Source organism: Lynx canadensis, chromosome E1 (assembly GCF_007474595.2).
Source record: "Lynx canadensis isolate LIC74 chromosome E1, mLynCan4.pri.v2, whole genome shotgun sequence".
Lineage (NCBI taxonomy): Eukaryota > Metazoa > Chordata > Mammalia > Carnivora > Felidae > Lynx > Lynx canadensis.
The window spans coordinates 26,512,512-26,634,407 of record NC_044316.2 but is presented as its reverse complement, the minus strand read 5'-3'; the positions used below and the strand labels follow the sequence as shown (position 1 = coordinate 26,634,407).

The following is a 121,896-nucleotide window of genomic DNA, read 5'->3' as shown; positions in this document are numbered from 1 at the left end:
ATGACTTCACTCATATGAGGACTTTAAGAGACAAAACAGATGAACATAAAGGAAGGGAAACAAAAATAATATAAAAACAGGGAGGGGTACAAAACATAGAGACTCATAAATATGGAGAACAAACTGAGGGTTACTGGAGGGATTGTGGAAGGGGGAATGGGCTAAATAGGTAAGGGGCACTAAGGAATCTATTCCTGAAATCATTGTTGCACTATATGCTAATTTGGATGTAAATTAAAAAAAAATTAAAATAAAATAAAATGAAATAAAGGTTTTCCTCCTGGGGCGCCTGGTGGCTCAGCCAGTCAAGCATCTGACTTCGGCTCAGGGTTGTGATCTTGCGGTTTGTGAGTTCGAGCCCCACATTGGGCTCTGTGCTGACAGCTCAGAGCCTGGAACCTGCTTCGGATTCTGTGTCTCCCTCTCTCTCTGCCCCTCCCATGCTCATACTCTGTCTGGTATCTCTCAATAATAAATAAATGTTAAAAAAAAAATTAAAAAAAAAGTTTTCCTCCTTTTCTGTGGTTATGGTATGCCAAAGGAAACAGCATTCACCTTTGTTACTTTAACAGGTAGGGATCTGAACACCTTACAGAAAAAGTAATATTGAAAAATTGTTTAGCCCCCAAAATGACCTAGGGTACTTTTTCCTCCTCTGTTGGCGATCAGAGATTGCAGTAACTGGCAACAACTTGTTCCAACAATGTGAAACTGTCCAGAAAGTCCTCTTCTTCATTCCAAATTTTGTGTACTGATGAATGTAGGCTCTGATGAAAGAAACAGAAAATGTAAAATAAAAAAAATCTCAGAGAAATTAGTAACTCCTAAATCAAACCATAAATAGAACTGTCCTAATTCATGAATAATTGAAGATGGAAGAATCTCTTAAATGTCTTATATTTGTTTCAAACATTTATTCCAAAGATTAGTAAACTTGAAAGTTTATGTCAAGCTCCCCGCCTTTTAGTATCCAAGAGAGTGACAGTAAGAAGCACATAGAAAAAGAAGCTTATTCAGATTTGGTTATCTAACCAAGCACATATTGAACACCCTACAGAGATGACTGGGTTCAATACAAACTCTAAAAGGTGCCTGAGAATTTTTACCTAAGGCTTGAAAATGCATTAATTTAGTGCTAGGAATGAAGTGAAGTCTCCCAAGTATTTTTCAGACATTTACTTTGCAGTTATACCAGGTGGTTCTTTTATACCCGTACCCTCCAAATGTTCTGAGGTAGGACAAATATTAAAAGAATGTCAGGGGCAGACATGGATTAAATTGATGTAATAAGAGCTGCTGCCATTTAAGGGGAGTGGGAAGTGAACAAAATCAGAAAAAGGACAGAGTTCACTGCTGTCCTTTTGGACGGGGCTTGTGGAATAGCCACGCGTGGAAAGGGGGAGCCCTTGGGAATCCTGGATAATCAAAGTAGATAGAGGCCTTGCCAATTAATACGAGGAATTCTGCTTTGACAAGTAATTGTGGCAGAGGTCAGGAGACCTGATAACTCATTTCTTAGGATCAAGCAGACATTTTGTAGTGGCAAATGGAGTTAAACTTGCAATATTTCTTGCTGAACAAGATCAGGATCTCTTCCATTCTTCCAAGGATCTTATTTTGGAATACTATTTTATTGTCCCAGCCTTATAATGAAATTTCTACTTTAATTTCATTTCATTTGGAAACTACTCCTTTTATCAACAAGAGTTAACAGCAATGTGGTAGGTATTCTTACATGATTATCTCACTTAATCCTCGCTACATATCCTCTTATTTTGGACCCATTGTGCAGAAAAGAAAATGATGCCTGAAGTAACACGACTGAATTTCACACCTACAAAGTAAGCCATGCTTACTCCATGTTGTAGGTTGAATGTTTGCGTTCCCCCAAAATTCATACATTAAAATCTTACCCCCAAGGTGATAGTATTAGGAGGTGAGGCCTTTGGAAGGTGATAGGTCATGAAGGTGGAGCCCTCATGAATGGAATCAGTGCCCTTTTAAAAGAGGCCTATGAAAGATCTTTGCCTCTTTGGCCATTTGAGGACACAGGGAAAGACATCACCTATGAACCAGGAAGTAGCTCCTCAGTAGACATCAACTCTGCCAGCACTATTTAATTTGGACTTCCTAGCCTCTAGAACTGTGAGAAATAAATTTCTGTTGTTTATAAGATATGCAGTCTGTGCTATTTTTTGTTAGAGCAAATCAAACAGACTAAGACATTCCAGATCCTGCTTTCTGTTTTAAGATTTATATTCCTAAGGGTAGAAAGACTTGTAGATTTCTGGGCACCTGGGTGGCTCAGTCGGATAAGCATCCGACTTTTGATTTTGGTTCAGGTCATGATCTTTCAGTTTGTGAGATTAAGCCCCCCATCAGGATTTGTGCTGAGGGTACGGGGCCTGCTTGGGATTCTCTCTTTCTCTTTCTCTTTTCTCTCTTATTCTCCTTTCTCTCTTCTCTTTCTCTTTCTCTTTCTCTCTCTCTCTCTCTCTCCTGCCCCTCCCCTGCTCACATACACTCTCTATAAATAATAAATAAGTAAATAAGTAAGTAAATAATAATAAATAATACGAAGAAAGGTTTGTAGATTTATTTTTTACTTACTTGAAGCAAACAATATTCCATGCTTTGCCCACAATCGTATCAAGTGGCTTTAGTAAGAACTGGCTATTGCTGACCAATGCTGCAGACTTCTCATATTGCTAAATGCTCGCTGGGTTTTCCACACATTGAAAGCATTAACAGGCGCTATACCAAGAAGTATAGAGTGCTGGATCTTTAAATCCTCCTAGAGTAAAACAACATTAAGCCATTGTTCATACCATAAATCATTAATTTTGGAACAAATTAATAAACAGATTTTTCTATTTTAATATTTAACCAGAAATCTTTTGTTTTACCTATTTAAAACTAGTTTATAGTGCTTTTAGATAAATGACCCATAGTCATTGTAAAAAAAATAGTAGTAATTCACACCACTCAGAGAAGTATTAAGAAGAAAATTTAAGTCAACTGAACAGGTGAAATGTCACCATCCAGAGAAGATTGTGAACATTGTGTTGACCCTCTTGTGTATATGATTTTACACACACGCTGTTCTGTAATCTGTTTTCATTCACCAGTATGGTGTAAAACCTCTTTTTCATGTCAATAAATATCACTCATATTTAAAGCCTTAGTATGTGAATATACCATAATTTATTTAACACATTTCCTACTGTTGGGCATTTAGGTTGTTTTCCATCATTTTTGTGTGAAAGATACTACAGTGAATACCTTTGCAAGAACCCTCTCTGTACCTGATGTCATTTGTTGTGGGTAAATTTTTGGAAGTTTGATTACTTTATATATCCTCTTATTAATTCTCTTGATTTAGAATCTAAAATGAAGACTATGAAGAAAACGTTCTGAGGTAGGAGAAAGTATACCATCTGATGGACCTGAAATGATCTCTCTTTAGTTTCACTTTTTTATCTAAGGTGCATTACAGGGACTAGATTATTTGGTCTTGTTTCTATCATAGCTAGAAGCAAGCCAATTTGATACTGCTAAAATCTATCAAATAAGGATAATACAAAACCTGGAGATTCGCCATAGAAACAAACTAATAAGAGTACTGCTCTTTGAACCTCCTGAAAATTTTGTAACAAAATGCTTGTCACAGAGATCCTAGTTGTGCTACATTACTGTTATCCCCTTCTTTAGTAACAGAGCTCCCCAATTTTAACTGTGCTCATGACACCCCTGCAGCTAGTTGAGCACAAGATTCAGTCCCAATCAAAGCTATTCAACCATGAGTGTGGTGTGCGACCCTAGGAAAAGGCAGCATACCCTCCTTTGCTCATTCCTATGTGATTGATGGCTGAAGCTCAAACAGATGTCTTGACCATGAGGAGGAAGCCATGGGACACCTGGGTGGCTCAGTTGGCTGAGTGTCCTACTTTATCTCGGTCATGACTCTCACGGTTTATGAATCGGGCCACTTGTCAGGCTCTGTGCTGAGCAGCTCAGAGCCTGGAGCCCCGCTTCAGATTCTGTCTCCCTCTCTCTGGCCCTTCTCCTGCTTGCACCCTGTGTCTCTCCCTCTCAAAATTATAAACATTAAAAAATTAAAAAAAAAAAAAAACAAAAAAAAAAAAAAAAACAAGAGGAGAAGCCATAAGGTGAGGACAGAAAGAATTTAATCTATATCTTGTTTCAACCACTTCTATTTTTTTGGTGGTCCAGTTACATATTACTGATACAATGCTTCACTTTGCTACTAAAAACACAGTTATTATTTTCCTTTCTTTAAAAATAAATTCGGGGGAGGCTGGGTGGCTCAGTCGGTTGATGCATCCAACTTCAGCTCAGGTCATGATCTCCATGGTCTGTGGGTTTGAGCCCTGCCTTGGGCTCTGTGATGACAGCTCAGAGCCTGGAGCCTGCTTCGGATCCTATGTCTCCCTCCTCTTCTCTCTGCCCCTCCCCCACTCATGCTCTGTCTCTCTCTGCCAAAAATAAATAAACATTAAAAAATTTAATAAAATAGATTCAGGGACTTCCTTTTTTCCTAAAATTTTTTATTTTTTTGAGAGAGTACAAGAGGGGGAGGGGCAGAGTGAGAGGGAGACACAGAATCTGAAGCAAGGTTCCAGGCTCCAGCTGTCCACACAGAGCCTAACATTGGGCTCGAACTCATGAGATCATGACCTAAGCCAAAGTCCAACGCTTAACTGACTGAGCCACTCAGGCACCCCAGGGGAGGAACTTCCTTTAAAAAACAAATGAAAAAAACGTGTACCATGTATATGAGCAAAATGTACATCTTAATTTTCACCTTAACTTCTGCTTACCCAGATCTGCACTATGCACATCTTTCCCACGAAGGATGACCAAGTTAGCAATGGAAGTGTTAAAATGAAGCTCCCTGTTGAGAGACACTTTACCAAGAGTAGGAAGTCCTGATAAAGGAGGCCGAACCTGCCAATCAATACCTACCAAAGGAAAAAAAGCAAGAAATTTTATAAATCACTTTGAGCAACAAGAGAAAGATGTATTATGGCAGGTATATTTTACATATATATATATATATATATATTTTCAATGTTTATTTATTTTTGGGACAGAGAGAGACAGAGCATGAACGGGGGAGGGGCAGAGAGAGAGGGAGACACAGAATTGGAAACAGGCTCCAGGCTCTGAGCCATCAGCCCGAGCCTGACTCGGGGCTCGAACTCACGGATCCGCGAGATCGTGACCTGGCTGAAGTCGGACGCTTAAACCGACTTGCGCCACCCAGGCGCCCTCCATACATATTCTTTTTGATAAGTAAAAAAAAATTTTTTAATGTTTTTATTTATTTTTGAGAGAGAGAGACAGAGCATGAGCAGGGGAGGGGCAGAGAGAGGAGGGAGACACAGGATCTGAAGCAGGCTCCAGGCTCTGAGCTGTCAGCACAGAGCCCAATGCAGGGCTCAAAACCCACTAACCGTGAATCATGACCTTAGTCCAAATGGACGCTTAACCGACTGAGCCACCCAGGCTCCCCCAAAAGTCGTTTTTTTTTCTACTAAATGTTAAAATTTTTACCTGGTTTGACCAAAATGAGTCAAACTATTAAGTCCCGAGAAAGGATGAAATACTCTGCATAGGGTGTTCAAGGATGGTGGTAGGTGCATACAATGGATTTCTACTCAGGATAAAAGAAACTACTGATACACATAACAAAACAACATGGACACATCTCAAGAGCATTATGCTAAGTGAAACGAGTTTGACTCAAAAAAATTACGTAATGGATGATTCCTTTATAGGACATTTCTGAAATAGGCAAAACATGGGAACAAAATTCAAATCAGTAGTTGCCAGAGGCTGGAGTGGAGGGAAGAGACTGCCTACAAAGGAGCATGAAGGAACTTTTTGGGATGATGGAAATACTCTATCTCAGTTGTCATAGAGGTTACTAAAGTTTGTCAAATTCATAGAACTATACACCTAAAAAGGGTGAACTTTGCTCTATATGCCTGTATGAACAAACAAAATTCATACCAAAAATGTTAAGGGATGTAGAAACACAAAACAAAAACAGGATTGAAAATTGACTGGTCATAGGGAAATATTAAGAAAATACTTTAAAAAGTTTTTTTTCTTAAATATTTATTTTGAGAGGGTGAGTGCGAGCAGGGGAGGTGCAAAGAGAGAAGGGGACAGAGGATCCAAAGAGGGCTCTGCGCTGACAGCAGTGAGTCCAGTTTCAGGGCTTGAACTCATGAACTGTGAGATCATTACCTGAGCTGAAGTGGAAGCTCAAACAACCGAGCCACCCAGGTGCCCCTAAGAAAATACTCTTAAATTATACATAGGATAGGGATAAAATTCAGTGTTCATAACAGACTTATTTCAGCAAACAGAGAAAATAAAACAAACCAAAAATTTTGGCATGCTGAACTCAGTAAGAAGACAAGCCAATTTAAGAATTAGAAAGATGTTTGAATAAACAATTTCACCAAAAAAGATAATCAAACAACTCTAACCGATCACATTAAAAGATGCTCAACATCACTGTCATTAGGAAAATGCAAATTGAGGGGCATGTGGTGGTTTCAGTCCGTTAAGTGTCTGACTCTTGATTTGGCTTAGGTCAGGATCTCACAGTTTGTGATATCGAGCCCCACATTGGGCTCTGTGCTGACAGTGTGGAGCCAGCATGGGATTCTCTCACTTCCCTCTCTCTATGCCCCTCCCCTGCTCTCTTTCTTTCCCAAAATAATAAATAAACATTCAAATGTAAATTGAGGGGCACCTGGGTGGCTCAGTAGGTTGAGTCCGATTTTGGCTCAGGTCACAGTCTCATGGTTCATGAGTTCGAGCCCTGTGTTGGGCTCTGTGCTGACAGCTCAGAGCCTGGAGCCTCTTCGGATTCTGTGTCTCCCTCTCTCTGCCCCTCTCCTGCTTGTGTTCTATCTGTCTCTCCCTCTCTCAAAAACAAATAAACATTAAAATTTAAAAAAAAATGCAAACTGAAACCACAAGGAGACACTACTTCATACCTATTAGAATGGCTATAATCAAGAAGACTAACAATATCAGATGTTGGCAAGGATGTGGAAAAACTGAAACCCTCTTAAACTGTTGGTGGGAATGTAAATGGTGCAGCCACTTTGGAAGGGTTTAGCAGTTTTACAAAATGTTAAATACATACTTATCCTTTGACCCAGCAATGCTACTCCTAGGTATATAATCAAGAGATTGATGGGGTACCTGGGTGGCTCAGTCGGTTGAGCGTCTGCCTTTGGCTCAGGTTTGTGGGTCTGAGCCCCACATCAGGATTGCTACTCTCAGCACAGAACCCACTTGAATCCTCTGCCTCCCTCTGTCTGCCCTCCCCCACTTTCATTCTCTCTCAAAAATAAATATTTAAAAAGTTAAAAAAAGATTAAAAACATATGTGTACACAAAAACTGTACACAGATGCACACAGCAGCATTATTCGTAACAGATACAAAGTGAAAACAAGCCAAACGTCCAGTCAAACTGTTGGACATCTAATTTTTTTTTAATTTTTTTTTTAACGTTTATTTATTTTGAGACAGAGAGAGATAGAGCATGAACGGGGGAGGGTCAGAGAGAGAGGGAGACACAGAATCTGAAACAGGCTCCAGCTCTGAGCTGTCAGCACAGAGCCCGACGCGGGGCTCAAAGAGTTGGACGCTTAGCCGAGTGAGCCACCCAGGCGCCCCTCAACTGTTGGACATCTAAATAAAACGTCATATGTCCATCTGATGGAATACTATCAGCAATGCAACAAACAGAGTTGAACTACTGATACATACTACAATGTGGATACCTCAAAGACCTTAAGTGAAAAAGATCAGGCCAAAAGACTATTATTGTATATTCATTTATATGATATGTCCAAAATGGCAGGTCTGTAAGGACAGAAAGCACACCAGTGGTCATTTGGACGGGGGGTAAAAATGGGAAGCTGACTCAAAATGAATACAATGAACTTTCTGGAGTGATTGAAACGTTCTACAGTTGGCCTGTGATAATGATTGCACAACTCTGCAAAGTTATGAAAAAAATCACTGAATTGTACACTTATCAATAGGTGTATGTGGTATATAATCACACCTCAGTAAAAATATTTAAAAATTATGACACGCTGGGGCACCTGGGTGGCTCGTTGGTTGAGCGTCAGACTTCGGCTCAGTTATGATCTCACAGTTTGTGGTTTGAGCCCCGCATTGGGCTCTGTGCTGACAGCTCAGAGCCTGGGCCTGCTTCAGATTCTGTCTCCCATCTCTCTCTTGCCCCTCCCCACTGACACTCTGTCTCCTCGCTCTCAAAAATAAATAAAAAATTAAAAAAAATTAAAAAAAAATTATGGACATGCTATAAAAGCTGTACTTTGTAGATAATTCATCACTCTATATTACTCAGAAATAAAAGGTAATAAACTCTATCTAAAAGTTACAAAAATAAAAAAAAAATGAAGCCATTCTAAAGTTAGGCCCTTGAAAATTAATGTTCAAAAAGTGAAAAGGGGAAAAAAAAGTGAGAAGGGAAAAGTTAAGCAAATAAAATTAAAATGAGAAGAGAAGTAACCAAAAAAAGCATTATCGGAAATAAAAATAAATCCAGATGGTGTAAAAAATTAAACATTAAATATAAACTATAAAAATGCTGGAAAATACTAAGGAATATTTATATCTCAGGGCAAAGCTCAGAATCTATAACTAGGAAGATATATGGGTTTGCTGACATAAAAATGTAAAACCTCCATATGATGAAAAATACCACACAAAAGACAAAAATGATGGACAAAAATACTTGAAACCCATGTGACAAAAAAGGGTATAAATCCATAATATTATTTTCCTTCCAAGACACCACTGATTATAAGAAAAAAGATTATCAAATTATGTCAATTATTCACTTAGATTATTAAATTTATACTTATTGAAATAGTTCTTTTAGAGTAAATTAGGTTTGGATTTTTAAAAATTAGATCATTCTTGAACATCCATAAAAAATATATGTAACAAAATAAATTGGTTAAAGTTTTCCTAAAATGTTTTCACATTCAGTGGCTTTATCACTTTTGACTCAGCATTAATGATGCCAATGTTTTTCACCCATTATTATTCTCTGTCCCTCCAGAACATCTTTAAGGGAATCCATGAAACACTAAGTCACTGGCTCCTAAATTAGCTTTCCTATCCTGTGGAGCACCACTGCCTTTGACTCCTGATCAAGGAATGTTGTTAAACTTGTCTGTTCGGCATGATTAACTGCCTCTTCTGTACTGTAGCATAAAACTAAAGGTTTATTTTCTAGAGAGGATATGATTGAGGGTCTCTGGTCTGGAGAACACAAGGCAGAGTTAAGGGTAAGGAACTAGACAGATCAAGCAAAACTCAGAAAAACCATGACCCCTCTCCTCCCCTCTCCCTAGAACCCTTGGGCTTTGCCTAAACCTTCTGAACAGAAAATTCAACACAGGAGACAGGCAAAGAGAATATCCAGGATGACAAGTGTACCCTGGTTAGAGAGGGCAAAAAGTCCAGATTAAAGCAGAGCAGATGGCTTTAGGAGAGATTTCTTAAAGAAGATGAAACTGATACAATATTTGAACTTATCAAGAAAAAAATTCAGGGTACCTTGGTGGCTCAGTCAACTGAACATCCAACTCTTGGTTTTGGCTCACAGTTAGTGATTTCGAGCCCCACATCAGGCTCTGTATTGACAGTGCAGAGCCTACTTGGGATTCTCTGTCTCCCTCTCTTTCTCCTCTGCCCCTTCCATGGTCATGCTCTCTCTCACTCAAAAATAAATAAACATTGTTTAAAAAAGTTCTTAGGGTATTTCTAATACACAACTATATTTGAAAACCATATTTAAAAAAAAATATAAGGGATGCCTAGCTGGCTCAGTGAGTGGAGCATGTGACTATCATGGGGATGTGAGCTTGAGCCCCATGTCGGATACAGAGATTACTTAAAAAAAGTAAAAGAACATCTTTTTTTTTTAATTTTTTTTTTTTTAACATTTATTTATTTTTGAGACAGCATGAACAGGGGAGGGCAGAGAGAGAAGGAGACACAGAATCGGAAGCAGGCTCCAGGCTCTGGGCCATAAAGCCCAGAGCCTGACGCGGGGCTCGAACTCACGGACCGCAAGATCGTGACCTGAGCTGAAGTCAGACGCTCAACCGACTGAGCCACCCAGGTGCCCCAAAAGAACATCTTTTAAAAAAGAAAAAAAATTAGATAAGTTATTCAACTTAGGACTGAATTGACAGGTACACAGAAAATGTAAGCAAACAAGAAACAAGGCAATTATTAACTCCAGAGAAAAGAAAAAAACTATACAGGAAAGGAAAGTAATTACAGGTACTACATGGCTCAGTTGTGAATAGCATTTACTTGGTCACAATAATGTAAAGCTGAATACTGCTTTAACCCAATGATGACACTACTATGTTGGAAGGGTGGGAAGACAGAAGGGTGTTTGCAGGGTTTACATTGTGGGAAAAAGCTAAATCCTAACCTTCCACATTTTGGAAGTAAATAGGTAATACCTAAACAATTGAAAAATCAATAGATGGCAATGAAGAGATAAACACAGTAAAAGAACCAGCAAAAAAGTTTGAAAATGGTTGCTCCTGGGAAGGAGAAAATACAGGAATTTTATGGAATGATTGTTTTAAACAACTGGCTTTGTAGAATTACTTGACTCTTTAATCTATGTGCACATAATAAATTATGACACATATATAGTAGAAAACTATGTAGCCATTAAAAAGAATAAGGCATGTCCAAATTTAATGAATTGGAAAGAAGTCCACAAATATTGTTATATTGAAAAAAAGCTATAGAGCAAAAATACTATAATGTGATGCCACTTTTATTTAAATTTTTACGTTTATTTTTGAGAGACAGTGTGAGTGGGGGAGGAGCAAAAAGAGAGGGAGACACAGAATCCAAGGCAGGCTCAGGCTCTGTGCTGACGGCTCAAAGCCTGAGCCGTCAGCACAGAGCCTGATGCAGGGCTTGAATTCATGAACCATGAGATCATGACCTGAGCTGAAGTCAGACGTTCAACCGACTAAGCCACCCAGGTACCCCATTTTTATTTTTTTTAAAGTTTACTTATTTATATTTGATAGACAGAGTGGAAGAGGAGTAGAAAGAGAGGGGGAGAGAGAGAATCCCAAGCAGACTCCACACTGTCTGTGCAGAGCCCCGCACAGGGCTTGATTTCACAAACCTGTGAGATTATGCATGACCTGAGCCAAAATCAAGAGTCAGGCACTTAACCAACTGAGCCACCAGGGCGCCCCAAGCATGCAATTCTTGATCTTGGGTTTGTGATATTGAGTCCCATGTTGGGGGTAGAGTTTACTTAAAACAAACAAACAAACAAACAAACAAAATTGTAATTTAGCTTGACTCAAAGAGCTAAGCCAAAGCCATGAAAAATTATTCCCATGTCTTATATTTTCATCAGGAGACTGCCAGGATGTGCCCTGCTGAATTGTTATGGACCCATGACTTCTTTGTGCCTTCCGTTTCCCCCTTTTAAGGGGGCTGTCTACCAGTTATGCTATGCCTGGTCCACCATGGTCTACTGATTGGAGGCAGGGGGAAGAACTGTACTCAAAGAGCTATACTCAAAAAATCTCACCTGAGGAGTGTAAATCCACCATACCTGGACCTGCTTTTAGATGATAAGATTCTGGAATTTAGCTTGATGTGCTATACGGAAATAACTTTTGAAGCCTTTGTGAGGGGTTAGGTCTATTCTCCATATGGGAAGATGTGATTTAGTAGGGGACAGAGGGTGGAGTGGTAGCCAGCCTCCAAGATGAATGCCACTGATCTTCCCTCTGATACTGAAGCCCTTGTATGGTCCCCTCCCACATGCATAGGGCTGACCTTAATAAGCAAAAGGATGGTATAGAAATGATGTCGTGTGGGGGGCACCTGACTGGTTCAGTCAGAAGAGTATGGGACTCTTAATCTCAGGATCATGAGTTTAAGCCCTACATTGTGGGTAGAGATTACTTAAGTAAAAATAAAACTAGGGGCACCTAGGGGGCTCAGTCCGTTAAGCGTCCGACTCTTGATTTCAGCTCAGGTCATGATCTCACAGTGAGTAGGATGGAGCCCCACAGAGGGTTCTGTGCTGACAGTGTGGAGTGTCTCCCTCCCTCTCTCTCTGCCCCTCCCCTGCTTGTGTGTGTGTGTGTGTGTGTGTGTGTGTGTGCGTGCGCGCGCGTGTGTGTGTGTGTGTTTCTCTCTCAAAATAAATAAACTTTAAATTTTTTTTTTAACGTTTTATTTATTTTTGAGACAGAGAGAGACAGAGCATGAACGGGGCAGGGGCAGAGAGAGAGGGAGACACAGAATCAGAAGCAGGCTCCAGGCTCCGAGCCATCAGCCCAGAGCCCGATGCAGGGCTCGAACTCACGGACCGTGAGATCGTGACCTGAGCTGAAGTCGGATGCTTAACCGACTGAGCCACCCAGGCGCCCCTCAAAATAAATAAACTTTAAAAAAATAAAAAGGGACATTTGGGTCGCTCAGTTGGTTAAGCGTCTGACTTCAGCTCAGGTAATGATCTCATGGTTCATGAGTTCGAGCCCCGTGTCGGGCTCTGTGCTGACAGCTCAGAGCCTGGAGCCTGCTTCGGATTCTGTCTCCCTCTCTCTCTGTCCCTCCGCCACTTGCCTTCTGTCTTTCTCTCTCTCTCAAATATATATAAACATTAAAAAATAAATAAAATAAATAAAACTAAAAAAAAAAAATATAAAAAAGATGGCATGTGACTTCCAAAGCTAAGTCATAAAAGACACTGTAACTTCTGCCTGGCCCCCTCTGGGATCACTCATTCCTTCTGTTGCTAGGACATATGGAAACAGATAAATGGCTGATAGTGATATTAATAGGGTCAATCTTCAGATGGAGTCGTCTGGTAATATACAAAGATTTTTAATGCTATTTGTTTCAACCTGGTTAGTACATAAATATATTTATTCATATATCTTCACATATATGAAGATATTTATATGTTCAAAGCTCTACCTATAACTATGAAGAAATGTTGATACTCAGAGTCCCGCATGAGAAAATGACTAAGCAAACTGTGTTTTACTGACCTAAGAGAGTTCAAAGCAGCATGTCTTCTACTATACTCTGAGAAACAGTGTGTTGTTCCTTGAGATATTAACAGGTATTACTAGAAAAATGGGTACTGAGGCCAAAAAATTGGGGAAGCATTACTTTAAGATGTGAACTTCCTATTTATCTTCAAACCTCAGACACTATAATCTAAAATCTATAAGGTTTAGGGGCGCCTGGGTGGCGCAGTCGGTTAAGCGTCCGACTTCAGCCAGGTCACAATCTCGCGGTCCGTGAGTTCGAGCCCCGCGTCTGGCTCTGGGCTGATGGCTCAGAGCCTGGAGCCTGTTTCCGATTCTGTGTCTCCCTCTCTCTCTGCCCCTCCCCTGTTCATGCTCTGTCTCTCTCTGTCCCAAAAATAAATAAACGTTGAAAAAAAAAAATTAAAAAAAAAAAAAAATAATAAAATCTATAAGGTTTCACTAGTAAGTAAATGTAGAAGAAATCCACTTTCATATTATTGAAACCTAAATTGTTGTTATTTGTGGTAAAATATATGCTACTAAAATAATACATAGTGGTGATTTCTAGTTAGACATGACAGACGGAACATCAGCTTGTCATAAACAAGAAAAAAGGGAAGAGAAGAGGAGACAATAGCAAAAAAACTTTGGAATCTGGAAAGCAAATGAATCAGTGGTGACTGACTTAGCAAGCAGGGGAAGCTTAGAATGTCTGCCCACAGTGGAGAGGTCCTGGGAGCAGGCCAGCCACTTCTAAAAGAGGAGAAGACAAGAGGATTTAGTTAAAAATGTGTATGAGGGGCACCTGGGTGGCTCAGTTGGTGGAGCGTCCGCCCAATTTCACCTCAGGTCATGATCTCACGGTTCATGAGTTTAAGCCCCACATCGGGCTTGCTGCTGTCAGCACAGAGCCCACTTTGGATCCTGTGTCCCCTATTTCTCTCTGCCCCTCCCCTCCCCCTCTCCTACTCATGCTCTCTCTCAAAAATAAAATAAACTTAAAAATAAATAAAAATAAAAATCTGTATGAGAAGTGGTGAGAACCCTAGACCCTTCCCCACTCCCTGCAGCAGAGGGAGTGTCCCCCCTTCATCCTAAAAGGCTTCTGCTCCAGAAAGGCTAAACCAGTCAGGCTCTGGCCTCAGTAAAACTACCTGCTGGGCCCTACGTTCCAGGCTCTGAAGGTACAACAGTAAACAAAACAGAATCCCTGCCCTAATAAAACTTACATTCTACTAAGCTCAATGGAAGATCCACATTAAGGAATTACAGAATTCCAGGGACAAAAAGGAAATCCTAAAAGATCCAAGAGAAAACAAAACAGGATTAGGAATCAGATTGATGTGAGACTTCTCGTGCATGTGTGTGTGTGTGTGTATAGCAGTGGTATAAGAAGATTCAATTCTCAATTTCACATTAGGAAGGCAATTGGTAAACCTAGAACCTAGAACACAAAATAAGTAATAATATAAGCAAGATACTTAGAAATATGGAGGCAAATTCCAGAAGAGACAGCCAAAACCATTGACAGTATTTTCATCTGGGTAGTGGGGAAGTATAGGCCAGGGAGCTGCTCTTTTCCTCATTATAAATACATACTGGACAATTACTTGGCTTTATCTAAAAAAATTGAGATATGATTTACATGCGATGCAAAGTAAAGATATAAGTATACACTTAGATGAGTTTTGACTATTTGATTTTTTTTAAGTTTATTTATTTATTTTGAGAGAGAGAGAGTGTGTGTGCACAAGCTGAAGAGGGGCAGAGAGAGAGAGAGAGAGAGAGAGAGAGAGAGAATCCTAAGCAGGCTTGGTGCTGTCAATGAGAGGCTCATCTCACAAACCATGAGATCATGACCTGAGCTGAAATCAAGAATCAGATGCTTAACCAAGTGAGCCACCCAGGCGCCCCTTGACTATTTGATAAAAAAAATTTTTTTTAATATTTATTTATTTTTGAAAGAGACAGAGCATGAGTGGGGGAAGGGCAGGGAGCGAGGGAGACACAGAATCTGAAGCAGGCTCCAGGCTCCAAGCTGTCAGCAACAGAGCCTGATGTGGGGCTCAAATTCACCAACTGTGAGATCGTGACCTGGGCCAAAGTTGGATGCTTAACTGACTAAGCCACCCAGGCACCCCAGACTATTTGATCTTTTAAAAAAATTTTTTTTCTTTTAATGTTCACTTATTTTTGAGAGAGAAAGACAGAGAGAGAGAGAGGCGCAAGTAGGGGAGGGGCAGAGAGAGACAGAGACACAGAATCTGAAGCAGTCTCCAGGCTCTGAGCTGTCAGCACAGAGCCCAACGCAGTGCTCGAACTCACAAACCGTGAGATCATGACCTGAGGTGAAGTCGGACGCTTAACCAACTGAGCCACCCATGTGCCCCTGATTTTTTAAATATTATGTTCATATATTACTTTGATAAAAATAAAATAAAATAAAATAGGGGCACCTGGCTGGCTCAATCAATTGAGTGTGCGACTCTTGACCTCAGAGTAATGAGTGCGAGCTCCCTGTTGGGTACGGAGATTACTAAAAATCAATCAATCAATCAATCAATCAATCAACAAAACTTAAAAAAATGTTAAACTCCTCTGAAAATTTTTTTCATTTTTGGTTAATGAAACTGTGCAGTGATTAAGCAGTCCTCCTGGGATGTCCTGGTAAGTTTTTGCAGGAACCTCCCTGACCAGAAGTCACCATTATTTCAACTCGCCCAAGCCAGTTTATACTGAGAACTCCAGTGCAGGCTCTTTTCCCAGTTTGTGGCTTGCATGTTTTTAAAATACCCGTTACTGGGGCGCCTGGGTGGCTCAGTCGGTTGGGCGGCCGACTTCGGCTCAGGTCATGATCTCTCGGTCCGTGAGTTCGAGCCCCGCGTCGGGCTCTGTGCTGACAGCTCGGAGCCTGGAGCCTGTTTCAGATTCTGTGTCTCCCTCTCTCTGACCCTCCCCCATTCATGTTCTGTCTCTCTGTGTCTCAAAAATAAATAAACGTTAAAAAATAAATAAATAAATAAATAAATAAATAAATAAAAAATAAAATAAAATACCCGTTACCTTCTTCCATTTTCGAATTAGAAATGAGCATCTGTCTCAGGTGCTTGAGGAGGCCAGCCCAAGTAAACGTACTGTAAGCCAGTGAGTTCTCAGACATCTGAGGAATGTTACGAATACCCAGCATCTTGAATTCAGGATGGGGGACTAAATTCTCCATTAACTCTCCTGTAAAGAAAAAAACCTGGACTGAATTTTTAAATTCCACAATGTTTCCATTGACCCTTACACAGCTATGGTTAGATGGTTTGGGGGGCCAAATATGTTTTCTCCACCAAGGCCAGAATTGCTTAAATTTAAAAATGTAAATAAAATTTCAGAGACAATGTCTATTTCAGATCACATATTTGCTTCATTTTGGCACCTATTTTAGCTTGAGTGAGAAAACATACTTTGACAAAAAGGAAACAAGAATGTAGAAGCTAAGAAACTGGAAATATGAACAAAATATGTAGCTACACCCCAGGAATCTAAGTGAGCATCAGAGCTAATATGCTTTTATCATCATTCATATCCACTAAATATTCCTTTAGAAAATTTTCTAGATCTCTTATTTATTTTATCTGGTTAAAGGATAAGCAGGGCATGTTAAAGCAAATTCTACTAGGGAAAAAAGACAAGATTAGTGATTCCTGAAGACAGGAATACACCTATCTTTAGAAACATATTTGTAATGAAACAGGATTATGGAAAAAAGCTAATTTGTTTTGCATTCAGAGCTGTTTTATATATTTTTGGGAAAAAACTTGAGAAAAGAGAAAAATATATTATTATAACAACATGAAATATAAATTTTGTAACACTGAGTGCAAACTCATCCTATATCCTAAAGAAAAGAACAAATTTTGACACAAACATCTGCAAAGTTTTGCACAAATTGATCTTATGACTAGTGGACTTTCCTCTAAACATGAATCTTTTTTTTTTTTTTTAATGTTTATTCATTTTGAGATGTGCACTAGGGAGCGCACAAGTTGGGGAGGGGCACAGAGAAGGAAACAGAATCCCAAGCAGGCTCTGCACCTCTGCACCATCACAGCAGAGCCTGATGTGGGGCTCGAATTCACAAACCATGAGATCATGACCTGAGCTGTGATCAAGAGTTGGATGCTTAACTGACTGCACCACCCAGGCACCCCTGAACATAAGAGTCCTTTAATGCAAAATACCTACAGCTGAATTTTATTGCATAGCACAAACAATAGTCAACAAATATAGCCTGAGCACTGACACATGAATGATCATTCTTTAGAAAGGTAATTAATGATCTACCTTTAAATTTTTTTATTTATTTTTATTTTTTTGAGAGTGAGAGAAAGAGCAAAGGAGGAGCAGAGGAAGGGGGAGGGAGAGAATCCCAAGCAGGCTCCATGCTCAGCACGGAGCCTGACATGGAGCTCTATCTCAGGACCCTGAGATCATGAACTGAGCTGAAATCTAGAATTGGATGCTCAAGCAACTGAGCCACCCAGCCTCCCCAACACATGAATTATTAACGGTCACAATCTACTTTTCCCTCCAGCCTTCTTGTTTACCTACTCTCATTTTTAACCATGCCAAGACCTTGTTAAGACCCTATTATGGACTGAAGGTTTGTTCCCCCCTCAAATTCATATGTTTGAAATCCTAACCCCCAAGATGATGGTATGGTAAGGGTGGAATCCTCAGAAATGGGATTAGTGCCCTTCTAAAAGGGGCCCCACAGAACTCTCTAGCACCCCCTGCCATGTGAGGACACAGTGAGAAGATGGCCATCTAAGAACCAAGAAGAAGGACCTCACCAGACACTGTACCTACTGGTGCCTTGATCTTGGACTTTCCAGCCTTCAGAACCATGAGAAACAATGTTATGTTCTAAATAAGTTACTTAGTAAATAGCACTTTTGTTATAGCAACCTAAATGGACTAAGACAAACTAATCCATGGACCTCCTGCCTTCTCAGTCCATCAGTCTTCCCCTTGCTTCACTTCTTTTCTAACCCAGCTATTTGCCCCTGTCTCTTCATCAAATCTTTTTTTTTTTTTCAACGTTTATTTATTTTTGGGACAGAGAGAGACAGAGCATGAACGGGGGAGGGGCAGAGAGAGAGGGAGACACAGAATCGGAAACAGGCTCCAGGCTCTGAGCCGTCAGCCCAGAGCCCGACGCGGGGCTCGAACTCACGGACCGCGAGATCGTGACCTGGCTGAAGTCGGATGCTTAACCGACTGCGCCACCCAGGCGCCCCTTCATCAAATCTTCTTAAGTGAAAGTCCAATCTTGGACCAGCCCCACTCCTCACATTCTCTGTTGCTGTCAGAGCATTGCTGTAGAAAGTCACCCCACATCACAGACTGGGGCCCCTCAGAATTTAGATGCCCACTAATGCTGATGCTTTCTTGTAAAGGTGACATCTCCTCAAACACCTGAATGGAGCCATGTGGGTATCTGAGGTCATTTAGTACAGAGACTCTGAGGCACAACAGACATATCTGAGAAAAAGCATGGAGGCCAATGTGGCTAGAAGAGAGAGAGCAGGATATAAGGTCAAGAAAGCAATGGAAACCAGACAGAACAAAACCTTGCATGTGATTCCAATTACTTTGGCTTTAACTCTGGGTGAGATGGGAAACCTCTTGAAAGTTTTGAATAAGAGAGTAACAGGATCTAATGGGATTTAACCTTTTAGACAAGTAAAGCCAGAGTTCAGTCTGGCTGCTACACTTTAGAAAAGGCTGTGGGCTGGCAAAGGTTGAAGCGGGAAGACCAGGTAAACTTCCAGCTAACTTATCACGTGACATTTCCATTAAGATACGGCAAAGGCACCTCACACTCAACATGTTTAAGACCCACCTCTTTCTTTGCCCCACACTATGCCCCACAAACCAGATCTTTTTTTAGTGTCCCCAGATCCAGCAAACATCACTACAGACTACACTGTTTTGTAACCCAGGGCCCCATGACTTATGCTCTGCACCTCCCTTTCTGTCATTTTCCAGATCCAATCCATCACCTGGTCCTCTGCATTTTACTCCACCCCCAATTTCTCTCAAATCTATCCTCTTTATCTCAATGTGTTTAGTCTCATTTAGCAAGGACCTGTTATATGAGAGGCATTGTTCTGAGGATAGCAGACACAGTGGTGAGCAAGGTAGACAAGGCCTTACTTTCACAGAGCTTCTATTCTAGTGGTTAGAAACAAAGAACAGGGGCATCTGAGTGGCTCGGTTGGTTGAGTGTCCAACTCTTGATTTCCACTCAGGTCATGATCCCAGGGTTGTGGGATAGAGCCCCGCATCAAGCTCTGTGCTGAGCCTACTTAAGATCCTCCCTCTCTCCTTCTGCCCCTGTCCCATGCTGGTGTGTGCTCTCTCTCCCTCTTGAAAGAAAGAAAGAAAGAAAGAAAGAAAGAAAGAAAGAAAGAAAGAATAAAAGAGGTAATAAATGAACAAAACAATGTCAGAAAGTAATAAATGGTGGGAAGGAAACAAACAGGATGATATTATAGGTGCTCACTCCTCAAATAGGATCATGGAAGGCCATTTTAAGAAGGTAACAGTGAGCTGAGACTTGAAAGATGAAAGGGAAATGGTCAGGAGAATACTCCTGGTAGAGGGAGAAGGAAGTTAATGAGGACAGCAAGAACGGACACCCTGGTGAGAATGAGCTGGGCTATATGATATGTAATGAGGCCCCTGAGGCTCTGTTCATGAACAGGGGAGAATGGCAGGAAAGAAGGGAAACTGGAAGACAGAAGATAAACCACATACAATGGAGGCAATTATAGACTTTCCTGTAAGAAAACTGGATCTAAGATTTAAATTAAAAAAATTTTTGGGGCGCCTGGGTGGCGCAGTCGGTTAAGCGTCCGACTTCAGCCAGGTCACGATCTCGCGGTCCGTGAGTTCGAGCCCCGCGTCCGGCTCTGGGCTGATGGCTCGGAGCCTGGAGCCTGTTTCCGATGCTGTGTCTCCTTCTCTCTCTGCCCCTCCCCCGTTCATGCTCTGTCTCTCTCTGTCCCAAAAAAATAAATAAAATGTTGAAAAAAAAAATTAAATTAAAAAAATTTTTTTTTGTTTATTTATTTATTTTGAGAGAGACAGAGACAGAGTGAGCAGGGGAGGGGCAGAGACAGAGGGAGAGAGAGGATCCCAAGCAGGCTCCACATCATCAGCACAGAGCCCGATGCGGGCTTGAACCCATGAAACTGTGAGATCATGACATGAGCCGAAACAGAGAGTCGGATGCTTAACCGACTGAACCACCTAAGTGCCCCTAAAAAACTTTTTAAAAATATTTACTTTTGAGAGACAGAGAGACAGAGACAGAGAGAGAGACAGAGAGACAGAGAGAATGAATGGGGGAGGGGGAGCAAGAGAAGGGGACAGAGGATCTGAAGTGGGCTCTGTGCTGACAGCCCGATGCAGGGCTCAAACTCTTGAACCATGAAACCATGGCCTGAGCCAAAGTCAGATGCTTAACCGACTGAGCTACCCAGGTGCCTCTGGATCTAAGATTAAAAAAAAAAAAATTAAAAAAAAATTTTTTTTAACGTTTATTCATTTTTGAGAGACAGAGAGAGACAGAGTATGAGCAGGGAAGGGGCAGAGAGAGAGGGAGACACAGAATCTGAAGCAGTCTCCAGGCTCTGAGCTGTCAGCACAGAGCCTGACACGGGGCTCGAACTCACGAACTGCGAGATCATGATCTGAGCCGAAGTCGGACACTCAACCGACTGAGCCACCCAGGAGCCCCCCTCCCCCAATTTTTTTTAATGTTTATTTATTCGAGAGAGAGAGAGAGAGAGAGAGGATGAGTGGGGGAGGGGCAGAGAGAGAGGGAGACACCGAATCTGAAGCAGGCTCCAGGCTCTGAGTTGTCAGTACAGAGCCGGACGCGGGGCTCGAACTCACAAACTGTGAAATCATGACCTGAGCCAAAGTCAGATGCTTAACCAACTGAGCCACCCAGGCCCCTGCATCTAAGATTTTAAAACTGAGTAACTGAGGGAGTGAGAAAGAAATGAGCTTCTGGGGGAAAGCTCTCTGTTTTAGACACATTATGTTTGGGATGTCCATGAAATGTGTACATATAAATGTCATACAGGAAAAGGCTACTGGATATAGAAATCTGGAGCTTAGGGAATTGGTCAGAGTTGGAGATAAACCAGCAAGTTGGAGAATACAAATGGTGTTTAAAGCCATGGAACTAGGCCAGTTATCAGGGAGAGGGTCTAAGACCAGCATTTAGAGCTTGGGAAAAAGAAAAGGAGCCAAAGGAGGAGAAAAGAAGGGAATAAAAGGTGTAGTCAGTGAGATAAAAGGAAAATGAGGAGAGGGCTGTCACAAAAGACAAAAGATTTGGAAGACCAAAGATCAGCCATGCCAAATTCTACTGATGGAAATGAGGACAACAAAGTGTCCACTAAATTTGGCAATGTGGACACACTTGTGACTTATAAAAAGCATTTTCAGAGACATGGTGGGGTAGAAACTAGATCAGAGGGGGTGAAGATGATGAGATGAGGAGGAGCTAATGACAGCAAGGACACACACCCTTGCATTGTTTTAAAGAATAACAGAGGAATGGGTGCAATCACTAGAGGTGATGTCAAGGGAGGATTTTTTCAGTGTAAGAGATGCCCAAGAGTAGTTGTAATGGCAATAATCCAGGAAAGAGGCATAAGTTTATGACAGGGGAGGACGAGAGATGAGTGAAGAATTAAGTCCCTGAGAAGGGAGAGGGAATGGGACCCAGAAATTAAGCGAGAGAGCTGTCTTTGACAGGAGCAGGACACTTCTCCCACCGTGACACCAGGTGAAGTGCAAATTGTGAGGTGAAGTGCACAGTAAGGTTTGCACATAGTGGGGGAGTTTTTATTAATAACCATCTTTATTTTCTCAGTGCAGTTCAATGAGTTCAAACCACCACAATCTCTGCAGGGAATGACTAGACCAGCCTACAGACTCACCTCCAATCAGCTATCCACAGAAGTCCAGTGGATTTTTCAAAAGGAAAAGTGATTATGTCACCAACCTGCTTAAAATCTTTCATTGGCTTCTCCCTATTCTTAGGGTAATGAGGAAGGCCTCTAAATGGCTTATGAGAATCTGTAAGGCCTACCCCTGCTCACCACTTTAGCCTTACCATTCTCTGTGCTATGGGGTCATGGGACTTCTATTTGATGTGCCAGGATTCCTTCTGCTGCAAGACCTCTGCCCATGCTGTTCCCTCCTCCTTCCCTTGGCTTAGTCATCTCCAAGTCCTTTACCAGCTTTTGGCTCAAGTGTTACTTTCTCAGGGCAGTCTTCCTTGTCCCTGCAGTCTAAGTCTGATTCCTTTGTGACACATTCTCTTGAAACTGGACTTCTTTCCTTCAGAGCACTTCAGAGTGCAGAGCACTTCAGAGACGCCTGGCTCAGTCGGTTAAGCATCCCACTCCTAACCTCAGTTTAGGTCATGCACGATTTCACAGTTGGTGAGTTCTTTAATTATACATTCTTGGTGTAATTTATTTGTTTAATGTCTTTCACATTTCACAGTGAACACAATGTCTGCATTGGCTCGCATTGGATCCCCAACATTTAGCATAGTGCCTGGCACACAGTAGGAAGTCAATAAATATTGGTTGAATGAACAGATGTGTAATACAGTAAGTACTGTAGAATGCACAGAAATTAACAAGACATGTCTCCAAGGAAGTTGCACATTAGTAGGACTACATAATATGCACATGACAGAATTCCTCTCTAAGGAAACACATGGTGTTAGTTATAGTGGTAGCATCTGGGAAAAGGTGGGAAGGACACTTACTTTTGATTGCGTATTGTTTTTCACTTGTTGAATAGGTGTGCTGTTTGTGTTACTTTTAAAGATAAACAAACACACTTAAAGAAATAATAATGGTAAAAAATATTAAGTGACGTAAAAGAGATAGAGAATGCCTTAAAGTTCAGAAAAAGAGGGTTACTTTAGGTGAAGACCTCAGTATGAAAGCTTTATAGAAAAATTATCACTTGAATTGGGACACCGAAGGATGTATAAGGTTTTAATAGAGGTGAAGAAAGGAAGGAGGAAGCGATTTCTAAGGAGAAGGAACACTGAACAAAGGGACCTGGGCTGGAAAGCACCAGACTGAAGAGAGACAGTGCAGACAGGATGAAAAGTAGGTGGGGATCCATGCAGAGGAGACAGTAGGTAATGAAGCTAGAAAGTTAGGGTTCAGGGCATAATGTGGAGGCCAGGCGAAGGAATTCTGGCAAACCTGGCCATAGGATGAGCACGAGGGAGTACAAGAATTAGATCTGCACACTGGGGAGGCTCTGTTGCAGTAAGCTTGCAAGATGGACTGCAGGGGGATGAGGCAGGTACAGGAAGGAATGCAAGGTTAGGACCACCTTCAGATAGGAATGTTGATTAGATCTAAGCTCTGTTTTTATGCCAGAGAGAGAGAGAGAGAGAGAGAGAGAGAGAAGGAATAGAAAGAGGCTAGTTTGCTTTGTGTTCAGGGAGAGTATGCAGTATTAGTTGAGAGATACTGGCACCCTGAGTGAATGTCAGAGAGATAGGGAAGTAGGGGGAAGAATGCAGGCAGATGGTAGAGAAGGCACCAACAGGTCTGAACATACTGATGGGATATGAGGACAGTGGGAGAAATCCAGGTGACAGAAACTTAGGAAGAGGGAGCAGGGGAGAGAGGACAGGGGAAAAAAAAGATGGATCTATTCAGAACATTCTAAACTTGAAGAAGCCAGAAGGCAACTAAAAAAATTGGAATAGGCAACTATTTGGGAAAGACATTAGGACCGAGAAGGGTATAGACTATGGAGTTATTTGCATCTAGATGATTTGGATTGATATGGCACCACTTGATGAATAAGCTGAAAAAAGAATGATGGGTTTCTTAATGGGGTGATGAAAATGATGGTTGTAGAACTTTGTGAATATGCTAAAAAATTGAATTGTAGGGACGCCTGGCTCAGCCGGTTAAGCATCCCACTCCTAACCTCAGTTTAGGTCATGCACGATTTCACAGTTGGTGAGTTCAAGCCCCACATTAGGCTCTATGCTGATGGCGTGGAGCCTGCTTGAGATTCTCTTTCTCACTCTCTCTGCTCCTCCCCCACTTGTGCACTTGCTCTTTCTCTGTCTCTCAAAATAAATAAACTTTAATTTTTTTTAATGTGTATTTATTTTTTGAGAGAGAGAGGGAGAGAGAGAGAGAGAGCGTGAGCAGGGGAAGAGATGAGAGAAGGGGAGACACAGAATCCGAAGCAGGCTCCAGGCTCAGAGCTGATAGCACAGTGCCCAACATGGGGCTCAAACTCATGAACCGCGAGATCACAACCTCAGCCGAAGTTGGACACTCAACCAACTGAACCACTCAGGTGCCCCAAAATAAATAAACTGAAAAAAAAATTGAATTGTACATTTTAAATGAGTGAATTATATGGTGTGTGAATTATATCTCAAAGTTGCTGTAAAAAAAAAAAAAAGAAGAAGAAGAAGAAAAGGATCTTGAAGAATAGAACCAATGCACATCTATCACTTCAGAAATTTAGTAACTTCTCAAAACTTCCAACTATCTAGTTGGAGAGCTAGGTAGTTCTTCAGGAAGGTTTTTGAGATGAGGGAGATCTGAGTGTATCCTCAGACAGACGGGACAAGCCAGGGAGGAATAACTGAGGCTTTCAAAACGTAAGACTTTCATACAAGTTACATACAAGAGGACAAATACCTAATGGATTTCTTCTGTAGTGATATGAGCCTTCCATAGAATAAGTAGGTTGGAACACGCTTCCCAGCTGATGTGCAAGGACTTGGTTTATATCGGTAAAGGAGATTTGCTTGATGTTCATCAGTTTTGCACAGATCTTATGAACAGCATCATTTTCATGAACGAGGAGGGCATCTGAAGATCGGTACAAGTGAGAAAGAGTCAAAATGGAGTTGTAGTTCTGAACAATAACCTGGAGAGAAAAAGGTCAGAAATAAGAAAGGCAAAAGAAAAGAGCAATTACGAGGGTAGATTGTAAGGGCATTCTGCCTGGGTTCAAATCCCAGCTCTGTCACTTTTTAGCTATATGATCTTGAACAAGTTATATAATCTCTCCATGCTTCAGTTTTCTCATTTGTACAACAGGTGTAATAATTATATCAGCTCCTAGAGTTGTATGGATTAATGACAGAATGCAAGTAAAGCACTTAAAAGAGTGTCCTGTATATAGTAAGGGCTTAATAAACAGTGACTATTACTATCATACTTTCTTCCTACAGCATTTCCTATAGTGACTTAACTCACCTCCATTTTAGAATTTCTCCTACTAGGCTGATCAACAAGAAACTAGCCTATATAGAAATTTCCTCTCAATGGAAAGAAAGGAAAATTCTTTGAAGGTTGGTAATGTCATGATGAACCCCCACATGTGGTCAAGGTCCCTCCTTTACATACTATATCCAGAGGGACTAACCCAGGAGTGGATTCCTAAGATGGTACTTTTGTGAACAATCCATTTAACTTTGCTTAAACCTTTCCAAATGAATGAGGTGTCCTTGTTTTAAAAATTCCAAAAAGTACCATATTGTATAATGAATGACTCCTGTTGTAGTAAATTAATATTTCCAAAGAAAGGGTAAAATCAATCTTTAACCTACACTTATTTCACTGCAAAGAACACAAAATATAAAATTTTCAATTAACATGTTCCTACCTCACCGGTTCCATAAGGCCATATAATCTGATTCATTTTCAAAGAGTTTGAGTAGTGATCTTGTAAATTCTGTGTAACGAAGGCTCCTAGACCTGATCCTGTGCCCCCAGCCATACTCATTATGATGAAAAAACCACTCAAACAGTCACATTTTTCCACTTCCTTCTGGATTAGGTTCATTATAGATTCTTCATGCCTGGGTCCATGAACAGAGTAACTACAACACAAAAGAAACAAATACAAACACCTTTCAGTTTAATCAGAAAGAGGCAATGCAGAGAGGAAGATATAGGATAGAGAAGGCTTTTTAAACCCATGGATGTGAACTAACTTTCATGAAAGGAACAGGGGCTCTGATTGACAAAATTTAAAATATACAAGTTAAAGGCGAATAGGATTGCGGGGAGAGTGAATTTACTGGGTACAGAAACTTATCTTTTACAGGTCATTCCTTTAGCTGAAGACTTCAATTACCAGATAGTTCTGCAAGTTTATGGTACAAAATAACATCCAACATTCATAATAATATTCCTAAAACAGTGGTTCTCAAACTTTGCTGCACCTTTGAAACACCTAGGGAAGCTTTGAAAAGTTCCAACATCTGGGCTTTAGCCTAAACCAATTAAATCAAAATCTCTGGAAGTAAGAACCAGGCATTGGAATTTTCCAAAGAACCCCAGGACATACTACTGCTTTGCTGGGTTCCCTATTAGCTGGAATACCTGCCAGGTAAAGATACTGTTTTTTTTTTAAGTTTATTTATTTATTTTAAGAAACAGACAGAAAGAGATACAGCGTGTGTGTCCATGCATGCACACATGAGGGAGGGGCAGAGAGAGGTAGAGAGACAATTCCAAGCAGGCTCCATGCTGTCAGCACAGAGCCTGATGCAGGGCTTGATCTCACGAATCGTGAGACCATGACCTGAGCTGAAATCAAGAGTCAGACGTTTAACTGAGTGACCTGGGCACCCCAAAATATTTTTTAATGAGAAGTTAGTTGGCAGAACAACATGAAAAAGTAGAAAACCTTGCTGGCAAGAGATCCCTGGTTTCATCATTACCTGGACCTGAAGCACAGACATACATGAGACAGAATAAAGAGTTTCTTCTGGATGAAGTCACATTCTACATTAAAAAAAACTTTTTTTTAAGTTTATTTATTTTTGAGAGAGAGAGACAGAGTACGAGCAGGAGAGGAGCAGAGAGAGAGAGAGAGATACACAGAATCAGAAGCAGGATCCAGGTTCTGAGCTGTCAGCACGGAGCCTGATGCGGGGCTCAAACCCACGAACTGTGAGATCATGACCTGAGCCGAAGTCGGACGCTTATCTAACTGAGCCACCCAGGCGTCCCTACACTCTACATTTTAAAACAGCCATTTAAAAAAAAATTTTTTTTTTCATGTTTATTTATTTTTGAGACAGAGAGAGACAGAGCATGAACGGGGGAGGGCCAGAGAGAGAGGGAGACACAGAATCTGAAACAGGCTGCAGGCTCTGAGCTGTCAGCACAGAGCCCGATGCGGGGCTCGAACTTACAGACCGCGAGATCATGACCTGAGCCGAAGTCGGATGCTTAACCGACTGAGCCACCCAGGCGCCCCTAAAACAGCCATTTAAAAAAAAATTTTTTTAACATTTATTCATTAAATGGTAGCAGAGCGTGAGCAGGGGAGGGGCAAGAGACGGAGGGAGACACAGAATCTGAAGCAGGCTCTAGGCTCATAGGTATCAGCACAGAGCCCAACGTGGGCCTCAAACCTATGAACCTACGAACTGTGAGATCATGACCTGAGCCGAAGTCGGATGCTCAACCACTGAGCCACCCAGGTGCCCCTAAAACAGCAATTTCAAGATTATGTGCTTGGTATATTAACTGTACAGCTATAACTAAGCTGTCCAGGTAGCTGTATCTAAACTGGAAAACATGAGGAGTTACTCTTACCCATATGCCCAGTTGTTTCCAGAACCTTGTTTCTGACAGAAGCACGAATGCTGGCCATATTTCCATCGGCCAGACTGGGCAGCCTTTGATAGTGTTTGATTGATAACTTTAGGTTCCATATCAACAAGTACAGCCCGGGCAATGGGAACTAGAGAGAGAAGAAAAACCGAAAGAAAAATATTTCATAAGTCTTATTTGGGTTCTCGCAGAGAACAAATTTCTAGGTCCAAAAAAAGAAAAAAAAAATCTAAAGGTTGAGGATAGAAAGATCTGTCACACTGCTTAGAAACTGAAGTGGGCAGCAGCAGGTATATGCAGACGGATCATAGTACTCAGCATTCTTTTTTCTTTTATTTTTATTAAAAATATTTTTTTAATGTTTTGTTTTATATTTGAGAGAGAGAGAGAGAGAGAGAGAGAGAGAGATAAAGACAGAGAATGAGGAGGGGAGGGGCAGAGAGAGAGGGAGACACAGAATCCAAAGCAGGCTCCAGGGCCTGTGAGCACAGAGCCCAGTGCGGGGCTTGAACTCATGAACCGCAAGATCATGACCTGGGATGAAGTCGGATGGTTAACCAACTGAGCCACCCAGGCATCCCTTTATGTTTATTTTTTATTCTTGAGACAGAGACAGAGACAGAGCATGAGTGGGGGAGGGACAGAGAGAGAGAGAGAGGGAGACATAGAATCTGAAGCTGGCTTCAAGGCTCTGAGCTGTCAGCACAGAACCTGACGCAGGGCTTAAACTCAGGAACTGTGAGATCATGACCTGAGCCGAAGTTGGATGCTTAACCAACTGAGCCACCCAGCCACCCCAATTTTAATTTTTTTTTAATGTTTACTTGTTTTTGAGAGAGAGAGAGAGAGACAGAGCATGAGGGAAAGGGGCAGAGAGAGAGGGAGACACAGAATCTGAAGCAGACTCCAGGCTCTGAGCTATCAGTACAGAGCCCAACATGGGGCTCAAATCCACAACCATGAGATCATGACCTGAGCTGAAGTCGGTCTCGTAACCGACTGAGCCACCCAGGCACCTCATAATGCTAGCATTCTGCTAAGCAGGATGAATCAGTGTGGGCTAAAATGATCACTGGGTCAGGTCTACAAACATCTGTTGAGAGCTTACAATGTGCCATGTACTGTGCTGGTAACACAGAGATGAAGACAACATCAATCTGGCCCTAGAAGGACTAGTGGGAGAGATAAAACTTAATCACAGCATGACATGATAATGACTCATGACGAATCCACACTAAGAGTAGCACATTCAGAGATATAAAATACCATGGGCACAATAAGCAGCTCAGGATTGTTGAAGCACAAGACGGAGGAAGGGGTGGAGGAAGTAATGGATGGAGATGGAAAGTAGGCAGGCTCAGATCTTGGAAGTCCTGGTATGCAGTGCTAAAAACATTGAAATTTATCTTTTTAAAAAAATTTTTTTTAATGTTTATTTTTGAGACAGAGAGAGAAAGAAAGAGAGAGAGAGAGAGAGGCAGGGGGAGGGGCAGAGAGAGAGGGAGACACAGAATCCAAGCAGGCTCCATGCTCTGAGCTGTCAGCACAGAGCCTGATGCAGGGCTCAGACTCACGAACTGTGAGATCGTGACCTGAGCCAAAGTCAGACGCTTAACCAACTGAGCCACCCAAGCCCCCAGCTTGAAATTTATTTTTAAGGTAATGTGAAACTGCTGAAAATGTTCAAGCAGATGAGGAATAGTCAGATGACTTTTTATTCTATTTTTATTTATTAAAAAAATTTTTTTAATGTTTAATGAAAGAGAGAAAGAGAGAGAGAGAGAGAGAGAGAGAGCGCGCGCACAAGCGGGGGAGGGGCAGAGAGAGGGAGACACAGAATCCGAAACAGGCTCCAGGCTCTGAGCTGTCAGCACAGAGCCCGACGCAGGGCTGGAACCCAAAAGCTGTGAGATCATGACCTGAATTGAAGTCAAACACTCAACCGACTGAGCCATCCAGGTGCCCCTATTTTTATTTATTTTTTATTTTTATTTATTAAAAAAATTTTTTTTAATGTTTATTTATTTTTGACAGAGAGAAAGACAGAGCATGAGCAGGGGAGGGGCAGAGAGAGAGGGAGACACAGAATCTGAAGCAGGCTCCAGGCTCTGAGCTGTCAGCACACAGCTCGACGCGGGGCTCGAACTCACAGACTGCGAGATCATGACCTAAGCTGAAGTCGGATGCTCAACTGAATGAGCCACCGGGTGCCCCTTTTATTTATTTTTTAAGTAATCTCTACACCCAATGTGGAGCTTGACCTCATAACCCTGAGATCAAGAGTCACATGCTATACCAACTGAGCCAGCCAGTTGTCCTGTCAGGTGATTGGCTTTTTTTTAATGTTTGCTTATTTTTGAGACAGAGAGAGAGAGAGAGAGAGAGAGAGAGAGAGAGAAGTGGGGGAGGGGGAGAGAGAGAGAGGGGAGACAGAGGATCCAAAGTGGGCTCTGTACTGACAGCAGAGAACCCAATGTGGGGCTAGAACTCACAAACTGTGAGATCATGACCTGAGCTGAAGTCAGATGCTTAACAGGCTGAGCCACCTGGGCGCCCCTTGTCAGATGACTTTTTAAATACAGTAGTGTGGGGGCGCCGAGGGGGGTCAGTCAATTGAGTGTCCAACTCTTGATTTAGCTCAGGTCATGATCCCAGGGTTATGGGATTGAGTCCTGTATCAGGCTCCGTGCTGAGTGTACTTAAGATTCTCTCTCTCTAGGGGCATCTGGGCGGCTCAGTCAGTTAAGCATCCGAACTTGGCTAAGGTCATGACCTCATGGTTCACGAATTCAAGCCCTGCATCAGGCTCTGTGCTGACAGCTCAGAGCCTGGAGCCTGCTTCAGATTTTGTGTCTCCTTTACTCTCTGCCCCTCCCCTGCTTGTGCTCGGTCTCTCTATCTCTCAAAAATAAACAAATATTTAAAAAATGATTCTCTCTCTCGGTCTGCCCCTCTCCCCCACTCACACTCTCTCTAAAATAACAAATAAATACAGCAGTCTGGAGAATAGATATGATAGACACAAAAGTGAAGGCAGGGAAACTAGAAGGAATGTCTTGAAACAGTCCAGGTGACAGTCCAGGTGAGAGAGGACAAGAGCCAGAACTAAGCCAATGACAGTGAAGACGGAAAGGGGAGAAGAGATATATGTAGGAGGTAAATTAAGCAGATGGTTATGTTTGATAGTATGTGGGCAATCAGAGCCCAAGTTCTAAAGGAAAGATAACAAACACCCTAGCATATGGAGATGCCCAGTTTGAGGTACACAGGGGGATGCAGGTGGAGATGTTCACTAATCAGTCTGCAGCTTAAAAGAGAGGCTAGATGGGGCACCTGGGTGGCTTAGTTGGTTGAGCGTTCAACTTCAGCTCAGGTCATGAGCTCATAGCTTGTGGGTTTGAGCCCCACGTTGGGCTCTGTACCGACAGCTCAGAGCCTGGAGTCTGCTTCAGATTCTGTGTCTCCCTCTCTCTCTGCCCCTAACCCACTCGTATTCTGTCTCTGTCTCTCTCAAAAATAAATAAACATTAAAAAAATTTTTGAAGAAAAAAAAAGAGAGGCTAGGCTAGATTTGAGAGTCACTAGCGTCAAAGAAGTAGCAAATTACAACAGTAACTGAAATGGCCCAGAGAGAGCTATGTAAGTGAGGACAGAGGAGAGGGAGCCAGAGACACAACCACTGGAGAAAAAAAAAGTTCAGAGACTAAGGAGAAGGAGTTTCAAGAAGAGAGTTTTATAGTTAATGGAATAAAATCCAGGAGAAAAGTTAAGTGAATTAAGAAAAGAAAAACAGTCACTGGATCTAGTGATTAGGAGATTGAGAAGGTAAAGACATAAGAAGGAAAAAAACTGGGGCGTCCGGCTGGCTCAGTCGGTAGAGCATGTGATGCTTGATCTTGGAGTTGTGAGTTCCAGCCCCATGTTGGGGGTAGAGTTTATTGAAAAAAAATGTTTTTTCATTCCAAATGAAATTCCAAATTCTCTGTACTTTCTGTACCACCCCACAGTGCCCACAACCAAAAGGGGCAATCTTGAAAAAAGAAAAAAAGCTATAGTCATAAGTTGTTTGGTTGGTTGTAGATTGGTGAGATCCGAGCATGCTCATGTGCCGAGGGAAGATGCCACTGGAGAGGCAAAGGTTGTTAACACAGACACAAAGTGCTGACAGCAAAGTCATGAAAAGAGATGGGATTCAGATACCACATGGAAGACTTGGCCTTGAAGAGGTTGGTTATGTCAGAGAAAAGGAGAGGACAATGGATAGACTGACCACACATACCTCCATTTTCCTCTTCACTGAAGAATCTTTCTTTGCAAGATGCTTGATACACCTCATTCTCTCTTTTAGAGCAGAGTCCCTGGGGACAGTGTGAGTCACTATATAGAGCATCAAATACTTCAAAACCAATTTGATTGCCACACTGACCAAGTTGCACTGTTACTATTGACATGCTGAAGATGCAAACTAGGCCTCCTTCAAAAAAGTGAGCAACCTGTAATAGAAAAATATAGGCTTTGAGAACCACTACGTTACTAATAAATAAGGAATGTCATATATAGTATTAATACACATCAATAAAGTATAATTTTAAAATGCCATGTATATGGTGTTATAGATGAAACAGCTTAATCATTCAAGGAAGTTGTTCTCTTTCTACACACAGTTTTGGGATTTGGAATTTACTGTACCCAAATGCATTCAGACAGCTCAATAGTTTCTGAAATCTGATTTGTATTCACTATTTCCCTAAGCATGCATTTAAAACAAAACAAAATAAAATGAATGCTAGTTGAAGGAATTCCTAGTATATACTTCACACTACAGGAACACACAGAATGCAGAAGCTAGCTCAACAATTGTACATTTAATTAACATTAATTTTCTCTTTTCTACATAATGACTTTCTTTCTCTACCAATCATCTTCTGGCCTGGTAATGACAATAACACTTAGAAGAGTTTAGCTCAGGTAGACAGCAAGGAATACTAAGCTTGGAAAGACAGAACCAGAGGAAGTAAGGGAATAAGTCTTCTCTATTTTTAACAATGAAAAGACAATTTTTGGTAAAGACCTCACACCAGGTCTGTGCAGCACTAGAACGAACAGTGGCTTTCTAGCCAAACTGTACTTGTAAATTTTCAAATAACCCTGCAAACTAGGTATCATTATTCTCATTTTACAGATAAGGAAACCGAGGCTTTGAAAAGTTATGTGATTTTCGCAAGGCCACTGAACTATTATAGCAAACCAAGGCTCTCCCTTTCCCCACTAGCTCCAGGAGTTCCCCATAAACCCCACTCACTGACAGACCCAGAACCAGCCGTTTCGGTCCTGTTCAAACTTCAGAGGGACAATCCCGTCATTATGCGCATGCTCCCTTTCAATACCAAAAAAAGCTACGGAGAACGAATGCGCATGTTCATAAACCAAGAGTTTTGTTGTAGGTTCCTCCCCCCTCCCCCGGTATTCAGAGGCTAATTACGCATGTTCAATTTCAATTTATCAACTTCAGACATGGTACGCATGCTCCTTGTCCATCAAAGGCTTTAGCACACAATGCGCATGACCTAGCTACCATAAGAGGCTTCGGCTGGGGTTCTGCGCATGCTTCTGCCAGTACCTGGCTCCAGGCGAAAGCTCTACGCATGTTCATTGCCCACAGTTCGGCTTCATAGAACTCTGTACGCATGCTCTAGAGCTGAACTTGAGGAGCCAGTCTAGGGCCTAAGCGCAGACGCACTAAGCCCAAGCAGCCGGTGATGGCGGCAGCAGCGGCGGTGGTTGCGGCGGGTCCGGGCCCATGAGGCGACGACGGAGGCGGGACGGCTTTTACCCAGCGCCGGACTTCCGAGACAGGGAAGCTGAGGACATGGCAGGAGTGTTTGACATAGACCTGGACCAGCCAGAGGACGCGGGCTCTGAGGATGAGCTGGAGGAGGGGGTGAGGCCCGGGGTCCCGGGGGGCCCGAGGTGACAGGGCCAGGGCGGCGGCGCGGGCCCTGGAAGCCTGGCGCTTCCGAGAGCGCGGAGACCCGAGGGGGCGCGAGTAGTCTCTTGGAGGAGCACAGGCGCCGCGCTGTATGAGACAGGGGAGCGGGCGGGGTGGATCTGGCCCTAGGTGTGAGGCCGTTCCAGGACTCGCAGGTGCAGGTCGCGCCCATAGCTCCTAATCAGCGCAGCCCGGAGCAGTCTGTTTGTGGAGTGAACGAAAAGGGCGCGTGGTCAATTCCTTGAGCCAAGTTGAACTTGAATGTGGCGGGGCGCGAGTGGTGTAAGCGCATGTTGGGGGGAAGGGGTGTTCGCTTACTGGGTGTCCCGTAAGTGCAGGTGAAGTGCGGAAGGGTTTTCCTTCGACTGTAAATTTCAAGTATTAAAATCTTGAGACCTCCCACAACCACCTCTCTTCTCGGCTTGTCGCTCTCTCCTAGGAAGCGCTCAGCTGTTAGAAGTGACAGCTGAAAACTTCTGTCGGGAGTAGCGCTGCCGCTGCTGTTACAGCCACCAGGAGTTTTATTTCGGGAGCAAGGGGGCTCTGCTGCATCTTCCAGGGTTTGTCTGTTTGCTTTTTTTTTTTTTTAACCCCCCCACCCCCATTTCCGTGTGACTTTTTTTTTTTTTTAAAGCATCTCTAACGACACACGGCATTTGTAACTTTTACCCTAGTTGAAGATGTCTACATTTTTTCAGAATACTTCGTGTAATTTTGGGGTGGAAAAAACCCAGCGTTGACAGCTGTGATTTGGTTTGCCAAAAATAAATTGCTTGAACTGAGACTTGTGAATGGTGGTGTGAGGGCTTTCCTTGCTGTAATTTAGGGTACTAAATTTAGAATTTTCCTAATGCATAGCTTGCTTTTACCTTTGCTGTCTTAATAGTTTGTTTGTTTGTTTGTTTGTTTGTTTTTAAGTTTATTTTGAGAGAGAGAATCCCAAGCAGGCTCCACACTGTCAGCTTGGAGCTGGACAGGGGGCTCAAACTCAAATGGCTAGATCATGACCTGAGCTGAAATCAAGAATCTTGTTACTTAACTGACAGAGCCACCCAGGCACCCTATTAGTTTGTTATTCTTTGTGTAATGTCATTCTTTTTTTCAAGATAAATTTATTGAAAGATCACAAATTGCACTTGATGTTCAAAAATACTGTTGTCATGCTAAATCACTTATTCTGGGCAAATGATCATCAGTGATAACCTCATGATAATTTAAATTCTAAATCCCACTGTCTAGATCAGTACATGAGTTAACCACTGGTGTCAGATGTTTGCTCTAACTATATAAGTGGCTTCCCTATTTTTCACCTGATTTTCCTCTTCCGGAAAGTAAGTTGTACCTTACTGGTTGCCAAAAACATTGGGATGTTATACATAAACAATTTTGAACATCTTAAGAAACTAAGTGGGCTAAAATATATTGTTCTTTTCATAATCAAATGAGTCTAAATAAAAATCACACAGTTTATAAGGTGGGTATTGAAAGTTGTCCTTTTTAATACATTTGCCTATGGAGTTAAAGTTAGCTTTTTTTTTAATTTTTAAAAAATGTTTTATTTATTTTTGAGACAGAGACAGAGCATGAGCTTGGAAGGGGCAGAGAGAGAGGGAGACACAGAATCCGAAGCAGGCTCCAGGCTCTGAGCTGTCAGCACAGAGCCCAGTGTGGGACTCGAACCTACGAACCATGAGATCATGACCTGAGCCGAAGTTGGATGCTTAACCAGTTGAGCCACCCAGGCGCCCCCCCCCCCTTTTTTTTAATGTTTATTTTTGAGAGAGAGAGAGAGAGCTTGTGGGAACACGAGCATGAGTTGGGGAGGGGCAGAGAGAGAGGGAGACACAATCCAAAGCAGGCTCCAGGCTCTGACCTGTCAGTGCAGAGCCTGACACGGGGCTCAAATCCACAAACTGTGAGATCGTGACCTGAGCCAAAGTGGGACACTTAACTGACTGAACCATCCAGCTGCCCCCAGATTTACAAATTCCGAAAAATGAAAGAAGTTTAGATTCTTAGAAAATCTGGCCATTTGTGAATTTACTACCTTTAGTACACAAACTTTTAAAACATTGGTTCGTAACATAGTAGCCTCACTTCTTCATTTCATAGTAAGGAAACTGAGGCATAAACTAGAGAGGTGGTTACACAAGGCCACATTGGTAACTACTGGTAGTATCTTCTGACTCCTTTCAGCTTGCAAGCTTCATTGCATGGCTTCATTGCATTTACTAGTCTTTTTCATAATGTACCTCTTTGCAGTGTGTCAGAAGTTAATTCACATCCCTCCAGGCCTTGTCACTGGCTGTGTGACCTAGAATAAATTGCTTAAGCTCTCTGACACGTTTTTTTCTGTAAAATGAGGATTATGTGAGATAAAGTATATAAACTACTGTCCTCTTAAAATATTCTGGCATATTAAGCAGTTAGGTGGTTCATGGATATATAGCTTGTCAGTGTTACTCGTTGCCAAGGAACCAAACATTGAAGTTTATCCTCATCTATGCTTAGAGACTTAATAAATGCAGTTATACTAGAGGTGCATTTTTGAAACTAGTATTTTTTAAATTATTGGTCCTATTTAGACATGTATGCCTTTTTAGATGTATTACAGTGAATTTGTATTAGGAAACCTATGTATTTACACAGCATAGTTAATTTCTTTAGTGTGTAAAGGATGAGGCGAGTAAATGAATGCATTTATGGATGAAGCTGAATATCCGTTACCTAACTAGAAAAAGACTCTGAATACCTCAAAGGACTATGTTAAAAAGCAGTGGGTGAGAGGGTTTTTTGGGAGGAGGATAGGTGGATTTGGGTCTTTTTTGTTTGTCTGTTTTTCACTGGTGATGGTATAATTTGGAGAGAGTGAGTTGAAACTAAGGGAAAGTTTTCCTCTAGAGATTTTCATTAGGTTATGAAAATGTTGGAAACCTGTTTTCTGTGGAGACACAAAGTTAAAAGAGTAATAGAAAAGTCTAATCCTTAACTTTTACTCTACTAATTCAAAATTTGAAGTCACAGAGACTGCATGAATTTCAGGTTGGGATATCAGATTTTTAGTGAGCAAAAAATTTTTAGTGCTTTGAGAACAAACTGCTATTGCAAATATTTGCAGCTATGAAAAATTACAGAATAACATCTCATCAGTTCTTATCTTGCATTGTAATAGGTTCTATAAAGCATTTTTATTTTTCTAAATTTTTTTCATGTTTATTTATTTTGAGAGAGAGTGTACACTTGCATGCATATGATTTTGGGAAGAGCAGAAGGAGAGAGAGAGAGAGAGAAACCCAAGCAGGTCCTGCACTGACACCGTGGAGCCTGACACAGGGCTCGATCTCAGGAACCATGAGATCATGACCTGACCCAAGATCAAGAGTTGGACACTTAACTGACCGAGCCACCCGGGAGTCCCATGGAGCACTTTTAAGTAGCTGAAGATTTTGAGCAAGGTTTATTCCTTTTCTTCCAACTCATTTTAATGACTGAATCTTATTTTATAAGGAAATGTCTATGAACAAACAAGCAAGTGGATAAACAGTATAATGAATAACTGGATTGAGGATATTCCACCCATTCTGTTACAATTTATTTACATTTTTATAAAATGTGCTCGTTTTCATTGGGATTTTAGGCATATTAACTTGAATTTATATACAATTTTAATTTAAAACTGTGGAAATATTCTGGTGGTCTGGTTTGAATCATGTATAGTACCTTAGATGAGCAGGATTCACTTTGTCAATCATAGTGGCACACAAAAAAAGCATTGGATGGGTCATAAAGCTTAAAAAAATCTAAAGAGTTTCCTACGAAAGAGAGTTGTCAGTAAATATTACATAGTGTTAACCTGATACTTCTGATATAAGACTTTTCTAAAGGTAATGTTGAGTAGCAGAAAAGCATTGTGCCTCAAATACTTCTCCAGAAGGTAACGGTAGGAAGTTATAAACACAGATGCAGGTGGTAATACAGGCCTGGCTGGCTCCGGCAATGAAACATAGCCACAGGGCATATCCTTCTAGGTGGCTTCAAAGTCTTGGTTTAGTGTTAACTACTCTGTGGTCTTTAATTTAAAATTAAGTAAAACTAACATTAAAGTAAAAACAATTATATATTACCAGTTTTATCACATGTGAGAGAAGTTAGTCTTTTGTCTTTAAAGTGAAGCCATTGTGGGTGATTATGTGAAGTACCAGAGACCGAAAAAAAAAAACAAAAACCAGAAACAAAAAACACAACAACCAAAAAACCTTTAAGCATAACTACCCCTACCCTTCCCCCCCAAGAAGAAACTATCAAGTTGAAACTGCAAGAATTTTTTTCCCTTGATACTGACCTATCCATTTGCTTCAGTTGAATACTGAAACATACATCCCTAATGTTAGACTTCATTCTGACTTGCTCACACCATGAGCAAATTTCCACTGAAATTTGCGGTTTAGGGGGCATTTAAACATCCCTTGTTTAAGAATACTATCAGTTTTCTATGTGTAGTTTGTACTGACTGGTACCTTTGAAGAAAGATGTGTTCACTTAAATATTTTTTGAATTGTTCTAAAATTATAAAGAAAAACTTCAAAGTTTTTTTGAAAGTTTTTATTTTAATTCCAGTTAGTTAACCTACAGTGTAATACTAGTTTTAGGTGTACAATTTAGTGATTCAACATTTACAAAAACTTAGCATTTTTGAGAGCCCAATTAAGTTATGCCCTTTTGTATATATTGAAAGACTCATAACCAGACTATATTCAAGAATACTCATTTTAAAGCTGTGTTTTATAATAACTGAGTTCTGCAAAGTTATTTTTATAACAATTCTGTGACTTTTAGTATATTTACAGAGCTGTACAACTATCACACAATTTAGTTTTAGAACATTTTTTCTATCACCCTTGAAAGAAACTAGTCACTCCTTATTGCCACCTCTGTCCCTAGGCAACCACTGGTCTATTTCCCATCTCTATAAATTTGCCTTTTCTGGACATTCTGTATAAATGGAATCATACAGTATGTAGAGTTTTGTGTCTGGCTTCTTTCACTTAATGTTTTTGAAAATCATCCATGTCATAGTATATATATACGTACGGCCAAACAGTATTCCATTGTATGTATCAAGCACATTTTATTTATCACTTCACCAGTTGGTGTTCATTGGAGTTGTTCCCATTTTTTGGCTGTTGCGAATAGTGCTGCTATGAACAGTTGTGCCCAAGTCTTTGTGGAACATGTATTTTTATTTTTATTGATGGATACCTAGGAGTAGATTGGCTGTGTCGTATGGTAAGTCTATGTTTAATTTTTGAAGAAACTGCCAAATTTTTTAAAGTTTATTTATTTAGAGAGAGACCATGCCTGCACCTGGGGGAAAGACAGAGTGAGGGAGAGAGAATCCCAAGCAGATTCTGCGCTGTTAGCACAGAGCCTGACACGTGGCTCATTCTCACTACCATGAGATCATGACCTGAGCCAAAATCAAGAGTCGGTTGCTTAACCAACTGAGCCACTCAGGCACCCCTAAACTGCCAAACTATTTAGGTGGTTGTACCATTTTACATTCCCCACCAGCAGTGTACAAGTGTTCCAGTTTCTCTACTTCCTTGTCAAATTTGTTTTTCTGTCTTTTTAATTATAGCCATCCTAGTGGATATGAAGGGGTATTTCAGCATAATTTTGGTTTACATTTGCATTTCTTTAATGGCAGATGATGTTGAACATCTTTTCATGTGCTTATTGACCATTTGTGTATCTTTGGAGATATACCTATGCAAATTCTAAATTATTTTTTTTGAATTAGGTTGTTTTAAATTTTGAGTTACAGAAGTTTTCATATATTGTTTTTTAAAAATGTTTATTTATGGGGCACCTGGGTGTCTCAATTGTTTGAGTGTCTGACTTTGGCTCACTGATCATGATCTCACAGTTCATGGGTTCGAGCCCCACGTCAGGCTCTGTGCTGACAGCTGGAAGCCTGGAGCCTGCTTCAGATTCTATGTCTCTCTCTCTCTCTCTCGCTCTCGCTCTCGCTCTCGCTCTCTTTCTCTGCTCCTCCCCTGCTCTATCTCTCTCTGTCTCTCAAAAATGGAATAAACATTAAAAAAATAATAAAATATTTATTCTGAGAGCAAGTACTTATGTACACACGCATGCAGGGGGGTGGGCAGAGAGAGGGAGGGAGAGAGAGAATCCCAAGCAGGCTCTGCACTGTCAGCTCAAGGCCTGACACGGGGCCAGCTGTGAGATCATAATCTGTGCTGAAATCAAGTCAGACACTTAATGGACTGAGCCACCCAAGTGCCCCTTCATATATTCTTATTCTGTGGGTTTTGCCTTTTGAAATGCAAAAGCTTTAAATTTTGAATAAGTCCAATTTATTGATTTTTTTCTTTAATTGTTTGTGCTTTTGGTGATGTGTCTTAAGAAATCATCTCCTACCCCAAGATTATGAAGATTCATTCCATCCTACGTGTCTTTTAAGAGTTTTATAGTTCTAGCTCTTACATTTAGACGTGTGATCAATTTTCAGTTAACTTTTTAGTATGGGGAAGTATGGTGTGAAGTAGGGGTCCAAAGCAATTTTTTCTCATGTGGATATCCAAATGTCCCAGTACCATTTATTGGAAGAGTGTCCCTTTTCTATTGAATTTTTTTGGCATCTTTGTAAAAAATTGGTTGACCATAGATGTAAGAGTTTATTTCTGGGCTCTGAATTCTATTTTATTGATTTATATATCTGTCCTTATCTCAGTACCACATTGTCTTAGGTGCTGTTGCTTTGTAGTACATTTTGTTTTATGTTTATTTATTTTTGAGGGAGGGAGGGGGAGAGAAAGAGAGCACGTGCGTGGGGGTAGGGGCAGAGAGAGAGGGAGACACAGAATCTGAAAACAGCTCCAGTGTTTGAGCTGTCAGCACAGAGCCTGACTCAGAGCTGGAACCCATGAGCTGTGAGACCATGATCTGAGCTGAAGTTGGACACTCAACTGGCTGAGCCACCCAGGCACCCTTATAGTACATTTTAAAATCAGGAAATGTCAGCTCTCCAGTTTGTTCTCCTTTTTCAAGATTGTTTTGGCTACTTTGGGTCCTTTGCATTTCTGTATGAATTTTAGGATCAGCTTGTTAATTTCTTTAAGAAAGGAACATAGGATTTTGATAGTATTGAGTTGAATCTGTAGACCAGTTTGGTTAGTATAACTATCTTAAACAATATTAAGTCATCAGATCCATGAACATGGAGTGTCTTTTGATTTAGTTAGGTATTTATTTTTTATTTATTATTTTTTTTTTTAATTTTTTTTTCAACGTTTATTTATTTTTGGGACAGAGAGAGACAGAGCATGAACGGGGGAGGGGCAGAGAGAGAGGGAGACACAGAATCGGAAACAGGCTCCAGGCTCTGAGCCATCAGCCCAGAGCCCGACGCGGGGCTCGAACTCACGGACCGCGAGATCGTGACCTGGTTGAAGTCGGACGCTTAACCGACTGCGCCACCCAGGCGCCCCTATTTATTATTTTTTTTAAGTAGCCTCCACTGCCCAGCATGGAGCCCAACATAGGGCTTGAAGTCATGGCCCTGAGATCAAGATTTGGACGCCTAACTGACTGAGCCACCCAGGCTCCCTTCTTTAATTTTTTTCAGCAATGCTTTGTAGTTATCAAATGTACAAGTCTTACACTTCTTTTGATAAATTTTTTCTAATAGATGCTATTTTATTCTTGACTATTCTGAAGAGTTATCTTTTAATAAAAAATTTTTTTTAAGTTTATTCATTTTTGAGAAAGAGAGACAGAGCGTGAGCAGGGGAGGGGCAGAGAGAGAGAAGGAGACACAGAATCCAAAGCAGGCTCCAGGCTCTGAGCTGTCAGCACAGAGCCCAGCATGGGGCTTGAACTCATGAACCACGAGATCATGACGTGAGCCGAAGTCGGACACTTATCTGACTGAGCCACCCAGGTGCCCCTAAACAGAGTTATCTTAATTTCATTTTTGAATTGTTCATTGTTAGTGTACAGAAGGTTAGTTAAATTTTGCATCCCTTTATACTATGGTTAGAATGAATATTTGGCCAACATGACTCCTGACAATTTGAGGGTAGTGCTTAATTATTTTGCTTTGGTCAGCCACATCATACACTACAATATTGTGAACTGGTTGTGGTTGCCTTAGGCTTAGTTAGGTTGTAGTTACATAAGGCTTATAACATTGTGTTAGTTTTTGTGCTTCAGAAGCATATCAGAGTACCACTTGGTGTAAATTGTTTGATCTAGTAACTCAGAATGTGGTGCTTTAGTTTTATAATACACAAAATGTATTTTTTGAATAAATAATTTTTTTAAGTTTATTTATTTTGAGAGAGAGTGTGAGCGAGCTTGTGTGCATGAGAGAGAGCAGGAGCTGGGGAGGGGCAGAGAGAGAGGGAGGAAGAGAATCCCAGGCAGGCTCCGCACTGTCAGCATGGAGCCTGATGTGGGACTTGAACTCAAGAACCGTAAGCTCACTACCAGAGCTGAAATCAAGAGTCAGACGCTTAACCAAATGAGCCATCCAAGCGCCTCTGAATAAATGTATTTTAAAAAAAAAAAATTTAACGTTTATTGATTTTTGAGAGAGAGAGAGAAGAGACAGTGTAAGCTGGGGAGGGCAGAGAGAGAAGGAGACAGAATCTGAAGCAGGTTTCAGGCTCTGAGCTGTCAGCACAGAGCCCAGTGTGGGGCTTGAACTCCTAGACTGTGAGATCATGACCTGAACTGAAGTTGGATGCCCAACGGACTGAGCCACCCAGGTGCCCCAATAAATGTAATTTTTAAAGGAACAATCACCTGGTTTTATTTGTAGATCATTGATAAGTAGCATCTGTAGCTTAGTTGTCATAGAAAATTAAAAGTGAAGTCCCCATATTCTTGTGAACCGTATTTTATTCATCACATTTGCCTGTTATTAAAGTACTGAGAATTTTTAAGCTGGTTTATTTCATTAATTCTTCTTTAGTAGTAGGGTGAAGTGTTAAGTTTTTTTTTTTAATTTTTTTAATGTTTATTTATATTTTGTGAGAGAGAGAGAGAGAGAGTGTGAGCAGGGAGGGGCAGAGAGACAGAGACGCAGGCTCCAGGCTCTGAGCTGTCAGCACAGACCCCTACATGGGGCTCGAACCCATAAGCTGTGAGATCATGACCTGAGCTGAAGTCAGACACTCAACTGACTGAGCCACCCAGGCACCCCTGAAGCGTTAAGTATTTTGATTTTATGTTTATGAGATAATTTATTTTTAAAACTTTAACATATTTTTCAGGGTCAGTTAAATGAAAGCATGGACCATGGGGGAGTTGGACCATATGAACTGTAAGTTTATGTGAAAAGATTTTCTTGTGCTGCCTTTCTTACAAGTAGATTTTATCAGCTCTGGTTTGTAACCATCCTGTGATTGCAATAACCTGTTCTTAATTATCTAGTCATGTATATATAGATATATATATATATACACACGTGCACTTGGTTTATTGAGTTTAGCACCAATATAGTAACATATCTAGTGTTTTGAGATCATATATAGATTTTGAGGAAAAGGTATTCATTCCGACTTACAGTATACTGAATATGAGTCTGAGTGGGTTAGGAATTATTATTAGTTCAATAGAGATTTTTTTTCTTACTAAAAAATCAAATTTTTAGAAATGTCTTCCAAAGTCAAATGCTCTTATTTTGCTTGTAATACATCATTTATAAAATGATTTGTGTAATCTCAGAAGTCATTTTAGGCAAGTTCTTTTAGGTGACTGTGGTTAATACAGAACAGATTAATCTGCTCTGTACCCATCCTTAAGTAAAAACCATAGGTTGGAGGGGAGACTGAGATCGCTCATGTAAAAAGCATTTAAGTGACAAAATAAATGCCAGTGTTGGAGTCTTTAAATCAAGCTAATAGTAGATATGGAAAGATGCATGGATACATTTTATTAGCAAGAATTTTTCTGTAGCAAAGAGACTTGAGCTAATTGGGTACTTTTAGAAAGTTCCCAGATTTTCTGAAGTTTCCAAATAAAGTTGAATAATACCTAAATCTCATGGCCATTTTGAATGAACTAAATAAGAATAACCAGAAGACTTTTTTCCTTTGTCAATATAATAAACTTGTTCTAATTTATCTTAGTTTGAGGGTGCTTAATGCTTACAAAAATAAATAATAGCACGTTCTGTAAACAAATAGATATACAGTTATCAATCCATCGTAATCTTGACCTACTATGTCACTGAATCATTAGTTTACAGAGCACAGGTAGTAAATTTGCTGTTATATGCCTTCTCCTTTTTACTTCTTTGGATTACAATTACAGTATATTAAAGACAATTTAACTTGTTGAGAATTTACTTTTGATTTTGCTTTTCTCCCCAGTGGCATGGAACATTGTGAGAAATTTGAAATTTCGGAAACTAGTGTGAACAGAGGGCCAGAAAAAATCAGACCAGAATGTTTCGAGCTACTTCGGGTACTTGGTAAAGGGGGCTATGGAAAGGTAGGAAGTATTTTTGAAATGAGCTGTTGTCTGTCTTTGGTAGATTAATTGTTACGCCCTGGTTCAGTAGTCCTCTTCAATCTTTGTTTGCTAGCTGTCAGCAGAGGGTATGATCACTTCACATGATTTTATTTGAGGGATGTAAAGAAGTTCTCTTCCTACCACCATGCACATAAAAGACTGACACATAACAGGCATTCAGTCGATATTTGTTGCATAAATAAATAGGCAATTATGCCAGGCAAAGTCTATTATTAGAAGATTCCTTCCTTCCTTTGGTTAAATGGTATCCCCTGTAAGTATCCTCTTAAAAACCACTCCTTTCAACAGGCATGGCACATTAAATTGTTATCTGTTACTGAGACCTAAATCTGAATTGGTGTTCTTTGACTTGCAATATTTGGAGCAATAGTTAGGGAAGCTGAAGAATATAAGAAGGGAGAAGAAAAATGAAGAGAACTTCTTAGTTTCATAGTTCTGCTCAAGGCTTTCTAATAAATGACCTTAACCTTTGCATGTTCTGCTCAAGAAAATTTATACCTAGGTATTCTCTATCAAAAGATAGAATTTGGATACCATTTTAGTAGTTAGGATTAAGTTTAAGAACTATTTATGCTGTTGTGTAGGTTAATTTTTTCATAGCATGACATTTGTAGTTTATTCTTAGGCTTAAGGACACATTCTAATGTGTTCTAATTATCTTGAATGTGCAACACATGCACTTAGAGTCTCATATCATTTCAGGTATTGCATGATGATGTTTTATATAGCTATATAGTTAAGAAATAGGTAAATGGTAATTCCTGTCAACTATTATTAAAGTTTTATGTGAAGCAAGGACAGAGACATTCCTGGAAGAAATTTATAAGATATTTTATAATTTTTAATTTTGGTATTATGCTTCTGCAAACTTGGATTTTATGTATGAAGTTATATAGAGTGCTCATCATTGGATGGTCACTGACCAGCTTTGCCACCAGATGTCAGCAGACCAAATAGGACGGCCCCATGTTGTGGAGGAGATTTCACTACTAAATCTTTAATACAATCTGTTCTTTTAGCTCATTTTTGTGTGTTTGTGTTACTAATTTTTATAAGAATATAAACTATTGTATTGTTTGTTTCCTATAAATAGGAATTAAGGGAGTGTGGCTAGCATAGTTTAGCTTTTAATAACACAGAAACACTTGTATTTTTTATCCAGGTTTTTCAAGTACGGAAAGTAACAGGAGCAAATACTGGGAAAATATTTGCCATGAAGGTGCTTAAAAAGGTGATTCCTTCCCTCCTCTCTCCCCTACCCCCATCTTTGTTGTCTCTCTCTCTTTTTTTTTTTTTTTTTTAATTTAAAGTATGCTCCACAGCCAATGTGGGTGTTGAACTCCATGACCCTGAGATCAAGAGTTGCGTGCTCCATCAACTGAGCCAGGCAGGAGTTCCCCCCTCCCCCCACCAACTTTATTCTTAATTGCTACAAAACCCACATTTTGGCCTAAAATTCTTAGTCAAGAAAATGTAATTCTAAGACAATAAGTCCTCGTAGAATATAAGATATGTTTCATTATTGTTATTCCTGTTTTATTTCTGCTTGGTGAGGGTGGAAAGGAGAGCTCTTAATTTTCCTCTGAGGTAACTCTCTTGGCTCTTTGTTCTGGTCTCCATATTTCTAAGTAATAAGCATATTCTGCTATCACTTCAGTTTTAGAATTGTGTATTGACTTCCACTCTACTCTCATTCACTTCTTCTTCCCATCCTCTTATTTGCTTCATTTTTTCTGAGCCTACTGTTGTCTTCTATACCTTCCAACAACTCTGTTCAAGCCAGTGTTCTATGGTCCCACTTATTAGGTAGTCTGTCAGTTCCATTTATTTTCCTGTAGATATTCCATCAGAATCTTCTGTTCCCCTGTTCCTGTCTATATTGGTAGCTCTCTAGGCACAGCTGCTGTTACTGGACTTTGATCAAATCCTTGGAATCCCCTTGGCACTGTCAGTGTTGGATTCTTTGTTTCCTGGATCCCATATCTTCCTTTTTCTTAGTTTATGCCGTTGTTCCCTCCTTTGGTGACTATCTACTAGTGGCTTCCTGAGAGAGGGTGCATGAAGGTAAAATTTTGGGGAAATATTGCATATTTGAAAATTTCCCTCTTTATACCCTTACAGTTGTTTGATTGGGTGTGGTTTTGAAGTTGAAAATCATTTTCATCCAGGATTTTGCTTTATTTCCATCTAGCCTTGAGTGTTTCTATTGAGGAGTCCCTTGCCATACTGATTCCCATTATTCCTGTAGAGGTCTATTTTTCCTTAAAGATATCTAAGATTTTCTTTTGATTTCTGTTGTTCTAAATTTTTTACAGTGATGTATTATCTTGCTTTTGATCCTTCTTATTTTATTTATTTTTATTCTTTCAATCTTAAAAGTTGAATCCTTTAGCCCTAAGGGATTTTCTTGTATAGTCTCCGATAATTTACCCCTCTGCCATTTTCTTGGATTTATAGTTAGTTGGATATTGGAACTCCTCAACTCGTCATCTGTTTTTCTTACCTTTTCCATTTCTTTGTCTTTTTGTTTACTTTCTGAGATTTTTCTAGAAATTTATTTTCTAATCCTTTTACTGATTTTTTTTTAAGCTATCATGTTTGTGGTTCCCCCGAGCTCTGTTTTTTCTTTTTATAGCATCCTTTTTTAATAAGCAGAGTATTTTTTCTTATTCCTCTGAAGGTATTAATGATAATTCTTTGAAATGTTCTTTTGTTCTGTGTATTGTATCTCTTTTCTAAGTTTCTCTTTTCTTTCCGTTTGATTTAGTCTTTTTCTTCCATATTAAAGGCCTTCTTTAGATGTCTGGTGTTCTTCACTGATGGTTCATATTTAAGAATAGAACTCTGAGAAGCTGATCAGAAGTTCCATCTGTGTAGGATAATCGTGTAGTTGGCTGGCAACTGACTGAGAACCTCTAAATATTTGTCTGTAGGTCAGTTGGTACTGAGACAGATCCTCTATTCTTTTGCCTAGAAAAAGCATCCTGGAGCTGGATGAGAGAGAAGAGATGGAGATCTTACCTTGTCAGCATGCAAACTTTCACTGAAGTCAAGTTTTTACTTTAGCACTTCACTCTGATCCTTCACTTTTTCTGGAGAGTACACCTTTCCAAGTGGTAGCAATCTACCTGTTTTTGGTCCTCCATCTTCTGTAGTTTCTAATGATTCTTTTTTTTTTTTTTTCCTTCTTGCTTTTTATTTTTGTCTCTGATTTTTGAACCTGTTAGGGTTATATGGATGGAATCAACTTCTTTTGAGTTATTTCTTTGTGCAGGCATTTAGGCTTGATAATACCCTACTCTACTAAGTCATTATTGCTTTATCCTGCTCTGTTTTCACCTTTTGAGGTGTGGAGTTAGGTGCATTTCCTAGTTTTATTGAAAAAGGATTATGTGTGTTTGGTTTCTTGTTCTTTTTGTTTGGGACTGATTTCTGAAAAGATCGCACTGTCTTAAAACAAGTCTTAGTAGAAAACTATTAAAAGACAGTCAAAATGACTTTTAACAAAAATTACAGCGTTTGTAATACTGTGACCTTTATCTTCTTCCTGATTTTTACTTAAGCGGTATGCATGACTTTACTTTACAAGGTGAGGAACAAATGTTATGACCACAACTTTATTGGTGATTGTCTTTTTTTTTTTTTAAGTTTGTTTGTTTATTTAAATAATCTCTATATAACATGGGGCTTGCATTCATGACCCCAAGATCAAGAGTCCCATACTCTTCCAACTGAGCCAGCCAGGTGCTTCTGGTGATTGTCTTTTTTTTTTTTTTTTCTTTCTTTCTTTTTTTAAATGTTTGTTTATATTTGTGAGAGAGAGAGAGAGAGAGAGATCGGGGGAGGGACAGAGAGAGACGGAGACAGAATCTGAAGCAGGCTCCAGGCTCTGAGCTGTCAGCACAGAGCCCAACTCGGGGCTCAAACTCACCAGCAGTGAGTGAGATCATGACCTGAGCTGACGTCTGACCCTTAACCGACTAGGCCACCCAGGTGCTCCACCCCCCTTCCCCACTGATTGTCTTAAAGAACCAATTTAGATACTCTTTTTTTTTTTTTTTTTAATGTTTTATTTATTTTGAGAGAAGGCGCGTGCATACGTGCATACGTGTATGAGCGGGGCAGGGACAGAGAGGAGAGAATCCCTCTCTCTCTGGGGAGAAAGAGAATCCCAAGCAGGCTCTGTGCTGTCATTGGGGCTCGATCCCACAAACTGTGAGATTGTGACCTGAACTGAAATCAAGAGTTGGATGCTTAACTGACAGAGGCAACCAGGCGCTCCAGCAATTTAGATATTCTGAACATCAGTTTCTGTATCAATAAGTCAGAATTAATGTACTGTCTGGCTTTCCCATTGGAAACATTTTAGATTAATTATTGATCTGTAAAACCTGTTAGATATAGAATTGGAGATGGTGTAGTAATGCTTGTTCTCGGAATGTTGAAAGAAGTACTGGTCAAGATTCTTAGGTTAATTTATTCCTTTTGATATATTTTATAATCAGGGCTGACCATAATTAGTCCTAATTCTATCTTGAGTGAAGTATGTTTCTGGCATGGGTATCTTTAATGAAAAGAAGAGGATGTTGTTTTTTCTACTGATGGTGGATGGGTGCAATGTATTGGGAAATCCATAGATTTAATTATTGCTAAATGTCGGACCTCCTTTTTGGGCCCAGGCTTCTAAAACCTAACTTGTTTGCCTCTCCTTTTGCTTAGCACTCCCTCCTACTCTCAGGGTTTTTCTTTCCCTAAGCCTGGCTATAGAATCAGATATTGTCTCATTTTTTCCCCCTTGTTGCCCCTGAAAATAAGCTCACAGGGTAAATAATGAAAGAGGTTGCTAGGATTAAGTGCATAATTTTGATTCCTGACTAGCTAAGATGACTGTATGCTGCCTTTGAGTTTCTTTATTCTGACTTTATTATCCTGGAAGCAGAGCATACTAATGCTCTTGAACTCAGTATGTGGTAAGAACATCTCTTTTTCCCTCCTTGAAGATGAAATCAAAGTAGAACCAGGTGTCTTTTATCTTAAATGAGGTGTGCATTTGGACAGTCTGTCTGAATTTATCAATTATCTTGGGATTTTTTTACAGGAATGGTACCATTTGGGTATTTTCTTATGGTGGAATGTTGAGGAAAAGACTATTTCCCTTTCTTACCAGTTGCAACAAAAATGTATCCTGGAAGCAAAATACTATTGCCTATGGTATTAGTTCAGGCCACACTGTAAGTTTTAGACCCTTTGGTTAAAGGCTTGTGGTTCACAGATTGGTCATATTTCTTCCATTCTTTCTTTTATTGAATCAATTGAAAACCAGCAGTGTGCCAGGCATTATGCTAGAAACTAGGATTTAGTGTTTGAGGCAGATGTAGTCTCTGCCTATCACTCTGCTTACTATATAATTCAAGGGAAAAACTGATAAGCTTATTGTTACCATTTCTCTTCTATACTGTGGTCAAAATCCTTTCTACTTTGGGGTTGGAGCCTCTCTCACCTTTTATCATTTTTTTCTTCACTCTTAAGCCTTGTCATCCTGGATGTCTTCATTCTCCTTGTATTAAGTAAGTAATCCATAGCTTGGCCTTCTAATTCCTTGATCTTAACTCCATCAGGTTTCACCTCCATTCCACTTTACCAGTCTCCATGACTGTATTCTTCATCTCTGAAGTATTGGGTTATAATAGAACAATAACTTTCTTCTTTATTCCCACAATGCATGGTCTTTGACCCTAAACCTTTTAGTCCTTTGATGTTTTTGTTTTTTTCCTGCAATTCTTAAGCCCCCTTCTTATTTCACTTTGTTTTGAATCCAGCCTAATCAGCATAATCTGCCATTTCAGTCACTTGCTAGCCCCATTGACCTTATGTTTAGGAAAGTCCTTAATCTTAATCAATTTCATTGTTAATGCTCTTTTATTCCTGTATGTCAGCTGCTGGAACATTGCTGGCAAAAATCACACAAACTTGTAGGTTGCTGCTGAAACAAATTCATAGTCCCCAACCTATTTGGACCCCCAGTACTCACCAACTATTTTTTACATGTCCTTAGACAACTCCTTCCATTCTCTACAACTTTGCTATCAGTCCCTCTTTCCTCTTTTAATAGACTGCCTCTCTTTTTATTTGAGGCTGTCATATGTGATTTCCTTTTACTTCCTGTTCTGATCCCTACCCCTAATACCATATTAATCTGCATTTTCACCTGTCTTTACTTCCTTCTTTCCAGTGTTAGTGGGAAATGTATTCTTCCTTCTTTCCAAGGTTAAGCCCATTCTTTATGTTTTGGATCTCATCCCTTTTTGCCTGTATGGGGTCTTTGTCACTTCTTTCTCTCTTTCCATCCTCTATCGTATCTTCTTTCTTTGTTTAAATATATTTATGTCTTTGCCATGTTTAGTAAAACAAATCCTTCGATCATACAAAGTCTCCCTATAGCTTCCACCCTCTTCGCCTTTCATACCTGAATTTCTTGAAAAGTCATGTTTTATTGTTTTTTGTTTGTTTGTTTGTTTGTTTTTACTTACTATACTTTGACTTAATGACTCTACTATTTGAATGAAAGTCTTGTTCCCTAAGTCACCACTAATCTCCTAATGGCTGAATCTAGTGGTCTTTCTTTATTTAATTCATCTTTAATTTAGCTCTCTGTTGTATTGAAGCTATTGACCACAGCATTTTGAAACTCTCTTTCCTTGACTTCTGTGATTCTACTTTACTAATTTTTCATCTTATCTCTTAGTCTTTTGCTTCTCAGACTTTCTCATAATTTCTTATTTAAAAAATTCAAACTGGGAGGCCTGGGTGGCTCAGTCGGTTAAGCATCCGACTCTTGGTTTTGGCTCAGGTCATGATCTCATGGTTCATGAGTTCAAGCCTCTGTCAGTGCAGAGCCTGTTGGCAGGATTCTCTCTCTCGGCCTCACTGCTCCTCCCCTCCCCACCCCCCCCATCTCTCTTGCTATCAAAATAAATAAACTTAAAAAACAACCTCAAACCTCCTGAGCAGTTAAGAAATAATGTATCTTTAAAATTTTTCAAACTTTCCAAAGAGTTGCTAGAATAGTACAGTGAACACCAATTAAGTTTGCCATATTTTGTCTACCCCCACTTTCTTCGTCCCTTCCATGTATATGTGTAATTATGTATATTCAGAATTTTTATTTTTTTGCTGTACAATTTGAAAGTTAATTCTAGCCATCATGGTGTTTCATCTTTATTTTCTTTAATCTCTCTCTCTCTCTTTGGTTTTTAAGTTTATTTTGAGAGAGAGGGAGTGTGAGGGGAGGGGCAGAGAGAGAGAGAGAGAGAGAGAGAGAGAGAGAGAGAGGGAGGGAATCCCAAGCAGGCTTCGTGCTGTCAGCCCGATGTGGGACTCTATCTCATGAACCATGGGAACTGAGCCAAAATTAAGAGTCAGATGTTTTACTGACTAAGCCACGCAGGTGCCCCTGTATCTCTTAAGAGTAAGGGCGTTTTCATATGTAAGAGCTCAGGTCAGTTGTTTTACACAGTATCCCTTAATTTGGATATATTTCCTTGTTTACTTATAAAAACATGTACATTTTAAACTTAGGTTAAATATTTTTTGTAGGAGTATTATGTCCTCAGTGCATGGGCTCAGGAAGTACATTATGTTCTATTCTGTTATTTGGTGAAATTGAGTTTGATCACTTGGTTAAGGTGGTGTCTGACAGGCTTGCCATAGTACAGGTACCCTCTTCCCTTTGAAATTATTTACTAAAAAAAATTTTTTTTTAAATGTTTTTTTATTTTTGAGAGAGAGAGAGAGACCTCAAGTAGGGGAAGGGCGGAGAGAGAGACACACACAGAATCCGAAGCAGGCTCTAGGCTCTGGGCTGTCAGCACAGAGCCCAACGCGAGGCTCAAACCCACAAACCATGAGATTGTGACCTGAGCTGAAGTTGGACACTTAATTGATTGAGCCACCCAGGCACCCCTAAATTAATAAGCATCTATGGTATAGTATTTAGGGATATGAATAGTTTATTCTAATACTGTTTTTAATATTTAGCGATATGAATAGTCTATTCTAATAATTTTTTTTTTAAAGTAATCTCTATGCCCAACATGGGACTCGAACTCATGACCAAGAGCTGCACGCTCCACCAACCAAGCCAGCCAGGCACCCCATCCTAATAATCTTTTATCTAGTGGTTTTTATCATCCTTTGTTTCTTACCCAAATCAAATATTACTAGGGTGATTACAAAATGGAGACTTTTCTATTTTTATTATTTTGTTTCTATATTGTCATTCTTCTATAAAGAGTTTTTCATACTTAAACATTTTTTTTTAATTTTATTTTTTATTTTTTTAAATTTACATCCAAATTAGCATATAGTGCAACAGTGATTTCAGGAGTAGATTCCTTAGCGCCCCTTATATACTTTTTTAAATTTAATTTTTTTTTTTTTTTTAACGTTTACTTATTTTTGAGACAGAGAGAGACAGAGCATGAATGGGGGAGGGTCAGAGAGAGGGAGACACAGAATCTGAAACAGGCTCCAGGCTCCGAGCTGTCAGCACAGAGCCCGACGCGGGGCTCGAACCCACGGACCGCGAGATCATGACCTGAGCTGAAGTCGGCCGCTTAACCGACTGAGCCACCCAGACGCCCCTAAATTTAATTTTTAAGAGTCAATATGGACTTTTTATTTTACCATTTCATTATTCATTTTGGTTCTCAAATTGTCTCAAATTTTGCTAGAGAGCTCTCTGTTAAGATGGGTTCTATGTCCTTTTGACATATCCTTGTCAGTTTTTTAGTACTTCCTGGTATAATAGAGTGCTCCAGATTTACCTTGCCTTTCCCTGACCCTGGTTTAGAATGATCTTTTTCTCTAAGGAACCCTGGTTTCTTTTGGTGGAGAAACCAAGATCTAGGTGCCAGCTATGCTCCTTACTACCAAGGTATCCACTCTTTCAGTGGATAGAGCAAGGAAGTTTTTGTTTTTAAATCATGGCTTCAAATTGATATTCCTAATTCCAGTCCAGTTCCATAGGGCTTTTCTTCTCTCAATCCATATTTGTATCTCTGTTTTCCACAGTGAAAAGCTTGGTAGCAACATCAGTAAAGTTACTTATTTGCTCGGTTGTACAATACACGCATAATAGTTTGAGAAATATAATACCAATACTACCAGCAGCTACAAACCTACTAAGTGTGGTTTAAACTTTGCAGTTTTTGTTATGCTTACATATACATCATTAAGACTGCAGTGTAAAGTTATTTAAATATCATTTTTCTCCTGTGGTAAAATTGTCACTATAATTTTCAGTTACATTTTTGTATTTCTGTTTTATTCAATTTTATTTCCCTCCCCCATCCTTGTCGATTTAATTTTACTTTTGGAATGTATAAAACATTAACATGGTTCAGAATTCAAAAACCTCCATTTTATAGTCACAGTAATATATGATTTAGGTACAGAAAAAATTAATGCTAAAACCTTTGAGGTTTTACTTGGAAGGTATACTGAGAAGTCTGATTTCCCTTCTTACCTTTCTGCTTGTCATTAGCTTTTGGCTTATCTTAGTTGTGTTCATTATTAAAGATACAAGGACATACAGATATATATTCTTCTATCCTCTTTCTTACACAAAAGGTAACATACTACTGTGATACTGCTATGCTGTGTTATGCTATGCTATGCTCTTTTGCACCTTCCTTTCATAGAGCTATTCCCCATTCTTTTACACATTAGGTAGTCAATATTCTATGCATGGGCATTTCGGTTATTTCCAACCTTCTACTTTGCAGCTGATAACCTGTGTATATACTTTTTCATGTTACATGTACCAGAACTTAGTCCTATAATCTAAACAGACTTAACATGTCTAAAACAGTGCATCATTTTCCCCAATACTTTTTTCTTGACTTCCATTCCCTGTTATTGAATGATAACCATCATCTATCCTGTTACTTATGCAGAAACCATGGTATCATCATTTCTTCTCATACCTAGTTAGTCAGCAAGTGCTGATGATGCATCTTTATCTTTTTATTTTTTTCTCAACTTAATTTCCTTAGTTACAATAGGACTCTACCTAAGGTCTTACTTTGCTTAATTTACTGTACTAGCCTCCTAATTGTTCTCATTTCTTCCCTAAAATTCCACACTGCTATTAAAACTGTCTGTCTTAAAGCCAAGGGTTTTTCATTTGTCTAACCTTAATATTTCTTCTGTGCTTCTAAGATTCAAATGCTTTTGTCTAGATGCCTAGGCCTTATATTTCCTGGTCTCCACCCAGATATCCAGCCTAATTTCTAGCCCTTCTTACCATACTGAGCTACTTATAGATTCCTTAGACATGTCCTGTCAAGCCTCTTTTGCACTGGAAATGCCTTTTTTTACCCTCTACATTTCATTTTAATTATTTTTCACTGTACACCTTAGGTATTGCCCCTTCCAGGAACACTTCTTGCCAGGTCAGATGCAGTTCTCCATTCTCCCGTAGCACCTTGTGCTTACCTGCATTGACTTACCTCTCTTCCCTGGGACTTCGGACTCCTATAGGCTGGAGACTTCTGTTAGTTCTGCTTTCTTATTGCAGAGCCTCGAGCATAGTAGACATTCAATAGTTAGTGAATATATGAATAAACTTGATCTGTTTACATTTTTTAAAAAGGTATCTAGGTTTTCATTTACATGTTCACTGCAGAGAGTCTAGACAGTGCATATAAGAAGTGAATGGCTTCCATTATTCCTAGCTCCGTCTTTAGTGGGAACTATGATTAATAGTTTTAATATTGGCAAGAAAAGCACAAAATAGATTTTCCAGATACTATAAAAATGTCTACTGTTATGTTCTTATAGATCATCTCTTTTCCTTTAGGCAATGATAGTAAGAAATGCTAAAGATACAGCTCATACAAAAGCAGAACGGAATATTCTGGAGGAAGTAAAGCATCCCTTCATTGTGGATTTAATTTATGCCTTTCAGACCGGTGGAAAACTCTACCTCATCCTTGAGTATCTCAGCGGTCAGTACACTCAGTTTGGTGTAATTATTTGCATTTGCTCCAGAAACTGGGTCAAAATTATTTTCCAGTGGAAAAATGTTTTCCCCAATGTGATTAAATATTCTTAAAATTGACAAATACATTGACATAAGGAATTCAGATATGACCAAATGTTTCTTTTTGCAGAAAAATGTGAAGGAAACTTTAAAGGTTAAAGTTTTTTTCCCCATCTGTAAAATTTTATCTTAATCCTTATCCCTTTGTAATCAATTACATAAATAACAAACCCCTAACTGATAGCCATCACATTGACTGCACTTGGGTAAGATACTATAATTTACATGAATCATCAAAGCATTTTTTCTAAATTGAAGTGGAAAACTTACTGAGAGTATTGTTTAAGCTATTGAATATTTTTGGAATTGGATCTCTAAAGAGAATAATTTTTTGGTTTAATATAGCTTTCTTGATAGACTATGAAGTTTACATTGGAAAACATCCACACTTTCTAGGATTTACCACCTCCTAGAAACTTGTTGCTTCCTTATCATTTCTAGATCACAAGTATCTATTTCCAGCAAGCACATGTGAGTTTTCTGAATAACAGATTTCACAATGGTCTGTAACATGGAACAGAAAGCTGCAGAATTTCGCTTTTATGGGACTGTTGCCATTTTTTTCATTTTTTGGTAACTTTATTTTGACATAATTTCAGATTTACACAGAAAAGTTGCAGAAATAGTACAAAGACTTCTCACACATCCTTCACCTAGATATCCCAAACATTTTACCAGTTTTGTTTCATCCTTCTTTTTCTCTCTCTTTATGTGTATATATACATATTTATGTGTGTGTGTATATATATATATATATATATATATATATATGTGCGTGTACATATATACACACACATGTATTTGTATATATATTTTTTTTCTGGACTGCTCAAGAGAGTGTTGCAGACATGATTTCCCATTGCCCCTAAATACTTCAGTGTATATTTTCTGAAATCAATGCAGTATCTTACTTAACTCTACTAAAAGGATCAAAAATAGGAAATTAACGTTGATACAGTAATATCTCTCAGTTTCCTTTAATCTGTAACAGTTCTTCATTCTTTCTTTGTCTTTCTTGACCTTAGCATTTTTGAAGTGTATAGGGCAGTTATTTTGTAGAGCACATCAATTTGGGCTTATCTGATGTTTCCTCAAGATTAGGTTCAGGTCATGCATTTTTGGGAGGACCATCGAAGTGACACTGTGTCCTTCTCTGTCAGATCAGGAGGTACATGATATTTATATCTTTGTCCCATTACTGTTGATGTTAACTTTGATCACATGTATGAGGTGGCGTCTACCAGTTTTTTCCCTGGTGAAATTTTCCCTTTGTAATGAATAAGTATCTTGAGATACTTCGGGATTATTTAAATATCTCGTCTCTCATCAAACTTTCACATACAGTTTTAGCATTCATTGATTCTTGCTTGAAACACTTAACTATGATGATTGCCAACTGATTTTTCTTATTCCATCATACCTCATTCATTTATTATTTGGCATTTTACTGTAATGAAGAACTTTCCCTTCTCTCCCATTTTAAAAATTTATTGATCTCTTCTTTGATTTACATCATTGTGGACTCATGGATTCTAAGGTTATTCAGTGGGATATAATTCTTTATTATCATTATTTATTTTAATATTCAGAATAGTGCCATGCTTTTAAGAAAGCTGCTGCCAGATTCCTCTAGATTAAGAATTCTGAAAATATGGAATAAGGGCATTTACTAATTTTAATTTGTAAGGGTGGCTCAATTATATACTGACATTTTTCTGCTTAGGTTAAACTGTTAGAGAAGCTTTAACCAAGATTTCTTTTAACCTCAGGTCTGGAATCTATAACTATTTTGAAGTTTATAGATGTAAAACCTAGAATTCCAAAACTTATATATTTCACATAAGAATAAGAACACTGCTAAAAATAGAATCCTGAGGACTTAGTTTTAAACCTATAGTTTTTAGATCTGTTTTTTATTTTTAAGGAGCTGATGCCTTTTAATTGTGGTTAAAAGGAAAGCACAGCCCTCATTAGAAATGGGTTGGAAATGAAGATTGTTCTGTTTCTAATGTCTTTTCCTTTTCCTTACAGGAGGAGAATTATTTATGCAGTTAGAAAGAGAAGGAATATTTATGGAAGACACAGCCTGGTAAGTGAAATTTTTGTGGTTGCATGGATTCAGGTAATGATTCACATAATTAAAAGTAAAGCCCTGTTCTCACTGTGGGCAGCCAAATGATTCAATAAATTGTTCTGGAGCCAGTCAGTCACTCAGAACTTCAAGGGGGAGAAGTATCTATGGGACTGGGCAGCTTTTGGAGGTCACGTCATTCCTTTGCCCCCAGGCCTTGGGTGGAACGCTCTTCACGCCAGTCCTTAACAGAACCATTCTCACTGGGGCTTTCTTTCCTTGAATTGGTAAGCTGCCTGCCTTGGCTGTGGGTGAGTGTGGTTTTCCGGTGAAACTTTATGTGTGGAACAATGGAAAGTATCAGAAATCATCTCCTCTTTTTTTTTAGACTTTCCAGTTCCCAAGGTGCAGTCTTAGGGAGGTGATAAACCGGCACACATCATCTGTGGATTGATTCTATGGCCAGGATGGGATCTACCCTTATATTTCTTAAGATGGCATCTGCTTCAAATTAAAAATATACACATCCTTTTGTGAGAGGACAGTATTGGGTAACAATAAATCAGTTTATCCTACACATTAATTGAATAGAAAACACTTAAATGTTTTTTCTACCTTAATTACCAAACTGCATTCCATTGTTTAATTTCAGGCCTTTTCTAACACAGAAGCTGCATTTAAGAGCCTTAGGGATGAAGTGCCCTTTTTTGGAGGAGGCTCTCTGAGCCATGTTGGAGGCTGTGTTTGTGGTCCTGCTGGCTGTGAAACTGCCTCAGTCCTCTAGGACACACCCTCTCCATCCTGGAGTAATCTGCAGGATTGCAACATTGTTATGCAGCCAGTATTGCAGTGCCTTGTGCTTTTCGAATCCAGACAGGGTTGACTCAGCCCTTTATTCTTTTGAGGTAGATAAATTTGAGTGTCACACAGTTTATAGTTGTGGGCTGGCTGGCAAGAGGGAGGGCAGATACTGTGGGCATGAACTGTATATAAATAGCAGCTGTGTTAAGGGATGAGCGGGCTTCTAAGGGTCAGGTTATTTATAAGGTATCTTTTGAAACTAAGACTTAATCTCTAAGAATAACAAAGTTCCTATGTCCTGTGGGATTTTAAAATTGGGGGTGGGTGGGAGAAAATTGCTTTGATCTGAATGACTATTGGCCTAATTGCCACACAAACAGAACAAAAACCAGTGACAGTTTGGCATATTCTGGACTTCTTTGCAATTTTAGCAGTATGTTCTAATGATGAAATTAAACATAGTTTCACTAAATAAGTGAAACATAAATGTCATCATGCCTTTTGGCAGCATCCTATGCCATCTCTTTCCCCCATCCCCACCCCCATCCCCACTAATTTGGTCTTTGGTGCATGTCTATTTCTTTCAAGGAATTTTGCTCCATACATAAACTGCTTTGAGTATATTACTCTTTTTAATTTTATTAAATCACTTTTGTTTCCAGCTTTTACTTGGCAGAAATCTCCATGGCTTTGGGGCATTTACATCAAAAGGGGATCATCTACAGAGACCTGAAGCCGGAGAATATCATGCTAAATCACCAAGGTGGAGAAATACCGTAAACAATTCTATAGTAAATAATCATCTTAAAATCCTCCCTCACAGGTCATGGTCATTTTTCAAAGCCCCATAGTCACGTATCTATTATTATACATTCCTCCCTCAGAATTTACGGCATCATAATACTTGCTGAAATTTAGGTATTTAGGTATTTGTAATTGATGAGATTAAAGGGAGTTAAGGATAATTGGCCACTCAACCCTTTTAGTTTAATCCTTGGTCTGTATAGCTTATAATTCTTTTGAAATCTTTATATATCAAAAGCCAGTCCAACTCTAATTTTGGTTTGTTCCTTAAATTGGAAAGTAAATCTTAACTCTATAAATTGGGTTTTCCTTAAGGATAAAAATACATAAATATTAGAATCAGTACTTTTTATGATAAATTTTCTTGATGCTATGAAAAAAAGGATTAGAATGGAACAAAAATATTTGATACAGCCTTGGAAAGAAAATGTTTATTGTAGGCATCGGTTTATTCTTGCTCTTTGTAACAACAAACATAAAAATCAGAAAGGCTTGGGGCGCCTGGGTGGCTCAGTCGGTTAAGCGTCTGACTTCAGCTCAGGTCATGATCTCACAGTCTGTGGGTTCGAGCCCCGCATCGGACTCTGTGCTGACAGCTCAGAGCCTGGGGCCTGCTTCCAATTCTGTGTCTCCCTCTCTCTCTGCCCTTCCCCTGCTCATGCTCTGTCTCTCTCTGTCGCAAAAATAAATAAAAACATTAAAAAAAAAATTTAGAAAGGCTAATATTCTGTACAGCTATAGGTAGAGTAGACTGAGTCTTGATTACAACTGCATGCTGCTACAGACCATTCAATTTATGCAACAGTAATATGGGCTATGTAGACTTTGCAGTTCAATCAACCAACCAGGCTGTTGGGGTGCTGGTAGCAATAGCTGATCTTTCAAGGTTTACAAAACGATACACGAGGTAGTTAAGAGTTTTAAATTCTTGGACAGGAAATGGTGTGTGGACAACTGACACTAGTATAAATCCATTTCAAACTGTGTTTTTCTTCTTTCTTTCTTTTTTTTTTTTTTTTGGAGAAATGCTGTACTTAACCAAGTATATCATGGGAATCTATGTATCTCCCTCCCTCCCTCCCAGTTCTGTTCTCATCCCCCCAAACTTGGATTCTGATTCTGAATTCTAAGGCAAAGGATAGAATAGGGAAGTGACTAGTTAACTTCTTTGATCCATAAACTTGAGTGTGTCAGTGTCAGGTAGTTCTGTGAAAATAAAGGTCATATTTCTTCTGTGTCAGAGTGAAGTACACATTTACATTTGAATCAGTAGGCCATTGCCTTTTCTTTTTTCTGAAACAACCCTGGAATAGTAGGGTCCCTGGGATTGTTGAACCATGGGATATCTAATAACAGTTCAGTAAAGCTAAACTTGAACTGAAATGTTCTTTGTGTAAGGTAGTCAGTTTTTTACTTTCTGAGCAAGAGATGATGGTCCCATGCCATGTAGCAATTTCATTTCTTTTTCTGAACTGGCATGATTGGCAGAATAAGCTAACTTGTTACAGTGACTTTCTGAGACCATTTTAAAAACTCTCAAGTCACAGTTCACTGTGGTAAAAGTTACATATTTGAAGTACAGGTTAACACCTCTGTTCAAAAGGTACAGCATATCTTTATTAGGGGTTGTATACTTAAGCCAGATTTTGGAGAATTTTTCCAGCGTTTACTTTCTCAGGATGGTAGAGAATTCTAGGTATAGGTAAAGCTGGAGCCTTTGGCAAAAGATGACTACACTAGCCTTGTAGGGAGTTAGCATCTCATTTTATGGATGGCACCTTGCTAGTTCTTTGTATCTTCAAAAAAATATTTAAGGCAGAAAAAGTTAATAATTAATAATCTACATTATTGTAGATTATTGTCTTGTATGATACATTCAAACACTGTACATACTTAGAATTCTCAGAATAACCATGCTATGATCTTTCATTGTAGGTCATGTGAAACTAACAGACTTTGGACTATGCAAGGAATCTATTCATGATGGAACAGTCACACACACATTTTGTGGAACAATAGAATACATGTGAGCTGCATGTTGAAAGAAATATAACTGGTTTGGGGGTAATAGCTGACTTTTACCTGGCTACGTAATAATAGTGTGCTATATTTTCGATAGCAACAATTGCTCTGTATATTGTTTTTAAAATTCTAATTCAGATGACATGCAAATGGGTGAATTTTTTAGGAGTATTATTTTTCTCATTGTAGGGCCCCTGAAATCTTGATGAGAAGTGGCCATAATCGTGCTGTGGATTGGTGGAGTTTGGGAGCATTAATGTATGACATGCTGACTGGAGCAGTAGGTGCACAGTTAAAAGCTGCATGTATTCTGGTCTGTGCTGGGTAGTTATAAATCATTATAGGAAGAGACCTTTTCTGTGCTTTTCTAAAAGTGTTACTGATGGAGTAAAAAAAAAATTAAAAAAAATCATGCTAATAATGCTTTATTAGTAGTACTTCCCCTATACTTTTAAAAACATTTTTTTTTAAATGATCTGCCACGGCAGTCCTGTGAAACAGGTATAAAATAGGTACTGCCCTTATTTTGTAAATAGAGAAAGTAAAGAATATAAGCACATGGCTCATATATTACCACACAAAGTTAATAGTGGAAACCCAGTTTCTTCTAGGATGTTGCTGTTTCTTCTGTCCCATTGCTTAAAAACTACAGATCTTTAGCAGTCAGCCCATATCACAGCATATATTTCTGATGTCTATGCATAACTGACTAATTCAGGAAATTGATGATTTTATTTTTTTTATATGCTGATTTTTCTCACTCTCTTCTGCTCCTAGCCCCCGTTCACTGGGGAGAATAGAAAGAAAACAATTGACAAAATCCTCAAATGTAAACTCAATTTGCCTCCCTACCTCACACAAGAAGCCAGAGATCTGCTTAAAAAGGTAGGACACAAAACAATAAGCCACAACTACTGGGATTTAAATGGATATAATTGAATATACGTTTTGAATAAAGAATCATACACATATATTAAAAAAAGAAAGCCTACAGTTTTTGCAGGTAAAGTACAAATTTGTTTAAAGATTTTCTTTACTTTTTATTCCTAAACAGTATTTAGTAGTAATTAATAAATCATATTTTCTCAAAATAGATTAGCAGTATAGACAAGCAAATTTTATAAATGAAAACTAATCAATTTGACTAAGGTTCATCAATTTTTTTCCCCCTCCCTAAAGCTGCTGAAAAGAAATGCTGCTTCTCGTCTTGGAGCTGGTCCTGGGGATGCTGGAGAAGTTCAAGTAGGGATTGATCTGTTTGGTGGTTTGAGTGGAAGATAGTGCTAATTTTATGTATTTGTGAAGCTTGTATGTAGTTGTTTAAAGTACAGCTTATTTTGTGATTGGTGTAACTTCAAATAGGCAGTTACTTTGTCAATCCAGTGAAGTCTGTTTCCCTTGATTTTTCTTTCTGGTCCTTTTTTCTAGGCTCATCCATTCTTCAGGCATATTAATTGGGAAGAACTGCTGGCTAGGAAGGTGGAACCCCCTTTTAAACCTCTGTTGGTATGTATACACGAAAGCATATTATTTGAAAGACCTCGTGCTTTTTTAGAATAAGAAAATCTCAGAGCATTCAGAAACATTTTGTTTATATTAACAATTCGGAAAACTTTGACTTCTCTTCAGAATCTTTATTCTATGCAGTCTTTTCAAGGACTTACTACCAGTAGCAATTGATGAGTATAGGATGATTAACTTTTTTTTAATGTTTATTTTTGAGAAAGAGAAAGTATAAACAGGGGAGGGGCAGAGAAAGCGGAAGACAGAGAGTCCCAAGCAGGCTCTGCGCTGTCAATGCAAAGCCTGATGTGGGGCTCAAACCCACAAACTCTGAGGTCATGACCAGTGGCAAAGTTGTACGTTAAACCACCTGAGCCACCCAGGCACCCCTATGTTAACTATTTTTAGGTTGGTTGCTAAAGACAATTAAATATTTCAAGCAGTTGGAACATTTTTTAATTTTTTTTTATGTTTATTTATTTTTGAAGGAAAGGGAGACAGGGCATGCGTGGGGGAAGGGCAGAGAGAGAGGGCCAAGCAGGCTCCCTGCTGTCAGTGCAGAGTCCAGTGCAGGGCTCGATCCCACAAACCGTGAGATCATGACCTAAGCTGAAATCCAGAGTCAGATGCTTAACTGACTGAGCCACCCAGGCACCACAAAAGTTTTATTTATTTAAGTAATCTGTGCATCCCACATGGGGGTTGACCTCACAATCCTGAGATCCAAGAGTCTCATGCTCTTCCAACTGAGCCAGCCAGGCGCCCCATTTTATTTGTTATTTCTAATTGAAGTTTAGTTGATGTATAATATTATATAAGTTTCAGGTATATAGCATAATCATTTAACATTTATATACATAACAAAATAGTTATCAAGGTAAGTGTGGTTACCCTCTGATTCAACCTTATTTTGAATTGAATTTTCTGGAAATTTTTTCTTAAAAATACAGCATATATGTGTATTAGTTTGCTAGGGTTGCTGTAACAAAGTACCACAGACTAGGTGGATTAAAGCAGAAGTTTATTGTATTCCAGCTCTGGAGACTAGATGTCCAAGGTTAAGATGTTGACAGGCTTGGTTTCTTCTGAAGGCCCTGAGAAACTTCTCTTCCATTCTGCCACTCTCCTGGCTTTTGGTGGTTTGCTAATAACAATCTTTGGTGATCCTTGGCTTGTAGGCATATCACCCGATCCCTGCTTTTATGTTTGCATTTTCCTTTTATGCAGATCTGTGTCCAGATTTTCCCTTTTTGTCAGGATACCACTCATACTGAATTAGGATCTTCCCTGCTCCAGAATGGCCTCATCTTAACTAATTTCATCTTCACTGACTCTCATTCCAAACAAGGTTCCATTCGGAGGTCCTGGGGGTTAGAACTTCAACATATGAATCTTGAGGGGGACATAGATCATTACAATATGTTTATGAGTAAATGGGTTAGTGTGGTCTTGTCTTTCTCCCACCTCAGAATGTGAGAAAACATAGTTTATATTTCTTGAAATGAAGGTGGAGGAGGAGGAGGATAATGATGATAATTTGGTCCTGGAGCACAGGTTAACTTGCTTTAAAATTTTCACATATACAATTGTAAGAATAATTAACCCTCATGTACCAATTGTCCAGCTTGTCAGGTCATCTTATTTAAACGTAAATATAACTGCTATGCTATCATTACAACTAAAAAGCTGACAAGTTCCCCAGTTTCTTTTGTTTTGTTTTGCTCCCCATTGGTTTGTTTCAGTGATGAATCAATCAAGGTCTATGTACAGTATGGTTATTGTGTCTCTTAGTTCTCTTTCCATCTGTAGATAATACCCACTCCCGCTCAATTCCTCTCCTGAGGACTTACTGAAGAAACTGGGTTATTTGTCCTGTAGGGTTCCTTACATTTTGATTTTGTTGATTTTTAACCCCATAGTGTCATTGACCATATTCATCTGTTCCCTGTATTTCTGAAACCTAGTAGTTAGATTTAGATGCTTAATCTGATTCTGATTAAACTTTTGATGTTGTATGTTTTGGTCATTTGTTTTTGTTTTTTTTTTTTTTTTTTTTAGTAATGTTAGTGGTCATTGATCATTGCCTACATCAGTAATTCTCAGCTAAGTTCAATTTGCCAAGGTTTGGAGACAATTTGTCACAATTTGGGGAGGGGATACTACTGGAATGCAGTGGATAGAGGCCAGAGATGCTCCAGACATCCTATATTACACAGGACAGGCCTCTACAACAAGAATTATGAAGCCCAAGATGTCAGTAGTGTGGAGATTGAGAAACTCTAGCCTAGTTTCAAGATTTCATTAGGGGTTTGCAAAATTGTTTTATTTTAATACTATTATTCATTCTTCATTACTGAATTTATCCATAAAGAGAAACTCTTAACATTTCCTACAGGAAAGGCAGGATAAATGTTTCTTGCCCAGTTTTCAAAATAGTAAATTAGTTCCGTAACATCTTCCCAATTGACCAATGAATTCTATGATTTTTTTTTAAGTATGATTATGAATTTATGCCTTTTATTTGTGTTTTAATCCATTGCACTAATCTTTAGTGATGCTCACCTTTTACCATCTTTGGACACCGGGTGCTTCTTCATATTGGTTCCTAAGCTCTTTTGACATGACCACAAAGTCTGTTGTACCAGAGAGAAAGAATTAAGGAAACAGATGTGGTTAGATTTAGGTGACATTTTTGTCAATAGTACCTGAAGCTATCTACACATTCAATGCAATCCCAATCAAAATTGCACCAGCATTCTTCTCGAAGCTAGAACAAGCAATCCTAAAATTTGTATGGAACCAGAAAAGGCCCCGAATAGCCAAAGTAATTTTGAAGAAGACCAAAGCAGGAGGCATCACAATCCCAGACTTTAGCCTCTACTACAAAGCTGTAATCATCAAGACAGCATGGTATTGACACAAAAATAGAACATAGACCAATGGAATAGAATAGAAACCCCAGAACTAGACCCACAAACGTATGGCCAACTAATCTTTGACAAAGCAGGAAAGAATATCCAATGGAAAAAAGACAGTCTCTAACAAATGGTGCTGGGAGAACTGGATGGACAGCAACATGCAGAAGGATGAAACTAGACCACTTTCTTACACCATTCACAAAAAACAAACTCAAAATGGATAAAGGACCTGAATGTGAGACAGGAAACCATCAAAACCCTAGAGGAGAAAGCAGGGAAAAACCTCTCTGACCTCAGCCGCAGCAATTTCTTACTTGACACATCCCCAAAGGCAAGGGAATTAAAAGCAAAAATGAACTATTGGGACCTCATGAAGATAAAAAGCTTCTGCACAGCAAAGGAAACAATCATCAAAACTAAAAGGCAACCAACAGAATGGGAAAAGATATTTGCAAATGACATATCGGACCAAGGGGTAGTATCCAAAATCTATAAAGAGCTCACCAAACTCCACACCCGAAAAACAAATAATCCAGTGAAGAAATGGGCAGAAACCATGAATAAACACTTCTCTAAAGAAGACATCCAGATGGCCAACAGGCACATGAAAAGATGTTCAACGTCGCTCCTCATCAGGGAAATACAAATCAAAACCACACTCAGATATCACCTCACGCCAGTCAGAGTGGCTAAAATGAACAAAACAGGAGATTATAGATGCTGGTGAGGATGTGGAGAAGTGGGAGCCCTCTTGTACTGTTGGTGGGAATGCAAACTGGTGTAGCCGCTCTGGAAAACAGTGTGGAGGTTCCTCAAAAAATTAAAAATAGACCTACCCTATTACCCAGCAGTAGCACTACTAGGAATTTACCCAAGGGATACAGGAGTACTGATGCATAGGGGCACTTGTACCCCAATGTTTATAGCAGCACTTTCAACAATAGCTAAATTATGGAAAGAGTCTAAATGTCCATCAACCGACGAATGGATAAAGAAATTGTGGTTTATATACACGATGGAATACTACGTGGCAATGAGAAAGAATGAAATATGGCCTTTTGTAGCAACGTGGATGGAACTGGAGAGTGTTAATGCTAAGTGAAATAAGTCATACGGAGAAGGACAGATTCCATATGTTTTCACTCTTATGTGGATCCTGAGAAACTTAACAAGACCATGGGAGAGGGGAAGAAAAAAAAATGGTTAGAGAGGGAGGGAGCCAAAACATAAGAGACTCCTAAAAACTGAGAACAAACTGAGGGTTTATGGGGGGTGGGAGGGCGGGGTGGGTGGGTGATGGGTATTGAGGAGGGTACCTGTTGGGATGAGCACTGGGTGTTGTATGGAAACCAATTTGACAATAAATTTCATAAAAAAAAAAAAAAGATTTGGGTGACATTTTTCACAAGAAAATGTACTCAAACAGTAGAATGTTGTTATTTCTCCCTGAGCAGTCTAAAGGGATGAAATAAGCTATAGAAAGAAACTTTAGAGCATTTACAAATGTGTTTTGTGTTAAATCTCTGCTTCAGTAGTTTCTCAGGTTTATTATAAACCTGCAGTGGCCAACTGAGCAAATTATATCTAACAAGGAATTTAGCCAATGGACTAGGCACACTGAAGCTTTGTAAGTGGGGAAGATTGACATTCAGATTTTTTTGGAGGGGGTGGGAATGTGAGAGAGCACATGTGGGAGGAGCAGAGGGAGAGGGAAAGAGAATCCCAAGCATGTTCCATGCCCAACCCAGAGCCCAAAGCAAGGCTTGATCCCTCAACTGTGAGGTCATGACCTGGGTGGAAATAGAGAGTCAGATGCTTGGGGTGTGTGTGGGGGCGGTGCCTGGATGGCTCAGTCGGTTAAGCGTCTAACTCTTGATTCTGGCTCAGGTCATGATCTCACTTGAGCCACGTGATGGGCTCCACACTGACAGCGCAGAGCCTGCTTGGAATTCTCTCTCTTTCTTTCTCCACCCCCCCACTCTCCCCCTCTCAAAATAAGTAAACTTAAAAAAAAAAAAAAAAAAGCTAAAAAAAAGAAGTAAAAAGAGTTGGACACCACCCAGGTGATCTGACAGACTTTTTATAAGAATGATAAAGAATGGTAAGGGTGTACTATAATCTATTTTAATATATGTCTAAAGTTTGAAGATATAATTTGACCTTTGATACTTTCCACCTGTATTTATTCTTCAGTCTTTGCCTACTAAGAGTATTCTGATATTTTATTACAGTCAAATCCTGTGAAAAGAGTTCTATCTAGAGTCTTGTCTAATGCAAGTAATGCATTTGATTGATATATATAATACAGACATTCATCATTTTCTAATCATTTTGTTTTTTCATAAAGCAATCTGAGGAGGATGTGAGTCAGTTTGATTCAAAGTTTACACGTCAGACACCTGTTGACAGCCCAGATGACTCAACTCTCAGTGAAAGTGCCAACCAGGTCTTTCTGGTAAGTGAAAGAATTTCATATTGCCACAAGAAATTTAAGTATTAGGATGGGCCCTTTTCAATAAGAAAATTCAATTTGCTTCTTTGCAGTTCATGTAGATAACCTGAGATGCTATTTTTTATTAAGTTTTCTAACTTGCTAAATTAAAAAATTCTCATAATCCAGATTCCATTTTAGCAATTAGAATAGGACTGTATGATTCTTTGGAGTATACATGGGCCACTGACTTAAAATGATGTTTGGCTTAGCAAATCTCAATTGAAAGTCACACAGTTATAACAGTAGGAGGAGAAGAGCTCACTGTAACTATTCTATTCCTGAAATAGCTACAAATTTTTGGTACTTTTTAGTGTAACTTTGTAGGGGATTTTTAACCTGTCAATAGTGAATATTTGGCATCAAAACATATTGGTTCATATGTAATAGTAAATAAATTAATCCTCATTGTAGAAGTTTCTGTACTGTTTTATACCTTGTCTCTTCAGGTAGAAAAACAGCTTTTAGATATTTTTTAAAGATTTTTTAGATTTTGATCAAAAACCTCATTTTGTATCTTTTTTTTTGTTGTTACTTGTCATTATCCTTTGTCATTTCTTTTTGGACTACATCTAGAGAGAGTGGAATATGGAGAAAGTAAGCATTTGGAAAGTTTTTTTTGTTTTGTTTTTTGTTTTTTTTTCTTTTTTTTCTATTTCTGAGTTTACCACATTTATCACCAACTTAATTGTCCATTTTTTTTATACTGTTCACAGTGTAATACAGTGTTGTATATTTTGGGGTGGAGGGTAAGTTCTAAAGTTAGCATGGAATGCAAAAATTGTGTATGGTCAAAATTATTCTTAAATCACCATAGTACAGTATGGCTTTGAGTAACTAACATTCAATAATAATATTATAAGTGTATGATTAATAATATTATAAGTGTATGATTGTATAGTGTTATAAGAATAGAGCATATATGCAAAATATAATTTTACAGTCTTTTTAATTACATAAGAGATGAAATATGAATGAATTGTTAAGTTTATATCTACATGATGCAAAGTCATGGTATACTCCTTGGTAAAATATCTTGTGTTCAGTTAGTGAAGTAGACATGATTCATTTTATTTTTCTTTTCTAAATTTTTTTTTAACATTTATTTTTGAGAGACAGATACAGAGCACGAGTGAGGGAGGAGCAGAGAGAGAGGGAGACACAGAACCCAAAGCAGGCTCCAGGCTCTGAGTTGTCAGCACAGAGCCTAATACAGGGCTCAAACTCATGAACCATGAGATCATGATCTGGGCCACCCAAGCACCCCAACAGGATTCATTTAAATTCTGGCATCGCTTTCTTTTTTTCCTCTTCTGTGGAATTTTGTTTTCTACTGATGTGGAGTTTATACCTTTGATTTAACATAGAGATCTTTTCCTCAGTTGGGCATTGCAGAGTTTCAACTAGTTTTACAATTTTCCCCCCATAAAAAAGTCTAGAAATGTCTTATCTCACTACAAAGAAATCCAAAGTTGTGGTGGCAAAATTTACATAACTAGGCTCTCATTGCCAGTTAAAGTATTGTTGAACTTTTCATAATTACTTAAATTGGCCAACTAACGAACATAAGAATAATTCATTTGTTAGGTTGTAGCCAGATTTCTGTATATAAAGTCAATCTCTTTAGAAATTAATAAAAATCAGTAACATCCTACTTACTTGGGGACTGTGGTTATAACAACTTCAGTTTAATAATTATTTAAATTCCTCTCACAGAATTAAAGGAAATTCAAAGATGATCAAGGTACAGCCTGGTCCTCTTGGTAGTTATGGCTTTAGTTCACTAGACTATGTGGGGAAATGGCTTCTGAAGTCCACATGTACCTGTCACAAAGTATATGCACTAGAGAATGTACCTCACTGTTTAGGACTTCACCCAGAGCCTTGTTGAGTCGTTTTACTATAATTCATATGCCTATATATAGATGACTGGAATAATAAATAAAAGGGAAGATAGATGGAGGACTGATTGATAGGACATTGGCAGCAAGAGAAAGGACAACTGGTGTGGCCTAATAGCAAGGTCCAAGAAAGAACTAAAGCTAGCAAAACTGAATAATTGCGAATTAAAAAAATTTAGTTTTTTTTTTTAATCATGAAAATATCAAATCTATCCAGTCATTGGTATAAAATCAGAAGATCACACATGCCAATTTAAAGAATTGTATTTTTACTTTGTCCTAATAATGAGAAACTGGGGAGTGATAATCTTAGTTGCTTATGTGCATGTGGCTAGAAACCCTAGAATTTTCTTTGCATATATCATATTTAATATCTTAATGTGGAGCCTACAATTTCCTGTTTTGTTCTACTCCTTTCAGTAGAGTAGAATATTCTTTGCTGGCATACGAGGCTCAATTAAATTCTGCCTTCTTGAGGTCTGTGCCTCAAGAAATGGTTGGAAAGAAGCTAACAGATGTGAAATGAGACTGGGGAGACGGGTGTATACAGAGCAGTGGTTTTAGGTGTGCATTGTTGTTTTGGTGTGTCAGAGACTGAAACTACATTTTCTTGATTTATATAACAAAATGCCATTCTGTAGTCTACTTTTTCTGTCTTTCAGGGTTTTACATATGTTGCTCCATCTGTACTTGAAAGTGTGAAAGAAAAATTTTCCTTTGAACCAAAAATCCGATCACCTCGAAGATTTATTGGCAGCCCGCGAACACCTGTCAGGTATTCAGAGTTTGTTGTTCTCACTGTCTTTCTTTCTTTCTTTTCTTTCCTTTTTTTTTTTTAACCTAGAAGAGCATCACTTAAATGTGTGCCAAGTTACATAAACAAAAGAGGTGTCATACTCTATTTGGCTAACATAAGAACAGCATCTACATCTTCATATATTGAATGCTATATAGTTTACCTTCCCTCCTGTGAAAGAAAGTAAGCTACTCTATTGGCAAATGTCTTCTTTACCCATTCATTCAACATTTATTGTGTGCCAGGGGCTGTGCTACATGCTGGGGACACGTGATTAACATAGGAATTGTCCTTGTTCTCATGAAGCTTACAATTGAGTGAGAAGAGAGTCACAATAACTAAAGAAGGAAATACAAAAAATATGTAAGCACAAGTAGTGTTCAAGTACTATTTGAAGAAAAATAGAGTGTGGTGGTAGAGAGCAGAGAATAATAACAAGGGGGCTCCTATTCATGGTCGTCAGAGAAAGGTCTCTCAGGTGAAGTAACATCTAAGAATGAAGAGAGAAAGCCACCCATACAAAAAATAGAAGTACAAGGGTGTTACAGGTACAGCAACAGCCCATGCAAAAGCCCCAAGGGAGGAAAAATCTTGGTCTTCATAATGAAAGGGTGGTCAACATTCCTGACATGTGAGTTTGTCTTAAATACATTTAAATGCAGTGGGAAGCTGTTTTAAGTAGGGAAGTACAATGACTTAAAAAAAAAAAAAAAAGTATCATTGAGTATTTTACAAAGGCAGGTACAGAGATAAAGAGACCAGTTAGGAAATTCTAGCAGTTAGTCTAGAGGAGCAATGGCTCAAATTTAGCCTTTGTACTAATTCACACAAAAATAAAATTGAATGAAAATAAGTGTCATCCCTTTAAATGTAAGGGAAATATTTCCTGTTGAGATAATCCTTGAGATAAATGAATGATAGCTCTTCCTTGTCTTAAAGCCCAGTCAAATTTTCTCCTGGGGATTTCTGGGGAAGAGGTGCTTCAGCCAGCACAGCAAATCCGCAGACACCTGTGGAATATCCAATGGAAACAAGTGGAGTAGAGCAGATGGATGTGACGATGAGTGGGGAAGCTTCAGCACCACTTCCCATACGACAGCCGAACTCTGGGCCATACAAAAAACAAGCTTTCCCCATGATCTCCAAACGACCAGAGCACCTACGTATGAATCTATGACAGAGCAATGATTTTAATGAATTTAAGGCAAAAACAGGTGAGGAAGGGATATGTGAGCATCCTGTAAAGTGAAACAAGAAAGCTCAAAATGACAGTCTTGAAGAGTCAGTGTCATTACATTGAACACTTTGGACAGAGGAAAAATAAACATGGATTTTAAAAAAATCAATCAATGGTGCAAAAAAAAAAAACAAAAACGTAAGCATAATAGTATTGTGGAACTCTTAGGCACATCAATTGATTCCTAGCGACATCTTCTCAACCTTATCAAGGATTTTCATGTTGATGGCTCAAAACTGACAGTATTAAGGGTAGGATGTTGCTTCTGAATCACTGTTGAGTTCTGATTGTGTCGAAGAAGGGTTATCCTTTCATTAGGCAAAGTATGAAATTGCCTGTAATACTTGCAACTAAGGACAAATTAGCATGCAAGCTTGTTCAAACTTTTCCAGCAACATGGAATCAAAGACAAAAGAAACTTAACAGTTGATGTTTTACGTGCAAACAACCTGAATCTTTTTTTTATATAAATATATATTTTTCAAATAGATTTTTGATTCAGCTCATTATGGAAAACATCCCAACTTTAAAATGCAAAATTATTGGTTGGTGTGAAGAAAGCCAGACAACTTCTGTTTCTTCTCTTGGTGAAACAATAAAAATGCAAATGAATCATTGTTAACCACAGCTGTGGCTATTTTGAGGGATTGGGGTGGACATGGGGTTTATTTTCAGTAACCCAGCTGCAATACCTGTCTGTAATACTAGGAAAAAAAAATCTATTTAATCATTTCTACTTGCAGTACTGCTATGTGCTAAGCTTAACTGGAAGCTTTGGAATGGGCATAATTTGTATGTCCTACATTGCATCCTTGACCTGGGCCTGCATTGCACTGGAAAAATATCGCCCCCTGTTCTTATACCAGTATTTGGTTCAAGACGCCAAATATTTTCAGCCTATGGCTGAAGAAGGATGGAAAAGAGGATAAAATACATACTGAGGGCAGTAAAGTGAGGGAGAGAGGGAGATCCAGGGGAAGAGGGTGTTATCATGTTCCACTCTCTATGTCTAATCTCTTTACAGCAAATTGTTAAGATTTTAAGTTTTACTTTTAACTGTTTTTGCTGTCTACCTTCCTTACATTTTTTTCCTCAGCAGTTTCAAAAGGAAAAAGAGTTTCTTCTATACTGGGGCTACATTTTTTGATTGTAAAAACATTTGATGGCCTTTTGATGAATGTCTTCCACAGTGAATAAGAAAACATAGTGGTTTAATTTAGGAAACATGTGAACAAGACATTATGTTTTTGAAATTGTAACAAAATCTACATAAGTGATATACAGGTACAAAGAATAAAAATAAAGGTAACTTTACCTTTCTTAAATACTTCCTGCCTTAAAGAGCGCATTTCCATGACTTTAGCTGGTGAAAGGGTTTAATATCTGCAGAGCTTTATAAAAATACATTTCAGTGCATACTGGTATAATAGATGATCATGCAGTTGAGTCTTATCACCTCCTTTTGTTATAATGTCTTCTGAGTGTGCAAAGTCAATTTGTAATATTTTGCAACCCTACAATTTTTTTAAATAGTTGCTGCTTGCTATGTTCTTCAAACCTTTTTGAGCCATAGGATCCAAGCCATAAGATTCTTTATGCATGTTGAATTCAGTCAGAAAAGAGGAAAGCTTTGCTTATTTAAATGGCAATTCAAGTGAGATGAGATGAAATCCTATGACACTGAGCAAAATAGAACCACGAAAAGTGATTGGAAATATACCTTTTCAATTTTGGCAATAAATGAAGAAATTGGTAACAGTTCATCTTTGGACAGAAAGCCTTTTATTTTTTTATTATTTTTTTTTATTTTATCACTTCCTCTAGACCTCCTCCTCCCTTATTGCAGCAGCCTACTGAGAACTTTGTAACTGTAGCTAGTAAATTAGAAGCTACAATAAATGATAAGGGCAGAAATTGTACTTAACGTGCAGAGCTTTGTTCTATGACAGTTGATGTCTGAAAAAACAGAACCCAAAAACTATGGTGATAAGTATAGACTTTCTTTCAGACTGTAAATGACTTGTGCTACTCTGATACTTGTTTTCAAATGTGTTTACTAACTGTAGTGTTGACTGCCTAACCAAATTCCAGCAAAATTTTTACACTAAAATATTCCTCCTCAGTCCTATTTGCTAGCAACATTTGCACTGTGATTGGCTGGCTATATAACCACCCCATAGTTAAACTATTTTCGTAATTAGCACTGCCAGCAGTAGTGGCACACACCGCAAATTTTCTGCATAAAATGCATTAATTACATATTTACCATCCATACAAATAGTTTTCAGACTTAATATTGAGTGAAATTAATTTCCTGTGCTGAGGCAAGTTCACTGAAACATTGTTTCATAAATGGATATCCCTACTCTGACTGTGAAACATGTCAAGTGCCACTTTTAGTGTCACAGACAGAAAGCACACACCTATGCAATATGGCTTACCCTATATTTATTTGTAAAAATCCAAGCATAGTTCAAAATGTATGATGTCAATATTATTAGTCTTAAGTTTCTAAGAGGATTCTTTATGATTATTCCAGGTAAGTGTATAAAAGAGATTAAGTGCTTTCCTTTCATCACTCGATTATTTTCTTTAAAACCAGCTATTACAGGATATTTTTTTACTTTATACATGTTGTTTTTTAATTAAAATATAATCACTGAGAACTGAACTCTACTAATTTTGATTTTATAAGGTTTGTAGCATTACAGAATAAACTGGGATTTATAAACCAGCTGTGATTAACAATGTAAAGAATTATTGAACTTGAACCAGATATTTTGGAAAATTATATTATTTCTTTTTCCCCTTTATGGTCTCACGTAATTTGAATCCTTCAAGGAGACTTTTTTCCATACTATTTTTTGAGATAGAAGATAATTGGGGGGGTGGGAGGTAAGAATGCATGTATGATACTCCATAAATTCAACATTCTTTAATAAATGATTATAAGCAATACGCATCTTCGATAGTATCAGTATACTGAGCCTTCAATTTTAGTTTAAAGAAAGATTTTTTTTTTTAATGTTTATTTTTGAGGGAGAGAGAGAGAGTGCGAGTGGGGCAGGGGCAGAGAGAGAGGGAGACACAGAATCTGAAGCAGGCTCCAGGCTCTGAGCTATCAGCACAGACTGTGCTGACAGTCACATGACAGTCTGTCATGAACTCACAAACTGTGAGATCATGACCTGAGCTGAAGTCGGATGCTTAACCAACTGGGCCACCCAGGCGCCCTGAGCCTTCAATTTTATATTTAATGTAGGACCTATTTTGGTTAGTCAGTCATGTGGTTCCTAGTCTACAAGGGTTAGATCTAAGAATATTCCCATGAGAAATGTTGAATTTATGAAGAATGGATTTTGAGGCTTTGAAAATGGTTAATTTCTCAAAAACATCAGTATCCAAACATCTACCCTTTTTCATAGGAGTAGACACTAGTAAGCTGGACAAAATAATCATAAAAGTATTTGTCACACCGTGACCTGTGGTCTGTTACTGATTGATATAAAACTTTTGTGTGTGATTCTTAATTTATCACTACAGCACAAATGTTATCTCAGTGGATTATTTGAAGTAACATCTGAAAAATGGGTTCATCTGTGTTCTTTAATTATTTTATTCCTGTCCCAAGTTGGCTTTGCATCTATCAGAGTAAATATTAAGCTGCCTTATTAGGAGTGCTATGAGGGTAACACATTTTTCTGCTTTTCATCTTGTATTTAGTTTACTGTATTAAGTATTTGATTTCGGATTGAATGAATGTAAATAGAAATTAAATGCAAATTTGAATGAACATAAAATAGAAGTGATTTTTTTTTTTAATCCTAAGATAGGAAGAAATAACTATCAGGTGCACAAATGGTTTCAATAATTATTTTCATTAATATACCAGATATGTTCAGGTTCTCATATTTAGTAAACTACTTATATATATGAGGACTAACAGTTGTAAAAACATTCTGCTGAGAAATTGAAGCTACTTAAATATATAACAAGTTTTAGTACTAATATATTAGATGTTACACACTTGTAATTTCCAAGTTCTGTCCAATAGTTGAATTGGTTGCTTAAAAAAAAGCTCATGTGAAAAATTATGTGAAACTAGTTTCATTACAGATACACGAGGAAGACTTTCTTGTCCTAACAAGTTTGTTCAGCCACACTTGTCAACTACATTTGATTATTGGGTGTGTATGTGCTACATAATGTCATGCCCCAAATCTGTTTTTAACTAATGTCTCAACATATCTAGTGTAAGATGGGTGTTTTGTATAAGCCACTTATTTGAGGCAATTCTATCACACTTGGATGATTTCTCTATATAAGTTCTCAAACTGACTTTTTTATTAAACATAGTTGCAGCTCCTTTTTTTTTTTTTTTTTTTTTTGAGAGAATGTGAGCAGGGGAGGGACAGAAAAAAGGGGGAGAGAATCCCAGGTAGTCAGTGCAGAGCTTGACACAGGGCTCAAATTCACCAACTGTGAGGTCATAACCTGCACTGAAACCAAGAGTTGGACTGAACCACCCTGGTGCCCCATAGAGTTGCAGCTCTTAATGCTGATAAAACGATCTTTAAGAGGGTGTGATCTGAGTTCACAGAATAACTGGGTTTTTGAATCCCTATTCCCATTTTTGAGGTGAAAGACTTTAAGTAGAGAAATGCTTCCAGTTCATCAGTGTTATTGGTAGATGGCATAGCTCTCCTATTACATTTCCCCCCCTTTTAAATTCATATGAACTGCTTTCTTGTTAATTCATTAAGAACAAAAATCCATCTGCCTATCATGGACCTCCTTTTTATTAAATCATCTTAAGAAACAAAGCTATCCATATAGCCACAGAGTAAGAAGAGTAGGTATTTTAATAGGGTTGAAATAACCCATGTAATAAGATGTTATTCTTGTGTTCATGATAGGAATTCAACACACCTATCTTTCGCACCCAAATTCTAATCTCAAATTGTCTTTCTCACCTATCTCCTACTGTATACCTAAATAACTGTTGGCTCACCACAGTCAAGAAGGTGATTTAAGGCCAAATAAGCTTATTTCAATATTTGCAACTGTTCTCAAATTAGGTAATAGGTTTAAATATGTCATCACTGAATAGAAACAGTTGTACTTATAACCTGGCAGTATTTACCTATAGGAAAAATAGTTACAGGCTTTCTAATGTTCTTGTGTCAATTTGGGTGGCCATACAGGCATGAAAGTGGCTTTATCTGTAGCTGGTTGGTTACTATCCTTATATTAATCCATATTCTGGTTCAGACTTTGTCTTAATACTGCCAGATTTGTTTTCTACCTCCCAGCTCCTCCTTTCTACTATCTTTTCCTTGTGTGCAAACTGATTAATGGTAATTGAAAAAATGGGCAGAAGTTATACTCTAGATGTAACTAGCCTTTCATACTTCTGTTATAGATTTGATTCTGCCTTAAAGGTTTCATGGGGAGAGAGCAAATGCCTCATTCCCTTTTCCATTACCCTGCACAAATACCTAGAGGCAAATAAGCCACACTATCCAAAGCTTTTGGTGCAAGCCTCTGAGTGCAAACTTTAATCTCCCAAGTAACAGTGACTTAAGCATAAGATTCCAAAACTCTTTGGAGAAGATTAGTTATAAGGGGAATTCTTCTGTAAGAGTTTGAGTGGGTCTTATTTGTCATATTATTGAAATCATCAGGGGGCGCCTGGGTGGCGCAGTCGGTTAAGCGTCCGACTTCAGCCAGGTCACGATCTCGCGGTCTGTGAGTTCGAGCCCCGCGTCAGGCTCTGGGCTGATGGCTCGGAGCCTGGAGCCTGTTTCCGATTCTGTGTCCCACTCTCTCTCTGCCCCTCCCCCGTTCATGCTCCATCTCTCTCTGTCCCAAAAATAAATAAACGTTGAAAAAAAAATTAAAAAAAAAAAAGAAATCATCAGTGGAGCCAGCTATTTGTAATTCATGTCAATTATTTTAATAGTTACTTCAAGATAGTTCATGGCACTATACAAAAAGCAAGATCATGAACATTAAAGCTGACAGAAGGATTGTATGTATGAGGTCCACAATGAGTTCAAATAATCTATTCTCGATTGCTGATCATCTTACAGAGAACAATACAGTATTAAAATATATCATCCTCAGTAAATTTAATCTTCACTTAGAAAATCTGATTGTTTACAGGTAAAAAATAGTATTTAGAACTTTCATTTAAAAATACAAATTTTATGAAAATTTAAGAATTTTTAGAATGGGAATTATAAAAGTCAATGCTAAAGAAAATTCTACTTTCAGATAATGTGTATCTTAAAATATTATGAAAAATATTCTTTATTCTGAAAACAGTGTCAGGAAAGAATACCTGAGTTCCTCTAAAATCACTAGTTTTAGTTACCCAATTGACATTTTGGTAACATTAATGAGAAAACATTCACAATTTAACACTGCAACCACCTGTCAAATAATTAGGACAGGATAAATGTTCCATATTCATTAGGTTGAACATTACTTACATATTTTTTAAAACATAAGGTTCTTTCATTTAATCTCTTGATAAATTAGATTACACACTTAAGTCTTACTATAATAGTCTAAAATCATTTGGAAACATTTTCCTTAATGTCTAGTCCTGAAAACCCATTCTAATGTCTTTATCAATAGTCAGTGTAACCAAATAAAATTAGTGTTTTGTGGCCTTCATAGTTTATACAACTTAGTATATCTGAAGGTGGGATGAAGTGGCTCCATCTTTCCATTTGTTTATATGGTCTGAGATCACAGTTCTGCACAGTGGACACGTTCTCTCTCGATTAAACCATAAGGTAATGCATTCTTCACAAAATATATGCTATAAAGGAATTAAGAATTAGATTTTATACTTAACATTTTAATTTTAAAATCATCACATTATAGAATCATACTTTAGAGCTGAAAGGAATTTTGGAGACCACTAATCCCTTCATTTTACAAATGAGAAAACAAAGTACGACATTCAAGAACACAAAGCGGTATTAGTGGTAGAGCCACTAGTGTTCTTTTGACTATACTATTCAACTACTTTTAATAAGATATAAGCTATCCCTGGATAATAACTTTAAGATCAAGTATTATGACCTCCTGTCTTAAAGTGTTTGAGAATAACTGCCATAAAGTATAGGAAAGGGACTTACACAATCCAATAACAAATGCTGGTATTCTTAAAGACTAGTAACCAGTTGTTAAGAGTAGCCTGTTTTCGGGGCGCCTGGGTGGCGCAGTCGGTTAAGCGTCCGACTTCAGGTCACGATCTCACGGTCCGTGAGTTCGAGCCCCGCGTCAGGCTCTGGGCTGATGGCTCGGAGCCTGGAGCCTGTTTCCGATTCTGTGTCTCCCTCTCTCTCTGCCCCTCCCCCGTTCATGCTCTGTCTCTCTCTGTCCCAAAAATAAATAAACGTTGAAAAAAAAAATTAAAAAAAAAAAAAAGAGTAGCCTGTTTTCAAGTCATTTTCGTATCCAGTCTGCCCTCTGAATTATTTTTCCCCCACATACCCTCCTCTGCATACAAATCATTAGAACATAAGGAACAAGGTTTAGCTAATCTACCAAACCCCTGATTATAGGTAAGAAATTTCTAGTATGTGCCCTGAATGCTACTTTATGCTAAACATTGCAGATTTTTCCTTGTAGCTAACATAAATATGACAGAGAAATGCTGTATTTGGTATGCTTAGCAAATCTACTTACCTGACAGATGAGCAGAACTGGTTTTTGAAATTCAGCTTGACATACTGAGCAAATATCATCCACATCTGAACACTGTCTCTTGCTGGCAGCCACTCCATAACTCTGTGAAGATAAAAAGTTCTGTTTATCTACAAATCTTTCTTTCCTGTTCCTCAAATACATAGGTGATGCTGTATTTCTCAAATCTCCCTTGAACTAGGCATTTGAAAACTCTGCCGAAGGATACAAACATTTCAAAACTGAACTACGTATGCAGAACCATGTGTGTCTTGGATTGCATGCACCAAGATGAACTCATTAGATACACAATAGGATCTTGGAAGATGGTTAGATTTATTGGATTCCCACATGATAGTGCTAGAAATTCAACGGACTTAAGAGACTAAGCAATCTGAAATATAATTACTATAAAGTCTACATTCATGTATTATGTGGCCCATATTGCCAAATAACCCACATATTACCTATAGCAGTGGTTCAAAAGAGTCCATTCAGAGCTTGGCTGCCTGAATGTACCCGTGTGGAGATAGCTTTAAAAATAGATTTCTGTGCTCCACACTGGAGATTGACTCAATAGGTCCAAACATACTGTTCTAATAAGACCCAGGAGTCTAATATTTTAAAGTTCTCTAGGTGAATTGAACGTAAAGAAGTTTTGGGGACCACTGAACATGTCCTGTTACTAAATTTAAAAATAATTTGAATTGTCATCCTTAATTATCACAAGTCAGAGAACACTTAGTACTAGGAAAAAATAAAATTTTACAAAAGAACCAGTATTGCAAAATGTCACAGATAGAGTTGTACTGTCAAAACTAACAGACTAACACAATTTCTTAAATTTCCTTTTCTCCTACTACAGTCCTTAAAAGTTTTTGATCTCTTTAAGATCTTAATAACTTCCTCACCAAATTCAATAGAATGTAGTCATTAACCAGACGTGAGAAGATTTTACAAATGAGATCACCTTTTTGTAGAAATGAGGAAAGGGTGGCTGAAGAGAAGTAAGTACACCCAAGTTCAGTTATTATAATGAGAGCAAAGCATGACTTGACTCAACAACCTAAAGCTAGGATCTAAACTTCTTTCACTAAATACTGAGAGTTAACAAAATCAAACTAAAACTCAAAGGATAAAAATATTTAAAAGTAAGATTTCTGTTTTGGGTCTGGTGATGTTCAAGATTCCAGAAACAAATCAGGATACTGATGGATGATCCTGGTGCCAATTTACCTTCATTAAAATGTCATTTAGCAGAGACACAGAAGCTGACAGCTTTTAAAAACAGCACTCCTCGGGCACCTGGGTGGCTCAGTCAGTTGAGTGTCTGATTCTTGGTTTCGGCTCATGTCATGATCTCATGGAGGTCGAGCCCCACATGAGGCTCTGTGCTGGCAGTGCAGAGCCAGCTTGATATCCTCTCTCTCCCTCTTTCTCTGCCCCTCCCCTACTCGCTCTCTCAAAAATAAATAAACTTAAAAACAAAACAGCTGGGGCGCCTGGGTGGCGCAGTCGGTTAAGCGTCCGACTTCAGCCAGGTCACAATCTCGCGGTCCGTGAGTTCGAGCCCCGCGTCAGGCTCTGGGCTGATGGCTCGGAGCCTGGAGCCTGTTTCCCATTCTGTGTCTCCCTCTCTCTCTGCCCCTCCCCCGTTCATGCTCTGTCTCTCTCTGTCCCAAAAATAAATAAAAACGTTGGAAAAAAAATTAAAAAAAAAAAAAACAAAACAGCACTCCTGTCTGGGATTTTGCAGACTCCCTTCAGGTGAAGACTCCTCTTAATGGTGATTGCCATTTCTCTGGCAAAGTTAAGGAACATGTGTATACGTGTATTCCTGAGAGACTCAAGAATAAATCAAAGAGTATCAATGACTATGATTTCTCTTTATGCCTTACAGAGAAAGAATATCAAAGTATTTTAGCACAAGCGTTACTAAATTATAGTAAAATGGCTGGTACTCCTATAATCAATTGAATAAACTCCATCAAAATGGAATTCTCAATTTTATTATATCTTGTCTAAAGAGAGAAGTCTGAATAGGATGCAGCAAAACTTGTTATTAAATTACTAGCTGTAGGGGCACCTCGCTGGCTTAGCTGGTTGAACATGCAACTCTTGATCTTGGATTTGTGAGCTCACTTTAAAAATGAAAAACATTACTAGTTCTATCTAGCCAAAGAGTGTCCACATATAAATACTGAGAATCTTTGAGACTACTACATAGCAAATGAGCCTCTCTCTGCAATTTGTAACATCAGTGGAATCACGTAATAATCAAGTTTATAGTTGACACTGGAGTCTCAACTTATTGTTAAATAAATGAGAACTTACTTGAGAACTTGTGCATACAGAATTGACTACTGGTGGGGAAATTTTTTCAGTAAGAAAATTTCAAGGGATATTTTTGGTAATGACTTTTTCTCAAATTAACAATGAGCACTCTTACAGGAGCTGAATAAGAACTTAATGGAAGTACACAAACCCACCACTTGTGAATTTTTTAAAAAGGAAGAGGAACAAAAGTTCATGACAAGATTTTTATGGGAATGTATATAAATCCTTACATCAAGTGATTTGAAGGGCAAGAGGCATATTCGAAAATATAGGCACTGCATCAACTGTAAGGTAGTTGTCAACATGCAAGTCATAGAGGGGTGTCTGGATGGCTCAGTCAGTTAAGCATCCGGCTCTTAATTAGGCTCAGGTCATGATCTCAGGGTTCATGAGATCAAGCCTGGCATCAGGCTCTATGCTGATAGCACAGAACTACTTGGGATGCTCTCTCTGTCCCTTCCCCATATGCACACATGTTTTCTTTCTCTCTCTCTCTCTCTCAAAATAAGCATTAAAAAAAAAAAGGAACTGACTATAGCCCCATGTGCCAGAGTACTAAAAAAGCATGTAATTATGAAATCCACACCTTTTTTTTTTTAAAAAGTAAGCTCTACACCCAACGTGGAGCTTGAACTCAAGAACTAAGATCAAGAGTCACATGCTCTACAAACTGAGGCCGCCAAGTGCCCCATGAAATCCATACTTGTAAAATTATGAACTAAAACATTTTTATAATGAAGAAAGGTACGGGCGCCTGGGTGGCTCAGTCAGTTGAGCAGTTAACTTCAGTTCGACTTTGGCTCAGGTCATGATCTCATGGTTCGTGAGTTCGAGGTGCGTATCAGGCTTGCTCTTGTTAGTGCAGAGCCTAGTTCAGATCCTCTGTTCCCCCTCTCTCTCTGCCCCTGCCCCACTTGCACTCTTTCACTCAAAAATAAATAAACCTTAAAAAAAAGAAGAAGAAGAAGAAGAAGAAGAAGAAGAAGAAGAAGAAGAAGAAGAAGAAGAAGAAAGGTAAAAAGTGTTTTTAACTGATAAAAAGTACTTACTGGTCGTGTAAAAAATATTTGCAAAACCCGTCGGAAAGTTCTCAGATGTCCAAAAAAGTCCAAAAGCTGAAAGAGGAAGTAAGAATTCCTGAATTCAAAGAGCCCTATCTGTTAAATCTAAAGGGGTGCCAGGGTGGCTTGGTCAGTTAAACGCCTGACTTTGGCTCAGGTCACGATCTGGAGGTTCATGGCTTCAAGCTCCCCATCAGACTCTGTGCTGACACCTCAGAGCCTGGAGCCTTCTTCTGATTCTGTCTCCCTCCCTCTCTGCCTCTCCCCTCTTCTCATGCGCATGCTCTCTCTCTCTCAAAAATATACATTAAAAGGCGCCTGGGTGGCTCAGTTGGTTGAGTGACTTCGGCTCAGGTCATGATCTCATGGTTCTTGAGTCAGAGCCCCACGTGGGACTCTGTGCTGACAGCTTGAGCCTGGAGCCTGCTTTGGATTCTGTGTGTGTGTCTCTCTCTCTGCCCCTCCCCCACTCATGTTCTGTCTCTCAAAAATAAATAAATGTTAAAAAAATTTTTTTTAATCTATACATATACATTTAAAAATTTTTTTTTAAAAACCCCAGAGATTAAAGCTCAAATCCCATCATATCAAATACTGGTATTAACGTAATGCTCATTGCGTATTCACTTCACTGTAAATATATCTAAAGTCCAATTATGGAATATTTTACTCCATTTACTGATTTCAGCCAAGTTTTTATCTTCCAGTCCTCTCCACCCATTTGCCCATCCTCCCATCCCTTTTATAGATTTCAGTCAACTCTTGACCAAAATGACGTACATTTGAATAGAGTTACAATTTAGTTAAGACAAATATAACTGTCAAAGACCAGGCACTTTTAAAGTAGCTTTTTAAAAGTTTCATATTAATTTGAGGGGAGGAGGATAGTATTTTTGTGTATGACAGATGCTACTGTTGGGGATGAATATGTTCTATTCTACCCATGCTATCTGGAGCTCCACTGTCCCAATTAAATGTAAGAACCACTAGATTATAAGATAAAGACATATATTTCCATTTTTCCATTTCTAAACAGATACAGAACATGTCATTACTTCAAACTAGTGATATAAACTATAAAACAGTCAAGGGGAAAAGCAGTAGTATGTAAAATCTGTCATCATCATATGAATGATACAATGACAAGATTTATAACATTACCTACTTTTAGTATGAGGTAGAGTAAAGCCAGCAATATCCCAAGACTCCGTCTAGTCACATTACCAAACTCCCCATAGCTTATAAAGTAACGAAACCAAACTGGTATGGGAACAAAAGTTCGGTAATACTGACATAATTCTTCTAAAAGCATATACCAGTAACCCTAAAAAGAAAGGAAAAAGAAAACAGGGCTATATAAGCTACTTACATAGCACAAATATTTCATACTGGATTGAGATCATCATGAGTATATAGCACAACTCGATTATAAAATTTTTACTGAATATGAGAAAAAACACATGAAAAACTGCCTATAGTCAGTTATAAATAACTAACTGATAAAGCCCTGGAGGAGAATAGAAGTACAAATCTAAATAGTATTTTTCTATATGCGATGTGAGGATTATTCTGAAGCAATGTAATTCTGATTTTACAGAATTTGGAATAGATTATTTAAGTTCAGGTCTTTGAACAAATGGTCTCTAGTCTAAGGTAATACAGATAATTAAAATTAGGTTATTTAGAAAACTGAAAAGTTATAAAAGAGTCATTTCAACAAAGACTAGTATTAATGTGGTTTGCTAATATTGTTCCAATAAAACTTGTTTCTTACCTTGGATTTAAAAGGCATGATGAAAGAAGGCATCAACAAAATAAGGCATTTTAAGCCCATGAAGAGGAATTTCAGAATGAAGTCTGTAATTCCAACAATCCAAAGTACTTCCCAGAAGCTTGAATGGTCCAAAGTAGGATTTAAAAAAATTAAGCTACCAAGAGAAAAACATCAAAACTTACCAAAACAATATACAAAGGTCAAGTTTTGATAGGGGGTTTTAAATTTGCTACCAAGTATTTTACTTTGATATGTAAAAAATGTGAGTTTGGCAAGATATTAGAGTTCACGTGAAGATCATTTTGCTTAAACGGACTTTTCAAATGTTTGAATTTCAAATCTTTCCTCCATAGAATAAAGAAAAAGAACAGTCTAGCATGTCATCGCTGGAAAGCTACCCTGTAATCTAAAGAATTCACTAAATACTAGATGTCCACCATTCTCTTCTCAACCAGTTCCAATCAGGGTTCCATCTCCTTTCCACTGAATTGCTTTTGTCAAGATCACCAATTCCTTCTGTCTTGCTAAACTCAAAGGTCACTTCTCGTTTTCCATCTTCCCTCCCTGAATTATTTTCTTCTTAGACTTCTAACATCACACTTTCCTAGTTATTCTCATTATGTAACTGATGGTTCCTTAAATATCCTTTGCTGCTCCTCCTCTGATTAATGTCCAGTCCTGGGCCCTCTCCTCTGTCTACACTTTCTTTCCCTGATTAGTCTTGGTGAATTCCATGGTTTTTAGGTCTATCAACCATATGCTGGATACCACCAAAATTTAAAGCCCTAACTTTGACAATGAGCTCATGACATATAGCTACAATCACTTTAAGAGTTCTACATGGCCTCTCAAACTTTACATGTTCAAAGCAAAACTGATCTTCCCCTCAAAATCAGTTCTCTTTCCAGTGTTTCCTAGCCCATAAATGAACCACCACCCAGCCAGTTGCTAAAACTAAATCCCAGGGGTCATCCTGGATTCTTACCTCCCATCAACACACCCAATCCAATTTGAGTGGTATTGGTTCCCTCTATACACTATTTCCTAGATTTGTCCCATCTCTCCCAACTCCGCTAAAACCAGGACTTCTAATCATCGGATTAAAGCTAAAAATTAAGAACACTTCCATCTGACCTGGAAACTTAACAACTATCCTTTAGTAAGTCTTCTTGCTTCTAGAAACAAAGATCATGTGTTCTTACCCCCCCCACACACACACAAGTAACTAAGAGAAGTGACAGACATGTTAATTAGCTTGATTGTGATAATCATTTCACAATGCATATATATGTCAAAACATGTTTACATCCTGAATACATACAATTTTGTCAAAAATAAATAAAAATTTAAAAAGACCGCCACCAACACCTAACGGTGTTTAAAACCACTGATTATATAAGTAAAAATTTAAGTATCAAAAACTAAAATAGTGAGTACCTGCTATGAGCCAAGGCACTTAGTATACAAATCTGAGTAAGTCACTTAGAGCTATTATCTTGGAAGGAGAGGGACCAGTAAAAATTGAACTCTAACAAGAAGTATGTGTAAGTTAAGATATATACAAAGTGCTATGGAATAAATTTTTACATAAAAAATATGATTGTGTATTTGTACCTCAAATTACCTGTAATAAAGTGACTGAGAATGAAAAGTGTAATATAAAAGAACAGAAGATCCTGCTAAGAATACCAGTAACCAAGCACACTGAATCTTGGAGCACCTTTCCTGAAAAATAAACAATTTTATAATTTGTTATTATGAATTATGCCATAGTTATAAGTATAATTTAACTATTTTACTTTAATGACTAATTTGTGAACTTAGAACATTTTAGATTAATCTTAATAAAAATATAAATTGTACATCATTGCACTCTATGAATCTTTAGTGAACAAAACAGAATATTTAAACAAATTTTTAAATTACAGTTTTCTTCACTATATAAAAACAATACTCACATTACCCAGGTTTCAAAGAAGCCAAATCTACAAAATGACATAAAAGAACCATCCAAGTACAAACTTTACCTCTACTCCCTATTTTTGCCTCCCTGACAAAACCGAACTTTAAAAAATGCTAGGTTGTCAGGACTTTATTATAAAAATAACTAAAAATTTTCAATTCAGTAATATTTTAACAAGGTAATTTGCTATTAATCTCACTTTTAAAATTGTCTTAATTACTAGTTTAATTTAAACCCCGAATTAAATTTTTATGGTTTGGTAGATTCTAACTACAAATATCCAGGTCAGAATGCTGATCCTTTACACAGATACAGCCCTTTAAAGTTGCCTGAAGGTGAAATTTTATAAACTAATCCTATTTTTTCCAGTAACTTATATGACTAATAGTTTATAATTTATATTATGGGAAAACTTCTTGGGCTTAATTTTCTTTAAAAAAGGGAGCCCTAATAGTTCGATACCTGTACATTTTATTGAACTATTTTAGATCTTCTAGGGCAACAGGTGAAGTTTTTAATGATGGTAAAATTTACTCAAAATATGAAGGCACTTAACAAATCAAATCAAATAGTGCATTCTAAACCTTTTAATCTTATCTAGTTTCTATCAGGGACTCAACATACAAAGAAAATAAGGTGAAATAATTTATCATCAGGACAGATCATTTAGATAACAAAATTTAATATATCATGGATGCTATAACATGTTTGTCAAGAAAATGATCTTAATTCCTATTTCTCTCAAAAGTGAGTATATAATAAATTGTACAGAGAGAAACATTTAATGTTTTTTTAAGTTACTTGTTATACTTACTCTTAGAAAAACCTGATTTACAATGCTTTTGTTTGCATACATAAAAGTTGTAAGCAGCCCAATTCCAAGAGAAATTCCTGTTAGGAAATAAGTTCCAGTTAATTGAAAGAAAAAAAAAATCCAAGAGTTAACACAATAACATGAATTTACAGGAAACATACAATTTTCAAAGCTAACAAAATACAGAGGTTCAAGGAGATTACCAATAAGGAAATAAAATTAACTGAATTTTGCAATGAAACAATGCAATGTTTTATTATACCCTACCTGTTATATGCTGCATAACAAGTTTGACACCCAGAATCAAAATATATGGAAGACTTTTGTGCAACCACTTGAAGAGATATCGGAATTCTGAGAAAGAGCTACTACCATGATCTCCAGACTCTGTGGCAGTATCATCAGACTGCCTTGCTTCATTGTGGGAGTGACTCCGTAAGCGACTATGTATACATCCATGAGTACAGCTATGGACACTTGACCTTATATTTCTGGAGCTTGGATTTTCAGCACATTCTTTAGGTATGGAGTTTATCTGGATATGAACATCTCCAGAATGAAGACAAGAACCTTCTCCTGTCAATCTTGTATGAACACATTGGGAAGCTGAGGCATCCTCACTGCCTGCAGCTCCTGGAGGGCTGTGCAGTTGGCTACAGTTGGCTTGCATGACCCTTGAATAGTTTTTCTGTGATCCAGATTTCTTTGCTTCAGGGCTTGGTCTCCTAAAAATAAAAAATCAGAAAATATTCTAAGTGAACAATTAAATACAGGCAATATATTGTTCAGTAGGAATCCTTTATTCACTACAGGGCAGGCCAATAGTCCCAGTAGATGAATTATCTTCAGGTTGTCTATCACTTTTAACTAGACATCCCTCTTCCCTTAATGTCAAGGCTCTGCTGCAGTACTCAAACTATTTTTTAGGGAACATCTGCTACAAACAAAATTGAGCTTCAGATGCCCCTTCTCTAATGACAGAAGGAAACAGCAAAATAGTCAAAGTATGGGTGCCCAGCAGATGTTAATAATGTACTAATACTCATTCATACTTGGATACTTCAGGACATTTACTCTGCCCAACTGGAGCAGTTTCATCTCTGGTGGAGATTCTACATTTCCTAAGAGTAAACAGTATTGTTTAATGCTTTGAAAGGCTTAGGAGAAAAAAAACATTAAATCTTAATGCCTTTTAAAGTATCATCATGGATGGGGCGCCTGGGTGGCTCAGTCAGTTGAGCGTTGGACTTCAGCTCAGGTCATGATCTCATGGGTTCATGAGTTCAAGCCCTGTGTTGGGCTCTGTGCTGACAGCTCGGAGCCTGGAGCCTTTTTTGGATTTTGTGTCTTCCTCTCTCTGCCCCTCCGCTGCTCGTATGCTCTCTCTCGCTCTCTGTCTCTCGCTTTCAAAAATAAACATTAAAAAAAAATTTTTTTTAAGTATCATCATGGAGAACTAATAATAAACATTTCACTTAAGTGACCTACAGATTTCGGTTTATGCTGAAATAGCTTTCCCAAGGCTGAAAAGATTTCTAATGATTAATACCAAAAGTATTATCTTCCCCCAGAAAAGAATGCTACCCAAACACCTTTAAATTTGGGACACTTGGGGAGTCGCTATGTAATTGCCAGGTAGGTAACTCTTTAGTCTGTGTAAAGATCATTATATAGTCTGCCCATTAAAAATGCCACCATTGGGGCGCCTGGGTGGCTCAGTCGGTTGAGCGTCCAACTTCGGCTCAGGTCATGATCTCATGGCTCGTGAGTTCGAGACCCGCGTCGGGCTCTGTGCTGACAGCTCAGAGCCTGGAGCCTACTTCGGATTCTGTGTCTCCCTCTCTCTCTGCCCCTCCCCCACTCACGCTCTGTCTCTGTCTCTCTCAAAAATAAATAAACATTCAAAAAATTTTTTTAAATTAAAATAAAATAAAATAAAAATAAAAATGCCACCATCATTGGGGGTTGGGAGGTGGGAAAGAAAAAGGACACTGGCTGGAAAGGATCCCTAAATTACCAGTGTGGCAGTCTTCGAAGATGCCAGAGTCGTAATGACAGCAGACGACAATTGAGCCTTATCCCAGACTGCCGTTTCTATAGGAGGTAGCTAGGATTAATGTCAGGATATGTTCTGCCATTCTATTTCTTTCTGAAGTCTAACTTTTTTTTTTTTCCAATTACTGTAAGGTGGTGTGGTTTTTAAATGATTTTCACTAAAGCTTTTCACCGATGCTCTGAAGCCACAGGTGCTATTTATTCCCTCAAACCTCCGAAGACTGACGTTGGACGGGACAATTTCTGTATCTTTTCCCATAAATAAAAACGTAGAACCTTCCCACTTTCCTCCAAGCACAAGCAAGAAAGCGGACGAAAAAGTAAGAAAAATAAACGCACAAAACTCTTCCGGAATCCCCAGGACAGAGTTTTCCACCCACGTTCGAGCTTCGAGTACCTCACTTATTCTCCCAGAGCCCATTCGCCTTGGCCCCTCGCTTCCTCGGCCCGCTTCCCCCAGGCCTTACCTCTCATGACGAAGAGTGAACGGTAGTCCCGGCAGCGACTGCGGGAACAGCGGGAGACCCCTCCTCGAGGCCTTCGGTCAAGGCCATCACCTTCAAACCCCACCACCGGCAAACCCAACCGAGCTCGCTGGTGGCGGCGGCGCGCGCGCTCCCTGGACGTCCTCACGCGCGCGTGCCCGCTCCCCGCGCAACGCGTCCTAGGACTGGCTGCGCCAGAGACGCCGCCTGTGGGTGGTGGCTGTAGAGAGGAGTGGGTGCTGTCTGGGGACTTCCTGCAGGCGTCTGCATTAAACAATAAGCGGCCGTCACCTATGTGCGTATTTCTGTGTAATCCGCCACATGCCTCAGAGATCTGGACGTTTTGAGATTAAACATATTTTGGCTTCGGGAACCTGCCCTCGGAGGAGAGGCCTGACGTTGGTGGTTGCCCTAGGCCGGCCCCAGCTAGTCCCGTGGGGTCCTGGGCGCCTCCCCTCTGGAGGCAGGCCACCCCCCTGGTCCGCTTCGCGCTCGTCTCCTGGGACCTGAGTTGGAGGAGCCACGTCTGCAAGGGGCTTGGGCGTCTCTAGAAGAGCGGGGCGGAGCGAGAGCTTTCGGGTTTGGCGAGCTTAAGCCCTGACAGAGTTGTGGCTGGGCGGTGAAGTTTTAAGTGAACTGGGTTTTCGTTACGATCCTAAAGTTGCACTGTGTGAACTAGGCTCTGCCAAAATCCGAGCAGAGAAGCAAAGAAGTCGGAAAGAGATTTGGCGGTGGAAGTGGGAGATTTAAAAACGGTCTTGTATGAGGTATAATAGGAACTCTGCTATTTTCGCTCTAAGTTCTAAAATGAAAAGTTTTTTTAAGAAAAAGTTTAAACAAAAGAAACGAAAAAGCCCACCTCTTGAGCCCTGGCCAAAATATATCTTAAATGATATTAAATGTATTCCGTGAATCTCCCCCATCTCCTCACAGCGATCAAAAGCCTTTACATTCTGAACCGAAAGCTTCTTACCTTTAATTTATAGAAATTGACGTCAAGTAAATAATAGTCTTTCTCCAGTCTCGAAATTAAATATTCCATACCAAGTGCACTGAACTTACTTGGCAAGGGCTTTTCTTTCCTCACTACAAGAGACAATAAATGTGCACATATATATGTTATGTGTTGACCATCTAGTGGAAAAAGTGGTACTTTGTCTTTTTTTTTTTATTTTTATTTATTTATTTATTTTTTTTTTTTTTTAAAAAAAATTTTTTTTCAACGTTTATTTATTTTTGGGACAGAGAGAGACAGAGCATGAACGGGGGAGGGGCAGAGAGAGAGGGAGACACAGAATCGGAAGCAAGCTCCAGGCTCTGAGCCATCAGCCCAGAGCCTGACGCGGGGCTCAAACTCACGGACAGCGAGATCATGACCTGGCTGAGGTCGGACGCTTAACCGACTGCGCCACCCAGGCGCCCCTGCTTTGTCTTTTTATTGGTCACTACCTGATTTAAAATCATTCACAACTTTGCCCAAGTTAGTTTAGTGGTTTGTACTTTTTTTTTTTTTTAGGTATTTTTTTTTAATTTTTTTTTTTTCCAACGTTTATTTATTTTTGGGACAGAGAGAGACAGAGCATGAATGGGGGAGGGGCAGAGAGAGAGGGAGACACAGAATCAGAAACAGGCTCCAGGCTCTGAGCCATCAGCCCAGAGCCCGACGCGGGGCTCAAACTCACGGACCGCGAGATTGTGACCTGGCTGAAGTCGGACACTTAACCGACTGCGCCACCCAGGCGTCCCAATGTGGTTTGTACTTTCTGAGGCTCCTTAATCATGAGCTTCTTTGCACTTTATTTTTTCCTGTATCAGAATACAACTGAGTCCAGTGTTTAACCTCAATTATGCACTTCGAGGCTGTAACATAAATTAGATTAGTTCTATCACCAAAGTATTTGCCTTGGTTAGAGAGGCACTCTCTACTCCCCCTTCCCCCCTCCCCTGCCATTGGCATTAGATCTGCTTCTTACTGTTGATTAAGATACTGGGGTGTGTGTGTGTGTGTGTGTGTGTGTGTGTGTGTGTGTGTGTTTTAAACAAAAGTCTTCCTGACAAATTAGGTTTCTGGGTCAGTAAGGCTGTCTTAGCCCATTTGAGCTGCAAAGCTATAAACAACAAATTTATTTCTCACAGTTCAGGAGCCTACGAAGTCCAGCATCAAGGTTCTGGCAGATTTGGTGTCTGGTAAGTACTTGTTTCCTTCAGTATCTGTTTCCTAGTCTTTTTGCTGTGCCCTCATATGGTGGAAGGGTAGAAGGAGCTCTTTGGAATCTCGTTCATAAGAGCTCTGCCCTCATGACGTAATCACCTACCTTCACCTCCTAATACCATCACATTGGGCGTTAGGATTTCAATGTATGAATTTTGCAAAGGACACAAAAACTAGAACTGTAGCAAAGGCTGAGGGCCAGGCTCTGGACTGCAGTGAATTTTTCAAGGAGACTTATTTGTGTATATATTCTCTCATTCCAGCGACAATACAACATGGATATTTTTACTTTAAACTTTAAAATGTATGATAATTTAGGGAAAGAGAAAGAGAGTCAGTCTTACTTAATCCAGCTATAGCTACAATGTGGCATCAATCTGTTTTAGTACATTGATAGTTTTAGTACATTAGGTACATTTTAAATTTAGTACATTTATACACCCCACTGTTAAATTCTCATTTTAACATATTCATAACACATTACAGATGTATTAGTACAGATTGAAAGTTTAGTATACTTGGAACTACATTCTACTCAAACAACTTCACTGAAAAGTAACGTTTGAAGAAGAGTACTGAATTGATGACAGTATTTGACAATGAAAGACTTATCTCATAAATTTTCTTTCCACTAGCATCTAGAATGTTGGAAATGAATTAATCAATTAAACAGCATTTAATGAGTACTTACTAAATGTCAATAATTGTTCTAAATGTTGGAGAGATAGATATTTTAAAAGGTATAGTCCCTCTCCCACAGTGAAGTAAGTAGGTAGACAAGACTCTAAACAAATAATTATAGTGTACTGGAATAAACACTATAATTGAAGGTTGTAGGAGATGCAATGGAAGCAAGAAATGGAGCATTTAACTTTGTCGGGCAGGACCTGCTTCATTAAATTTGTGGTGTTTGAGATGAATCTTGAAGAATGTGTTGAAATTTGATAGGATACAAGCAGTAACAGGACATTCCAGATAGAAACAACATTAGGTGGAAAGGCATGGTATTGAAATACTATGGCCCTTTGAAGGACTTAGTTTTTTGTTTCTGAAAGAGTAGGGTGCATATGAGGGAATAGTAAGAGTAAGTAACATTTTAATAGTAAGAGTAAGTAAGATTTTGTGGATCTCATTTAGGAATTCATTCCATAGTTTATTCTAATGGCAAAAGGAAAACTATTGAGTTTTAAGCAGCAGAGGTTTTTTATGTTTTTTTTTTTTGTTGTTGTTTTTATTTGTGTTTAGAGAGAGAGACAGAGCATGAGTCTGGAAGGGTCAGAGACAGAGGGAGACACAGAATCTGAAGCAAGCTCCAGGCTTCGAGCTGCCAGCACAGAGCCCGACATGGGGCTCGAACCCACAGACCACAAGATCATGACCCAAGCCGAAGACAGACACTTAACCGACTGAGCCACCCAGCACCCTGAAATAGCAGAGTTTTGTGACAAGATTTGCATTTTCTGAAAAATTCACATGCTGATCATTTATAGCAATACAAGCTCAGTTAGGAGATTATTCCGAATAGTTGGAAGTAGGAGATGAGAAGCTCTTAAACTCCTCAGTAAAATGGGATTCATGAGATTGGAGGGGTTAAAAGGAGATAGAATCATAGAATCATAGGATTAAGTGTAAATTGTTGCAGTTATGCCTTCCTTCTCAAGCCAATTGTTCATGCCCACCTATTCCATACTCTTGGGTAGTCCCCTCCCAGACGGACTAACTTATGTGACTTGCTGTGGCCATTGGGATAATAGCAGTTGTAATTTAGCAGGGACTTGAAGGATGTTTGCACATTTGGGACTTGCCGTTTTATTGTTGACAACCCTTCTGCCACCATGTAATCAAATCAGTCTTGCTTCCTAGAAGATGAAGGACCACTTGGAGAGAGGCCCCAAGTGTCCCAGCTATCTCAACCTTCCCATTTGAGGCCCCAAACATATGTGTGAGGCCATCCTAGACTGTCCAGCCCCAACTAAGATGGTTCAGACCAGAAGAATCAGCTAGTCAACCCACAGAATCACAGGACATAATAAATATTTACTTTTAAGCCCTCAGATTTGGAGCAGTTTGTTTCATAACAAAAGTTAACTGATACCCTAAACGACCACATAGATGTGGATTGGATAAGAAGTCATCTAAGATGAATCTCTCCTTTGTAGCTTGAGTGGGTGGATAAATCAATATTGGAAAGCTATGAATATTAGAACAAGTAAATTGGTGGTATTACCAAAGATAATGAGAAATATGTATTTTTAAAGACAAGTTTTGGGAGGGATAACAATAAATTCAGTTGTGGAAATAGAATCTTAGGAGTTCTTGGAATATACAGGTGAAGATATCCATTGACTGTGATATAAAGATCTGGAGATCATAACTTTGGAGTAAAAGCCGTGGCTTTGAATGACATTGACCAATTCTCATTTATTAGTTTTGGGAACTTTCTTTGTAGATTCCTTAATATTCTGTACTTAGACATTGTTGTTTATTACCAGATACAGCTTCTAACTTTCTAATCTGTATGCTTTTTATTTCTTATTGTATTGGTTTGAACTGCCATTACATGTTGAATAGGAATGGTGAGAGTAGATGTCCTAGTCCTGTTCCTGATTTTAGGGAGAAAACAGGAAAAATAGTCTTTTACTATTAAGTGTTACCTATAGTTTTTTGGGGTTTTTTTTGTAGGTGTCATTTTTTTCAAGTTAGGAAGTTCCCTTCTTTTCTTAGATTACTAAGAGTTTTTATCATGAATAGATGTTGAATTCTGCCAAATGCTTTTCCTGCCTTTATTGAGAAATCAGTTTTTCTTCTTTAGTCTGTTAATATGATGAATTATGTCAGTTAATTTTTAAATGTTGACTCAGCCTTGAATTTCCAGAATAAAACACATTAGGTTGTAGTATATTATCTTTTTCACATGTTGCATTTTTTTAAACTAATATTTTGTGGTGGATTTTTGCATCTATGTTTATGGGAGGTATTGCCTTTCTTATAATGTGTTTATCTGGCTTTGGTAACAGGGATGTGTTTCTGAATTGGAAATGTTTCCCCTTTTCCTGTTTTCAGAAAAGGTTGTATAGATTTAGTATTATTTCTTACACTATGATTTGGTAGATTAATGGTGAAGCCACTTGGCATAGAATTTTCTTTATAGAGAAGTTTTAAATTACAGATTTAATTGCTTTAATATTTACAGGATTATTCAGGTTATGTATTTCTTCCTAAGTGAGCTTTGGTAATTTGTGTCTATGGATTAATTGTGTAATATTCTCTTAAATATCTGTAGTGTCTGTGATGATGTTACCCTTTCATTCCTAATTTTGGTAATTTGTGTCTTGTTTTTTTGTTTTTTGGGTTTTTTTTTTTTTTTTTGGTCAGTATAGCTAGAAGTTTCTAGATTTTGTTAGTATTTTCAATAAAATTTGTTTTATTTTGGTATTACTTCTTTTTCTCTGATGTTTTCCTATTTTGAACTTTACTGATTTCTGCTCTTTATTATTTCTCATCTGTTTTGTATTTACTCTTTATATGGTTTCTAAAGGTAGAAGTTTGTTTGTTTGTTTTTAAGTAGGCTTTCTGCCCAATGTGGGGCTTGAATTCATGACACTGAGATTAAGAGCCTCATGTTCTATTGACTTAGCCAGTTAGGCACCCCTCTAAAGGTAGAAGTTTAGATCATTGATTTGGGATCTTATTTTTTGACATGAGCATGTAATTTTATGCATTTCCTTCTAAGCACTGCTTTGGCTGAAGCTCATAAATTTTGATATGTTGTATTTTTTTTTTTTATTTTTTTTTCAATGTTTATTTATTTTTGGGACAGAGAGAGACAGAGCATGAACGGGGGAGGGGCAGAGAGAGAGGGAGACACAGAATCGGAAACAGGCTCCAGGCTCTGAGCCATCAGCCCAGAGCCCGACGCAGGGCTCGAACCCACAGACCGCGAGATCGTGACCTGGCTGAAGTCGGACGCTTAACCGACTGCGCCACCCAGGCGCCCCTGATATGTTGTATTTTTATCTGAATTCCGTTCAAAATATTTTCTAGTTTCCCTGTGTTGTTGTCTTTGACCCATGGGTTACTAGAAGTGTGTTAATTTTCAAATATTTGTGACTTTTCTAGATATCTTTCTGTTATTTGTTTCTCATTTAATTCTGATATATTCAGTGAATGTACTTTCTATGATTTCAATTCTTTAAATTTTGTATTATGACCTAGAATATCATATGTCTTTTTAAAAATATTTTATTTTTAAGTAATCTCTACACCCAACATGGGGCTGGAACCCCAAGATCAAGAGTCACATGTTGTGCCAATCAAGCCAGCGAGGCACCCCTAGAATATCATATGTCTTGGTAAATGTTCCAGGTACACTTGAAAAGAATATATCTTCTGCTCTTGTTAAGGTAGAGTGTTCTACAAATGTTTTAGGTCAAGGTGGTTGATGGTGTTGTTCAGGTCTTCTCAATCTTTGCTGACTTTCTATCTACTTATTCTGTCCATTGCTGAGAGAAGTCTCCAGCACCTGGGTAGCTCAGTTAAGCATCTGACTTGGGCTCAGGTCATGATCTCACGGTCCATGAGTTCAAGTCCCACGTTGGGTGAGCTCCAGTCCCACTTCAGGTGAGCTCATGCCCTGCTTCAGATGAGCATGGGCACCACTTTGGGTGAGCATGGGTCCTTCTTTGGGTGAGCATGAACCCCACTTCATGTAAACATGAGCCCCGCTTCAGGTGAGCCCCACTTCTCTCTCTCTCTCTCTGTCCCTCATGGGAGAGTCTCTCTCTTTCTCTCTCTCTCTCTCTCTCCCCCTCTCTCTCTCTGCTTACTTGCATCCCCTATGTCTCTCTCAAAAAAAAAAAAAGAAACATTGAAGTCTCCAAGTATAATAATAAATTTGTTTATCTTTCCAACTCTTTAGTTTTTGCTTCATGTATTTTGAAGATATATATTTTTTTAATTTTTTAACGTTTATTTATTTTTGAGACAGAGAGAGACAGGGCATGAATAGGGGAGGGTCAGAGTGAGAGGGAGACACAGAATCCGAAGCAGGCTCCAGGCTCTGAGCTGTCAGCACAGAGCCTGACACGGGGCTCAAACTCACAGACTGTGAGATCATGACCTGAGCCGAAGTCAGACGCTTAACTGACTGAGCCACCCAGGCGCCCCTGAAGATGTATTTTTAGGTCCATACACAATTACAATTTTTTTCACACTTACAATTCTTATGTCTTCTTGGCAAATTGATCCTTTTAACATTGTTTAACATTGTATAATATCCCTCTTTATCCATGGTGATATGTAGCAACTCCACTTCTTTTGACTAGTGTTTTTCCCATCCTTTTACTCCTAATCTATCAATAGGTTGCTTATTTTATTTTAGTTGAATCTTCAAAAAAAAAAAAAAAAAAAACCTCATTCTGACAACTTTTTCTTTTAATTGGTATGTTTCGACTATTTACATTTAGTGTAATAATTGATGCTGTTGGACTTAGGTTACCCTTTTATTAATTGTTTTCTGTTTGTGTCTTCTATTTAATTTTTCTCTTTCACCTTTTCTGCCTTCTTTTAGATTGTGTGGATACTTTTAGTATTCCATTATAGTTTATCTATTAGTTTTTTGATTATTTGTTTAAAAAATTTTTTTAATGTTTATTTATTTTTGAGAGAGAGAGAGAGAGAGAGAGAGCGAGCAGGGGAGGGGCAGAGAGAGAGGGAGACACAGAATCTGAAGCAGGCTCCAGGCTCTGAGCTCTCAGCACAGAGCCCAACATGGGGCTCAAACTCATGAGCTACAACATCATGACCTGAGCTGAAGTCAGCCACCCAACCAACTGAGCCACCCAGGTGCCCCTGGTTATCTGTTTAGAAACACTTTTTCATTTTCTAATTTTTAGTTGTGGTAAAATACACATAACATAAAGTTTAATATTTTTAACTATTTAACTATTAACTATTTTTAGGTGTATAGTTCAGTATTGTTAAGTATATTCACACTGTTGTGCAACCATTCCTCAGAACTTATCCATCTTGTGAAACTGAAACCCATTAAGTAATAACTCCCCATTTTCCTTCTTCCCAAGCTCTGGCAAACACCATTCTACGTTCTGTTCCTATGAATTTGACTCCTCTAGATACATCATACAAATGGATTTATACATTATTTGTCTTTGTGACTGGCTTATTTCACATGGCGTAATATCCTCATAGTTCCTTTATGTTGTAGCAGGTATTAGAATTTACTTCCTTTTTAAGGCTGAATAATAATCCACTTTGTATACCACATTTTGTATATTCATTCATCTGCTGATGGACACTTGGTTCCTTCCACCTTTAGGCTATTTTGAATAATCTGCCATAAATATGGGTATACAACTATCTCTTTGAGATTCAGCTTTCAGTTATTTTGGATATACCCCAGAAGTGGAATTATTATATCAATTTTTAATTTTTTGAGGAACTGCCATACTGTTTTCCTTAGCAACTACACTATTTTACATTATCTCCAACAGTATACCAGAATTTTAATTTCTCTACATCTTCACCACACCTGTTATTTTTTCCCTTCATTTCTTCCCTCCTTCCTTTTTAAAATAGTAGCCATTTTGTTAGATGTGAGGTGATATCTCATTGTTGTTTTCTTTTATACAGCTTTATTGAAATATAGTTGACATGTAATCATTATGGTTTGATTTGCATTTCCATAATGATTAATGATGTTGAGCATCTTTTCATATGCTTATGTTAGCCATTTGTATATGTTCTTGGAGATAATTGTTTTTAATGGTTCTTTTAATGATTATACTATACATCCCTAACCTTTCACAGTTTACTTCAAGTAAAATGTCAGAATCTTATATCCGTATAGGTGCCTTTGTTTTCCTCCCTTCTGATTATCATGTTGATTGCATTTCTGTCATTTGAAAACTACATCAAATGATGTTATGATTTTTGCTTATAATAGTCATACAAATTTTAGAGAAATTTAGTGAAAAAATAGTCTTTTATATTTATCTACCTATTTAGATTTATTTTGCTTTTCTTTCATTCCTAAAGTTCTAAGTTTTCTTCTTAAGGGAATCTTAGGGAATCAAAAGGGTATCATTTCCCTTTGTCTTGAAGAACTTCTATTTCTATTAGTGCAGGGCTCCTGGAAATGTATTCTCTTAGTTTTCCTTATTCTTATTATTCTTATTCTCATTAATGAAAGATGCTTTGGTTGGTAACTAATTTTGGTTAGATAGTTTCAGCATTTTACAGATACCTCATTGTTTTTACTCTCCAAGGTTTCTAATGAGAAACCCATAGTCATTCAAATCTTTGTTCCTTTGTATGTTATGTCTTATTTTCCTCTAGCTGGTCTCAAGATTTTTTTCTTTATCTTGAGTTTCTAGCAATTTTTGTTGTTGTTTAATTGAGGTATAATTGACATACAACATTATTGTTAGTTTCAGGTGTACAACGCAATGACTCAGTATTTGTATATCCAGCAATTTTATAATGATGTCTTTGGGAGTGTTTTTTTGTGAGTTTATCCTGTTTGAGATTCACTCAGATTCAAGAATCTCAGTGGATCTGTAAATTTACATCTTTTACCAAATTTTGTGGAGTTTTTGGTAATTATGTCTTCAACAACATTTTTTTTGTGTGCTCCAATCTCTCCTACAGTAGGTTGACTAATGGCTACCAAAGGATATCAAGACTTAATCCTAGAACTTAAAATATTACTTTATTTGGAAAGAGGGTCTTTGCTAATGTAATTAAGTTAGGGATTTTTGAGATAAGGCAGTTACGTTGGATTTTTTAAGTGGGCCCTAAATGCCATCACAAGTGTCCTTATAAGAGAGAAGCAAAGGAGATAACACAAAGAGGAGAGGGCAGTGTGAAGATGGAGTAGAGGGAGAAATGACCACAAAAGCTAAGGAATGCTGATAGCTACCAGAAGCCAGAAGTGGGCAAAGAATGGATTCTCTCCTAGAACCTCCAGAGGAATTGCAGCCCTTCTGACACCTTAATTTCAGACTTCTGGCTTCCAGAACAGTGAGAAAATGGTTTCTGTTGTTTTAAGGCACATAGTTTGTGGTAATTTGATATAGCATCAACGGGAAAGTAATATACCTCCAATGTACCTTTACATAGAAACTAATGTACCTTTCTGGAACTCCAGTGAATGAATGTTAGACCATGTGATACTGTCCCACAGGACCCAGAGGCTGTCTTCATTTTCTTTTCAATCTTTCTTCCCCCCTCTATTCTTCAGACTAGATAGTTTCTGTTGGTGTATCTTCAAGTTCCTCTATCACCTTTATCCTATTATTGATCTTATCCAGTGAAATTTTTTATTTTGATATATTTCTCAGTTTTATAATTTCTATTGGTTTCTTTTCCATAATTTCTTTTTCTCTGCTGAGAATTTCTGTCTTTCCATTTTTAAGCATGTTTACTTCTATCTTACAGAGCATAATGATAATAACAATGTGATATAATAACAAATATATATTTGGTTTCTGCCCCTGGTTCCTGATAGAGCTTCTAAAACCATTTTAATTTCCTGACCGATGGGAGTGATAGGAATATCTTACACAGAGGTTTAAACCCTTTGGAATTTCCTGGGTGATAGGAGCATCCTTTGTTCTAATGAGGTGACTCTTGGTTAGCTCCTGGATAGTTTCAGGATTGGGGCTGGTCATCAGAAATACCAAGCCATGATTAGTTTAGTCCTTTCAGTCCTACCCTCCATCCCCAGGAAAGGGAAGAGAAGATGGAGACTGAGGTAACATTGAATCATACCTACATGATGGAGCCTCCATACAAATCCCTAAACTACAAGGAGAGCTTCCGGGTTGCTGTACACATCCACTTGGCAGGAAGGTGGTGTATCCCAATCCCGTGGAAGCAGATGCTCCTACACATGGGACCTTTTTAGACTTCACCCTGTTTACCTCCTCATCTGGCTGCTTGTATTCATTATAACATCCTTTCTAAAAAACTGGTAAACATAAGTAAATCTGTCCTGGAGTTTTGTAAGCCATTCAAGCAAATTCCTAATTCTGAGGGGATGATTATAGGCCCCCTTAACTTTGTAGCCAAGTCAGACAAAAATCTGGGCCCCTTGGGGACTCACTTATTACTTGTGACTGGCATCTGAATTGAGGGTAGTCTTATGGGACTGAGTCTTTAAGTCTGTGGAGTCTGACATTAAGTTATAGGATACCCAGTTGTTATCCAGAGTTGGAAAATTAGGTGATGTGCTTAAAAAAAAAATCTTCATACACTTGGTGTCAGAAGTGTTCTCTGGGCAGAGAAACAGTTTTTCCTTTAGTTGGTGTTAGAGAAATGAGATTTGCTAAAATGGCCCTTGGCTCAAGGAAACATGTGGTGTATGAAGAGAAAGGATGAAAGGATGGGGATGAGGAACCTCTGATCCCAGGATGGCTACCTAATTACCCATGGTATGAAACTGCAGCTGCACTGCAATCAGTTACTAAAGGTAAAAATTACCATTGGAATTTAGAAATGATGGTAGACCCAACCCCTGTAGAGTTGGCTTACTGTGGATATGTAAGGAAATGTAAAATAATAAGAAACATATTAACTGTACAATCCCTTGGTTATTGTTATCTGTAATATCTAAAGTGAAAGAAAGTGTAGTTAGGCTTTGATTCTAGACCAAGCTCAGATTTTGATTGGTGTGAGCTTCGTCCACTAGCCTCAGAGCTGCCCACAAAGGGAAAAAAATATGCCAGAACAAAAGAAATTGCCTCTAATACCTCTGGTTGCCAACAAGGTAGTCAACATGGGGGGAAGGCAAAACCAAGAAACTACTGAGAACAGTGGGTATAGTGTAGGATTTGTCTCATTTTGTAGGTCAGTATCATCAGCTTTCTGAAGAACCTTTACTCAAATGGATTGTAAGAGTAACTAAATTAGGAGAAGTATCTTTGGTTTTAAATACTGCTGAGTGGAAGAGTTTGTTTGGGTTGATACAGGACCCAAAGCTCACTGTTAAACAATCACAGATGGCTATACATGATTCAGACACACAGGTGGTTATTCCCAAGGGAACATTCATCCTGGTGGACTGGTTAAAAGCCACTGTGAAGTGTGTTTGTCTGAGAAAGCGGGGGACTGTCTAACTCCTCCTATAATTGCCAAGTGGAACCAATCCCAAATGAAGCAGCTGATGTGCTTTGTATGCAAGCCATGTGGGACTGGATCTGTGATGACTGGTATATTCACTTGATGAATATGCTCATTACTCAAGTTATGGTAGATGCTGTGATTAGGGAGGCCTCTGTTGTAGGGGCACTCCATGTAACTTTACTGTTGCAAAAATCAAACAACATGATGAAAAGTCCTATCAGATTTGCTGTATGAGCTTCCCAGTGTAAGTTTTACTGAAAACAAGATCTTTAAAGTAATTAACAAGAAAAGCAGGGAAAGACAGAGGGGAGAGTCAGGGGACTTGTCTCAGCAGAGTGGAAGTTTATGGATGGTTATTGAGAAAAGGGAGGAGTGTGGTGGACACTGATGATGTTGAAACAAAGGTGTTGATACAGCACTATCAAAGTTGGGTGGACCAGTGGGATTCCCGATTAGTCCCTCAATGTTGAAAGGCCCCAAACAAGTCTGCTTCATTTACCTCAATTTGGAGGAACTTAAAAAGCTAGAAGGTATAGATTACAATGAAAAACCCTACCCAGAATTGCTTGGGGTGATGGTTAGCTGTATTAATCAAGGTGAAGATTTAACTCTAGGGGCCCAAATCCTCTGGCCCAACCCCTGAAGCCATATGGACTTGTGTGGGTAATGTGATCAGGGGATAGAGAAATTTCTGGTACTCCTTTGCAACAGAGCTCCATGCACTGTGCTATGGAAACATGTTTATGAAGTCCTAACTTGGACTACAGTCAGATTGAGAAAATATATGAGTTGATGGGATTATAAAAATTAGAATGTTGAAGCAGGCTTTATGTAAAGAAATTGTGTCTCCTCTATCTGAATGTTTTATAGGAATGAATATTAGGTATGACTGGGGAACACCTTCCATAGTTCATGTTATAAAACCAGAACCTGTTAATGAAATCTGAATGGAAGCTACAGCTAAGAATGTAAAGGCTGATGGGATTAAGGTGAAAGTTTGGAGGAGAATTGATGTTTCAACAGGCCTTATGTGAAGTGATTGTGCCTCTACCTGATTGCATTATGGGGATGAATATCATATCTGATTGGGGAATATTTCAGCTACCTATTATTATAAAATAGAAGACATATAAATCTGCCCTTCAAGCAATATTAATTGGACATGCTAAATGAAAATTAATGTTTGCATGAATCCAAACAATATAAAGTAGAAGCTGGAGTGCTGATATGGACAAATTCTTTGTGCAGTAACTGTATGTGGAGCATTCAGTGGGGCTTATCACAAAAGCCTAGGAGCACCTCTTAGCACTGACTATAGGGACTTTGGTCTGGAGAATTTCCCTTTGAAGGGCAATTAGTAGGTTACTATCAGACATTAATTAAAATGGCCATTGTGGGGTGTCTGGGTGGCTCAGATGGTTGAGCATCCAGCTCTTGATTTTGGCTCAGGTCATGGTCTCACAGTCGTGGGATCGAGCCCTGTATCAGGCTCTATGTTGCGTGTGGAGCCTGCTTGAGATCCTTTTTCTCTATCCCTCTGCCCACCCCCCACCCCACTTCATGCATACACGTGTGCTCTCTCACTCTCTCAAGAAAAAAAAACCAAAACACTGCCTTGTGACTAAAGACATAAAATAATCTTGAAACCTAAAATGCCTTTGATGTCTTGGTTGATGTTGGAAAAATACTATACTGGGGAAGGCAGTGCCCAGAACAGTTCCATAATAAAATGGAAATGGTTTATTCAGGGTCATGCTACCTGTGGAATGCAAGGATGATGTATTCACAAGTAGGGGGCCTCTTTTCCCCTAGGCCTGACTTTGAAACTGTGTGAGGAGCTGCCAGATTCTGTCATCACTTGGATTGTGCCCAATAAACATCTCTCAGCTGACCAACAAATATCTCCTTGGTTCATGGATGGTAGTTGTAAAGTAAATGGACAACATTCTGTTTGGAAAACCACCACTCTGATCTGGAAGATAAAAATCAGCTAGGTGGGCTGATTTGTTTACTGTTTTCTTAGCAGTGGTGGAAGAATTAAACACTGAATGATAACAATCTCTGTATTTCATTTTTTACCAACTAATGGATGATGGCCAATGAAAACCTGATACTCTGGATCCTATTAAAATCCTCTGAAGAATATTGATTTTTATTGTTGTCTTCAGCAGTCAGTTATCTTGGTTGGATTGAGACTGCAAAGTCTATTTTGACTTTTTTTCCCTTATGGATTCTAATGTTAGGACAGTTTCCAAGGCCTATGCAGTGTTCTTTTAGATCTGTCCTACATTTGTACTACTCAGGGGCTAGTCTTGGAATTGTGCTTTGCTTTATATTGCCATTCAGTTCTCAAGGAATTTACTATGCTGCTTTGGGGTGTTCTGTGTATGTGTACTTCAGAAGTGAGCTCTGGATATATTCTGATTTGTGCACAGAACTAAGAGAACCCTTCTCCAGCTCTCTCCTCTGTGAGATTCTCTTCAGCCTCCTGCCTCTGTCCTACAGCTGGAATGATGGGTTTTATTCTCTAGGGGTTTTACTTGCCCGTGCCACAGCAAGAGGGAAAAATGGGGATTTCTTCCCCACAACTCTTTAAAATCCAGGGACCCATTTTCTGTTTCTCTGTCTATAAAGACAGGGTTGTTTTTTTTATGAGTTGTAGCTGCCACAGCCTCGCTGGGCACCCACACGCCTGTAAAATTCTCTCTCCAACCACCCCCATTCCCGACACACACACACACACACACACACACACACACACACACACACACGTGAAGCTCTCTCTCATATGGACCCCTCTTCCAATTTGATTCTTGTCCCCAATACTGCTCTTGTTTACCTTTTCAGAATGCTCAGGTAGTGGCTTTTGTGTTTCACCCAGAGTGTTTAGTTATAATCAGCAGTGGAGACAGGTGTTAGTGGACTATTCCTTGGCTGGCACTGGAATCTCTGAATACTTATTTCTTAAATTAGCTATTTAATATCTGTCTCTTCTACTATACTCAATGTCAATAAGGACTATTTTGGTTTTATTACTGTATCCCCATGACTAGTACAGTTCTTAGCATAAACTAAGAACTCAATAAATATTTATTGAACATATGAATGAATGGACACTTTTCAGATCTCATCTTACTTGATGTTTTTGTAGCATTCTACACTATGGATTGTTTTCACCTGGAATCTTTTTTTCCCTAGGCTCCCATATTATTAAAGTCTACTGGTTTCCCCATTTGTCTAGCCTTCCTTTGTAGGTAAGTTGCTATTTCTTTATGAACCTTGCAGCTTTAGAAATTACTTTTGAAAAGGGGGCACCTACATAGTCTGCTCATATAGGCACACATAAATTCTTACTAATAAATTCTCAGTCACCATTTCATCATTTTAGAACCAAACAGATATTTGTTAACTGCATAGTGGCCCTCCTTTGCTATCTATCTTATTTCTGTTACTAGGCCCCATATAACTCTTTTTTCCCCTGCTTATCTAGTTTATTTCCTACACAATTCTTGCTAGAGTATAATTTTCTAAAATTTAAAAACATGACTCTTGGGGTGCCTGGGTGGCTGAGTCAGTTCAGTGTCTGACTCTTGATTTCGGTTCAAGTCATGACTCCACGTTTTGTGATCGAGCCCTGTGTTGGGCTCTGTGCTGACAGTGAAAAGCCTGCTTGGGATTCTCTCTCTCCCTTTCTCTCTGTCCCTTCCCCACTCACATTCTCTCCCTCAAACTAAATAAACAAAAAAACCCACATTACTCATTCAAATATAAAAGGAAGATATTTCTTTTTTTTTTTTTTAATTTTTTTTTCAACGTTTTTTATTTATTTTGGGACAGAGAGAGACAGAGCATGAACGGGGAGGGGCAGAGAGAAGGGGAGACACAGAATCGGAAACAGGCTCCAGGCTCCGAGCCATCAGCCCAGAGCCTGACGCGGGGCTCGAACTCACGGACCGCGAGATCGCGACCTGGCTGAAGTTGGACGCTCAACCAACTGCGCCACCCAGGCGCCCCTAAAAGGAAGATATTTCTAATATTTTATTCAACTCATTAATTAATGAGAACATGTAAGATATTAAGACTGTTGAAAGAGAAATTCAAGAGACAGAGAATTTATATAGTCAAAGGAATGCTGAAATAAATTTGTCAGTAGAGGCAAATTTCTGCATGGCAAGAGATATAAAATGTTACATCTCAGGTTATGTTTTTTCTAGATGGAAAACAACTCTCTGCCAGGAGATTTGTATTTATATGACTAAGAACAGGAATCATTTGCATTGCTCATCTGCAATTGCTTTGTTATCATTTACCTGTAAGTTAACCACTACCCCTGTAAAGTTGTAAAATAGCCTAGGCAATAGAAAGTCAAATCAAGATGCACATCCCTATACAATCAGGTAATTCCCAGAGGGTCTGCTAAATTATATCTTGCATTCCAGTGGAAGGATCCCAGTAATTTCTGCCTATTTCCAAGTTTTGAATGTTTTTTCTTAAGGCTCTTTACCCTGACAAGAAAACTTTATTTTTGCTTTTCTATAGCACCAGTCCCCTTTTCATCAGAATGTTTTTTTTTCCCTGCCTTGTGCCCAGTTATTTCTCTTACTTTATTTAAATCTTGGCTCCATCTTGCTTCCTTTGAACACAAATTTTTGGTCTTCCTTCTGTCACCCTTATGTGATGTGGCTGATCCTCAGTTCACTTGCTAAACATTTAGAGAGTAATTAGGAGTGTTAGTTTTTTATTTTAAGGTACAGTAAGGTGGTATTATTTTTATTAAAAGTGGTCTTTATTCGGGCCCCTGGGTGGCTCAGTTGGTTAAGCGTCCAGCTTCAGCCCAGGTCATGATTCTGTGCTTTGTGGGTTTGAGCCCTGCATCCGGCTCTGTGCTGACAGCTTGGAGCCTGGAGCCTGCTTCAAATTCTGTATCTCTCTCTCTCTCTCTCTTTGCCCCTCCCCTGTTTGCACTCCGTCTCTCTGTCTCCCCAAAATAAATAAATATTTTTTTTTTAATTTTTTTTTTCAACGTTTATTTATTTTTGGGACAGACAGAGACAGAGCATGAACAGGGGAGGGGCAGAGAGAGAGGGAGACACAGAATCGGAAACAGGCTCCAGGCTCCGAGCCATCAGCCCAGAGCCTGACGCGGGGCTCGAACTCCCGGACCGCGAGATCGTGACCTGGCTGAAGTCGGACGCTTAACCGACTGCGCCACCCAGGCGCCCCCCCAAAATAAATAAATATTTAAAAAAATTTTTAAATGGTCTTTATTGGTTTGGTGTATATATATATATATATATATATATATATATATATACACACACATATATATATATTCTCAGTTTTACTTTAAGCTCCTGGTGTAAATTACAAATGATGTGGGTTTTATTCTTTTTTTGTTTTTTGGTATAGAAATTGTATCCATTAATTCAGGGATGTAAATACATAGTACTTGTGTTATCACTTTACCTACCTATACCTATGGCAGATAATTGACAGTGATACCAAACTCATTCTTATTCAGTCTGAACTCAGCCTCAGATTCATTTGTAATATGTAAGTCCAGCCATTCACTATCAATCAGTTGAAGTCGATAGAAGGTGAACATGTGTTAAATAATACTTTTAGGAAAAATGTCATAGAGCAGTCTGGTTTAGAGTTGGCATATAGGGAGGTAATCTTTGTCTGTCTTTCAAAATAAAAAAAATACTTTGTTATAAGGTAATTAGTTGTATAAAGTTGATTATAATCTTAAAAAGTATGTTTTCCTTAATACAAATCAAAACCATAATATACTACCTTAATCCAGTGAGAATGGCTAGAAACAAAAAGATAAGAAATAACAAGTGTTGGCAAGGATGTGGAGAAAACAAAATCCTCATGCACTGTTGGGAATATGAATGTAAATTGGTGCAGCCACTGTGGAAAACTATGGAGGTTCCTCAAAAAATTAAAAATAGAAATGTATGATCCAAAAATTCCACTACTGGGTATTTACCCAAAGAAAACAAAAACACTAATTCAAAAAGATATATGCACCCCTATGTTTATTGCAGCATTATTTAAAATAGCCAAGATCTCTGGGGCGCCTGAATGGCTCTAGTTGGTTAAGCATTTGGCTCTTGATCTCAACTCTGGTGTTGATCTCATGGTCGTGAGTTCAAGCCTTACATTGGGCTCTGCACTGGGCATGAAGCCTACTTAAATAAATATAAATAAATGAAAGAAAAGAAAATAGCCAAGATCTGGAAGCAACCCAAGTGTTCATCGATTGATGAATGATGAAAGAAGATGTGGTGTATATATACAATGAAACATTACTCACCTGTAAAAAAGAATGAGGTATTGCTATTTCTGGCAGTATGAATGGACCTAGAGGGTATTATGCTAAGTGAAATAAGTCAGACGGAGAAAGACAGATACCACATGATTTTACTTACATGTGAAATCTAAAAGACAAAACAAAAAGCAGAATCAGACCTATAAATATAGAGAACAAACTAATGGTTGCCAGAGGGGAGGGAGGTAGGTGGATGGGCAGAATGGACGAAGGGGAGTTGAAGATACAGGCTTTTAGTCATGGAATGAATAAGTCATAGGGATAAAATGTATAGCATAAGAAGTATAGTCAGTGGTATTGTAATAGTGTTTTGTGGTGACAGATGGTAGCTATACTTGTGGTGAGCATAGCATAAGGTATAGAGTTATCAAATCACTATATGGCACACCTGAAACTAATGTCAATATTGTGTATCAACTATACTTCAACTTAAAAAATATAGATAAATTGAAGGGTGCCTGGGTGGCTCAGTTGGTTGAGTGTCCAACTCTTTTTTTTTTTTTTTTAATTTTTTTTTTCAACGTTTATTTATTTTTGGGACAGAGAGAGACAGAGCATGAACGGGGGAGGGGCAGAGAGAGAGAGGGAGACACAGAATCAGAAACAGGCTCCGAGCCATCAGCCCAGAGCCTGACGCGGGGCTCGAACTCACGGAGTGCGAGATCGTGACCTGGCTGAAGTCGGACGCTTAACCGACTGCGCCACCCAGGCGCCCCAAGTGTCCAACTCTTGATATCGGCTCAGGTCATGATCTCATGGTTCATGAGATTGAGTCCCATGTCAGGCTCTATACTAACAGTGCAGAGCCTGCGTGGGATTCTCTTTCTATCCCCCCCCCCCCAGTTGTGTGCATGCATGTATACACACCTGCTCTCTCTCTCAAAATAAACATTAAAAAACTTTTTAAAAATATAGATAAATTGAAAAAAGGAAATATGTTTTCCTTTTTAGCTAAACACCCAAATTACCAAAGTAGATACATTTCTTTTTTTTTAATTTTTTTATTTTTATTTTTGAGAGAGAGACAGAGCAGAAGCTGGGAAGGGTCAGAGAGAGAGGGAGACACAGAATAGGAAGCAAGCTCCAGAGTAGATACATTTCTCATATAAAAATTTATTTGTATCATGTGCTTTAGTGGTTAACCATATGAAAAAAAAGATATGGATATATTAGCCTATTATCAATGCCCTTTTATTTTTTTGTGACTTCACAACTTTTATTTGTGTTGCTTGTGCTTTGTCTTGAAAATTTCTTCTCCTGGGGCACCTGGGTGGCTCAGTCGGTTGAGCGCCTGACTTCAGCTCAGGTCATGATCTCGCAGTCTGTGAGTTCGAGCCCCACGTCGGGCTCTGTGCTGACAGCTCAGAGCCTTGAGCTTGCTTTGGATTCTGTGTTGCCCTCTCTCTCTGCCGCTCCCCCACTCATGCTGTCTCTCTCTATCAAAAAATGAATAAAAAACGTTAAAAGATAAATAAGTAAATAAAAAGAAAATTTCTTCTCCCTTTGCCCCAACAATGGGCAGGGAGAAGATAGCAAAAAAATAAAAGACATCTCTCTTTATTGCACATGGACGCATTATTCAGGCTCACCTGGTGAAGTTTAGGGGGAGTCTTGTCACATTCTCAGATCCCTGTTCAGGAGACGAGTAGGTTACTGGAGTGGTATCACATGTAAGAGGGGTGTCTCCAGGTCCTAGCTATTGGTCCTGTGCTTCCTGGTTCTCCATGCCTTCCTGGCCCTGCTTCCCTCAGTGACCTCTGCAGTGTATCTTTTTAAAATGTATTTACATTCCAGGTACCTGGGTGGCTGTGTTGGTTAGGCATCTGACGTCAGCTCAGGTCAGGATCTCATGGTTCAGGTCATTAGTTTGAGCCCTGCGCCGGACTCTGTTGCTGTCAGTGTGGAGTCTGCTTCGGATCCTCCGTCCCATCTCTCTCTGCCCCTCCCCTGCTCTCTCTCTCTCAAAATAAAAATAAAATAAAATAAAATATAATGTATTTATATTTGATCCCAAAGTAATGTGCTTTAGCTTGAAAAATTGTTTGGTTTCATTAAATCTAGAGAGTTTGGGGCACCTGGGTGGCCCAGTTGATTAAGTGTCCGACTTTGACTCAGGTCATGATCTCACGGTTAGTGAGTTTGAGCCCTGTTTTGGGCTCTGTGCTGATAGCTTAGAGCCTGGAGCCTGCTTCAGATTCTGTGTCTCCCTCTCTCTCTGCCCCTCCCCCGCTCACGCTCTGTCTCTGTCTCTCTCTCTCAAAAATAAACATTAAAAATTTTTTTAAAAAATATCTAGAGAGTTTTGTTGTAGGTCAAAGAGGGTTCAAAAACATAAATTAGTTACCTCCTTTCTTGTAGAAGAACTTTTCAATAAGTTTCAGATGTGGCTTGTGTCTAAAAGAAGGATTTGGTGTTTTGTAGAAGAAAGTTCAGTACAGGAGGTATGAAGGATCTATTGGCTTGTTTAATGTTCTCAGTGTTCTTGGGGTGCCTGAGTGATGCAGTCAGTTTAGCATCTGAATAATGCTTCAGATTAGGTTCAGGTCATGACTTCGTTACATTGTGGGTTCAAGCCCCACATCAGGCTCTGTGCTGACGCCTCCAAGCCTGCTTCAGATTCTCTGTCTCCCTCTCTCTGCCCCTCCTCCAATCATGCTCTGTCTCTATCTTTCTTTTTTTAATGTGTTCTCAGTGCTCTTGATATATGCAGAGTAATTAAAAACATGGACTATGGTGGGGCGCCAGAGGGGCTCAGTCGGTTAAGCATCTGACTTTGGCTCAGGTCACAATCTCATAGTTCATGAGTTTGAGCCCCGAGCTGGGCTCTGTACTGACAGCTCAGAGCCTGGAGCCTGCTTTGGATTCTGTGTCTCCCTCTCTCTCTTCCCATCCCCCACTCATGCCCTGTCTCTCTCTCTCTCAAAAGTAAATAAGCATTAAAAAAAATTAAAAAACAAACAAACATGGACTATGGTGCCAAACTTCCTTGGATTCAGCTTGGACAAATTGCTTAACTTTGCTCTTTCTCAGTTTCCTAATCTTAAGTGGTTTTTGTGAGAAATTTTTGTTTATTTACGTAATTGTGAGCAACACAAACATATACACATGTATGTGTTCAAACATATACATACTGTCTCATGTATGACATTAAGAACAATCTAAGAACATAGTAAGCACTGCACATCTTTGCTATTATATATCTTTTCAAATTTTTTTAAAAAATGTTTTTATATTTATTTATTTTTTTTTTTAATTTTTTTTTTTTCAACGTTTATTTATTTTTGGGACAGAGAGAGACAGAGCATGAACGGGGGAGGGGCAGAGAGAGAGGGAGACACAGAATCGGAAACAGGCTCCAGGCTCCGAGCCATCAGCCCAGAGCCTGACGCGGGGCTCGAACTCACGGACCGCGAGATCGTGACCTGGCTGAAGTCGGACGCTTAACCGACTGCGCCACCCAGGCGCCCCTATATTTATTTTTGAGAGAGTGAGAGTGAACATGAGCAGGGGAGGGGAAGAGAGAGAAGGGTATAGAGGATCTGAAGCATGCTCTGTGCTGGCAGCAGAGAGCCTGATATAGGACTCCAACTCATGAACCGTGAGATCATGACCTGAGCCGAAGTTGGATGCTTAACCAACTGAGGTGCCCCTTCAAATTGTTTTTTAAGTTTATTTATTTTGACAAAGCGGGGGGGGGGTGCACACACACGCATGTAAATGGGGGAGGGGCAGAGAGAGAGGGAGAGAGAGAATATCCCAAGCAGGCTCCGCACTGTGAGTGCAGAGCCTGACATGGAGTTCAGTGCAGGGCTCAAACTTATGAACCATGAGATCATGACCTGACCTGAAAATCAAGAGTTGAATGCTTAACTGACTGAGCCACTCGGGTGCCCCTATTTGTCTTTACAAATTAAACTTAATACCATTCCTCAGATGTTTACCAGTGCCACATCTTTCTCCTGAAAGTATTAAAATTTATTTTAAATTTTGATATGGTAATTACTTGATTCTTTTGTTTATTTTTTAAATAGGTTTTTTTGAAAGAGCTGTTTGCTCAAGACAAGAAACTCTCAATTTGTTCAGCTCCAGAAAGAATAGATCAATTTGAAATATTCTTCATAAAATGGCTATAAGAGGCAGCAAGTGCTAAGAAACATGAATTTATGAACATAGCCACATGCTTTTTTCCTTTCAGTTTGATTTAAATTTAATATCCTCCCACAATGGAAAATGATTTACAATAAAGAGATGAACTGGAAGGAATAGGAAAATGGAAACAAGATGTCATTTCTTTTTACTATCCAACAGATTTACCATCTGTTTTAAAGTGTTTGACCATCTACAGTAAATGAAACAAAATGCTTTTTAAAATAATGTAATACTTTAAACTATTTTTACTACCAAACTCTCCCTCCCCTGTGAACACATTCATTTTACTGAGTAAAGGTTTATTTAAGCTCCACTTACATCTATGTTGTTTTTAGCTCATTTCCTTTTTAAAAAAGCAATTGGTGAGTTTATTTCCCAGTTTAGCTGTTATAATAAAATATAAAAGACATTTCTGTTTTGGCCTCTACTATAGCATTATTGAAAGCTATGAAAGTCCCAGCAAAATATAGGACAGCATAAAATTAGAAACTGCTGGTGTTTCTGTAGCAGTAGTTACTGCACTTGCAATTTCCCCCTTTCTTGCTACCAGCCCAAATCTGAGTCACCCCTGTGTACCAGACAACAAACCGTAAGTGTGTTGTTTTTTTTAATCTTTTTAAATTACACTTCTTTTATTTTCTTTCTTATTCATCTTCATTCATAAAAATGGTTAAGTAATAATAGAGATTATAGAGAACATAAAGAAGTGAATTTAATTTTTCTCATATAAAGCTTTTATTCATTCAAACTAACTTTTTTTAATAACAGCTTTACTGAGATATTATTAACATAGCATAAAATTTACCCTTTTAAAGTATACGGTTCAGTGGTTTTTTTTGTGCATTCACAGAGTTGTGTAACCATCATTATTATAAATTTAGAACATTATCTTCACTTCAAAAAGAAATCCATTCCTCCATCCTCCCAGCTGCTAGCAACCATTAATCTACGTTCTGTCTCTATGGATTTGCCAGTTTTAGACATTTCATATAAATGAATCATATAACATGTGTCCTTCCTGTGACTCACTTCTTTCACTTAGCATATTTTCAAGGTTTATCCATGTTGAAGCATGTATCAACATTTCTTTCCTTTTTATTGCTCAATAATATTCCATTATATGGATATGACATGTTCTTTATTCATTCACCAGCCGATGGACATTTGAATTGTTTCCCACTTACTGACGATGTTAAGACAGTGCTGCTTTTAACATTCATGTATAAGTTTTTTTTTAAGTAATCTCTACACGCAACAGGGGCTCAAACTTAGAACCCCAAGATCAAGAGTCACACACTGTACCAACTGAAACAGCCAGGTGCCCCCCATGTATAAGTTTTTATATGGACATAGGGTTTTCATTTTTTTTAGTATGTATATAAAAATGGAATTGCTAGGTCATATGGTAACTCTATGTTTAACCTTTTGAGGAGCTACCAGATTATTTTCCAAAGGCGCTGTACCGTCTTACATTCCCACCAGCAGTGTGTAAGGGTTCCAGATTCTTCACATCCTCTCTAACACTTATTATCTGTCTTTTTGATTGTAGCCATCCTAATGGTTATGAAGTGGTATCTCATTGTGGCTTTGATGTACATTTTCCTGATGGCTAAGATGTAGCACATTTTTTCATGTGCTTATTGTCTATCTGTATGTTTATGTCTTCTTCGGAGAAATGTCTTTTCAGATGCTTTTTTTTAAATTGGTGTTTTTTGAAAAATGAAAAAACAAATTTAAAACCTATTCGAATGGTTTCTGGTTCATTTTACTAGTATAAATTGTCATAGCTGGTTCATTGAAAGCAAACATTTAAAATGGATTTACCTCAGGATGCTGTGCAGAAAAATGGGTGAAGGATAAACTGTCTAGACATAGCCCCACTTAGCAGGATAGCCCTCTTGTACTTCCATGTGCCCTGACCCGTGGTGATGATGACACACATCCTGGTGGCATGCTGCATGTGTTGATTTAGCCTTGTCCACATTGTACTAAAGCGAAATAGGTGTCAGGCTGTCACCATTCACACTAATTTTTATTTTTTAATGTTTTATTTATTTTTGAGAGAGTATGAGTGGGAGAGGGGCAGACAAAGAGGGGGACAGATGATCTGAAGCAGGCTCTGCGCCGACAGCAGCGACCTGATGTGGGCCTTGAACTCACGAACCAGGAAATCATGACCTGAGCTGAAGTTGAACGCCTAACCAACTGAGCCACCCAGGCACCCCTCACACAAATTTTTAGAAAGAAACCTTTACCAAGGGAGCAGCTTCGGTCTCTGTCTTTTTAAAACCTTCTGAACTGTGACTTGGAGCCTGCAGAGTAGACTGTGGCTGTGGATGTCAGTGCAACCATCAACATTGCTGTTCAAGAAATTGCAATTTACGTCCATTCCAAGTTGTAAATGCTAGTCTTTTTTTCAATAAAAAGACCACTAACTTAAAAAAATGGGTTTTTGTCTTTTTTTTCTTAGAAGATTTTGTTTAAACTCAAAGTTACTTAACATATAGTGTAGTATTGGTTTCAGAAGTAGAATTTAGCGGTTCATCACTTACATATAACACCCAGTGCTCATCACAAGTGCCCTCCTTAACGCCCACCACACATTTAGCTGTCCCCCCAACCCAATTCCCCTCCAGCAACCCTGTTTGTTCTCTATAGTTAAGAGTCTCTTATGGTTGCCTCCCTGTCTGTTTTTATCTTACTTATTTTGCCTTCCCTTCCTCTATGTTCATCTGTTTTGTTTCTTAAACTCTACATATAAGTGAGATTATATGGTATTTTTTTCTTTGACTAACATTTCTCTTAGCATAATACACTCTAGTTCCATCCATGTCGTTGCAGATAGCAAGATTTCATTCTTTTTTGATGGCTGAGGGGTTTTTTTGTCTTATTAATGAGTTTGACTTTATATATTCTAGATACAGTTTCTATATCAGGTATATGGTTTGCAAATATTTTCTCCCATTTTGTAGGTTGTATTTTACTTTCTTGATATTTTTTTTAATGTTTATTGTTGAGAGAGAAGGAGAGAAAGTGTGGGGGAGGGGCAGAGAGAGAAGGGGACAGAGGATCTAAAGCAGGTTCTGTGCTTAAAGCAGGTCTGAGTCTGTTGTGGGGCTCAGACTCACAAACTATGAGATCATGACCTAAGCCAAAGTCAGATGCTTAACTGACTGAGCACCCAGGTGCCCCAATGGTATTTTTTTTTTTTTTTTTTTTATGTAGGCCCTTCACCCAGCATGGAGCCCAATGTGGGGCTTGAACTCACTTGACCCTGAAATCAAGACCTGAGCTGAGATCAAGAGTCAGATGCTTAACTGAACCACCTAGGCACCCCCATTTTTTAGTGTTTATTTATTTTGAGACAGCAAGTGAGGGAGGGACAGAGAAAGAGAGAGAATCCTAAGCACACTCTGCACTGTCAGCACAGAGCCAGTGTGGGGCTTGATCCCACAAACTATGAGATCATGACCTGAGCCAAAATCATGAGTTGGATGCTTAACTGACTGAGCCACCCAGGCACCCCAATATTTGATGTTATTTTTGAAGCACTAACATTTTTTATTTTGATGAAGTCGAATTTATTCTTTTCGTTTAGTTGCTTATGCTTTTAGTGTTATCTCTAAGAAACCATTTCCTAACCCAAGGTCACAAAAATTTACTTGTATCTTTTTTTCCTGAGAGTTTTATAGTTTTAGCTCTTACATTTGTGATCCATTTTGAGTTAACCCTTATATATGGTATGAAGTAGGAGTCCCAATTAATTTTTTTTATATATGGATATGTAGTTTATTTAAAGACTCTTTCCTATTACATTTCCTTGACATCTTTCTTGAAAATCAGTTGACCATAAATGTAAGCATTTACATTTCTAGTCCATTGATCTATATGTCTGTTTCTATACCAGTACCATACTGTCCTGATTGCTGTGTTTTGTGGTATGTTTTGAAATCAAGAAGTGTCAGGACTGTAACTTTATTCATCTTTTTCAAGATCATTTTGGCTATTTTGGGTCCTTTGCATTGCTGTGTGAATTTTAGGATCAGCTTGACAATTTCTGCAGTTTTGTGTAGCTTTCATATCTTTATGAATATATAAATATGTCTTCTATAACACATTTATATTTTAAACCAAATTATAATATTACATTTTTCTGCAACTTTCTTTTCTCCCCAATGTTTTATTATGAAAAATTTCAAACATAGAGATAATGAAAGAATTGTAGTAAACACCCAAACACACTGCCCTCTCCACCCCCTACCCCGAGTCTATATTCTACAGGTGACATTTTGGTATATTTCCTTTATCATGTAATAAGCCATTCCTAGCCATAGCCACATATTCTGTCTACTCCTCAAACCACCTTATTATTTTGTGCATTTTAAAGCAAATTACATTTATCAGTATACTTCACTTTTAAATATATCATCATATGTATTGTTAACTAGGTTCAAATTTTTAATAACTTTTTTATACAAAGTGAAATGCACAGATCTCGAGTGTATATCTTGTGAGTTTTGACAAATACATTCACCTGTGTAATCTTAACCCTTTTTTAAGACACAGACCTTTTCATCACCCCAAAATATTCTATATTTTCCCACTCAATTTCTGTCCTTATCCCTTGTGAAAAACAACCACTGTTCTATTTTTTTCACCATAAATTTAGTTGTTATAGAATTTTGTGCTCTTGTACAAGGCTTCTTTACTCAGCATAATGCTTTTGAGATTCAGTCGTACTGTTCATTCATACTATTTGAGAATCATTCACACTATTGTGTATCAGTAATTTTTGTTGTTGTTGCTGAGTAGTAACCATTGTATGATGCCCCATTTTTTAAATCAATTCTTGTATTGAATAAATTTCTACCTATCTGTACCACCACAAAGTTCAGATAAGGTTTTTGTTTACATTTAAATTACGATTGTTATACTAGTTATAGTAATGATTATTAGGAAGCTTTGTAAATGTAGAAATACTCCCTGAGTTAAATAAATGCTTTTATCAGTCTTTTACATATACTAGAGATTATGCAGACTAGTTGTGTTCATTTACCCTGGAAGGACTAAAATTTAAAACAAATAGCAAAGAAGTTTTACTGACCTTCCTAACTTGCTTTCTCTTACTTTACAGATGGACTTCTCAAACTTTCATGTGCATTTAAATAACCCCAGTCACCAGGGGATCTTGTTAAAATGCAGATTTTGATTTGGCAAGTTTGGAGTGAAGCCCAAGATTCTGCATTTCTAGTAAGCTCCCCGGTGATGCCAATGATGCTGATCCCTGGAGTAGCAAATATCTCCAGCCAAATTGCACTGCTTACCCTTCTCTGAATCTATCTTGAACTCCCATTTCCATGCCTTAAAATAAGCATGTTTAAAATACTTAGGACAGAAAGGAAAAGAATCCATAAAGTAAGAATAGGACATTATGTAAAAAGAATAGGCAGTTTTTTTTTTAAGAATAGGCAGAATTTTTAAAGAATCAGATATTCTATAAATGAAAAATATTTCATTAAAGTTAAAAAATAAGACCTCAGTGGAAGGGATGGAATCTTCTTCATTTATTTATCTACATTATTCAGTTAGGACTTAACATGTTGCCTAAATTATTACACAATATTTTTGTAAATCTATGCTTCAGAGAATGACAACAGCTTACTCCTTCTTTGTTCATTGCCATATATAATGGGTACTAAATAATCTTTGATGATGAAGAAATGAGGATGTTTGGGGCTGCAAATAACAGACAACCCACCTCAAAATGGTATAAATAATTCAAGAATTTGTAATCTTACTTATCTTACATAAGAAGAATTCTAGAAGTAGGGAGAGTACATGGAATATATGATAAGGATGCTGGATCTATTTCTCTTGTGTTTCTCCTGACTTTGCCCTCCTCAGTTTTGTCAGCTTTGTCTTCATGCTTGCTTTCTTCATGATGGCAACATGGCTGCCACCATCTTTCAGTCACCAGCTGAAACAGCAATTTTCCTTGTTTATGTCCTATAGGAGATAAAAACCTATCCTCTAATCATGGAATAAAAATCTTTTAATACACAGTTGCCGGGGAAATGTCACTCATGGCAATGGGATAGATCATCTTTGCCTGAGTTAGCATGCTACATGGAGCAAAGGAATGAAAACCTGAACAAATTTTTCTCTTAGGAAGGGAATTAGAGGAATGAATGCATGGTATGCAACAAATAGTGGCTCTATGATGGCAAATTTCAGATCAAACAAAAATTATAAAAGTTTTATAATAGCATGCTAGAATACAAATAGAAAATAAGAAAAAAACCCAACCAGAGTCCTTCTACATTTGTCTTCCTTTGTATTTGCTAGGACTATTTGGTTGCACATTAAAGAAAACCCAATTTGAATGGCTTTAATTATAAAAGATTTTATTGGAAGATAATGTTATCATAGACTGAAAAATTACATTGGGGGCAGAGTAGAGGTATAGATCTACCTCTGGAAAAACTAGAACCCAGGGTATAAAAGTCATCAGAGGTCTTTTTCCATCCCTTTTCTGCACCTTTCTGAGCAAATTCCTCTCTCTGCAGATTGACTGCCTCTGCTTCCCTATTCCACCCAAGAGCCACAAGATTGCTGATAGCTCTAGCATTTTTTACTTACAGCTTCAACAGCCATTGGGAAAAGAATGGCTCAAGTCTTTGTGTCCAAAGTCCACATATTCCTGGATATGCTCTGGTCCACCCAGTTTGAGTCAGATGCCCACCTTCAGAATTAATTGTGGTCAGAGATGTGGGGTTAGATTTTGCAAAATGGGTGTCCCACAATAATAATATGGATGGGAGTTCCCGCAATAGCAATATGGAAAGGATCCATAACAATATGGATACCATAGGTATCCTGTAAACTGATGATGAAAGATTTAGGATATTCAGTATCTTCATGTTTTGTCCTTCACAAATACAAAAATGACACTTAGTGTAGAAGTGGAGAGGAGGGGTGCCTGGGTATCTCAGTCGATTAAGCATCTGACTTCAGCTCAAGTCATGATCTCCTGGTTCGTGAGTTTGAGCCCTGCATCAGGTTCCATGCTCACAGTGTGGAGCCTGCTTGGGATTCTCTCTCTCTCTCCCTCTCTCTCTGCCCCTCCCCCTCTCATGCTCATGCTGCCTCTCTCTCAAAAATAAATAAACTTTTAAAAAAATTATAAGGATATTGCATATTTGTGCATTTTTTAACCATTTCTTCTCCCTCCCTCTCTTCCTTCCTTCCTCCCTCCCTCCCTTTCTTTCTTTCTTTCTTTCTTTCTTTCTTTCTTTCTTTCTTTCTTTCTCTTCTTTCTTTCCCTCTCTCTCTCTCTCTCTTCCAGAGAGAGACAGAACATGTGTGAGTGGGGGAAAGGGACAGAGGGGAGGAGGGAGAGAGAGAAAGAGAACCCCAAGCAGACTCCACCCTCAGTGAGGAGCCTGACACAGGGCTCAGTCTCATGACCCTGGGATCATGACCTGAGCTGAAATCAAGAGTTGGACGCTCAACTGACTGAGCCATCAAGGTACCCCAGGAAATTGCATATTTGGTTACTAAATAACATCAGATTTCTAAGTGGCAAGCTGATCCCATGTATGTTATTCCCTGATAGAATAATTGGGGGCAGGGGAATGGCCTTTCTTGAATAAGAAAGGAGGAGCACCAAAAAGTGTCCACATTCAAAAATATATTTTGTGCTTTTATAAGTTAAAAATTGTTGTGGCTTAATGAGTCTGGGCCTATCAGAGTTGATACTTAGTAAGTGTATATGAAATTAAATAGTTAAAATATCTTATATAAAAATATACTTTTGGGGCACCTGGGTGGCGCAGTCAGTTAAGTGTCCTACTCTTGAGCTCAACTTAAGTCATGATCTCACAGTTTGTGAGTTCAAGCTCCACATCAGGCTCTGTGCTGATGGCATGGAGACTGCTTGGGATTCTCTCTCTCCCTCTCTCTTCCTCTCCCCAGCTTGTGCTCTCTCTCTTTCTCTCTCAAAATAAATAAATAAATAACACTTTAAAAAATTAAAAAAATATATAACTTTTAAAAATTATTAAAAAGTAAGTGGTTAGAACCCAGCAATTGCACTACTAGGTATTTATCCAGGGGATCCAGAACATGCACCCCAATGTTGATAGCAGCACTATCAACAATAGCCAAAGTATGGAAAGAGCCCAAATGTCCATTGACAGATGAGTGGATAAAGATGTGGTATATATATACAATGGAGTATTACTTGGCAATCAAAAAGAATGAACTCTTGCCATTTACAACTATGTGGTTGGAACTAGAGTGAAGTTAGAGAAAGAAATATTATATGACTTAATTCATATGGACATAAGGGAAGGGAAGCAAAAATAATATAAAAACAGGGTGGGGAGAAAAAACATGAGACTCTTAAATATAGAGAACAAACTGAGGGTTGCTGGAGGGGCTGTGGAGGGGGGGATGGACTAAATGGGTAAGGGCATTAAGGAAGACATTTGTTGGGATGAGCACTGGATGTTATATTTAGGGGATGAATCACTGGAATCTATTCCTGAAATTATTATTGCACTATATACTAACTAACTTGGATGTAAATTAAAAAATAAATGAAAATAAATAAATAAAATAAAATCTTTAAAAAATAAAATAAAATAAAATGGGCATATACTAGGGGCCATGAGCTCTAATAGTAGGAATTTATGCCAATAAATGTTAGCACCATTTATGAATCTCAGTGTCCATTGGTTATAAAGTGACATCTAAAATTATATTATGAAAAAAATAAAATTATAGCTTTATAATTTTATAGCTACTGACATGGAAAGATA

At 38.6% G+C, this 121,896-nt stretch overlaps 3 protein-coding genes and 1 long non-coding RNA gene across 9 annotated transcripts; 2 read left to right on the top strand and 2 right to left on the bottom strand.

The window, feature by feature from the left end:
* Positions 1–449: 449 nt before the first annotated feature.
* TUBD1 (tubulin delta 1) lies at positions 450–33,317 on the bottom strand. Its single transcript, XM_030296715.1, is given in 12 exon segments — positions 450–736; positions 739–767; positions 2,611–2,707; positions 2,710–2,758; positions 2,760–2,794; positions 4,842–4,982; positions 16,199–16,363; positions 24,913–25,144; positions 25,886–26,102; positions 27,832–27,979; positions 32,129–32,342; positions 33,160–33,317. Coding segments are annotated over 11 exon segments (1,356 nt in total). The 5' UTR covers positions 32,301–32,342; positions 33,160–33,317; the 3' UTR covers positions 450–665.
* A 261-nt stretch (positions 33,318–33,578) lies between these two features.
* RPS6KB1 (ribosomal protein S6 kinase B1) lies at positions 33,579–72,754 on the top strand. Of its 4 annotated transcripts, none has more exons than XM_030295250.1 (15): positions 33,583–33,790; positions 43,135–43,184; positions 44,236–44,356; positions 45,561–45,629; positions 55,260–55,407; positions 57,534–57,591; positions 59,037–59,137; positions 61,114–61,204; positions 61,390–61,480; positions 61,978–62,085; positions 62,380–62,442; positions 62,629–62,706; positions 67,969–68,076; positions 70,676–70,788; positions 71,731–71,842. In XM_030295250.1, the coding sequence occupies exons 1-15, from the start codon at positions 33,650–33,652 to the stop codon at positions 71,744–71,746; spliced, it is 1,356 nt and encodes a 451-aa protein (XP_030151110.1). In that variant the 5' UTR covers positions 33,583–33,649; the 3' UTR covers positions 71,747–71,842. The 4 variants fall into 4 exon arrangements, with proteins under 4 accessions (XP_030151112.1, XP_030151113.1, XP_030151110.1 ...); XM_030295249.1 differs by having other exon boundaries at positions 33,584–33,790; positions 71,749–72,754; XM_030295252.1 differs by lacking the exons at positions 59,037–59,137; positions 61,114–61,204; positions 61,390–61,480; ... (4 more) ...; positions 70,676–70,788; positions 71,731–71,842 and adding exons at positions 57,788–57,860; positions 57,962–58,478 and having other exon boundaries at positions 33,579–33,790.
* Positions 72,755–77,979: 5,225 nt separating this feature from the next.
* Positions 77,980–90,367, bottom strand: RNFT1 (ring finger protein, transmembrane 1). 2 transcript variants are annotated; one of them, XM_030295464.2, is made up of 9 exons: positions 90,219–90,367; positions 87,964–88,421; positions 87,697–87,773; positions 86,544–86,644; positions 84,920–85,073; positions 84,311–84,469; positions 83,134–83,199; positions 79,751–79,852; positions 77,980–78,875 (listed from the first exon to the last, which is right to left on the bottom strand). In XM_030295464.2, exons 2-9 carry the CDS (start codon positions 88,364–88,366, stop codon positions 78,741–78,743), a joined length of 1,197 nt encoding a protein of 398 aa, XP_030151324.1. In that variant the 5' UTR covers positions 88,367–88,421; positions 90,219–90,367; the 3' UTR covers positions 77,980–78,740. The 2 variants fall into 2 exon arrangements, with proteins under 2 accessions (XP_030151324.1, XP_030151325.1); XM_030295465.2 differs by lacking the exon at positions 84,311–84,469 and having other exon boundaries at positions 90,219–90,349.
* An 8-nt stretch (positions 90,368–90,375) lies between these two features.
* On the top strand, positions 90,376–106,147 carry LOC116737769. Of its 2 annotated transcripts, none has more exons than XR_004342919.1 (3): positions 90,376–91,003; positions 92,373–92,423; positions 104,401–106,147. It is a non-coding gene; the product is annotated as an uncharacterized LOC116737769 (long non-coding RNA). The 2 variants fall into 2 exon arrangements; XR_004342920.1 differs by lacking the exon at positions 104,401–106,147 and adding an exon at positions 93,694–93,723.
* The last annotated feature ends 15,749 nt before the right edge of the window (positions 106,148–121,896 follow it).

Excerpts from the sequence above, each read along its gene's own strand:
- RPS6KB1 (XM_030295249.1), top strand. The coding sequence starts at position 33,650 with ATGAGGCGACGACGGAGGCGGGACGGCTTTTACCCAGCGCCGGACTTC. Across the intron at positions 33,791-43,134 it reads AGGATGAGCTGGAGGAGGGG|GGTCAGTTAAATGAAAGCAT; the intron begins GTGAGGCCCGGG and ends CATATTTTTCAG. Across the intron at positions 62,443-62,628 it reads GGGATGCTGGAGAAGTTCAA|GCTCATCCATTCTTCAGGCA; the intron begins GTAGGGATTGAT and ends CCTTTTTTCTAG.
- RNFT1 (XM_030295464.2), bottom strand. The coding sequence starts at position 88,366 with ATGCAAGCCAACTGTAGCCAACTGCACAGCCCTCCAGGAGCTGCAGGC. Across the intron at positions 86,645-87,696 it reads TAAATCAGGTTTTTCTAAGA|GAAAGGTGCTCCAAGATTCA; the intron begins GTAAGTATAACA and ends TTTATTTTTCAG. Across the intron at positions 84,470-84,919 it reads TCATGCCTTTTAAATCCAAG|GGTTACTGGTATATGCTTTT; the intron begins GTAAGAAACAAG and ends CTTTCTTTTTAG.